The sequence below is a fragment of the Diceros bicornis genome, chromosome 15 (genome assembly GCF_020826845.1).
Source record: "Diceros bicornis minor isolate mBicDic1 chromosome 15, mDicBic1.mat.cur, whole genome shotgun sequence".
Lineage (NCBI taxonomy): Eukaryota > Metazoa > Chordata > Mammalia > Perissodactyla > Rhinocerotidae > Diceros > Diceros bicornis.
Window position 1 is genome coordinate 66,560,481 of NC_080754.1, and position 144,179 is coordinate 66,704,659.

The 144,179-nt window shown below is 41.5% G+C and overlaps 1 protein-coding gene and 1 long non-coding RNA gene across 6 annotated transcripts; one reads left to right on the forward strand and one right to left on the reverse strand.

The window, feature by feature from the left end:
• Positions 1 to 17,906: 17,906 nt before the first annotated feature.
• On the forward strand, positions 17,907 to 18,485 carry ARL14 (ADP ribosylation factor like GTPase 14). Its single transcript, XM_058555600.1, has one exon. It carries the CDS (start codon positions 17,907 to 17,909, stop codon positions 18,483 to 18,485), a length of 579 nt encoding a protein of 192 aa, XP_058411583.1.
• Positions 18,486 to 34,241: 15,756 nt separating this feature from the next.
• Positions 34,242 to 107,447, reverse strand: LOC131415041 (uncharacterized). Of its 5 annotated transcripts, none has more exons than XR_009222317.1 (7): positions 107,212 to 107,447; positions 87,193 to 87,277; positions 85,398 to 85,521; positions 84,596 to 84,690; positions 84,041 to 84,119; positions 41,469 to 44,512; positions 34,242 to 34,529 (listed from the first exon to the last, which is right to left on the reverse strand). It is a non-coding gene; the product is annotated as an uncharacterized LOC131415041 (long non-coding RNA). The 5 variants fall into 5 exon arrangements; XR_009222318.1 differs by lacking the exon at positions 34,242 to 34,529 and adding an exon at positions 35,438 to 39,119; XR_009222319.1 differs by lacking the exon at positions 34,242 to 34,529 and having other exon boundaries at positions 41,022 to 41,590; positions 107,212 to 107,445.
• Positions 107,448 to 144,179: the final 36,732 nt, after the last annotated feature.

The window sequence follows — 144,179 nt, forward strand, 5'->3', positions numbered from 1 at the left end:
ACTCTTGGATAACTGTCATATTTTTGGGCTCCCTGGATTTTATTTAAATTAATATTTAATGACATTTCTATACTACAAATTTACTTATTTGGTATTCTGGATCACAGCTGAAAGGATAAGTCCCTCTTCTTTCCTTAGTGAAAATTATGTCTGTTATTTTAGTAGGCTGTGTCAGATACTGGGTTATTATAAGCCTGTAATGATAGGACTCTGGAGACTACTTACATGTGGGTGGGAGGGATTATCATTAGTAAACATCTGGGGAAATGCAAGAAGCTACTAACCCAAGCTGGGGACAAGCTTGATCAGGTCATCACACTGGCTGATGTTGGCCAGCTAGCTCCTGCACATGGTCTGAGGAACAGAGGCACTGCTCCAGCCAGAAATGGGAACTCTGGTAGGTAGCTGAAACAGAGAAGGTATCAAGATTCTGTTCAGGGCCTTTTACGCCCAAACCCTAGGGAGCAGCACTCCATAGGAGGAGTATTTTGATGGAAGAGAAATATGTGGCTCAGCCTTTGTGCCCACTACCCTCCCATTACCTGGCATAGTGTTGGCATATAGCAATTAATAAATATTTGTCTAATTGAGGGAATAAAGATATTTTCTGATGAATGCCTTTGATTTCTGTCAACTCATGAAATTAAAAAAATAAAAATTTCCATACTGAATTCAAGAGAAAACCACATTCTATCTTTCTGTGAACTTTAGATCTTCGTTACTTCCTGGTATTTACGTTTCATACTGAGACTTCTGTAAATATTTTCATGCACACTTATGTGTATATTTTTGACTTGGAAGTATTCAGTAAAGGGCTGGTGGAGCAAGATGTCCCCACGTGTAGCTGGATAGAAAATTGATAGAGAATACAGAGTGGGCAAAAATAAGAAGCCCATACTCAACAACCGAGAAGTTTTCTATGGTTAAAAGGGGCTTTATCCTAAAAGTTAGATTCCAAGGCTTAGGGAATGCTAGTTTTGGAAAGAGTATGGCAAATGTGAGTCAGGGTACCTATTTTAGGAAGGGACTGGAATGCAAGAAACCTAGTTACCATACCTGAGTTTAACAGTTGGGACTGAGACTTACTAAAAACAGCAAAAAATAAAAAAATAAGTTAAATTAAATTAAAGAGGCAGTTGTCAGTTGTTAAAATTAGCATATCATGTTATGACTAGTTGGGATGACTCTGTGCTGGGTCTTAGAAAGGTTGATGGGAGCTGCTTAAGTACTTGATGTTTCAGATCCAGATTGAGAATACAATTAGCTTTTAAAAGAGGATCAAGTGGCCTCAGCTGTGGGGAGGAGGGATTACAGACTTGGGAACCATGTTGTGCCTGATACCAGCAATGAAAGAGGCAAATATGGTACTATCCCCTCCTATACTCATAACAGACTGTAAGAGTCAGGGTTCTTTAGAGAAAGAGAACAGATAAAGATACATAGAAAGAGATTTATTATGAGAGAATGACTCATGCAATTACGGAAGCTGAGAAGTCCCATGATCTGCTGCCTGCAATCTGGAGGCTGGTGGTGTAGTTCCAGTCCAAACTGAAGGGCCTGAGAACCAAGGGAGCCGATGGTGTAAGTCCCAGTCTGAGTCTGAAGGCCTGAGAACCAGGAGTACCCATGTCCGAGGGCGGGAGAAAATGGATGTTCCGGCTTAAGCAGAGAGCAAAATTCACCATTCCTCCACCTTTTTGTTCTGCCAGGCTCTTGATGGATTGTAGGATGTCCGCCTGCATTGGTGAAGACTATCTTCTTTACTCAGTTTACTGATCCAAATGCTAATCTCTTCCAGAAATACTCTTACAAACAAACCCAGAAGTAATGTTTTGCCACGTATCTGGGCATGCCTTAGCCAGGTCAAATTGGTACGAAAAATTAACCTTCACATAGACATTGGGAATGGCGCACAGTGCTCTTGCCCACAGAGCCAAAACACAACTTTATACTCCCTCTCAAAAAAGTCACTAACAATAAATCTCATTTGGCCAGCAAATATAAACCTATCTGCTATCCCTATGACCAATAATAAAATAATAACAGCTACCATTTACTGAATGTGTACCATGTGTCATGTACTAGGCTGTGTTGTAGCTGATTTATTCCTTATGATAACCCTGAGAGATAGATGATATTATTTCCCAATTCAAAGATGAAGAAATTAAGATAAGAGGTAACTTGCTCAGGTTCATTCAGGGAAAAAATGATACAGTTGTGATTGGAAGCCAGGTCTGTCTGATTTCAGAGTCTGTGCTTAATTAATTAAACCTGGAAAGTTTAATTTTTCAAGCTTGTATCAAGCTAAATTCTCTGATTTACTTCTAGAACACTGAATCTGTACCTTGAGATTCTTGATGTTGGAGTTAATTCTATGCACTTGAACAATTGTGTCCCCAGGATGCACTACTTGACGTTAAGACGGTGAGCAAAGGAGAACAGAAGTGCAAGGGCAGGGGGTTGGTGGCAAGATAAGTGGACTCTGAACTCACCTCCTCCCACAGACACGACAGATCTACAACTACTCTTGGAACAATTACCCCTGAGAGAGAACTGCAAACCGGATAAGAGGAACCCCTGCAAGAAGCCACAGTCCCGACTGAGGTGGAAGAGGCAGAAATTCCCTTCTGGAGAGAAAAAAAGCCACCTTCACAAGCCACAACACTTCATGGCTGCCCAGGAGCAACCAAAGGTATGCAGCCACCTGAGCAAGAAAGCATTGCTGCTACAAGCATTTTTTGGACCCAGCACAACTGAAATGAGTGTCATCATATCTGGCCTTGCTGGCTACTAATAACAACGGGAAATACCCCCAGAAAAGCTATTGGACATAAGGGGAAAAAAAACCCCCAGCTCTTAAAGGGCTCACACACAAATTCACCCATTTCAGAAAGCAACCTAAATTCACCAGAAAGAAAGGTGCACAGCCCTTTGGTGAAAAGAGACTCACCTGATAGGCTCTGGTTACATTTCAGTGAGAGGGGAGACCTCTCCAGGGGCTGAGACATTGGTGACAGCCATTGTTGTGATCTGGTGCAGGCCTGCTAACACAGATGCTGTCAGATGCCACTGGAGTCCTTCCCCTGGCCTCTCACCTCAGGGTCTGCCACACCCACTAGAGCACTGATGTAATCCAGCTCAGCCAGGGCAGGCTCCACCCAACAGCAGGCCCTTGGGCAACTTGTTGGCCCCAGTAGGCTGGGTGCCTGGATCCTCTGCAGCCAGGTGAGTGGGTCCACCTCTGTGGGGCAGGGTGTGCGTGAGGAGTGGGTGAAGTGTGTGGGGCATTGGTTGACTGTGTGGGGCCTCTGCCATGGGGCGACTGGGTCTGCTTCAGGGGGTCAGGGCACATGCACGGGGCAGGACTGTGTTGATGGTGTGTGTGGCCCTGTTGAAGGTGGGGCTTGTCAGCTGCAGAAGGCTTGTGCTTCTCAAACAGCCACATAAGGGATCAGCCCCACCTTCCAAAACCTGAAACAATTGGGTGGTCCCTTGTCCAGAGCCAGCCCCACCCAGCTGCAATCCTCAGAGAGCTGACAAGAGCCTTGTAGGATAGAGGCCAACAGCAATTGTAAGCCCCTGAGGCTAACAACCAGCCATGCTGGGGGCCTACTGACTTAACAGAAAAACTGCAACAGGAATGTGCTATTAGACCTTGCAACCAACTGTGCTGGGGCTCCCCACACCCGATAAAGAGACTGACGGCTCCATAGCAGCCACACACCGCTAAGCATTACAACCAGCCAGTGGGACAGCCCAGCCTCCCTGGGAACCTACAGCAAGAGCAACCCTGCTACAACAGAAGGACACACGTAGCCCATACAGGGGTCACTCCTGGAACACTTGGAACTGGTGATGAGTGGGAAGCACACTGCTGGGCTTCATAACACATCTCTTACATAAGGCCACCTCTCCAAGATCAGGAGACATAGCTGACCCACCTAATACATAAATACAAGCACAGATAAAGAGGCAAAATGAGGAGGCAAAGGAATACATTCCAAGTAAGCTAACAGGACAAAACTCCAGAAAAAGAATTAAATGAAACAGAAATGAGCAATCTACCTGACAAAGAGTTCAAACAAAGAGACATAAGGATGCTCACTGATCTTGGGAGAAGAATGGATGAACTCAGTGAGAATGTCAACAAAGAACTGAAAAATATAAAAAAGAACCAATCAGAAATGAAGAATACAGTACTGGAAATGAAAAATTCAATACAGGGACTCAAAAGCAGAGTAGAGGATACAGAAGAATGGATCAGTGAGCTGTATGAAAGACTAGAAGAAATCTCCCAAGCTGAACAGATAAAAGAAAACCAAATTAAAAAGAGTGAAGACAGTCTAAGGGACCTCTGGGACAACATCAAGTGCACTAACATCCATGTCATAGGTGTCCCAGAAGAAGAGAGAGACAAAGGGCCAAAGAATCTATTTGAAGAAATAATAGCTGAAAACCTTCCTAGCCTAAGGAAGGAAACAGACATCCAGGTACAGGAAGCACAGAGAGCACCAAACAAGATAAACCCAAAGAAGCGCACACCAAGACACATCGTAATTAAAATGTCCAGAATTAAAGATAAAGAGAGAATTCTAAAAGGTACAAGAGAAAGACAAGTTACATACAAGGGAAACTCCATAAGGCTATCAGCTGACTTCTCAGCAGAAACCTTACAGGCTAGAAGAGAGTGGCATGATATATTTAAAGTGCTAAAAGGAAATAAAACCTACAGCCAAGAATACTCTACCTGGCAAGGTTATCATTCAGAATGGAAGGAGAGATAAAGAGTTTCCCAGACAAGCAAAAATTAAATGAGTTTATCACCAAGAAACCAGTCCTACGAGAAATGCTAAAGGGACTTATTTAAGTGGGAAAGAGAAGACCACAAATAGGTAAAAACTATCTGTTTTCATGATAAGAGGGTAATGGATTCACATGCACAAAAAGAGAGGTTAGATGTGGTGTCAAAAACATAAAATGTGGAAGGACTGGAGTAAAAGAGTAGAGCTTTTATTTATTTATTTTTTTGTGAGGAAGATCAGCCCTGAGCCCACATCCATGCCAATCCTCCTCCTTTTGCTGAGGAAGACTGGCTCTGAGCTAACATCTATTGCCAATCCTCCTTCTTTTTTTTTTACCCCCCAAAGCCCCAGTAGATAGTGGTATGTCATAGTTGCACATCCTTCTAGTTGCTGTATGTGGGACACGGCCTCAGCATGGCAGGAGAAGCGGTGCATCGGTGCGCGTCCGGGATCCAAACCCGGGCCGCCAGTAGCAGAGCGCACGCACTTAACCGCTAAGCCACGGGGCCAGCCCCGAGGAGAGCTTTTAGAAAGAGGTCAAACTAAAGAAACCATTAACTTAATATAGATTGCTATATAAGTAGGTTATTATATATGAACCTCATGGTAATCACAAACCGGAAACCTAGAATACATACACAAAAACTAAGAGAAAGGAATCCAAACATAATACTAAAGAAAGCCATCAAACCACAAGGGAAGAGAGCAAGAGAAGAAAAGAACAAAGAAGAACTACTAAAACACCCAGAAGCAAAGTAATGAAATGGCAATAAGTACATACCTATCAATAGCTACTTGAAATGTCAATGGACTAAATACTCCAATCAAAAAGTGTGGGGTGGCTGATTGGATAAAGAAAACAAGACCCATATATATGCTGCATACAAGAGACACACTTCTGACCTAAAGACACTCACAAACTGAAAGTGAAGGAGTGGAAAAAGATACTCCATGCAAATGGCAACAAAAAGAAAGGGGGGTAGCAATACTCATATCACACAAAATAGACTTTAAAACAAAAACTGTAACAAGAGACAAAGAAGGGCACTACATAATGATCAAGGGAACAATCCAACAAGAGGATATAACACACATAAATATCTATGCACCCCACAGAGGAGCATTTAAATATATAAAGCAATTATTAACAGACATAAAAGGAGAAATAGTAACACAATAATAGTAGAGGACTTACACCAATGGATAGATCATCCAAACAGAAGATCAATAAGGAAACATTGTCCTTAAACAACACACTAGACCAGATGGACTAAGTTGATATATACAGAACATCCCATCCAAAAACCGAGGCATACACATTCTTTTCAAATGCACATGGAACATTCTCCAAGATTGGTCACATATCAGGCCACAAAACAAGTCTCAATAAATTTAAGAAGACTGAAATAACACCAAGCATCTTTTCTGACCACAATGGTATGAAACTAGAAATCAACTACAGGAAGAAAATCAGAAAAGACACAAATATGTGGAGATTAAATAAAATGCTACTGAACAACGATTGGGTCAATGAAGAAATCAAAGGAGAAATCAAAAAATATCTGGAGACAAATGAAAATGAAAATACAACATGCCAGAATTTATGAGGTAAAGCACAAGTGGTTCTAAGAGGGAAAGTTATAGCAATGCAGGCCTACCTCAACAAACAAGAAAAAAATCTGTATTAAACAATCTAACAGTGCACCTAAAGGAAATGGAAAAAGAAGAACAAAGTCCCAAATCAGTAGAAGGAGGAAAATAATAAAAATCAGAGCAGAAATAAATGAAATAGAGACTAAAAACAATAGAAAAAAATCAATGAAACCAAGAGCTGGTTCTTTGAAAAGACAAACAAAATTGACAAACTTGTAGCTAGACTTACCAAGAAAAAAAGAGAGAACACTCAAATAAATAAAATCAGAAATGAAAGAGAAGAAATTACAATGGACACCTCAGAAATACAAAAGATTATAAGAGAATACTACGAAAAGCTATACTCCAACAAATTGGATAATCTAGAAGAAATGGACAAATTCTTAGAATCATACAACCTTCCAAATCTGAATCAAGAAGAAATAGAGAATTTGAATAGACCAATGACCAGTAAGGAGATTGAAATAGTAATCAAAAACCTCCCAAAAAACGAAAGTCCAGGACCAGACGGCTTCCCTGGTGAATTCTACCAAACATTCAAAGAAGACTTAATACCTGTCCTCAAACTGTTCCAAAAACTTGAAGAGGAGGGGCAGCTTCCTAACTCATTCTACAAATCCGACATTACCCTGATACCAAAACCAGACAAGGACTGCACAAATAAAGAAAATTACGGGCCAATATCACAGATCCAAAAATCCTCAACAAAATACTAGCAAATTGAATACAACAATGCATTAAAAAGATCATACACCATGATCGAGTGAGATTTATTCCAGGGATGCAGGGATGGTTCAACATCCTCAAATCAATCAACATGATACACCACATTAACAAAAATGAAAAATAAAAATCACATTATCATCTCAATAGATGCAGAGAAAGCATTTGACAAGATACAGCCTCCATTTATGATAAAAACTGTGAGTAAAATGGGTATAGAAGGAAAGTACCTCAACATAATAAAGGTCGTATATGACAAACCCATAGCTAATATAATTCTCAATGGTGAAATACTGAAAGGTATCCCCCTAAGAACAGAAACCAGACAAGGGTGCCCACTTTCTCCACTCCTATTTAACATAGCATTGGAAGTCCTAGGCAGAGCAATCATGCAAGAAAAAGAAATAAAAGGGATCCAAATTGGAAAGGAAGAAGTGAAACTATCACTATTTGCAGATGACATGATTTTATATATAGAAAACCCTAAGGAATCCACCAAAAAACTTTTAGAAATAACAAATGAATACTGTAAAGTTGCAGGGTAAAAAATCAACATACAAAAATCAGTTGTGTTTGGGCTGGCCCCATGCCTTAGTGGTTAAGTGCGCACGCTCTGCTGCTGGCGGCCCCGGTTTGGATCCCGGGCGCGCACCGACGCACCGCTTCTCCAGCCATGCTGAGGCTGCGTCCCACATACAGCAACTAGAAGGATGTGCAACTATGTGCAACTAGAAGGATGCAACAACTATCTACTGGGGCTTTGGGGGAAAAATAAAATAAATAAATAAAATTGTAAAAAAAAAATCAGTTGCATTTCTCTACACTAACAACGAAGTGGCAGAAAGAGAAATTAAGAAGACAATCCCATTTACAATTGCAACAAAAAGAATAGAATACCTAGGAATAAACTTAACCAAAGAGGTGAAAGATCTGTACATGAAAGCTATAAAACATTGTTGAAAGAAATTGAAGAAGACACAAAGAAATGGAAAGATATTCTGTGCTCTTGGATTGGAAGAATTAACATAGTTAAAATGTCCATGCTTCCTAAAGCAATCTATAGATACAATGCCATCCCTATCAAAGTTCCAACAACACTTTTCACAGAAATAGCGCAAAGAATCCTAAAATTTATATGCAACAATAAAAGACCCTGAATATGCAAAGTAATCCTGAGAAAACAGAACAAAGCTTGAAGTATCACACTCTCTGATTTCAAAATATACTACAAAGCTATCATAACCAAAACAGCATGGTACTGGCACAAAAACAGACACACAGATCAATGGAGAATCGAGAGCCCGGAAATAAACCCACACGCCTATGGACAGCTAATTTTCTACAAGGGAGCTAAGAACATACAATGGAGAAAGGAAAGTCTCTTCAATAAATGGCCTTGGGAAAACTGGATAGCCACATGCAAAAGAATGAAAGTGGACCATTATCTTACACCATAGACAAAAATTAACTCAAAATGAATTGAAGACTTGAATGTAAGACCTGAAACTGTGAAACTTCTAGAAGAAAACATAGGCAATATGCTCTTTGACATGGGTCTTAGCAACATATTTTCAAGTACCATGTCTGACTGGGCAAGGGAAACAATAGGAAAAATAAACAAATGGGACTACTTCAAACTAAAAAGCTTCTGCACAGCAAAGGAAACCATCAACAAAACAAAAAGACAACCTAACAGTTGGGAGAAGATATTTGCAAACCATATATCTGATAAGAGGCTAATATCCAAAATATATAAAGAACTCATACATCTCAACAATAAAAAAAAAACCAATTAAAAAATATGCAAAAGATCTGAACAGAAAGGTCTCCAAAGAAGATATACAGATGGCCAACAGGAATGTGAAAAGATGTTCAACATCATTAACTATCAGGGAAATGCAAATCAAAACTACAGTGAGATATCACCTCACACCCATCAGAATGGCTAACAAGACAGGAAATAACAAGTGTTGGAGAGGATGTGGAGAGATGGGAACCCTCATACACTACTGGTGGGAGTGTGAACTAGTGCAACCACTATGGAAAACAGTATGGAGATTCTTCAAAAAATTAAGAATAGAACTACCATACAATCCAGCTATCCCACTGCTGGGTATTTATCCAAAGAACATGAAAACACAAATGTGTAAAGATACATGCACTCCTCTGTTCATTGCAGCGTTATTCACAATAGCCAAGACTTGGAAGCAACCTATGTGCCCCTGAAGGGACGAATGGATGAAGAAGATGTGGTATATATACACAATGGAATACTACTCGGCCATAAGAAATTATGAAATCCAGGCATTTGTGACAACATGGATAGACCTTGAGAGTATTATGCTAAGCGAAATAAGTCAGAGGGAGAAAGTCAAATACCGTGATCTCACTCATAAGTAGAAGATAAAAACAACAACAAACAATCACATAGAGACAGAGAGTGGATTGGTGGTTACCAGAGGGGAAGGGGGGAGGGAGGAGGGTGAAAGGGATAATTCGGCACACATGTGTAGTGATGGATTGTCATTAGTCTTTGGGTGGTGAGCACGATGTAATCTATACAGAAATAAAAATATGATGTGCACCTGTGATTTATATACTGTTATAAACCAATGTTACCACAATAAAAAAAAAAAAGTAAAAAAAAAAAAAAGAAGTGCAACAGCAAAGTCTGTGATGAAAGTAGTTTCTTCTCATCTGACCCTTGATTGGAATTCCTGGAAAACCAACCCTGAGATTCTGCAGCAGTGGGACATGGCCTGGGGAACCCCAAGGGCTGCTCTATCTCTTGGTGGCCTTACTTATTACATCACTTGTCACTTTAAGTGTGATAACATTTCCTCTTCTCTCTTACCTTACCGTTCCTTTTCTCTCTGCTTACTCAAAATTTCTCTTTGGAATTTCTCATCAAAAACCATCATTGGGCCCAGCCTGGTGGTGCAGTGGTTAAGTGCACACTCCGCTTGTCGGCGGCCTGGGGTTCGCAGATTCGGATCCTGGACATGCACCGATGCACCACTTGTCAAGCCATGCTGTGGCAGCATCCCATATAAAGTAGAGGAAGATGGGCACGGATATTAGCCCAGGGCCAGTCTTCCTCAGCAAAAAGAGGAGGATTGGCATCGGATGTTAGCTCAGGGCTGATCTTCCTCACAGAAAAAAAAAACCAAAACTCTCATCTGGGTATTTTAGCACCTGGATAATTATTTACACATTTATTTAACTTGGTCATATAGTTTCTCATATCCTTTATGAGAACTGAATCATATGAAGTAATTTCTTTTTGTGATCATCACTTTTACTTTCATGCTTATCATAGGAAACAATTATTTTTTAAAACAATAAGAAATAAGAGTAAGAGAATAATAAAGTTTGTTGTTTATATGAGTTCCAGCTTTCACTCAAATATAATTATTTTATTTACATACTTCTAACATATTTAATTAAAAATGTCAGAAGATGAGATTTTCCATTATGACCATATTAAGGACCATTTTATTTCAAAATGGAACTTTGAAACTCAGATGGATCTCACTTACATCTTGATGCCCTTTAGCCATGTTACAAATTTGGGCAGGATTTTTTTTTACTTATTTTCAAGTTAACTGGTGCAAACAGCCAGGAGACTGTTGACACTATTTCTCTCCACAACCTTGTGGTCTGGAGTTGGGGGCAGGGACAACAGGGACCAGTGGGAAGGGGACTTGATTGCCCTCAGGAAAGGGTCTGCTGCTGACTCAGGTTATATGAAATCATAACATAAAACAAAAGCAAAACAAAACTGTGAAGTGAGAAACTTGTTTACCTAGGCTGTAACATATAACAACAGTCAGTACTTTTAAAAATGATAGTAATTGTTCCTGGCTGCTATTCCAGCCTTTTACTGACCTCACCTAACCAGGCAGAAAAGAAGAAAGGGGAAAGAGAGAAATTGAAAGGGGAAAGGAAACAAGAGAGAAGCCAGCAGCTAGAAGGCAGGTATGAGGGTGAAAGGAGAGAAATGAGATGACCTTAACCCTCACCCCCTCCCACTGCTGCTCATTCTCCTCGGAGGCAGCATGAAGTCAGAACAACGGTATCAAGTAGATGTTATTATATCCCATCATGTCCTCTTAGAACTTCCATGTCTTAGTTTATGCTCTAGACAGACTAGAAAGGTGAACGGCAGCGAGTGACAGCGGACATATCTGAGAAGTAGCTATGCGGATCTGGCGCTCTAATCATTCATCCTGAAACTAACTTGAGCTTCCTCTCATGAAGCCAGGCAAGTCTCACGTGGCCTATGTTAGGGCGACCATATAGCCTAGTTTTTCCAGGACAGTGCGGTTTACACTTGTGTTCTGACACAGTCATTATTAGCACCCCTTCCATTTTCAGAACTGTCCAAGTGTGGACGATAAATGATGTGAGCCCTCCTCGCGTGAGCCCTGCCTGCTCGACAGTGACCCGCAGCCTCTCCTCCTCTCACTCCGCTGCCGTCACACATCTCACCTCCAGAGTTACGAACTGCTTCCAGTTCCCTGGACACAACTTGCTATTTCACCCTTCTTTTTGATGAATTCTGTGCTTCTTTAAGGTCCTCTTACCTTATTTATAGCAATATTCATGCCATGTTGGTGTCTGTCTCCTTCGTTAGACTATTAGTTCCTTGAAAATGGAGACTGCTTTCATTACATCTGTATTACCAGTGTCTTGCGTTATATCCAGACGCATTACATGCTAAATACAATTTTGATGAATGAATGAATAAAGCATGTCAAAATTATATGTGTATGTAAACAAAGACAGGAATAAAATAGATGAAAGTGAAATTCATAATCACATTAGATTTTTAAATGTTTCAGATGATTTAATAGTTTAAAAACATTGCTTTTTATAATAAAATATTTATTTTTTTAAAATAGCAAGGTTGTGTATAGAGTATTTTTAAAAGATTTAAAAAAATTGTTCATGGGCCGGCCCAGTGGTGTAGTGGTTAATTTTGGCATGCTCTGCTTTAGTGGCCTGGGTTCATGGGTTTGGATCCTGGGCATGGACCTTTACTGCTCATCAAACCATGCTGTGGCGGCGACCCACACACAAATAGGGGAATATTGGCACAGATTTTAGCTCAGGGCCAATCTTCCTCAAGCAAAAAGAGGAAGATTGGCAAGGGATGTTAGCTCACGGCTAATCTTCCTCAGCAAAAAAAAAAAAAAAAAGAAAGAAAAGAAAAGAAAAAAGTTCAACCCATAGTTACTTCTGAAAGGGTGAACTTGCAGTTGTTCTGCACACAGTGGACAGACAGTGCTTGACATTGGGTGTGTCCCCAATAAATACTGAATGAACAATCACAGATTTATCCTGAATTAGAAGAGAAAGAAGCAGCTATGAAGAATGGAGAACTATGCAAACCTACAGTTGCGATCACTATTTCCCTGAAGTGAAAGGGGAACCAGCTCGGTGGACGGTGGTCAGTGCCCAGCTCTTTGTGGCCCCCTTGCTGCTGGCGGGGCAGACACTCAGGATGCTGAGAACCGCACATGTAGCTGGGGCCAAGGTGTCTGTGACATTTGTCCTTACGTAAGTCCTGTCTTCACTGAGGCAAAAAGGAGTGCTGACCCCTCCCAAATACCAGACACAGCCCTCAGACGGTCCTGCTGGGGTCGTGTTGTTTCCTTGTTCCTTTTAATCTTATTTTGGAGAGGGGGATAAAAATGTTGGGGTGCTAAGGAAGGGGGTTAGCATTTATCTGCCAGGAGAATGCTCTGATGGTGATCATCCAATCCTTCCTTGTCTGGAAAGGTAAGAATCATAGGTATTTTTAAATGTTAGCTAATATACAAAACTTGTGAGAGGAGAGAAAGAAAATTGTCATCAGTCATGTGCCAGGTTCTGTGATATGTGTTTTCACATTCATTATATGTAATATAATAAATTATCACAACATCCCTGTTTTTATCACCATTCAACACTTAGTAAGTGCCAGAGGCTAGATCTGAAGTCAGACGCCCTGGTCTACCCACGTGAGAGGACAGCTCTCTGCCTTTGGAGATGGGGATGAAAGTGGTGGTCCTGGCCTGGAGGAAGGGCACTTGGAGAAGCTCATGGGTTGGAATATATCATTCTTCACAGCATCAAAGAATCTCAATTAGGATAACGAGTGCCTATTGACATGACATGTTCGGGAACGGAGTATATTTCTGACAACTGACTGTAAAAACATTTGAGGTCTGCAAATTTTACTTGCAACAAAATTGGAAAATTAAAAATTAAGCCTGGCCTCAGTGGTGGTTATATGGATGTTTTCAATTTGTGATAACTCATTGAGCTGTACATTTATGATTTTTGCATTATCTATATTATGTTATATTTCAATTTTCAAGTTTATTTTTTTTTAAAAAGACCAATAAAAAAGTTATTCTAGGAAAAATAGGGGATGTTCCAAGTCTGCACAACCACATCCTGATTCCTTCTTCTTTATCTGTGAACAATAAAGTTAATGATATAAGTTGCCACTTTCTCCCAAGAGATAAGTCAGTACATGGTTGATTTTCTAATTTAGGGCTCCCCCCGTCATGGTAAGAAATTAAAGAAAATGTTTCTTTCATTCCTGTATTTTTAACTTCCTGTGAGACCACAGAGCCTGCCAGTAACTCTCTCACAATCCTACCTTTATTTGCATAATCTCATAATCATTTACAGAAAACAAATACCTTGCCTTCCCTCAGATTTGGCTGGGACGAATGAATCCATAAATGTTGTGAGGCAGTAGGAAAGGGTGTTGAAACATTTAAAGACTTTTTCATGAAAATTAACATTGAGAAAGAAGTTATTTTACTCCCTTTCACAGAAGAGAGAGTCATATTTTGATTTGTATATAATATTCATCCAGAATTTAACCCCTCATTTGGTTGACGATCCTGAACACAAATGGGAAGCAGAGTGAAGGCGTGTGTGTATGATTATCCTCATTATAGGCAAACCACATGCAAGTGTTACACCAGTGCTGACAGTGGATCTTAATAAAGAGTATATCTTCAAATTTAATATGGAATAAGTGTTCAGTTTTTTCTTTTTAAATGTAATTTACTGAAAGTATGGAGGTGGGGAGAGCTCAAGCGGAGGGCAGTCAGAGTCCTATAAATTCAGCTTTGCAAGTGCAGTTTCACATATGTAAGCTGAACCATTTCTCTGCTACTGCAGACTACAGCCTAACTCAATTAGCTTATTTCAATGATAATCTTTGTTTCCGCGTTATTTTGAAAAATTTCAAACCTATAGGAGAGTTAAAAAAAAATAGTACATTGAAAACCCAATACCCCTCAACTAAATCCATTAATTGTTGACTTTTGCCGTATTTCTGCTGTCTCTGTCTGTCTCTATGTATATGTGTGTGTGTCTGCTGAACCAACTGAAATTCACTTGCTGATATCACCCTTATGTACTTTAGCATGTATCTCTTTAGAACAAGGACATCCTCCTACATAACCACAGTACCATCACCATACTCGAGACATTTTACATTGATAAATAACACTATCTAATATACAGTTCATAATCAAATGTCTCTAATTATCATAAAAACTTCTGTAATCAATTTTTTTGGACAAAGGATCCAATCAAAGATCACACAATGCATTGAGGAGCCATGTATCTTTTAATTTAGAACATTCTTCCCCCTGCTCCTTGTTTTTTCTTCTGTCTTTCATGACATGGACGTATTTTGAAGAGGCCAGGTCTGTTGTCTTGCAGTATGTCCTACGATCTAGATTTGTCTGATGGTTTTCTTATGATAGTTAAATATGTTTATAGAATTAAAAAACTACATGTGCATATATTGTGCATTCCTGTTGTTTTTCCATGTACCTCCTATGTTTTCCCATTTCTGAGACTTTGTTCACATAGGCCATCTCTTTAATAAGTGCCCTTTCCCCACTGCATCTCTACAAGGCCCTGTTCAGTATTTAACCTTCTCTAGATGATTTCCCTGACGCCCTCCATCCTAAAATAATCTTTGAATATCCAGAATAGCTTATAGCATTTACAATTTTTTTTACTGTGTATTATTATTTGCTCACATAACTTTTTTTTTTTAAAGATTTATTTATTTATTTTCCCCCCAAAGCCCCAGTAGATAGTTGCATGTCATAGTTGCACATCCTTCTAGTTGCTGTATGTGGGACGCGGCCTCAGCATGGCTGGAGAAGCGGTGCGTCGGTGCACACCCGGGATCCGAACCCGGGCCGCCAACATCAGAGAGCATGCACTTAACCGCTAAGCCATGGGGCCGGCCCTCACATAACTTTTTTTTTTTTTTTTTTTTTTGTGAGGAACGTCAGCCCTGAGCTAACATCCATGCTAATCCTCCTCTTTTTGCTGAGGAAGACTGGCTCTGAGCTGACATCTATTGCCAATCCTCCTCCTTTTTTTCCCCAAAGCCCCAGTAGATAGTTGCATGTCATAGCTGCACGTCCATCTAGTTGCTGTATGTGGGACGCCGCCTCAGCATGGCCGGAGAAGTGGTGCAACCGTGCGCGCCCGGATCCGAACCCGGGCCACCAGTAGTGGAGTGCGCGCACTTAACCGCTAAGCCACAGGGCCGGCCCGCTCACATAACTTTTACAATGAAAACCACCCAAGGGTTGGTCTAATTTATCTTTGTGACCTCCCTGGAATCTAGCACATGAGGGTTCACACAGTAGGCCATCAATATATATATCTGTTGAATAAATGGATGAATAAATGAATGAAAATATTATCTCTGGTTTCTGAGATGGTTAAGAATTTAACGTTTTTTTAAAAGGCTTACATAATTTCTTCATAAGAGTACTTTCTGTACCCAGAACAGTCTACTTAATGTTTTAAAAAAATAAAATCTTAACTGTAATAAAAATATAACATGTATCTTGGTATAACGCCTTGGTATAACCCTTTTAAAAATCAACTTGCTTAGCACTGAGGGAAGCCTTTCAATCTTGAGAGTTCATTCTTTAGCTTTGGAAAATAGTCTTATACTGTTTCTTGGATAATTTCCTCTTTTGCATGTTTTTCCCTTCTCCCTGGAATAAAGTCCTGTTAAGTTAGATGTTGAAACTTCCAGATTGATCCTCTCCATCTCTTATCTTTTCTTTCATATTTTCTATCTTCTACTTTCTGAAAAATTTCCTCCCAACCTATTATTGATCTTTTTTAATTTTGGAAGTCATGTTTTTAATTTTCAAGAGTTCTTTTTTTGTTTTTTTTGAGTGGCCTTTTTAATAGCATCCATTTCTTATTTTATGGATGCAATATCTTTTCAAGTCTGTATGGAAATATTAATTAGGACTTACTTAAAATTTTCTTCTGCTCTCTGCATTACCTCTGTTTGAGATTTCTTAAAGTCATCTTATTTGTTTCTTGGTCTTTCTCTCACTCATATTAAAGGCATGTTATGTATGAAGTGTAGAAGCCCCTGTTCACTGAAAAACTGACTGGAACTCTGTACATGAGCAAGGTTTGCCACCTGCCAGGTTGGCTATAGGTTAATTCACTGTTGAGTTAGGCATTATGATGTGGAAACTCCCAACTATCAAAACGTGGAGGTCTTTTTCTGACATCATTCAATTTCTTTGGAAAAGAACCCTTCAGTTTTTTTGCCTGGGGAGTAACATCTTCTTGCTGAGTGGTCACCCAGCAGAGGTGTGTATGTGTGTATGTGTTTTCTGTTCCTTATTCAGACTTTTACTTAATCCCATCTGGTTTTAGTCCCTCATTTCACCCCTTTCCTCAATATCCTGTGCATCAGCACTCCAAGCCTCAGCTTTATCCTGCTGCATCAGTTACCATTCATCTTCTATCTATATTCCATCTTCCAGGATGTTGCTGAAATCTCTCACCCTCTGATGGACTCTACTGCTCTTCTTGTTATGAGTTTATATGTTCTTTTTATTACTTCACCATCATTTTGGTGGAGCCTTGAGAAAGAGGAGATAAATACATGGAAATATTTTACAAAATATTGATTCAAAAAAAATCAATTTCCCAACTTTAATCAGACTGTCTGCTTAATTTTAAAAGTGTTTGTGTTACAAACTTCCCCCTCTGTAAATCTGGTCTTGTGAATAGTGTAAATTTTCTGCCTAGAAGGTTAAAGAAGATAATTCTCTATGTGATTATGGGAGTAAGGTTCAGACAACCTTGGGTGGTTTAAAGTTTCCTACTGCATAATCTTAGAGCAGCATGAGATAAACTCTCTCTTCATGACTTCAGAAGTCTGGTTACTTATTTACAACTGGGATAAGATAAATGGTCAAACAACTAGAGAAGTTCTACAAACCACTTGTAAAGTTAAGTTTTTATTCTACTACCAAACTATGCTCCTGTGCATGTCTGAGCCTTGTATTACCTCCGAATTTCCAACATCTGGAATGTTTCCAACATCTTGTTCTCTAACAAGCTGCAGCATCCCCTAGGCAGTCCCCTCCCAAGTCTATTCACCCACCAAGAATTTTCCCTTCGACCTACTGTGGCACTGGCTGCTTTACTCACACCACAGATTTCTCAGGATTGGCTAGGACTGCAAATAAAACACTGCCCATAATGAAGTCAATCAGTTACAACACAAATGCATGCCAGCTCCTATTCCTAACATATAACGCGAAGCCTCTGCTCTCCTCTTTCCTCCTCACGTTTCATACAATCTTCAGAGAAGAAACATCGTATCTGGCCAAAAGAAAAGGTCTTTAAAGGAAAAAAGAAAACCCTAAAATGGGTCTTTTGAGTTCTAAAAACCCCAAAGCCAAGCAAGCCCAAATTCTTCTTCTGGGACTTGACTCTGCTGGGAAGTCTACTCTTCTTTATAAATTGAAGCTGGCGAAGGATATTGTGACCACCCCAACAATAGGTTTCAACGTGGAAATGATCGAGTTGGAAAAGAGTCTTTCATTCACGGTCTGGGATGTTGGAGGACAGGAAAAAATGAGACCCATGTGGGGCTATTACTGTGAGAACACCGATGGGCTGGTGTATGTTGTGGATAGTACAGACAAACAGCGACTGGAAGACTCAAGGAGAGAGTTTGAGCATATTTTGAAGAATGAACACATTAAAAATGTGCCTGTTGTCCTATTAGCCAACAAACAAGATGTGCCCGGAGCTCTGACTGCTGAGGACATCACCAGGACGTTCAACGTGCAGAGGCTCTGCAGCGACCGGAACTGGTACGTGCAGCCCTGCTGTGCCGTCACCGGGGCCGGGCTGACAGAGGCATTCGGAAAACTGACCACGTTTGTGAAAAGCCGCATGAAGTCGAGAGGAGACACTTCAGCATTCTTCAAGCAGAACTGAGGTCCAAGCAGTGAAAGAGACACTGATGAAGTTGAAAGGGTAATTTCTTTCTTGCCAAGTGAGAAAGGCAAGTTGCTGAGTTGGCAAGCTTTTTCTGAGATGTTATTTCACCTAAATTCAGTTAAACAACTAAGAATAATATCTAGAAAATATTATTTTTGGCCAGGCACTTTAGCAAACTACGTGGTAATGATAAGTGAGAATGAAAATTTACAATTTTGTGTATGTTGGATGATTCAGAATAATCATATTTGTGACCAAGTAAATTATTGCTTTATTATTTTTATATTTTTATATGACTGTTAGAACAAAGTTTAAGTAAACTGCCTGCTAACAGAATCAGAATTCTTTCAGATTGTTTCCAGCTGTTACAGGTATTATATTTCCACCATGCTCCCATGTAATAGCTGGGTGGTGTATAAAAGGAACTTTAAATTATGGAAAGGAAAAAGTTTGATGTTAACATTTTGTAAATCCCTATCCCTAAATAAAGTTTTTCTTTTGGATTCATGCTAGCTTTTTGAAATCTATTGCTGGGAACTTCCTACAATGAGTTAAACAATGAACTCCAGGCTGTGAACTGCCCAGCAATTGTGTTCTCCCATAGGGAGCAGAAGTTTGTATCTTAAAGCTCTGAGGATCAGGGTAGCACCTTGGAATTTAGAGCAAGGCTGGGCTAATCGCTCAGCTCAAGGCTGCAGCCCCAAGATCGGCTTCAGCAGAATTCAGTCTAACAGTCATTACTTGGGAATCATGTACAGCGCACTGTACTGATCAAACAGGAACCAGAGCCAGACTTTGCTCTCAGAGACTTTGCAGTTCACAGGGGAAACAACATAAAGCTAGCAGCTAGAATAGGGCAATAAGGGCTATGTGCTGTAACAGAGGGAGAGACCTCTTCTGACCTGGGGAAACAGGAAGTGCTTCCTGCAGAAGGTGGTATCTAAGAGAGTCCCAACTCCCAGGGACACCATGAAGGTGCAGGTTAGTCACTGGAAGTTCCCATTACCAGGAGACTCTCCAGAGATGTTGTAGGGGAGGACAGGAGAGAGAAGGAACTAGAGATTGAACTAGAATTCCCCTGAGAGGCTCAGAACTCCCAGGCAGGCCCTGGTACTAACAGATGACACTCTTTCCTCCGACCCCACCTCCAACAAGGCTCATTTGGACTAGAAGCAGGCCTCAAGCCCCCACAGCAGCCCCTGGGACTCCAAATCTTAAGGTCACAGAGGAAAATAAAGGTACAGCAAACCCAGGGTGCCAGCCCCTGGACTCCTTTCCTGGTTTTCTCCTCTCATCTTAGCCATGATTTGTTCAGCAAAGATCTGAGTAGCTACTCCTGTGTTACATGGTAGGGATTCAAATAATAAAGTAGATATACACATAATAATAGTTACCATTGGTTGAATACTTGTGTGTGCCAGGCATTGTGCTAAACACTTTCATACATCTTCTCATGTAATGGTCACAACTGCCCTAAGAGAAACAGGCATTATTATCTCAGTTTTACAGATGAGAGTACTGGGACTAATCAAGGTTAAACAATAATAACAACCACAAAAAAATACTTGGTATTTTCACCGAGGAGTGGTAGAGCCAAGATTCAAACTCAGGTGTGTCTGACTTCAAGGGCTATGCTGTTAATTGCCGTGATGTTGTTTTATAGATAAGGTATGGTCTCTGTCTTTAATGAGCTTACAACACACAATTAAGAATAAATCCAGGCTAAATTAAATATAGAATAGGTAAAGGAATCCTGAGAAAAAAGAACAAAGCAGGAGGTATCACACTCCCTGATTTTAAAATATACTACAAAGCTAAAGTAACCAAAACAGCATGGTACTGGCACAAAAACAGACACACAGATCAATGGAATAGAATCGAGAGTCCAGAAATAAAACCACACATCTATGGACAGCTAATCTTTGACAAAGGAGCCAAGAACATACAATGGAGAAAGGAAAGTCTCTTCAACAAATGGTGTTGGGAAAACTGGACAGCCACATGCAAAAAAATGAAAGTAGACCCTTACCTTACACCATACACAAAAATTAACTCCAAATGGATTAAAGACTTGAATGTAAGACCTGAAACTATGAAACTTCTAGAAGAAAACATAGGCAGTACGCTCTTCGACATCAGTCTTAGCAACATATTTTCAAGCACCATGTCTGACCGGACAAGAGACACAATAGAAAAAATAAACAAATGGGACTACATCAAACTAAAAAGCTTCTGCACAGCAAAGGAAACCATCAACAAAACAAAAAGGCAACCTAACAATTGGGAGAAGATATTTGCAAACCATACATCTGATAAGGGGTTAATCTCCAAAATAGATAAAGAACTCATGCATCTCAACAACAAAAAAACTAACAACTCAATTAAAAAACGGGCAAAAGACCTGAACAGACATTTCTCCAAAGAAGATATACAGATGGCCAACAGACACACGAAAAGATGTTCAACATCATTAACTATCAGGGAAATGCAAATCAAAACTACAATGAGATATCACCTCACGCCCGTCAGAATGGCTATAATTAACAAGACAGGAAACAACATGTGTTAGAGAGGATGTGGAGAGAAGGGAACTCTCATACACTGCTGGTGGGAGTGCAAACTGGTGCAGCCACTATGGAAAACAGTATGGAGATTCATCAAAAAATCAAGGATAGAACTACCATATGATCCAGCTATTCTACTGCTGGGTATTTATCCAAAGAACTTGAAAACACCAATGTGTAAAGATACATGCACCCCTGTGTTCATTGCAGCGTTATTCACAATAGCCAAGACTTGGAAGCAACCTAAGTGCCCATCAAGGGACGAATGGATAAAGAAGATGTGGTATATATACACAATGGAACACTACTCAGCCATAAGAAACGATGAAATCTAGCCATTTGTGACAACATAGATGGACATTGAGGGTATTATGCAAAGTGAAATAAGTCAGAGGGAGAAGGTCAAATACCGTATGATTTCCTTCATTAAGTAGTAGATAATAACAACAATAAACAAACACATAGAGACAGAGATTGGATTGGTGGTTACCAGAGGGGAAGCGGGGAGGGAGGAGGGCGAAAGAGATAATTCGGCACATGTGTGTGGTGATGGGTTGTAATTAGTATTTGGGTGGTGAACATGAAACTTCTGTTTCTATGCAGAAATAGAAGTATAATGATGTACACCTGAAATTTATACAATGTTATGAACCAATGTTACTGCAATAAACAAAAAATTAAAAAAAAAAAAGAATAAATCCAGGCTAAATTAAATATAGAACTATGATATCATCCAGCAATCCCACTTCTGGGTATATATCCAAAGGAAATGAAATCACTATCTCAAAGAGATATCTGTACCCCCATGTTCATTGCAGCATTATTCACAACAGCCAAGACATGGAAACAACCTGTGTCCATCGACGAATGAACAGATAAAGAAAATGTGGTGCATATATATATACACACAATGGAAAATTATTCAGCCACAAAAAAGATGGAAATCCTGCCATTTGTGACAACATGGATGTACCTGGAGGACATTATGCTAAGTGAAATAAGTCAGACAGAGAAAGACAAATATTGTATGATCTCACTTATATGTAGAATCTAAAAAAGCCAAACTCATAGAAATAGAGTAGATTGGTAGTTGCTAGGGGCTGGGGGGTGGGGGAAATGGGGAAAGGTTGCTCAAAGGGTACAGACTTTCAATTATAAGATGAATAAGTTTTGAGGATCTAACGTACAGCATGGTGACCATAGTTAATAATACTGTATTGTATACTTGCAATTTGCTTAGAGAGTAGATCTTAAGCATTTCCACACACACACAAAAAGTAACTGTGTGAGGTGATGGAGGATGTGTTAATTAATTCAATTGTGGGAATCCTTTCACAATGTATATCAAATCACGTTGTAAACTTTAATATATTATTATATATGTAATACATAATATATTACAATTTTATTTGTCAATTATACTTCAATAAAGCTGTGGGAAAAAAGAGAATAAATCCAGGCCAACATATATTACTTTTATAATAAGAAGGTTCTTTGAAAAGACAAGCCAGGCAGAATAAATTAAGTGCAATAACAAAGATATAAGAAACATGTTGAAAGACTATGGCAAAAAGAGTTTCTGATTTTAGGAAGATCTCAGGGGAGTGCCAATGTTAAATGCTAAGAAGGAGAGTTTTCCCTAAGTTTCACAAAATGATTAAAACCTCAAAGACGCATCTTAAAAAAATGCATTGTCCCTTACCATTTTCCGTATGAATTTGAATCTTCCTAATAATCTTAAAATTAGGAGTCACTAACTTATGTCTATAGAAAATGTCTGAATAGAAAATGCTTCCTGTTGTTCCTGAGTATTTTGGTAGTCTGAATTAAGTGAAGCCTTTTGTGGCCCAGTCTTAGCATAATATAAAATTCAGAGAAAATGGTCCCTAAAAGCATTGAAAGTAATTAAAATCTTCACTTCAGAAAACTCTGGGTGTGTGTGGTGGGCAAATACATTCTTAATGTAGAGCAAAACTTACAAAGTAGCTTTTTCCTATCTGTCATTTCAACACCTCTCCCCCATACAGCAGCTATTGCTCAAAATCTCTACTAATATTCTCCCAGAAACTTGGACACTCACATGCTTTTTCCCCTTTCTTCCCAGGGATCCGATCTCTTTTATTCCATCAGTCACTTGCTTTCTTTTCAATGTAAATTTTGCCAATCTTTCCTTTCTTTGGCAATTCCCCCCTGCTCTCCCTAGCATGCTCTTCTACACCCTCCAACACACACACACACACCACACACTCACACACACCACACACTCACACACACCTGTATACTCTTCACTCTAATCTACTGATAAAGCCCAAAATAGAGGCAGGAGGAGAAAAATTAGGTGGACAATAGCAAAATATTCCCTAGCAGGTGAGAGGAAAGAAGCTGTGAATATTTATGCCTTGATTATTTTTTGTCATACATTTTATTCTCTGTTATCTATATGTAACAAGACAAAACTTTATTTTTCATTGTTATTCCTTTTATTTTATTTATTTATTTTTTATTGTGGTAACAAGACAAAACTTTTAATTTATCAAAATAGCATACTGCCATGGATCTGTAGCAACACAAAGCAGAACACTTCTGAAATGTTCCTTGGTTAAAGATTTAAAGAGTCTGAAAGGTAAATATCAGTTAAAAATTTCTATCTGATTTTCTAAGTATTCCCAGATGAAAAAATCCCTACAGGGCACTAGAATAAAGAACAGCAAGTAAATAAAGCAGTGGCAGTGACTGATATATGTTAAAATTAATTTGTCAGTTTAAAAAGCTGAACATCACTGTGTCCTGATGATGAACAAATTGGGTTCTGCCAAACCGAGGAAGACCAGGAATTTCAGATGAAGAGTCCTGAAGTTCTTGTCCCTTGTAGGTGTCACAGAGAATATCCACAGAGGCTGCAGTGTGTTGAGTATGTGGAGGCACAGCCAAGAACTGCATCCGTCGGTCTTCTGCAGACCCTGGGTTGGCCTGCTCTTGTTTGCACGTGCTCTCTCTCCAGAGAGAGAGAAACAGAGACTGAAAAGCAGAAAGAAGACAGAGAGACTTCTCTTTTGGCAGGGCTAACAGCATTTCAACATAATTTGGGATATAGTGTCCACCAAATTTTTAGCATAGTGTTGACTATTAGCAGATTAAATTACTTCAAGCACAAGAAAGCACATTTTACTTTGAAAGTACCATACAAATATCAAAGTTGGTTATTAGATGACAACCATATGAGTAGTATTTTTACAAACATAAGCTCATTTTGTTCTCACAAAATCTTATGGGGAGACATAATAAATATGATCAACACTATTTTAAAGATATGAGGAATTAAGAAGTTACTGAACCTAGTCCTCTGGTTCTAGAGGGAACAAATTAATTTTAACATATATCAGTTTTTTAATCTTGACTTCCAAGATTTAAAAAACCATGTAATTGTTATATACAATGAAGTTAACAATAATGTGGTACATACAGATTTCACCATTAAATTTCTTTGTTTCTACAAACCAAATGGGACTATGTGTCAGTGTTTCTTGGGCTGAAAACCTGGGAGCCATATTCCTTTTTCCTTTATATCCCACCTCTATCAGCAAATCCTGTCAGCTCTCCCCTCAAAATATGTCTCCCTTCTGGCCACTTCTCTATCCCGTTCTCTACTACCAGGCCACATTAATTCTTCACGGGACGGCTGCATTCTCCACAGAGAATTCTGTTAGGAGAGGTCTTCTAAAAACGAAGATCAGATACATCACTGCCCTGCCTTAACACTCTCTGTTTGCTTCTCACCCGACCTGCTGCCCGCCTTCTCTTTTCCCACCTCTCTCCCCTGCCAGCCACACTTGTTTTAACATCCCTCTATCACTCCTAATTCATTATAGCCTCAGGGTCCTTAAACTTGCTGTTTCCCCAGTTTAGAATACACATTCCTCAGGTCTTCAAATGGTTCAAGCTTCACATCCTTCAGGTCTCCAACCAAATACACAGAGGCATTTCCTGAATCCTTATCTACACGAACCTCCTTATCCCTGTCATTACCTACCATTTACCCTGCCTTATTATTCTTCACAGCATTTGTCATGGCCTCAAATTTACTCATTTACTTGCTTATGGTTTCTTCCCTCCTTAGAAGGTAAGCTCCTTGGGAGCAGGGACTTTGTCTTGTTCACTGTTTTATCCTAGAATAGTGCTTAGGACATAAAAGGTATTTGTACAAGAGATATTTGTAGCATGAATGGATGGACAGTCTGAACCTTAAAGAGAGGTCTTGTTAGGACCCCAGGCTGCCTCTCCGGATAGAAGATGGATCCAAAAATGGAGAGTCAAAAGAATGGCAGATTTGGGGGCCGGCCCGGTGGTGCAAGCGGTTAAGTGTATGTGCTCTGCTGCGGCAGCCCGGGGTTCACCAGTTGGGATCCCGAGCACGCACCGACGCACCGCTTGGCAAGCCATGCTGTGGCAGCGTCCCATATAAAGTAGAGGAAGATTGGCACGGATGTTAGCCCAGGGCCAGTCTTCCTCAGCAAAAAAAGAGGAGGATTGGCAGATGTTAGTGCAGGGCTGATCTTCCTCACAAAAAGAGAAAAAAAAGAACGGCAGATTTGGAGCTAGGACAGCATCTTCTTAACCTCAGCATCCGTGGGCAAGACCCTCCCTCAGACTGGACTGAAATGAAGTAGGCTTTGGAGCCAGGACTGGGTGGGAATTCTGCTTTCTCACTTGGTTTGGCTTTTAGGCAGGTTACTTCACCTCTCTGAGTTTCAATTTTCTCAACCAAAACAGTAACTTGAACAAGAAATAAACTTTTATTGTGTGTTGAGCCATGGACATTTGGAGCTTGTTATAGCCACCGCTGTTAAATTACTCTCATAAACTAAGATCATGTTCCGTGCTCCTCCCATTGTCCTGAAACCCTCCTTTTCCGTCTTCCTTTCCTCACAAATCCCTCCTGCCTGTCTCCCTACCAATTATAGGACCCTCATTTTACCCAAAAACAGGAAGGGAAAAGGGAATTTAATTTTTTCTCAACTATTTATTTTGAAAATTTTCAAACCTTCAGAAAACTTGAAAGAAGAGTAAAGTTAACACAGTTTTCACTTAAATTCACCAATTATAACAATTTTGCCATATTTGGGCTCTTTCTCTCTTGATCTCTCTCCACACACTCTTCCCTCCACAAACAATTGCAATCATCCTGACACTTCACACCTAAATACTTTATCATCTATCTCCTTAGAATGGACATTCTCTTACATAATAACCATAGTACGATTATTAAACATAAAATTTTAAGCATTAGTTAAATATCACCTCATAGTCCATAATCAAATTCCCCCCCCAAATAGAATTTATTTATAGACTTTTTTTGATTCAAGATTTATTGCATTTGTTTATGTCACTTTTTAGAGTATTTTCCCTGCCTTTTGCTGGTTTTTCACAACCTAGAAATTTTTGAAAAGTCCAGGCCAGATAATGTAAAGAAAGACGCACAGTTTGGATTTGTCTGATGATTTCTTCATGATTAAATTGAGGTTAAACATTTTTGGCAAGAATATTCCACAGGTGATGTTGTCATTCCCACTGCATCCCTTAGGAGCCACATAGTGTCAGTTCGTTCCATTATTGATGATGCTAAATTTCATCACTTCCTTTATGATAGTGTCCACTAGATTTCCCTATGGTAAACATACAACTTTCCCCTCTGTTCTTAATAAGTAATTTGATATGATAAATATGATATTTTGAGACCATGTGAATATCTTTTTTCCTCCAAAGCCTTTCTCTTATTGCTTTTATCATCCATTGATGATTCTTTCCTGAATCAGTCATTACACTGGGAACTATGAAGTGGTGATTTTCTAAATCTGTCTTTCCTTGTACATTTATTAGCTGGCATTCTTCTATAAAAAAGAGCTTTCTCTTTTATCTCCCTTCTCCATAATCAGTCAAGTAATCTCTCTCTCTCACTATAGACTCATAGATACTTTTTATTTTTTATTATTTTTTTTGTGTGTGAGGAAGATCAGCCCTGAGCTAATATCCATGCCAATCCTCCTCTTTTTGCTGAGGAAGACTAGCCCTAAGCTAACGTCCGTGCTGATCTTCCTCCACTTTATGTGGGACATCACCACAGCATGGCCTGACAAGCAGTGCGTCAGTGAGTGCCTGGGATCCGGACCTGGGCTACCAGCAGTGGAGCGTGAGCACTTAACCGCTAGACCAGCCCCTAGATACTTTTTAAATACAAAGTTTTATAATCTAGTGCTACTCAAACTGAGATCCACAGATCAGCATCAGCATCACCTGCAAGCTGCTTAGAACTGTAAATTCTCAAACCCCACCCCAGACCTATTAACCAGAATATCCGGGGGGTGGAGGAAGTTCCTGGAATTTGTGTTGTTACTGACACTGTTGTTATCCATTTCTGTCATTATTCTTTTTGATGCTCAAACTGTCCAAAATCTGCCCAGGAGAAGCCCCTTCCAGCCAGCTACTGTGTTCTGCTGATATGTCCCTATTTGTCTTTGAGTACTTCCTTGTTTGAGAGGATGCTGAGTCACCTTGTACTTGCCCTACTGCACTGCCTCAGACCTGGAATTAACCATTTCTCCAAGGAGCCCTGGTTCTTTTCACTGGGGAATGGTATTTAGAAACCAAATAATGACACTAGCTGTGCTCATTGTTACTGAGGTGTCATATTTTAAATAATACTGATGCCTCCAAGTTGAATCCATACCATAGGATTTTCCATATCTTCCTCATTCTTATGAGTCTCCCTCTTCTTTTACAAAGAGCTCTGGCTCTAAAAGCATCAATATATTTACTCATTTGCCCTATGCTACACCACAACAAAATATTTTCAGAATCACTATACCAATACCACCGTCTCTAATAAACCTACTCAGGAAAGTACAAGATTTCTTTTTAGTTTTTTCTGTCATTATTCAGAGTGCTGTGTTCAAAAGTTACTTGAATTGATTTTGTATGTGGTTATGTTATAAATATGATGTTGATTTTAGGTTGATTTTTGCTATTTGTACTCAATTTTAAGTTTTGACTCTCTTTTTGAGTTAATATTAATTTTAATTTTTGAATTTGTAGAATATTAACATGCCTCAAAAGTGAAAACTATATAAAAAGGTATATTCAGAGAAGTCTGGCTCACATCATAGCCATTCCTACCTATCACCAACCTGTAAACATTTTTGTTAGTTTCTTATTTATCCTTCTTTTGTTTTCTCATTGCAAAAATGAGCAAATACATATAATTATATTCTTATTTCCCCCTCTTTCTTACACAAAAGGCTACATTTTATATACACAGAAGAAATAACGTTAAAATAAAGATTTGCTACCAACTCATTACTATCTTAAAGAAGAAAAAAGCCTCCTTAGTACAAGAAACTGATTCTCATTCATCCCTCCTCAAACCACACATTCATCTCTCCTCAAATCACACATAAGGGGGCATTAGATTTCTAAATCAGGTTGGATTTTCTTTCATTTTAAAGCAGTTTTGCACTAGAGTTCCATGTACCTACTGTGGTTGCCTGTGACTGGGGAACATGAGACTGCGGTGACTAGATGACCACCCTCTGGGTGCCATGGGATAACCTCCCTTATCTACAGAGTCACCTTTCTGCTCGAATGCAAAAGATACATTTTACATTTATTCTAAAATTTAATCTTGCATAAAAATACACTGACCCTAATTTGTAAAAATAAAACCCACATATATATAACTTCACATAGAAAATATAAAACACACCAAAATGGGTGGTTACATTATAGATGGCTAGAATTCCTTATAGTTCTCAGTATTTTCCAAATTTTGTATAATGAGCATGTGTTACTTTTATATTTAGGGGAAAAAACATTATTTCCAAAAGAGCTGTTTAATCTTCATAGCCTATATAAAACATGAGTGGACACTGCATGGTCCTAGAACTGTCATTTCAAATACGTTGATCTAAAGTAATAAGGAATTCTTTTAAAGACCAGAAATATTGCAATGTACAGACACATGGGGGCACTGTAACCAAGTTTTTATAATTTAAGAAAAAAAACCCAGAAACCAAAAAAGCGAACATGTACTGAGCGCTCACTCGAGGGCAGGTTCTATTCTGAGCATTTATATGTATTATCTCATTTAATTCTCACATTAACTCTATGGAGTAGCACCATTATTATCCTCAGTCCCAGAGAAGAGATCTGAGACTCAAAACCACACAGCCACCTACAACTGTGAGAAGCATTTACTGTGATCTTTTGTGTGTAATAAAAGCTCCTACTCTTTTTTGATAATTTGCTTTTTTCATCTATCATCATATCCATATATTATGTATCATTACTATATTACTATATATCTTAGAGAACCATCATTTTTGAGTTTTACAACATTTTTAATGAAGTATATACTCCATTATTCAACCATTTCTCTATTATTGGCTTTTTAGGTTGCAGCCAAATTTTCATGTAAATAATTCAGCAACAAACATCTTCATGCATGTATTTCCCCTTCCCCATATTTATTCCTTCATTCAGCAAATATTGACTGAATATCTAATAGGTACCAGGCACTGTATTAGGTATACCAGGTTTAGGATTGTTTTCTCTAGGATAGTATTTCAAGGTTGAAAAGTCAGAACATGTTTCATGCCTCAATACATATTGTCAAATTGCTTTCTAAAAGGTCAGTATCAGGTTATTCTAAATGAATTATTTAAAAAGAAAGAAAAAAAGAGGTGTAAAAACTTTTAGTCATTAGATGACTGATGACTACAGCATTATGTGTTGAAGACATCAAAATAAGTAGATAAATTTGTGGATTTCAAATCACTTATGACAGGAAAAAATTAATGCCAAGATTTATAGTAGTTTTTGCCTAACTATGACTCAAAATCCAGACCCAGTAAAAGAAAATATTGATAAATTCGTGACTACATAAAAATGAAAGAAATTGCGGCAAACATCATAAATAAAGTCAAAAGTCAAATATCAAACTGGGAGTTAATATTTGCATTATATATCATAGACAAAGGTCTTTTGTTCCTAAGATGAAAGAACACTAAAAAATCAAGAAAAAAAGAACCAAAACCCTATAGATAAAAGTACAAAAGACATACACACAGTTAACAATAAACGATATTCAAATGACCTTGAACAAATGAAAGAATCTTCAGCTTCACTATTAGAGAGATGGAAACTAACACTACATCTAGATACCACTGCTCACCTATCATGTTTGCAAAAATGTATGTTTGACAACATATTCTGTAATTCTGTTGGTGAGGTTGTGGGAAAACAGATAATCTCATCCAGTGCAGGTGGAAATACAAAATGGTATGACCTCTGTGAAGAATTTGGCAATATCTAACAAAGCTACATTTGCATTTACCTTTTAATCTAGCAATCTCACTAGTAGGAATTTTCCCTGAAGATACACAACCACAGATCTGAAACAACATATGTGCAAGGTTATTCATTGTGGCATTATTTGTAACAGCCAAATATTGGAAATAACCAAAATGTTCTTCCATTGGAGACTGTTTTTTTCAAAAAAAGGTATATTCCCAGAGTGAAATACTATTCAGTCAAACAAAGGAATGAAAAAACGGACGTGCCAAAGGGAAATTAAAGGGTCAAGAGGCAATGACATCCCTGTAGCAATGAGTACACCTAAAGCCTACCCTAGATCTTGGTTTCTAAATATTATACCTCACTGAAAGGAACCAGAGCTCCTTGGAGAAGTGGCAGTTCAGATCTGGGGCAGGTAAAATACAAGGTGAGCCTGAAATATCTTGTGCCAGGGAACAAGAAAGAGCTCAAAGGCTGATGGAAAACAGGTCAAAATGTTACAGGAGCAGCTTAAAGGGACTCCCACTGGCCAAATCTGAGACAATTTGAGCATCAAAAAAGAATATAGTTGGTAATGGATTATAACACATTGAATACATAAAAACAAAAAACTTTAAGTCCATAGTGATATTCATTAAAAATATAAGAAAAGGAAAAGGAACAAAAAGGTGTTGGGTGGGGGAAACGAAAGCTCTTATACAGATAAACGTCGAGGGCATGCTAGAATGGGAAAGTCACTATTTTGCAACTGCAAAATAATAACTAACTTTGGGTAAAACACTTTATTTGTATGATAAAATCACAAAATGATTTCCTGAAATATCTTCTGGCTCTATCTGTGATCTAAGATTAGTAGACTTTGAAATGGAAAGCCTTGATCATATAAAGGAAAACCTATGGGATCCTTACTTTAGTATGTTTTTCTCTTTCTCCGCAAAGCTGAAAAGTAACCATTTGCAAGTCCAATATGAGCAGATCCCCAGGTTCCTGACCTGGAATTCTTTTCATCTTTTGTCATGTGGCTACAAGGTATACTGGAACTACCTACTATCAGAGGATTCATCATCAACAAAATTGAAAGACAAATTTGTCAAATTGTGAGTTTGATATATATTTGCAAATGTATTTGATATACACATTTGCAATACATATTAGATGAAAGTCTAATGTCCCTAATATAAATAATATATTGTTTATATATAGTTATTTATGTATTGTTAAAGCTGTGGAGAAAAAGATTCTGTTTAGCCTTTTGAGCCAGATAAAGTGTCCCATCTCCAGTCTAGAGCAGGGATTTTCTGAGGAAAGTAAAGCTTCACAATGTCTCCTTGATCTCTCTCTAAGAGATCAGGCTGAAGGGTAGAAGTCCATGATAATGTTGCTCCAATTCAGGGTAGGGTCTCCATAGGTCACACACCCTTTCATCCTGCTGTGTCTGCTCAGACCCAGTGCACACCTGTTGATCTGGTGTAAATGTTAATAGTACTCCCTTTCACTCTTGAAAGTTTGGACCATATTTGGTTACCCTACTTCTAGGAGACCCCTGATGCTTTTTAGGGAAGACTTCATTTGGCTGATGTTGAAGGTAAATGTCAAGCTAGAAAGAGAAGCAAGGAAAGACTCCAGAAATGTGGTAGGCAGGATAATGGTCCCCCAAAGATGTGTTTGTTCTAATCCCTGGAACTGTTGAATGGGAAAAGGAAAACGTGGTTAAATTAAGTATGTTGAGATGAGGAAATTATCCTGGATTACCCGGGAAAACCTAATCTAATTACATGGATTCTGACAATTGGAGGAAATTTCCCAGCTGAGTTCATAGTTAGAAGAAGATGTGGCTAGGGAAGAATGCTCAAAGATGCAATATTGCTGGCTTTGAAGATGGAGTAAGGGGACCACAAGGCAAGGAATGTGGGCAGCCTCTAGTGGCTGGAAAAAGCAAGGAAACAGATTCTCCCCTATGAGCCTCCAGAAAGGAACACACCCCTGCCAACACCTACAGAACTGTAAGACAATAAATTTGTGTTGTGTTAAGCCATCATGTGGTAATTTGTTACAGCAGCAATAAGAAACTAATACATGGAATTGACAGCATTTCTAGTGAGGCTTGAAGGGTCCAATGAGCCATCCATTCATTTAACAAATATTTAAGTCTTCATATATGCCTGACCCAAAGCGAATAAGATGGATTTATCAAGGAGTTTACAGCTCTAGAGGAAGACAATCACTGAAATATGTAATTAGGTTTGTTATGAGTGTTCTAAAAGGGTTAGTAGGGGTGGCATGAGGTATTTAACAAGCACAGGGGAGTAAACCAGGATATGCAAACATGGGCGGAGGGCATCCCAGGTTGAAGGTATGGCATGGGCGAAGGTTCAGGCAGGGGTTTGAAAGCATATGGATTAAGGCAGTAAATAGCCAGTAGCACAGTTTGGCTGGACCATAAAATGGGTGGGAGAGGGGAAGAGAAGTGCAATCTGGAGCCAAGTGGTAAAAGGTCTAGATGCCAGGCTAAGAGTTGGACTTTATCCTTCAAGCAATGGGAAGATATTGAAAGTTGTGAAGCAGGGAAGGGTACATGATCAGATCTGTATTTTAGAGAGATACCTCTGGTATAAACTCCACTAGGACAAGAGACCAAATTTGGTTTTGCTGACTACTATAGGCATTTGTATCAATTAGAAGAGGCTAGGTTATGCTGTAGTGACCAATAATCCCGAAAGTTTCAGGGCCTTAAAACAACAGTTTATCCCTTTCCCAAGCTGCATATTCATCATGGGCCACCATGGGGGCTCTGCCCATCTTAACCACTCAGAGATGCAGGCTGGAGAAGCTGCCACCGTTTCAAATGTTGTCTGTTGCTGGGCAAGAGAGAAGGAAAAGAGCTCTGGAGCGCCTCAAAGTGGCAATTAGATGCTGTGTCTGAAAGTAGCAGGGGTCACATGCACTCACACCTCACTGATCAGGGCCAGGAAGCATAACCCCACTATATGCTGAGAAGGGATAAAATCGGCAATGTTTGGTGATGATTAATTTTTATTAATGATTAGTATTTATTAATTGAACAAATGAATCAATTCGAGGGAGTAAGAGGTCGTTTAACTAAGTCTTATCTGGTGGAAACGGAGAACAGGGAAGGAACAGGATATGGGGATCAGCGACTCATCAGACGTGCGGGGCATGAAAGAGTGGCTTGACTACTAGATTTTCAGTCTGGATGAGTGCAGGAAGGATGACGCAATAAAAAAGGAGACGAGAATGCGTACACGTGGATCTGTAGCTACGTGTGATCGATGGAGTGCAGCGGAGACCCACCTTCTGCTGGTAGGAACCGCAACCTCGGCTTCAGGCCTCTTGCTCAGTAGCCTCTGCTTCTTCGTCTGGAGGCCCTGGAGCCCCAGCTAGAAATCAGCATCGGTCCCTGCTCTGGGCGGATGGCAAACCCGCCACAGGTAATGAGCATGTAAGGCGCTTTGCATGCATCACCTCAACACGCTTGCTGAGTAAGAACAGGATCATGTTCCTTCTGCAGTGAAGAGAATTATTACACTGCCTAGAAGCCAGCTCTGCTGCGTAATCTTGCGCAAGTCACTTCACCCCTCCGAGCCTCGGCCCTTCAGCTTTAACAGGCGACTACCACCCGCACCGGGCGCCCTGAGGCCGTGGGGCGGGGGCGGCCCCGAGACGCGGAGGGAGACCGCAGCAAGCCGCCGGCCGCCGCCGCGGCGCCACTCCGCTGGCGCGCGCCACGCCGGGGAAGGGCTGCCCCGCCCGCGCCGGCGCCCGGCGCCCCGCCTCCGGCCTCCGCCGCGCTGTCGCCGCCGCGCGGGAGTTCTCGCCGCCCACCGCGGGCTGGCGGGTATGAGAGCGCCGGGGCTTGCGTGGAGGCAGTGTGACATCAGCTTGTCACCGATGGCTTTGGCCTCCTTAAAGGGACGTGTCTGGATGGAGGGGCACCTGATCTGACAGTCGCCCTGCGGCTGCATGCGGTAGGGATTGGGTAGTTCCCCGGAGCTGCGTAGGTGCTGCCTCTCTGCAGGGAAAAGCGTGATGTCTCATCCCAGCTTCTTCAAAGAGTTGTGGACACAGGTCGCCTCTACTCCTTTCCCACTCACTCTTCACTTCATTCCATCTGCTAAGGATTATTTTTAAAAGGTAAAATCACACAAATATATTTGAATGCAAATATACAAACATAAAATGAAAACGTGTGAGTTTAACTCCTGGAACCTGTAAGACCGTTACAAAGACTCTTTGGTTATGTAAGAACCACTTAAATAGTCTGTACAGTATTCTGAAATGAATTTACACCTCTCCTTCCCCTACTTCCCCTGCATCCAATGGATCAGCAAGTTCTTTTGACTCAGAAACTTCTAAGTTGGAGTCATCTCTCCATTTTCACAAACATCATCTTAGTCTGATCCACAGATGATTTTTGTTTGTTTGTTTGGTTTTAGTCGAATTGGCCTCACTCCCCCAAATCCATTTGCTGTAGGCTTTCAAAGTGATCCTTTAAAAAAAAAAAAAAAGAAAAAACAATCACAAAAAATATAATCTAGATTATGTTGCTCCCCATTTTAAAATCTACCAATGGCTTCTTTGCTTGGAGATTTAAATCCACAATCCTATTGATGCAAAATAACCAATAACCATTCTATATATAAGAGAAACAAGGTGAGTTTAGTTGAGCCAGAGTGAGGATTATAATCCAGGAAGGCCTTAGAAAGCATTCGGAGAAGCAGGGTTTACAGTACAGTCTTATATCTTTTTAGAACAAAGAGCATACCCAAGATACATTTTTATCAAAATTTCAAAGAGGTATTCAATTGCAAATTAGCAGGTCAACGTGACCATGATGTCAGGAAAGGGACTAATCTGGGCATTACCAATAGGGCATTACCAACAGGGCATAGGAGAGGAAGAGAGACTATCTTATCTTATTTTAAGAGAGTGTATTCTTTAATGGTTAAGCAGATGTACAATGTATGTTTGATAGGTCATAAGTCAGGCTTTTTAGTTCAAGCTGAATCAGTTGTGAACCCATATACTTAAATGTGTGAAAATTTCTTGTCATTTTTCCCTTTTGATCAATAATCTTTCAATAGAAAGCACTTCTGATCAAAATATTGTCCCTCAGTGCCAGGGTGGTTGCTGCCTGCCCTGGGTCCATCATGTCCCTCGGTGCTAGGCTTTTATTTCATCAACTTGCCCAGTTATCCACATTGGGAGGAAATAGATATAGTGGACAAACATAGAGGTATATATTAACAGGTGAAGTGTTTCACAGGTTATGTAATTTGTCAATTATTTTTAGATTATTGCATAAACATTGCACAGATGCTATTACGTGACTTCCTATAGTTACATTGTTTATAACAATTCTAGAACAAGTAATCCAATACTTGATTAGCTTAAAAATGAATTCTTAGGCATAGCCTTAATAAGAAAAGGAGATTCATCCAGGCTTGTAAGATGGTCGACCATCTCACATCGCTGAGCAATCGTTACTGTAGCTAGCATGACAATCTTACAACACTGAATAAAGAAAACAGTAATTAGTTTGAATATTACGACTAATACAAGAATTCCAAGGAGTAATAGAAATAGGAATTGCAATTGGGTTGCAAATGGTAGCCAATACCAGAAGGGAGCCAACTAAACAAATCAAGATCAGGTATAGGATCACTTAAGGCATTCAGAGATGATGCATTGGAAGACTCACACATGTCTTGAATAACATGATGTATAAAAACACATCATTCAGTTTGAATGATATATATGTACCACCTTGGGATGCTATAAGAATATCTAAGGCCATTCTATTCTGAAGGACAGCCTTCCCCATTAAAGGCATTTTTAGTATTTAAAAAGGCTATTCCTGTTTGACAATTGTTAAGGGCTTCTGTATGGGATATGACATTCTCTAGCCCCAAAGAAGGAACCAATATACCTAGCTGCTTGGTGGTCATACCAGTGGAACACTGAATGAGCCTATCTGGCCTTAAAGAGAGATTGGCAACACATGTTAGCTCAGTGAATCCTTCCCTGCCTCCAAGGGAAGCTCAGGGTGCAGTGTTTTAGCCATCCAGGCAGTAGCCAAGGCCAAAGATTTGTTCCACATAACCATTGAGTTCCATTAGGAGCCACCTGAAAAATGCCTGGCCTTCGAGACCAGTCTGTTCCAAATCAATCACTTTCCTTAAGTATGATAGTATTCTGAAAACCTTAAATGGAACAACTATAAAATAGGTATGTAGTTTAAGCATAACAAAGGTTTAAATGAGGAAATTTAAGGTTGGGAATACAGGCCTGGTCCAGAGTCTCAGGACAGCTGTCTACAACAGATGCTTTCTTCCTCTCATCCTGGTTTGGAGATATTTGCATTGGTCAGTTGAAGTGAGGCATCACAAATAGGAACTGAAACTCACTTAGGTGGAAAAGCCTCTTTTTAAAATGAGAAATGTGAATTCATGAGTCTCTGCCTTTTGATTCTGCAGTGCATGAACTGGTTAAAAGTACCTGGTATGGTCTTCCCAACAGGGCCACAAAGAGTCTTTTATTTGATGCCTCTTCTGATACACAAATTCTCCAGCTCCATGATCCTTAAGGTCTGGGAGCTCTCTGTGAAAAGAATAAGCTACCAACCTGTCATCATTTTTTCTTTTTTGGTGGAAAAGAAAGGGCAGTTTATTACAGCTTGCTAGCCAGGGGGAAGATGGCCGACTAGTGTCTCAAAGAACCATCTTACAGGACAAAGACTACAGGCTAATTATATAGAGGGCTGGTATCCGAGTGGGGAGGCATCTGGTTTCAGGGTGGGGGCATCCATCTAGTCTTAGTTCCTGGCAGTCTTTTGTTTTACTTGATATGCATCAGAGACTGGAGCAATGCCCTCTACCCTGATCTTTCAGTTGTCATTGATGATGGCTATCGGCACAGACTCTCTGCCCAGGGGTCATCACATTCCTAAGGAACTCAAGAGAACAAAATTATCAACTTATAGCAGCTGAGAGGGGCCAAAAAATCCACAGAGCATGTCTGGGCTAGTTAATCAAAGGTCATTCAAAGTAACAATGGGGTTTCCTTTCTATAATATGGCTTCCCTTATGTCAACCTTGTGTTGAGCCAGTATCAATTCCCCCCTTTTACTCTTTAATCGCTCAATCTGGAGGGATTTCCTGTTGTTCCATCTTGTTGAACCAGTCTCTTAGTAAGATGGTGATGCAGGTGGGCTCCCAAAGTTGGGCCTATATTGTGGAAGCAAGTAACCAGGTAATGAGACAAAAAAAAAACAAAGTTAATGGTAGGAGAAAATTATAAACCAGTTTCTGAGTCTGAGGGTTAGCCAATCAAAAAAATTTCTAGATGTCAGAGTCAAAGCATCTTTTGCAGTTTTAAATGTTTCTGATGATGTCATCAAGTATTCAGGTACTTTTCTGAGTGGCTTACACAGCAACAGACATGAATCTCTCTTAAGTTTATATCAAGTCCACCAGCTTCAGTTTGAAAGGCTTCAAGAAAAAGGGCGGGTTCAGTTCTCAGTGATTCCAAATGAGAATGATGGAAAAAATTGAAAACATTAGTTTGTAGATTTGTAGTCATATATGTCAGGAGACTAGAAGAATTCAGGATCCAGTCCAGTTAACAGATATAAAACAAAAACCTCAAAGACAATTAACAGCAACATCCACAAATGTGTATTATAGTTTCTATTGAAACGTAGTTTTCCTCTCTAAAATCACCCTAATTTTTATCAAAGGTAGCCAAATTAAGACTAACTGGTTTGCACAATACGTCTAGTTTCAATAAAACTTGACTCAATTACTTACATAAGTGCAGCAAGAATAGCAACTGATCACATAGGCTCTTTTAAGTCTGCTTTGCTGGAACTCTTTATAAGGAATCTCAGATTGAACTTTAAAGGCCTCTCGAGACCAGGAAAGCCAAACCAAGTATTTTGTCATCAGACTTCACCTGCAATACCTACAGATTTGTGTGAATTCCTCTCTTTTTGAGGTTCCCCGAAATTTCGAGGTTCTTTGCACGTGCCAGATAAGTGATATTCCTTACTTATCCAGTAAGTGCTGCTTGGAACGCTGAACATAAGGTACCAGGCTGATATTTCCACATGGCTTTGTTCCACAAAGTCCAATCTTTGTCTCTCAAAAGCTGCCTTGTCATATCTGTGTCTGTATTTTTTTTTTCAAATTTAACATTCCAGTCAAAGCTTTGGTAATATAACCAATGTTTCCAATTATGTCCTGTTAAGAGGAGAACAGATTCTTATTGAACTTATGCAAATAGCTATATTGCCATGAAAATAACAATACTCACTCACCAAGAGTTTCCAAATTCAGGAGGGATCAGGTAGGGAGAAAAAGATAAATGTTTCAATTCTGCTTACAAAGGTATAATTTATCAAGTTGCCATAAATCATAGCTAGCTCAGGAGAAAATAGAAAAAGTTTTCCTTAAATCTGAAAAAGCAACATGTTAAAAAATCAGCAATATTTCAAACAAAAGTCATAAAAATTATAATCATTCTCATTAGTTCATTCAGTCCAGTGTAATCAATTCTTGACCTTGGTCTTGTCGGCAGTTTCACAAAGTCATCAGTTTTTCAGTTAGAATTCTGTCATTTCTTACCCAGTTCAGTTTTATGATCTGAAAGTTTATCAGAAGCCTGTATTCTAGAGTAAGCACCAGAGTCCTTTCCATGAACTTCTCTGAGGATGAAACATATTTTTCAAAAGCATCAGAGCAAAGAAATATCTGTCTGTAAACAACAAGACCCCAAAATGGCAATTGACAAAGAAATTTGGTTAATTTTGTGACATACAATGCTTTAAAATAATAAACAGAACCAGACTGATAACCAGGACAGATCATAATTTCAGTAATGTTATACAATTTCAAAACATCTATATCAATAACGTTCACCCACACACTATCATAGGTCCCCATGAAACAACACTTAGCTATCCATTCAATTAAAGTGGCAACTGAAACAGTCAAGGGCAAACAGAGAGTTAAAACAGTCAAAAAAAATCTTAATAGAGAGACCTCAGTTTTTTGAACATAGGAAATTATTTTAACATAGTTTTTCTGTCTTTTGGGTAGACTTACTCAAAGGTAAAGAAAAGCCTTTTATAATCTCTTTATCAAGTTCAAGAAAATTACCCTTTTAAGACAAAGAAAACAAAATTTTAATTTTGCACCAGCTTACTTTTGACATTAAAACTCATTTACTTAATTGGATTTACTTTAATCCCAGGCAAGTTGACCATGCATAAAACTCTTTTTCCAGAATTCCTCATCCACAAACCTTTTATAACTTTCTTTTTACATTCAGAATTTATCCTATGTCTTTATTTCCCTCTCTAGTACTTTAGGACAAATTTATCTTTCTTAACCAACCAAACAAAATATTTCCATTCCTTGTACCTTCTTTACTGAAAATACACATCTTGCTTTCCTTATATACAGACCTGTTTTTCTTATTAATTATTAGTAACTTTAATCACATATATTAATTAGAATTTTTAACCCTTATAGACTTTGACTTCTAAGTAAAAACTAAGCAGTTATAAACGTTCTTGTACATTAGCATTCTGTGGCTTGACGAATTTATAAACACTTTTCATAATTTCTGGAGACATGTTACTTTATAGTACAATCTTTTAATAAAACACAAGACGTGTTTACTAATAGACCCAAAACACCTTTTAGTTTTTCTTTAATAAGCCAAAAGTAAACTTAGATATGTTTAGCAATAATGTTTCAGTATTTTACCTTATTTGAAAATGAACCAGATGCTCAACGAACTTTTATCATTAACTTAATTTAGCAAAACTCTAAAGTTTTAAGTTACTGAAAGGAATTTGGAAGCTTTTTTTTTCAAAGATACAAACCATAAAACACAATTATTGTACCAAAAAACTCTTACTTATTTTCATCTATCTAAATCATTTGTTTCCAACAATTGTCAATCAAACCAATTGATTGGTTAAGTCAACAAACTTAAACCAGCTTTCATTTACCAAAGATTAATTTATATCATGTTAACTTGAAAGACATTTGGGTTAATTTCTATTACATTTAGAATTTATGTAAGTGCTTACTTTAAGACAATTAGACAGAGCTCTTAATTTTGACCATACCATCTGGAAGTAAAATATTACACACATATAACATAGAGACACACACATAAACAACAGACAGGTGCAACAAAGATTTTATAGCCTCTGTTTTAAAAATTTTAGCAGTTTGCATCTGCAAAAGCTTCTTTTCCCATTTTTTTTTTCTTTCTCTCAGTCTTAGGCCCCTTTTATTAAGCACTTGTATGAGTCTCTGGAGTTCAGAGAGAAGGCTGGCCATTCGGGAACTGGTCGGGCTTTTAGAAGCTCGATTTCCCACTTTTCTTTTGGTTTTGTTTTGCTATAAAGTCTGAACAACATCTAAGGACAGTGTAGTGTGTCAGAAGTGTGCTGTTACTCCCTAAAGAAAGGTTGTAAACACTCTCTTATGTGCCTCAGTTTTTCCCACTGGCCGTCTAAGACCACCATGGGGGCTCAGAACGCGTGGGTGACCAAACCTATATGCACTTTCCTGGACAAGATTTTAATTAACATGAATGATAGTGGACTTTCCTATGGGACCGCTGCACGTCTCGAGGCTCGACCTCAAACACTCCCAGTAGGTTCTCAGTCACCTGAGAATGCCTTTTGGCCAAGGGGAGCTGGTGTCCTTTCTCTTCAGAGCTGAACAAGTTCAGACTCTCATTTCTCTATCAAGCAGTTTGTTCAGACTTTATAAACACAATTCTTTCCAATTTAAAGCCAAATTAAAAAGGTCAGCCTGCCCTGTTCACTCCAAAATTTCCCCCTAGGCTCCCCTGGCCTAGGAAATTCCCCCTAGGTTTCTCTTTCCTAGGAATTCCCTCCCCCCAGGTTCCTCTGACCTAGGGTATATACGGGTACCCCCTTAAAATACCTAGTCTTAAGGTCTGAAACAGCTCAAATAAACTCTGCACCATTGACTTAAAATAAGGAGGTCCAAGTTTCAGGGCAACTCACCAGGGTCACCTGAAGAATGCAGTGATCTGGCGGGGGGTGGGGGGGAGATCAATGGGACTGAATGCCAGTTCAGTGTAGATTCCAGGTGGTCTCCAGTGGGTTTCTCTGAAATCCTGCAATGACTACACCAAATGTTGATGCAAAATAACTAATAACCATTCTATAGATAAGAGAAATAAGGTGAGTTTACTTGAGCCAGAGTGAGGATTATAACCCAGAGAGGCCTCAGAAGGCATTCCAGAGAAGCATGGTTTTCAATTCATTCATATCTTTTTAGAACAAAGAACATACCCAGGATACATTTTTATCAAAATTTCAAAGAGGTATTCAATTGCAAATTAGCAGGTCAATGTGATGTGATGTCAGCAAAGGGACTGATTTGGGCATTACCAACAGGGCATTCCAATAGGACGTAGGAGGGGAAGGATGCATTCTTATCTTAAGAGAGTGTATTCTTTACTTTAGTGGTTAAGCAGATGTACAATGTATGTTTGATAGGGCATAAGTCGGGCTTTTTAGCTCAAGCCAAATCAGTTTGGAACTGGAATAGTTACCCCATATACCTCAATATGTGAAAATCTCTTGTCACTCCTTATGCTTTCTTCATCACTACATGATCTACTGGTGCCTCTTCAGCTACCTCATCTACAACTTGCTGTCTCCCTGCTGTGCTTCAGGGCCCGCTGCTTGGAATGCTCTTTCTCCTGAATTTTGCATTGTCAACCTTTTTTGCATCTTTTTATTTTTATTTTTTGTGTGTGTGAGGAAGATCAGCCCTGAGCTAACATCTGTGCTAATCCTCCTCTTTTTGCTGAGGAAGACCGGCCCTGAGCTGACATCTATTGCCAATCCTCCTCCTTTTTTTTTTTCCCCAAAGCCCCAGTAGATAGCTGCATGTCATAGTTGCACATCCTTCTAGTTGCTGTATGTGGGACGCGGCCTCAGCATGGCCGGAGAAGCGGTGCGTCGGTGTGCGCCCGGGATCCGGACCCAGGCTGCCAGTAGCGGAGCGCACGCACTTAACTGCTAAGCCACGGGGCCAGCCCCCTTTTTTCATCTTAAATCTCAGCTTGAATATTGCCTACTCAGAGAGGCCTTCCCAGACCCTCCATTCTAAAGTCGCTACTCAATCATCCTATTTAAAATTTTAAATCTTCATAGAGCCATCATCACTTTGATACATTACTTATTTGTTTATTGTCCATCTCTCCACCCCAAGTAAAATGAAACGATTTAAATTTAGTGAAAAAAGCTCTGATCTATACTATTGACTACTATATTCTCCGCTAGTAAAACACTTAATGAATTCAGCATGTTATTCATCCCCTAGTTGGGACTTTATCATTTAAGTAGTTCATTGTCATAACAGAAGTTTAATTATTTAGAATGAGTGTTTCAAGAGATGTGTTTACAAAATAAATCTGGTTGTTTTGTGTGAAAAATACTTTAAAGAAAAATGGTGTAAAAAAATTTTCCGTGCATGATTTTCAAAGGCTATTAGCAAAGATTTTCTTTTCAAGAAGGATAGCAGTCTGTTTTTTTTTTTTTAATTGCCTAGATCGAGTGTAATCTAGAAAAAGAACTTTGGTTTGATAATCTAATCTAAGATCCTTGGAATAAAACTTTAAAAAACTCACTTATTTAGCAGACATTTTTTTTGCACATGTCTTTGGGCAGCCTCTATGTTGAGTGCTGGAGGATTCCAAATAAAACCTGGTGGAGGTGACATTTGAGTTTGGTCTTTCAATAAACTTGTACACTGTAAAAGAAGAAAGATCTCAAATAAACAACCTAACTTACAACACACAGCACTAGAAAAAGAAAAAACGAAACCCAAAGTTAGCAGAAGGATGGAAGTCACAAAGACCAGAGCAGAAAAAAATGAAATAGAGAATAGAGAGACAATATGAAAGATCAATAAAACTGAGTTGATTTTTTGAAAAAATAAAATTGACAAATGCTTAGACAGAATATCTAAGAAAAAAAGAGAGAAGGCTCAAAGTCAGTCAGAAATGAAAGAGTAGGCATTACAACTGATGCTTCAGAAATAAAGAGATTATAAGAGACTATTCTGAACTCTTGTACTCTAACAAATTGGATAATCTAAGACAAAAATGGGTAAATTCCTACAACCTATCAAGACTAAATCATGAAGAAATAGAAAACTTGAACAGACTAATAACAAATAAGGAGATTGAATCAGTAATCAAAAATCTCCCCAAAAGAAGGAGAGTAAAGTGAGTGCCTGACTTCATCACAGACCCAGAGCAAGCCTGCCCCAGCACCAGGCTGACTCCTGTGGACCTAGGTGGCTCCTTGTATCCTCTTGCAAGCCCAGACTCACCATGGAGCATGCCAGCTATAGTGGCCCAAAGCACCATCCTTGGCACCAGGCTCCCAGCAGTCTCCTGGGAACCCAGACCCCCATCTCAGCCTGGTGCCTGCCATCTTCAGCAGCCCATGGTGGCTCCTCTGACCCCAAGTCGTGTCCTCGTTGGCTCTGGTGAATCCAGACCCTGGCTCACCCTAGTGCCTGTCTACTCCAGTGGCCCCAGGCAGCACCCAAAGCCACAGGGAGCTTCCATGGCAGAGCTCCCAGTGGGTTTCCACAAACCCAGGACCCCAGGACCCCAGCTTACCTAAGCACTTACCAGCTCCAGCAACCCTCAGCAGATTTCATGGCACCAGGCTTCCCGTGGGCTACTGAGAACTCAAGCCCATGTTTTGCCACAGCACCTGCTATGTTTCATCCAGCAGCCCCAGGCAGCTCCCATGGCACCAGGCACCAGCAGGGTCCCATGAATCCAGGCTTCCATCTTGACCCAGCACCTGCTGGCTCCTGCAGCCCAAGGCAGCTTCTGTGGTTCCAGGCTCCCAGCAGACTCCCAGGAACCCAGACTTCTGGCCTACCCTGGCACAAGCTGTCTCTTTTGGCACCAGGCTCTTGGCAGTCTCCTGTGAACCAATGCTCCCAACTCACTTCAGCACCAGCAAACTCCCATAGCACTGGGTGATTCCTGTGGCTCCAGGCTCTTAATCAGCACCTGCAAACACAGGCTTCAGTGGAGGTACTCCTGAACTCAGGGTCCCAGCTGTGCCCAGGACTAGACAGAATACCTTGGACCCAAGCTTTCCACTCACTGGAGCACCAGGCTGCCCAAAGGCTCCAGCAGCAAGCTTGACCCTGGACACCACCAGATGGCCATACAGAATCCCTGGATGGGCTGACTGTGAAGGGTTTTGTCTGCCACAACCAATCTGTAAAGACTGGAATAGGTGCTTACTTCCTCAAATTTACAGATGCCAATGGAAGGCCACAAGGATCACGAATAATCAAAGACACATGACACCACCAAAGGAAAATTATAAAACTCCAATGTCTGACCAAGAAACGGGGATATAGGAACCATCTGATGAGGACTTCATAATAATCCTCTTAAAGAAATTCAGTAAACTACAAGGAAACACAGATAGATTACTAAATGAAATTAGGAAAACACTGCATGAACAAATGAGAAGTTCAACATAGAAATAGAAATCATTAAGGAAAAACAAACAGCAATTCTAGAGTTGAAGAACACAATCACTGAAGAATTCAATAGAGAGTTTCAAAATCAGATTTGATGAAGTAGAAGAAATAATTAGTGAAGTAGAAGACATGTCATGTGAAATCATCCAGTCAAAAGAGCAAAAAGAAAAAAAGAATGAATAGGCGTGAAGAAAGCCAATATGAATTATGGGATAGCATGAAAAGAAATAGATATGCATTATTGGAGTGCTAGAAGGAGAAGAGAGAGAGAAAGGGAAAGAAAGTTTATTTTAAAAAAATATTGGCTGACAACTTCCCAAATCTGGGGAGACATTTAGACATCCAAGTTCATGAAGCTAATATGTCACCCCAACATTTCAAACTAAAATGATCTTCTTCAAGACACATTATAATAAGACTATCTAAACTCAAAAAAGAGACCATACAACATGATCAAGTTCAACATATGCAAATCAATAAATGTGATACACCACATTAATAGAATGAAAGATAAAAATCATAAAATTATCTCAATAGAGATGCAAAAAAAGCATTTGACAAAATTCAACACCCCTTCATGATAAAAACTCTCAATAAATTGATTATAAAAGTAACATAACATAATAAAATGTTTACATGACAAATGCACAGCTAACATCATATCGAATGGTGAAAGATTGAAAACTTTCTTGCAAAGATCAAGAACAAGACAAGGGTGCCCACTCACAACACTACTCTTCGACACAGTAAAGGAAGTCTTAATCAGAGAAATTCGGCAAGAATAAGAAATAAAATGCATCCAAACTGGAAATGAAGAAATAAAATTGTCTCTGTTTGCAGATGATATGATCTTATATAGAGAAAACCCTAAAGACTTCCCCCCCAAAACTGTTAGATCTAATAAACAAATTCAGTAAAATTGTAGGATACAAAACAAACATACAGAAATCAGTTGCATTTCTGTACACTAACAATGAACTATCTGAAAAAGATACAAAGAAAACAATCCTATTTACAATAGCATCAAAAACAATAAAATACTTATGAATAAATTTAACCAAGAAGGGGAAAGATCTGTACACTGAAAACTATAAGACATTGATGAAAGAAATTGAAGAAGACACAAAGAAATGGAAAGCTATCCCATGTTCATGAAGCAGAAGAATTAATATTGTTAAAATGTCCATGCTACCCAATGCCATCCCAAGATTCAGTGCAATTCCTATTAAAATTCCCATGGCATTTTTCACAGAAATAGGACAAACAATCCTAATATTCATATGGATCCATGAAAGACACCAAATAACCAAAACAAACCTGAGAAAGAAAAACAAAGCTGGAGGCATCACAATTCCTGATTTCAAACTTTATTACAAAGATATAGTAGTAAAAATAGTATTGTACAGGCATAAAAATAGACAACACATAGACCAATAGAACAGAATGAAGATCGCAGAAATAAAATCACACGTATACATTTAGCTAATATTTGACAAGTAAACTAAGAAGACTCAATGGGAAAAGGATAGTTTCTGCAATTAGTGTTGGGAAAACTGGATAACTACATGCTGAAAAATGAAATTGGACCCCTATTTTATACTACCATAAAAATTATCTCAAACTGAATTAAAGACTTCACGTCCCAGAAATATATAGCCCTCACTACAGGTATTGATTGTTACATTTTTGTTTATATGATACAGATACTGTTTCATTTAATTAATTTATTAAAGATAATTTCATAGTCTTAAAACATACAAAAATATACAGTTAAAAAGCACACTATACTTGTGTGTGTTTCTCTGATTTTTTTCTAGCTTATTAAGTTTTAGAGATATTTTTCAGGTAGTTAAATACACATTTGTCTTTCATTTTTAATTTCCACATAATAATCCATATAAGAAATGACTGTAATTTATTCAAGTGTTCTCAGCTGATGGGTACATAGGATGTTTCCTCTACTGTTGCTAATAAAAACCATTTAATAATATTTAAATATTTATTTGTTGATATGTACTATTTTTTGCCATTAGAATTACCTAAGTATGTAATAAAATCAGTGTTACTAACAAAGTAATTTTTACATTTGATATGTACAGGGGGATTGCTGTGCAAATTGTGTTTTACAACTTTACTTTCAAACCAATATTGTATGAAAGTGCCTGCGATCCTGCAACCTTGTAAGTGCTTCTAGCCCTCAGTGCCCAGCCAGCAGCCTCAGTAGGAGTGAGGATGAAGGTGACGACACTGAGAGAAAAGTTAGACTTGTCTCTTCCTTGAAAGTTTTCTGGCCTCTAATTGCTTGTCTTCCACTGATTAGGACTTTGCCCTTGAACAATAGTAACCCAGGTGTGCTTCAGTGTGTGAATGATGGTACCTCTTTATCAGGGATACCACTCAGCAATAAAAAAGGAAGTAATTATTGATACATTGAACAACATAAAGTAATCTCAAGAGTTACGCTGAGTGAATAGTTAATACCAAAATGTTACATGCAGTACAATTCTATTTATATGACATTCTTAAAATGCAAAATTATAGAAATAGAAAACATATAACAAGTTAGTGGTCATCAGGAGTTATGGTGGGAGTGGAACCTGGAGGGAAGTGCTAGTGGCTATAGAAGGACGATATGAGGATGCTTGTGATGATGGAAATGTCGTGCATCTTCATTCTGTCAAGGTCAATATCATGGTTGTTTGTTGTACCATGGTTTTGCGCTGGGGGAAACTGGTAAAGTGCACATGGGCTCTCTTTGTATTATTTCATACAACAGCATGTGAATCTGCAATTATTTCAGCATAAAAAATTTTAACTGTTAAAATATATGATTATATGTGAGTATTATCTATTTAAACATTAGCAAATATATCTAGTAAGACATAAAAATGGTAAGATATCAAGACAATGTGAGATCATGCCAGGAATGAAAGGCTGAGTTAATATTTTAAAAATAGAAGTAATTTGCCATATTACTTTTATGAAGGAAAACCAAACAGTATGAGTCTCTCAATAGATGCAGAAAAAGAATAAGGAAAAAATCAACATCTAATAATCTTATAATAAGTACACTGAGAACAGAAGAGAATGTCTCTATTGTGGTAAAGGGCATCTACAAGGGAAAGGGAGAGGAGGCAGCCAGTCAGAGGCGCTGCTGGAGTGCTAGGTTGGCTGCGGGGCCAGACTTGTTCTGAGATTAGACACGGCCAGTCAGAATCCTCCCTGGCACTTGGGGGCGGGAGGAAGATGGATCTCCTGGGACCCCTGTGCCTTGGTTGAGGGAGTAAGGGAAGTGGCTGCACGTGGGAGGTCCCCAGCTTCCCCGCTCTCCTCGGTACCAGGACGTTCCCTGAATCAAGAGCGCTGTTGCCTCCCCCTGGTGGTGCCCGCCACTTGGGATCCTGCCCCCAGGGTGCCTGTGTGGATCCTGTCACTTGGACGATGCAATTCCCCGCTTCAGTTGAGTTACAGTTTCCGAGATATGTATTGGCAGCGGCACTTTTCTATTTCTTTATACTCTCTGCTGACTTTTTTGTTCGATCTTTTGTGTTTGCTTATTGATTTGAAGAATTTTTTAGATATTCTATAAATTAACCCCTTATTGGTTCGAATCTATTGTAGATATTTCCTCCTATTTTAACCCTTGTATTTTAATTTTATTTTTTATTTTTAGGTTGTTGACATATATTAATAAATTAATTTTATATATCAAGCTTGTATCCAGCAACCTTACTAAGATTCACTTTTAGTTGTAATAACTGGTAGATTTTGGTGAATTTCCCATTCACGCAATAGTGCCATCCATGTATACTGGCAGTTTTATTTCTTCCTTGTTGATCCTTATGCCTTATATTTTTTTCAATTGTGTTAATGCCCTGACTCCCCTTCCAGTGCCATGTTAAACAGAATTAGTGATAGCAGGCTTCTGTGTCTGGTTTTCATCCCAGGGGAAAAAACTTTCAATAATTCTGTATTAAGTATGATGTTTGCTATATTTCATTTTAAACAAACGTAATCATATTAAAGAAGTTGCCTACTTTTATGATTTTGCTAAGAGTTTTTTCTACATGAATAGATATTGAATTTTATTAAATTATTTTTTACCTTAATTCTAGATGATCATATGATTTTCTCTTTTATTTTTCTGCTAATGGGTGATTTACGTGATTTACTTTAGAGTGCTAAATCAGCCTTGTATTTTTTAGCATATCCCACCTAGTACTGATGTGTTATGTTTTCACGTATAGCTGAGTTCATATGATATTTTACTTAGCATATGTATATCTGTGTTTATGAAAGAGATGGTCTATAACTTTATTTTCTTCTAATGATCTGGTCAAATTGTGCCATCAACTTTATCCTGGCCTCATAAATTGAAAATATTTCCTCTTTTCCTCCTTTTTGGGAGAGTTTGGGAAATTTAGGTGATTTTTCTTTTCCTCCTTATGTTTGGAACCTTTCAGTAGTCTGGATCATGAATTTTCCTTGGCAAGGTTTTTGTTGCTGTTGATGATTTGTTGTTTGATTTGATTTTTTAATAATTGATCCACTTTAATAGATATAGAATTTTTCCTATTTTATGTTCATGTGTGTGTGTGTCAGTTTTGATAAGTTGTTTTTAAAAATGTAGTCCATTTTGATCTGTGCTGTAAAATTTTTATCCTAAGTATTTCATAAAATTCGCTTAGTATGTTGTTAATGTCTGTGGGTCCTGTAGAGGACGCCCATGTTTTGATTCCTGATATTGGCAATTTGATTTTTTCTCTTTTTCTTTTCTTTTTTATATCTGTTTTGCTAGGGGTTTATTAATTTTATTAATATCAACAAAACACAACTTTTAGCCTTGTTGATTTGCTTCTGTTGTATTTTTTCTTTGTCATTGATTTCTGCTCTTATATTTACTATTCCTTTACTTTTATATTCTTCTAGTTTGATAGTTGTTTTTTAATTCTTGGGAAGGAAGCTGAGATTAATGATATCAGTCTTTCTTCTATTCTAATTTACTCATTGAAAGCTATAAATTTCCCTCTAAGCACTGATTTAGCTGGCATCCCATGTCTACACAATTGTGTTTCCAAACCCTGTGCCTGCAGGCCAAGTCTGCCTCCAGTGCCTCCATCACATGTGCCTGCAACCCATATTGGTCTCCAGTGTCACCGCCTTGTATCACAACAGTCCATGTATCCCCCTGTGTATTTCCATCCCTTGTGTCTATGGCTCATGTGTGTTGTCAAGTTTTTCTAATCTCTCTGCCTATAGTCCTTGCCAGCTCTCAAAAGTCTCCATTCAGTGTGCCTGCATCTTACGCCAGCCCATTTGAGTCTCCATCCCCTGTACCTACAACCTATGTCAGGTAACTTTTTTCACCATCTCCTGTGCCCATGGCCTATTCCAGGTCCTGTGTATCTCCTGTCAGGAGCTCAGCTGAGCGAGGAGTGAGAGAGCTGAGCTGCCAGGCATAGCCGATTAAAGAAACAAGTCAAAAATGAAAGCCTTTAATCAAGTACTGCAATGCTATAGGCAAGAAGCTAAACCAGAAAAAGTGCAAAGTCTCCCCTGTTCCATTTATGCCTATAGAGTGGTGCACAGTTGAGGGCGAGGAGAATCAACGCAGACATGGGGGTTGTCTAAGTGTCAAGAAAGCCCCTTAACAAAGACTTTGGCAGTTTTATGGACTCTTGTGACTCAGGAAACCCAAAAGTCAATAGCTGAGGAAGACTGACATAAAGCTCCAAGTAGGTGGGCAGATGGCAGGTCATTACATATAGCATCAGCTGCCACAGACCCTCTAAAACCCAGCATGTGTAGAAGTGACAGAGGTGACCAGTGGGGCAGAGGGTTCTCCCACAAAAGGAGGTAAATCCCAGGGTAAATGGAGATTTGGATCTGAGGGGAACTAGGGGATAACACAGACTCAGACAGTGGGTTTGAACATGAAAATTTGTTTCCATAACTCAGTTGTCCTTTCCCATTCAAGGCTGGCCTGGGTTGCGAACTCCTTGCCAGCGAACTTGGCTCATTCAGAGACCCTGAAGAGCAACCTCACTTCCTATTTAGGGTCATGTCCAGCCTGGTGTTTGTCCAGTTCTTGAAATCTGTTTAATTACTCTCATGTTTAGACCTTCTAATCATTCCTCCTATTGTTTCTCTCCCACGAGGACTGTGGTCAGAATCATATTATCTTAAATATCCTGGAACATAATGGGTCATGTGTCTATTTCCCTCCTCAAAATCCATAGCAAACTCCCATAATCTGTCTTTATATTCACCTTTGAAAGCTGTCTGTGATTTCTGCTGACTCACTGACCACCATCCTCATCCACCCACATGTGAAGTGCAAGGACTGTGGGGCATTTGGGCACACAGCAAGAAGCATGATGTGCGCCATGAATTGCTGGGATGAGCTATAGTGCCCCAGTCCCTGGAATCAAATAAGGAGAAGGAGAACCTGGAAATAAGGAAACCCCAATGTCCAGGCCCCTTTAACAAGACCAAAAGAAAGAGGGAACAAAGACAAAGGTGAGTAGCATGGAAGAGTGTAACCAACCCATGAACACTGAAATCTAATGGGAGAGTGTGTCTAATGGGAGAGTATGCACAGCCATCTCCAGGCAAGGACAGAGAATGTGGAGAGAAATAGACAAGAGTTCTATGTCCTCCAGGGCCAACACTCAGGAGCTCATTCTGCTCCCAAAGAATCACTAAGGGGGAGGGTCCAGGGCACATCTTAGATCTTTGCATATGGCAGGCAGAAAAGCAAATGAGTCTAAATGAAAGTACCTAATGGAAACCCTGCTGGGCTGCCTGGAGTTGAGGGAAGGATCTGAGATGGGATCTAAGACAAGGCAGTCCTGCCAAAGTTCACAGGGTATCAATATACCCTCGCTCAAAAACACTGCATTGGACTGGACCCCAGAAAATTTTATCCCAGTGAGGAAATTAGAGCATGTCCACTTAACAAGGTTTGTTCTGCAGGAACAAACAAGCAGTGGAGGAAGGCTCTACTCCAGAAAATTTCCAGGAGATCCCAAGGGAGGCAGTAGCAAAACTGGAAGGAACTGACAGAATATTGCAACTATCTGAGAGTGAGTCTCCCCTGATTCCCTGCTCTATATCTCTTCTGGGAACTCTGATATGCTTCACTCTCATGATCCTTCTTTTTTTTTTTTTGTGAGGAAGATCAGCCCTGAGCTAACATCCATGCTAATCCTCCTCTTTTTGCTGAGGAAGACCGGCTCTGAGCTAACATCTATTGCCAATCCTCCTCCTTTTTTTCTTTCCTCAAAGCCCCAGTAGATAGTTGTATGTCATAGTTGCACATCTTCTAGTTGCTGTATGTGGGACGCGGCCTCAGCATGGCCGGAGAAGTGATGCATCGGTGCACGCCCGGGATCCGAACCTGGGCCGCCAGTAGCGGAGCGCGTGCACTTAACTGCTAAGCCATGGGGCTGGCCCTCCCATGCTCCTTCTGTGTGAAGACTTTTTTAAAAGTCCACTCTAGCCAATGGGATTCCACTTTATTTGTGTAATTTTCAGAATCCATTTTTTTGTTTCTTACAACTACTTGCACATCTTCCAGTAACATGCTGGTAGGGCATGTGGAAGTGATTTTAGTAGACCAAGAGGCAGAAATCTATATGCAAGAACATGCATCTTTTAAATTGTGATTAGTACTGTCAAATCACTCATTAAAACTCATTTGCCAGCAAAGTCCCTTAAATTCAGCAGTAGTTATGTTTACTCTGTAGAAAAATGTATGAAAGAGCTTGTTTCCACTTAATTAACAAGAGCAAATATTAAGAAACTTTATATTTTCCACTCTGATGTAAAAAAATGCATGAAGTTGATATTGTAATTTATTTCCCCCTGATCACTAGTGAGGTTGAGTACCTCATGATATTTAAAATGATTGTTTATATTTCTTTTACTGATATATTAAATTTTAGATGTTCCATGACTTTTTATTGATTGATTTTCATTTTCCACTTGAGAGCAAGAGAATCCTAATATATATTAAATGTGTGATATCCTCTCCCACATCATGCAGCAGCAGGCAGAGTTTGTTCACACAACCAAGAAGGAATCTGTCCTACACCTTGTTCTCACATGCCAGGCACTTGTAAAGAAACCTGACAAGAGATCCATCTACTCATCAAAAGACTCAGCCCCTTCCATATCTCTCAGTAAAGCACTCACAGTCCTAATGTGGGAGCTGTCTGGAATTTCCAACCTCTCCCAAGTACAATAGGGCCTGGATCTCACATGGCCAGAAAGACACGTGTCTAGGGGCCAAGGATTGACCTCCTGTCTCCATAAAACAGACCTCACCTGAATACCATCCAGGCCTGCACCATGGCCCATCCTCCACCATCCAGCCATGTTCAAAGTCAGCCCCTCAGAATGGTCTTCACAAGATGGGACAACGGATGGTGGAGCTCCAGGCTCAGAAAACATGATGGGGAATATTCTCTTGTGTTGTACATTTTGATTACTAAACATCATTATAGGGGCCAGCCCCGTGGCATAGCAGTTAAGTGCGCGCGCTCCACTGCTGGCGGCCCAGGTTCGGATCCTGGGCGCTCACTGACGCACCACTTGTCAGGCCATGCTGTGGCAGCATCCCACATAAAGTGGAAGAAGATGGGCACGGATGTTAGCCCAGGTCAATCTTCCTCAGCAGACAGAGGAGGATTGGCATGGATGTTAGCTCAGGGCTGATCTTCCTCACAAAAAACAAAAAAAATCATTGTAAAGTTCTATTGTAAAAATTTCTTCCAATGTTAATAAAAGCCTCCAAAATATAACATATTAAAAAGGTATTGTGATGTCTAAATATTGCCAATCCATTTTTAACTTATTTTTATTAATACAAGTTTATTTACTTAAGAGTAAAGCTGAGCTCAGTAGGACCTAGGGATTATTAGAAATAACAGCCTCAGGGCCGGCTCCATGGCTTAATGGTTAAGTGCTCACGTTCCACTGCTGGCAGCCCGGGTTTGGATCCCGGGCGTGCACCGACGCACCACTTCTCCGGCCATGCTGAGGCCACGTCCCACATGCAGCAACTAGAAGGATGTGCAGCTATGACATACAACTATCTACTGGGGCTTTGGGGAAAAAAAAATAAATAAATAAAATTATAAAAAAAAAAAAGAAATAACAGACACACAGGCACAACCCAGCCTGACTACATTAGCATATGCATGTTAACAATGACTCCAAGTGATTTGTATATGTAGTGAAATTTGATCAGTACTACCTAGACACTGCTTCTCAGTTTGCCTCATATTGGATTCACCTGGGAAAATTTTTAAATACTGATGCCTGGGTCCTCCCCCGCTACACAAATTCACTGTGTTGTAAAGAAGCTGCAGTGTGGACCACTCACAAAGTCCACTACAACCTCTGAAATAACCCAGCTTCCGTGTGTCCTGGCCAGAGGCTGTTCTTTTTTTGCTCCTAGAACTTTTCCTCGTGGCTTAAATTGTGTCTCCTTACTCACTGATTCTGACAAAAAAGGTAGCCTGGATCTTCACTCCTGGCAAACCAAATGGGTCTATACAAGCAAGGAATTTTATCCCTTCTGGAATTCTCTGGGGATCACAGGCATCAAAGAAAATAAGGGTCTAACATAGATGGCAACCTGAGATTTTAATTATTTGAGTGGGGCTAATCTTCTATGATCTGCAAATACTGGGGTCAAGAGGTCAGGAGGCATAAAGTTTTTATTAAAATAGCATTGATGATAGGCCCAACTCATAACAATTGACATAATTTCTGGGGTGATGGTATTTCTTAAAATTACCCAGGTCAGGGGGATGGCCCAGTGGTGTAGTGGTTAGGTTTGGCATGCTCCACTTCGGCAGCCCAGATTTGTGGGTCCAGATTCCAGGTGCAGACCTACACCACTCATCAAGTCATGCTGTGATGGTGACCCACAAGCAAAATAGAGGAGGATGAGCACAGACGTTAGCTCAGGGCCACTCTTCCTAAAGCAAAAAGAGGAGGATTGGCAACAGGTGTTAACTCAGGGCCAATCTTCCTCACCAAAAATAAATAAATAAATAAATAAATAAATAAAAATTACCCAGATCATCCCAATGGGAAACCAGGGTTGAGAACCACTTAGTTAAATACAGCTTCTCAAAAATAATGTGCATACAAATCACTTGGAGGTCCAGGTCCCAAATCTACTGAATTATGATTCTGCAAGTTTGGGATGGACCCATGAATTTGCATTTTAACAATGTCCCTGGTGATGCTGATGCTGATCCATCCAGATCCTAGTTTCAGTAGGATTAACCTGGGAAAATCCAGCACAGCACACCCTAGCCCCTTACACCTAGTCATTATATATGCATACAAATACTGTTGATTCCTAGTGGAGATCATCTATTACCTCCAAAAGATCACATTGTTTGATGTCCCTTATTAAAATGAGAGAAGAATAGGAATGAAGTAATGTCTATGCAATGCAAAATTTGGAGGAATAAAATCAGGCATTCATTCATTACAGTAAATTTTATTGATAAACTTATTGGAAAGCAGTCATCACATGACCCGCTGCCCCTCCTCGGACTTGCCCAATCACAGCCTTGGGCCTGGAACACCTCCTTACCAAGAGATCAAAGCCCTCACTACCTGTGCCCCACTTAGTCTTCTCTAGGAATATTCTTCCCTGTTTCAGACTCAAGCTGTGTCCCTTTGTTTTGCTTAAGCATGTGCATCATATGGCATCTGGCTATACTATAATCTGTCCCCTACTATAATCTGTCCCCTGCAGGGAGGTGACAGGGTCCTTCTGTGACATAATAGCAGTATGTATAGGTCAATTGCCCTGAGTTGGTTGCCCAGAGGGATTTTCTGGCCATGTACTGATGTACTGAGTACTGATACTTACTATCGAAGCTGATCTTGCTCTGTCTCTTTTCTATGTGAGCAAAGTGTTGCTCCATCCAGTGCTTGACTATGTTGTGTTTTCTTTTTTTTTTTTAAAGATTTTTATTTATTTATTTTTCCCCCAACGCCCCAGTAGATAGTTGTCTGTCATAGCTGCACATCCTTCTAGTTGCTGTATGTGGGACGCGGCCTCAGCGTGGCCGGAGAAGCGGCACGTCGGTGCGATCCCGGGATCCGAACCCGGGCTGCCAGCAGCGGAGCGCGCACACTTAACCACTAAGCCACGGGGCCGGCCCTTCTTTTTTTTTTTAATAATTTTTATTTATTTATTTTCCCCCCCAAAGCCCTAGTAGATAGTTGTATGTCATAGCTGCACATCCTTCTAGTTGCTGTATGTGGGACGCGGCCTCAGCATGGCCAGAGAAGCGGTGCGTCGGTGCGCACCCGGGATCCGAACCGGGGCCGCCAGCAGCGGAGCGCGCGCACTTAACCGCTAAGCCATGGGGCCGGCCCTATGTTGTGTTTTCTTTGGTGACTCTGATACCAACATTCAGTGGGCGGAAGTGTTCGGACCTGTATTCCAGGCGATTGGCATAGTGATGATCTTTGCTATCCTCCATGCTGTTGGAGTCCTCCCCTGGCATTGGTAACTGGTGTACCGTGTTTCTGCTCAACACAAGTACTATATGCTCACAGGACTGTTAGGGTTCAGTATGTGAAAGTCACTGTTTGGGAAACTTCAATACATTATGTGAGTTAATCTTCACATGCACTAGGAGTTTGTAGTATACATCTTATGCAACAAAGAAAGAGGTAGAAATGGGGGAGGGAGAAACTAGGAAACACAAGAGGACAGTGCAGAGTTGGTGAAAGAATGGATTTGTACTACAAATTCTGCTTTCAAGAGAGCTGTCCTCTGAGCCCATGCCACTGGTCAAGTGGTCCAGATACTGCAGATACTGATCCAGGAGGGACAGAGCTGTGCAAACAACCTCTGTGTGCATGTGCAGGTTTTGCGTTGTAAACTCTAGGTGCATAGGGCCTGTTGGTAGCTAGTCCCATGGGTGGAGTCTGGTTCTCAAGGGCGTTGAGATCATTCAGTGGCCTATAAGCATGAGTGATGTAAGAGGGAATCACTGAGCTTCAGCAGGTCAGCTGAAGAGAAGACTTGGGCATCAGGGCTTGTTCCTCCCCATCCCAAGCCACCCATAGTCCTCAGTCCCCACCTTGACTATAGCAGACATTGAGACAACAAGACATCAAAACAGTATGAGAAGCTGTGACCTTACACGTATTTGAGTGAGCAAAACATTCCATCCACAAGAGAACTGACTTCAACATCCCACTAGGTGTCTGTAAAACTGAATAAAATCTTTGGAATACTGACAGTCTGAAGACAACTCCAAAGCCATCTGCTTCCCTTCCTTCAACTCCCAGAATTGTTCTTCCTCCATGAATATTGGAAGGAAATAATATCAGACTGAATAGGAATGTGTACTATTTTAGGAAGGAGTTAACTTCAAAAATTGACTATGAACTTCCCTCTGGAGTATCTGAACATTCTGTTCCCTTCTTAGAGGACCCTGTATAGAGATATGGTGCTGGAGATCCACAGCAACCTGGTGTCTGCGGGTGATTCTGCATTGCACTGTGCCTGAGGTTCTGTCTGTGGAGATGATTTGAAGCCCACTATAGTGGAGAGCTCTAGGGTCTTTGAAGTGCGTATCTGAGCCTAGATGTGAGAGTCATCAGCCAATGGATTTTGATCACAAACTCGTCATGTTTGTGTTCTTCATTTTGCACTTTCTACTTCTGGATTGTTGTACTTTCTTCACCTCCAACATGGCGTTCTGAGAATATTAATATATGCATCCATACATTACCATATTTTCATCAGGAAAAAAATGAGACAAATGTTGGTACATGGGCATCCTGATGATCTCAGCAGAATCTCAGAAAGACAAAAGTCTGACAAATGTTCCAAACAGTGGGAGTCACCATATTCACTAACTTTGCACCTTCCATCTCCTCAAGTGGTCATGTGTCCATGCAGGGGAATTGGAATCTCCAAGTTCAAGCCCCTTTATTCCATCACCCTTAAACCAAACACATGAACTGCTTCATTCCATAAGGTTTCTGTAGTTTGACTTATAATTCAGATCTCAGCAAATATCTGCTTTTAAGCTGGAGTCTCCCTTAGATGACAAGGTCATTTGGTGGTCATGTGCACTAGGTCCAGGGAGACCCTGAAAAGGGAGGGCCAGTTATTCCCAGTGAATGATGTGGACATATGCTCCTTTACACACACTGTATTCTATTTTCGAAGGGACACTTCTTCCTCAGGCCATCTGGGTGAACTTCATCAACTGTATGCCTACAACCACTGTGCTTACATGGGGCTATGGTTTCTACTGAGAAGGGGATTAGTTATTTAGGGAAGTATTTTTTCTTTTTTTTTTAGTTTTCTTTTTTTCTTTTTCTTTTTTTTCTGAGGAAGATTGGCCTTGGGCTAACATCCGTGCCCATCTTCCTCTACTTTATATGGGACGCTGCCACAGCATGCCTTGACAAGCAGTGTGTTGGTGCGCGCCTAGGATCTGAACCCGCGAACCCTGGGCCACCGAAGCAGAGCACGAGCACTTTACCGTGGCGCCACCGGGCCAGCCCCGGGAAATATTTTCCTAAGGTATGACTGGAACACGTATTTTTTTGGTAATAATAATAATGAAAACGTGAAGAAATTGTGCCTCAATGCACTGTCACTTCATTTCACTCCTCAACATTCCTCAGATTGAATTGCTAGCCAAGGTAACAGAGAATCAGGGACAGACCTTGGTTTACCCAGATACCCATCTTGAGAGCTCAGCTTCTTAAAGTGAGATAGGGAGCTTCCAAACAATATGCATCCCATGTGGACCCAAGAGGAATCACTTCAGTTGATTTGGAAACTCCCAAGCATACACTATATGTAAACTTTAACACAGCAGATTTGATGGAGAAAGTCAGTTGGAGGCTGGATGGTATACACAAAAAGAGATATATCTCTTGTATATCTCCCATGTAAACAGAAAGGAAGCTGAAGAGAAACTAAATGGGGGATTCAGATATCTAGATTCCTTCACCCCAAAGGTGTGCAGTCCTGGCTCCTTAACGTTTGTCCACTTCCCAGTAGGTCTAAGAGGAGTAAGCTGAGATCAAGGGAAGTGAACTCAGTCATCAAGGCCTGGAGGAGCTGTGGGCAAGGCTGTCTCCTCCACTCCATATTGATAAAAGATAAACTGAGGCACATTAAAATTTTGAAGAATTTATTTGAACCTGAAATTTATACAATGTTATAAACCAATGTTACTGCAATAAACAAACAAACAAAAAAGAATTTGTTTGAGCAAACATCAATTGGAATCAGGCAGCGTCAAACCAAAGTGGTTAGGAGCACTCAACTGACAGGAGCTAGGGACAAGGTTTTTATAGAGAAGAAGAGGAAGGTGGGGAGAGTGCACCCACTTTCCTCTCCTCAGGTCCACGACCTCCCAGAACCCTGGGTGGATGCCACCATCATGGCAGTTTATCCCGCAGTCACCAAAATCACCAGGTGTGGGCCCAATGTGGCTGTGAGAGGTGGGCACACCAGTTACCTCTGTGACTGTGGTCTCAAAAGTGAACCTTGGTGTTTGTGTAATGGGTCATATGGGGGTGGTGGGGCAGTATGAAATGTAGTGAGCTAGGGGTGATGAAGATCCTTGAGTCTCGATCTAAGTGACAATCGTGGCAACCGTCAATCTATTGACCCTGAGACTGGTCCCTCCACTAGACACGGGTAGAGGAAGCCCTTTGGCTGAAGCCACACTGCAGGGGGTGCTGCCTCTCTCAGTTCCTTCCTGGAATCTGTTGGAGGCACCTCTCTCCCTGGCATCCCTCCAACCGCCACCCCTAAGATCTTCATCCTCTCTCTCGGTACCTGGGAATGGCTCATCAGAGCTTGGATGTAGACCCTGTTACCTCCTCGGTCGAGCACACCAGTAGCCCTGTGGCATCCTCCACATAAAGGTGTGATGACACTTCTGAGAAAACTTTCAGGACTAAGGGCTTTTTCCTCCATAGTTGTCCCCCTGACAGAATCATGGCCCACATGGCAGGGACAGCCAGACCCCTTTGGACAATGCAGGCAAGCCATATGTTTCTCCTCTCCCTCTGCCCTGCATCTGTGCACTCAGGGAGAGGACCAGGGGAGGGCCTTTCTCAGCGTTACTCTTGGAATTCTCCCAAGATGTGTGCCCTAGGCAGCAGGGAAGCATGGCTTTCCTGACCCCAGAGAAGAGGGTAGGACTTGCTGAAGGATGAGCCTGCCTGGGGGTGTTCCCCTTTCCTTAGGTAGCCTGCCTGGTGTGGCCACACTCCTTTGGCAAGTCTTTCTTGGCCTTCTAACTTGACAAAGTCTTTCCTCTTATGGAGTTGAAAGGTCCCAATGGTGATGAGAGGCCATGTTTTTTTGAGGAGGAAATGAGGCCTGGGAGAAACCAGCTGGCATAGGGGTAGCCTTGATCTACCCCCAGTCCAGTGTTGGCATCAGGGTCAGACCACAACTTCCAAAGGACAGAAGCAGCGACCTGAGCAGGAGGGTTGAAGAGGAGGTGAGACACAGCTGAAGGAAATGTGAACCAGTGCAATACAACATGTGCATCCTCAAGTACGAGGAGAGAACCATGGATAATGGTGAGGGGCAAACCCCAGCATAGAGAGCAGAAAGGTTAAGTGTGCATTTGGGATCCAGCAGGAAAAGGTGGAGAGAGTGACTGAGTGTTTCTGAGGCAGTATTTGGAGATTTCAAGACTGACAGGGACCACAAGTGGGGCTTTTGACCACAAGAAGAATCCCCAGGAAGGTCACAATCAAGAATATCCTATCCAAGACCCCAAGAGGAAATGTGCTGAGCACCATGCCAGGGTTTGAGAAGCTAGCAGAACAGGGTGAAGAGAAAGAAAAAGCAGAAAGAGAAAGAGAAAGAAAGCACATTCCAAGGAGCATCCCTGGCCCTGAAGACCCAACATCATCACTCACACTGCCTAGGGACCTAATTCCCAGTCAAAAGAGTGGAAGCCAGAAGATGAATTGCTGGAAGGCCAGAACAGACAGCTAAACTTCAAGTGGACCAGTGATAAATTTGCCATCCAGTTTGCAGTTGAGTAGATCCTGTTGTCCCAAAGTGACATTCCTCTTCTTGATCACGGCACCACAACGATGTCAGATTTTAGCATTGAGGGAAGGGGGCTGGGGGCCATGAGAGTCATGAGCATCTTTGTGGACCTCATTTGGCTCCTTTCATCCAAGTCTCAAATGAGCTCCTGATAAGTTCCTTTGGTGTTCTTTTGTATTTGGAAAGGTGTCTCTCAAGATGGAGAGGAACTTCTTCCAACTGGTGGTCCAAAGCCATGGCAAGGTCAAGCACACCTTCAGAACACCCAGGAGAGACAATATGGAGGGGAAAAAAGGCACCCAGCTGAACACAGCCACACAGACACAATGTCACGGGGAGGAAAGGGGACTTCAGGGAGGTCCAAGCTAAGTGGGCAAGCCCAAACCCTCCAACATCCCCTCTGGAGATTGAATCGCCCCTGGAGTGATGAGGTGGGGGCTCAAGGCCCCCCCTGAAGTCACTGAGTCTGTCTTTCTGTTGTGCCTGTGATCAGAGGAGGGTTACCCTTGGATGGGTTTAAACCCCCTCTGGGGTTGCTGACTCTGTTGTTTGTTTTTGTCAATGATGCTGGATAGTAGTCTTGTTTTTCCACAGTCCAGCTTTTCAGGACTCCTAGGTCTCATTTTTTCCCCCTTGCCTTCTTTATTGGTGGTCCCTGGTGAAACCCAGTGTCCACCAGTTTTATTTTCTCTTTAAGGACTTAGTTCAGCCTGAGCCAAATGGGGCCTGAGGAAACATGGCCTGAGCCTAGTTTCAGTGAATTAGGGTGCTAAACGTTCTCTGGGCAAAACTTTGTGGCATCTGCATCACCACAAACTATTACAAGTTTGCTCCTGGGAGGTTGGAAACAGACCATAAGAAAAGACCCTAAAATATGGGGGAGCAAGCTTCATCCCAGAGGAGAGCCCATTGGGCTGCATCCTCCAGATTTGGAAGGCCTTTGGGTATTCCCCATTGACCTGAGAGCTGAGTTTTATGTAACACAGCCTGGCTACAATATTCACTGGAAGATGGGGAAGAATGGCCAGAAAATGGGACCCTAAATGTTAACACCATACTACAATTATATTTTGCAAAAGAACCAAGAAATGGGAAGAAATCCCTTATGTCCAGCGCTTCATGACACTATGTCTAAATGAAGGATTAAAGATCGAATCTAAGACTTCAAAAATACTTCCCATATTACAAGATCTTTCCGATGAGAACCTGTTCCTCCAAATCAGGATACATGGGACTAAGGAAAGCCCACCTCAGAGTCCACCTCGCTCACATACTCCAGCTTTGGCCCCACCGTTAGACCAGCTGGTGAGCCCTGACAGACCTCCACTTATTCCCCTACCTCATCCCCACTTAAGCCAGAGGCCATAACAGGGCCAAACCCTTTACTCTCCTTCCTGAGCAATCCTTCTACAGGGAATTGGACTCTAACAACCAAAGACCCTTCACTCTCCTCTTCCAGATAGTACAACTGGATTAGGAACCAGTTACAAACCTGGGATATGTCCCCTAAAACAGGTGCCTGACAGTGAGGGGAGACTTATTAATGTGCCCATCCCCTTTTCCACCTCTGATTTGTATAATTGGAAGGCACACACTAAAGGATTGAGAGCTGACCCAAGGAATTCATAAACCTGCCACTCATAACCCAACCTGGGCAGATATTCAAAGCCTGTTAACTACAATCTTCACGGCTGAGGAAAAGTCATCTGTTCTGTTAAAAGTTAGAGGACAAGCAGATAATAAATATGACCCAGGATCAGTCATTCACAGGCCCAGTGAGCAGGCTGTGCCAGGGACGGACCCCGGGTGGAATCCCAATGACCCTGATGATCAAGAAAGCCTGAAGATAAGAAGATGAAAAGGCAAGCCACCCTGTCAGCTGTGGCCCTCCAGTCTACTTAAGGTAACCCAAGGAAGAGAAGGAAGATGCCATGGTGAGTGACTCCAGCCCCCACCAAGGGACCAGAAAGCCACCAACAAAGTTAGGGGCTAATCAGTGTGTACTGCAATCAGGAAGGGTGTTAGCAGCAGGACTGTCAGAACCATCCCCAGAGAGGGAAGAGATGGAACAGGACCCAGCCATAGCACCTTCTGTTGACTACAGATGAGACGTGACAGAGCTATGGGGCTCCCCAGTTGGCTCTAGGAGCCCTGGGTGAATTTTAACATGTTCTTCTAGGAGAAGAACATGTCAAATTCTTGCTCCATACTGGAGCCAGATTCTTCATGTTGAACACTCAAAAGGGAAACCTTTCTAAAGGAAGTGTGACACAAAAGGAGTATCAGGAAAAGGAGAGAGCAAAAGGCTTCTGGAGCCCTTGACCTGTGAAATAGGATCAAAAATGCTGAAGCATTCTTTTCTTTATTGTCAGGGTGGAGAAAATCCCATTTCTTCCCTTCTTGTGTTCTTGTGGCTGGACTAACAGTAAAATTGACACAAGACCAGGTTAATAGGAGAAAAATCCAGTTAATACATACATTTTGGATGGGGCTGACCCGGTGGTGTAGCGATTAAGTGCGCCTGCTCTGCTTCAGCGGCCTGGGATTCGCAGGTTCAGTCCCCAGGCGTGCCCCAATGCACTGCTCATCAAGCCATACTGTGGCAGCGTCCCATATAAAGTAGAGGAAGATGGGCATGGATGTTAGCCCAGAGCCAATCTTCCTCAGCAAAAAGAGGAGGATTGGCATCAGATGTTAGCTCAGGGCTAATCTTCCTCACACACACACACACAAAATACCTACATATTGGAGACCATATAGAAATCATGTTTAGAGAGTGAACAAAACAGGCAGTATACATATCTTTTACACAAAGAAATATAAATTTGTGAAAAATTGACAGGACAAAGAAACTTAAGTTTGGGATATGTAATTAGTGAGGAATTTAAGCAGACTTTAGGCTTGAGGTAGTGAATTAGCAAAGTTTGTTTATGCAGGTGTCAGGGAAGAGGGAGAATTCCCTTCCACCATTTCCCTTGAAGATCTTATGGCTGGCCAAATAATTAAAAGACAGGTTAGCAGGAGAAAATAATACCAAGTTTAATAACATGTATACATGGGACAAACCAGGGAAACTGAGTTTCTCAACAAAATGGCAGAGATTCTCATCTTAAATACTATCTTTAGCTAAAGACAAAGGAGCATGTTGGGGGGGGGGTCTGGGATTTCAGAGGGGAAGAAGACAATTTACATGGAGAGGGAAATGTAAATGTTTGTCAGACAATTCTTTGCAGGGCCATCTATAGAGAATGTGGCCGGAGAGACAGGAATCACAGTAATCAAGAGTACGTAGATTTAAGTCCTCTCCTTCCGTACTGATAAGAGTTTTCACAGATAAGGCCACCCCCCCTTCCCAATACAGAAAGGGAGATACATTTACAAATGTAAATATTTGGTAAACAGAACTTTGAAAAGAATGGGCTTAGCGAGGACCCTGCCAGTCTGTCTATACCCAGAATTAAATTCCTTTAGGCGATTAGTGGGGGAGGTCAAATGTCCATCAGAGAAAATAATCAAGGTAAAGAGACATATTTCAGGGCGGTCAATTTTTGATCTCCTACACAGGCTTCTCAGCCCTGAATCCCCTAGCTCTAGTGATAAGGATGCAGGGAGAGTACCTTTCACAGGGAGATTTATTTCCTGCTTTCAGGAGAACAGAGACAGGAGGGTCAGAATGCCCCTTTTGCTTCTCAAGTAACTTTAGTTCTAAATAATTAATATACTATTGTGGGATATTTTGGAGTAGCCTGCCCTGGGCCCCAACTGTATGTACCAGAATGCCCTGTTACATTTCTAGGGAGGGACATACAAAGTTAGGAGACTTAATAAGCTGGGAACAAGATAAAATAGAGATCCAAGTCCCCAAAAGTCAGGGAGTTGAGCTTTTGGCCCTACTATAAGATATACCAGCACCTGAGAAGGAAGAGATTCCCCTAAATGTGTTAAGCTGATTTAACTCAGAAGTATTGGCACGAGGAGAGGTGAGATGAGCAGCAACTTCCATGCCAGTGAAGGTAGAATTGAAGCAGATAGATCACTGGCTCCAGGTGAAACAATACCCCTTGAAGCCATAAGCCATAAGAGGAATATTTCCTGTAATGGATAGGCTTTTAGAACAGGGATCTATCAGGCCATGACGCTTCCCATGGAACACTCTCATTTTACCCATTAAAAGCCTAGGAACACGGGAATATAGATTTGTTCAAGACCTTAGGGCTGTCAATGCCATACAGTACTGGATTTATAATAAGAAATATCTTCATTTAATTTCCAGCACAGAGCTCCTAAAACCCTTGTAATTTCTGATAAAAGAGCCATACGGACATCTTTTGTTATGATTACTTTAGTCCTGAAATAACTCCAAAGCAATAAAGGTGAAGTGTCTTTTGTTATTCATAACAAGCCCCTTTCAACCACACCTGAATTTACGTTAATAAGATGACTCTTGGAAAGCCCCTAAGGGTGGAGGCTGGTTGCCAGGGAAACCAATTGTGTGATTTAAGGGTTGGAACTTTCAGCCTCATGCCCCTCCCCACACCTCCAAGGTGGGGAGAGGGGCTGAAGATTGAGCTCAATGGCCAATAGCCAATGATCGGATCAACTATACCTATGTAATGAAGTCTCCATTAAAACCCAAAAGGATGGGGTTCAGAGAGCTTCAGGTCGGTGTACATGTGGAGATTTGGGAGGAATGGCATGCCCAGACAGGGTCTGGTCTCCATGACCCTTCCCCATATATCTTGCTCTATGCATCGTTTCCATCTGGCTGTTAAGTAAAATGTTTTCTTGAGTTCTGTGAGCTACTCTATCAAATTAATCAAACCCAAGGAGGGAGTTGTGGGAACTTCTAGTCTGCAGCTGGTTGGTCAGAAGCACAGGTGACAACCTAGACTTGCAACTGGCATCCAAAATGGGAGGTGAAGGGTAATCCTGTGGGACTGAATCCTTAACCTGTGGGATCTAATTCTATCTCTAGGTATGATACTGGCTCAATACAAGGTCTACATATGGCAAGGCATATTGTAGAAAAGAAACCATATTGTAACTTAGAATGACCTCTGACTAACTTTGGATTTTATGGCCCCTCCCAGCTGCTATAAGTTGATAACTTTGTTCTTTCAAGTTCCTTAGGAATGTGTTGACCACCAGGCAGCGAGTCTATGCCGATAGCCATCATCAATGACAACTGAAAGATCAAGGGATAGGGCGTTGCTCCAGTCTCTGATGCATATCAAGTAAAACAAAAGACTGCCAGGAACTAAAACCAGGTGGATGCCCCCATCCTGAGACCAGATGCCTCCACCCAGTAATCAGATGGATGACCCCCCACCCTGGGACCAGATGCCTCCACTCAGTAATCAGATGGATGCCCCAACCCTGGGACCAGATGCCTCCCCCACTCGGAGACCAGCCTTCTATATAACTGGCCTGTAGTCTTTGCTCTGTAAAATGGTTTCTTTGGACATTAGTTGGCCATCTTCCCTCTTGCTGGCAAGCTGTAATAAAAAGTCCTTTCTTTCCCACCACCTTGCCTCTTGACTATTGGCATGTCTTGCAGTGAGCAGAAGATACCCTTGGTTGGTAACAGGTAGAGGGTGTCAGAATTGAGTTAAATATGTTAAACTTATTAGCCAGTAAGTGACATAAAGTGCCTAAAGGGAAGGCACAAATATCTAAAGAGACTGTAAAGTATTTGGGGTTCATAATTTCAAGGGAACGATGCAGCCTTCCCCAAGAAAGGAAAATGATATGTCAACTTGCTTCACCAAAAACTTGTAGGCAGCTATGAGGATTCTTTGGGGTGGCTGGCTTTTGCTTCATTTGGATCCCTAACTTTGGATTAATTGCTAAGCCTCTCTATGATAAACTACAGGGGCCAGAAATGGACCTCTTTGAATGGGATAAGCTATGTGACCAAGCTTTCAATAAGCTTAAAAACTTGCTAATGGAAGCACCTGCACTGGCCTTACCAGACCTGAGCAAACATCTGACCTGTATGTTCATGAAAGACAGGGAATAGCTATAGGAGTGCTAACCCAATTGTTGAGACCCCTAAAAAAAGTGGTAGCCTATTTCTCAAGGCAGCTAGACACCATGATGAAAGGATGGCCCCCAAGATCAAGAGCTGTAGCTGCCACCTGCCTCTTAATCAAGAAAGCAGAAAAACTGACTATGCAATGGTATGGACCCCTCATCAAGTCTCTAGCCTACTAGAGACTAAAAGACTTCTATGGCTATCTCAGAATAGAATACTACAATATCAAGCTATGCTGCTAGATTCTCCTCAGATTTCTTTAAAACTCTGTCATACATTAAACCCAGCTACCCTGCTCCCCGATTCCAATGGGCCTATTATCCATGCCTGCCCAGAAATGATTGATCAGGTTTACCCTAGCCACAGAGATCTCCAGAGCAAACTATTGCCTAATGCAGGTGGAGTATGGTTTGTAGAACAATACACACAGACTCTAAATATACTTTCTCTGTAATTCACTCATGGAGCTGTGGGAGATCAAGATTTGGCCACCCTGAAATCTATCTCTTTACCTTGGTTGTTTTCTCTAGGGACATTTGACCTCCCCCACTAACTGCCTAAAGAATTTGACATGGTGGCTCCTTCCTGGAACAGATCTATCATGATGGCTGTAAAGATAACGTAGGGTAAATGTTACAATAGGAAAGGCACCAACAAGCCCCTCTTATCAGAAGTTCTGTCTCTCTGGCCACATTCTCTGGATGACCCTGCGAAGAGTTGCCAGACAATCATTTACATTTATAAGGGAAATCTCCATTTGTAAAGGTATCTCCCTCTCTGTTTGGAGAAGAGAGGGGGATGAGCTCATTTCTAGTGACTTATCAATGTGGAAGGTGAGGCCTTGAGCTACATAATAAACCTTACTCTTGTTTACTGTGCTTTAGTGGTAATCTCCTGTAACTGACTCCCCCCACCCCCAAAATCCTCCTTTGTCATTGGCTGAAAATGATATTTAAGACGAGAATTTCTGCTATTGTGTTGAGAAACGCAGTGTCCCTGCTTTCTCCCATGTATACATGTTATTAAACTTGGTATTATTTTCTCCTGCTAACCTGTCTTGTTGATTATTTGGCCAGCCAGAAGAACCTTAAGGGAAAGGGCAGAGGGAGATTCTCCCTCTTCCCCCGACAGAGCCATTTGAAAAGAAAGAGGACTTCTTAACAGCAGCAGTAAAGAAATTAAACATGGGCCAAAGATCCTTCAACTGCTAAAAGCCTACAGGGCCCCAAGGAAGTAGCTGTGGTCCATTGTAAAGGCCATTAAAGGGGGGAATCAGAGGCCATAAAAAGAAATAACTTGGCAGATGCAGCTGCAAAAAGGTCCGCTATTCAGGAGAGCTTCTTCAATTACCATTAATTCCCACTCTAATCTTCTATGAATTTATACCAGTGTATTCCCCTTGTGAAGTAAGGGAAGCCACCACACAGGGTTACCAGTGGTCCCCAGTAGTCAAGGGCTGGATGATAAACCAATGAGGGAAGATTTGGGTCCCCAAACAAACAGCTTGGGGGCTCCTTAAGAGTCCTCATGATTCTACCCATTATGGAAAAGAGACCTTATGCCTATGTCTGGTGAAAGTCATAAGCACCCCAGGCATAAAAGAACTTATCGAAAAAAATAACAGGACAATACATTTATTGCCAGAAGAATAATGTGCAAACCAGACCTCCTGTACCTCCCCTGGCCAAAGCAACTCAAATTTAGGGAAATTTACTGGAGGAAGACCGGCAAGTTAATTTTACTGTTATGCTCACAGCGCCCAGAGGGTACAAATACCTCTCAGTGTTTGTGGATACATTTGCTGGATGGATTAAAGTCTTTCCTTGTAAGTCAGAAAGGGCAAAAGAAGTAATAAAAGTGTTGTTAAAAGAAGTAATTCCCGATTTTGGGTTGCCTAGATCAATTCAGAGTGACAATGGGCCAGCTTTTATATCAAAAATAACATCAGAAGTAGCCAGAGTTTAAAAAATTAAATGGAGGCTACATGCCGCATGGAGACCAAAATCGTCTGGAGAAACTGAGTGGGCCAATCAAACTTTAAAGAAAATCTTAACTAAATTGTGCCAAGAGATGCAGGAAAATTGGCTAAAATGACTGGCAATAGCCCTTACTTGGATAAGAGCAGCTCCAAAACGCAAACTGATGCTTAGCACCTTTGAAATGACCTATGGGAGGCCGTTCCCTAAAGACTCAGATTCACTCACAAACCCAGACCCAGAGGTTTCCATGGCAATCAAACACATAATCGATCTGAAGTAGGTGGTAGATGCATTCAATAAATATGGAAACTTCTGTTTTCCCTTGCTTACAGAGGTCAAACTACATCCATATGAACCTGGAGATTGGGTCTATCTTAAAACTTGGAAAAGCAGTTCATCCCAGGATCAGCTAAATCCTATTTGGGTGGAGCCTTGCTTGGTGTTACTAACCACTCACTCTTCCCTAAGTTAGAAGGAGTCACCCCTTGGATCCACCACACTTGGGTGAAAAAGGCACCCACATCTGAACATCAAGAGAGATTGTCACAGATAATTGATGAATCCAAGTTTTCCTGCAAACCACTCTCTGATTTGAAACTCCTGTTTTGGTGACACTATAAAGATAAGTAAATCCCAATGACCTGTCAACTTTTGAATGACTGGCTATCCACCCCAGGCTCTGCACTGGATCCTAACCAACCCCCTACCATTTAGGCATGGTATGCTTACAAGGAGGTTGCATTTTCCTAGGCCGTAAGACTAGGTCCATCAGAGAAGGATGGGAAACCCAGTATCTAGACTATAAAAGAGCCGGTGGAATCTGGTGGAGGGGCATGTATGCCCAGATCCTAAACATATACTAAATGCATTGAGGCTATAAAATTACAGATGGTTGTTATGAACAACTTGGGGCTATGCCTGTGGTAACCCACAAACCTATCTTAAATTGGCTGGGAAAAATTCTGCTCCTCTACCGTGTGACAATACCCATATACAGCAGGAAACAGTCATAGAAGATGGACCTTTGACCTGTGCCCCTCAAGAACGAGGAGCAGGATAAAACTAGAGGATGGATTTTGTCACCGAGTAATTGCCCCAAGGAACTCAAGGGTGTGTTTGGAAGCATTTAACTGTTTCCCTAATTTTTTTTTTTTTTGTTACGTTAAGAAGATGCAATCACCAATCACACTGAACCAGACCAAGCCTCACCACAAGAGCTACAACTATAACCTTTGCCTTATTTTTAATGCTAAGATCTCTCCAGGAGGAGCTTAGGCCTTCTTACCATAACCTGCAGTGTATGTGGAAGCACGTTTTCCAACTGAGCCTGCACAAGCCAATACCCACCTCTCCATTTTGAATATTCATTCCTCATCCAAAATAAAAGGTTCTTGCTTCCCTTTGTTCGGGGTGTGCCATAACTTTGGAAACGATTCCTTATGGTCTCCTATTTGCTGCAAATATACCTTACTTTGTGTGACAACTACTTCTGGTGGAGGTCTGATTTAACTCGCCAGGAGGCAAACTCACTTTGGTTTCGGTAACAATAAGGCCATAAGCTCAACTCCCTGACTTTTGAGGACTGGGATCTCTATTTTTTCTTGTTCCCAGCTTATTGAGGCCCTTAGCTTAGATAGCATGTCCCTCCCTAGAAGGGGAACAGGGCACTCTGGTATATATAGAAAAGAATGCTTCAGCATTTTTTATCCTATTTCACAGGTCAAGGGCTCCAGAAGCCTTTTGGTCTCTCCTTTTCCTGATACTCCTTTGTGTCACACTTCCTTTAGAAAGGTTTCCCTTTTTGTTTGTTCAACACGGAGAACCTGGCTCCAGTATGGACGTGTTCTCCTCCTACTGCCAAATTCACCCAGGGCTCCTAGAGCCAACTGGGGAGCGCCACAGCTCTGTCACATCTCATCTGTAGTCAACAGAAGGTGCTATGGCTTGGTCCTGTTCCATCTCTTCCCTCTCTGGGGACGGTTCTGACAGTCCTGCTGCTAATGCCCTTCCTGTTTGCAGTACACACTGATTAGCCCCTAACTTTGTTGGTGGCTTTCTGGTCCCTTGGTGGGGGCTGGAGTCACTCACCATGGCATCTTCCTTCTCTTCCTTGGGTTACCTTAAGTAGACTGGAGGGCCACAGCTGACAGAGTGGCTTGCCTTTTCATCTTCTTATCTTCAGGCTTTCTTGATCATCAGGGTCATTGGGATTCCACCCGGGGTCCGTCCCTGGCACAGCCTGTTCACTGGGCCTGTGAATGACTGATCCTGGGTCATATTTATCATCTGCTTGTTCTCTAACTTTTAACAGAACAGATGACTTTTCCTCAGCCATGAAGAGTGTAGTTAACAGGCTTTGAATATCTGCCCAGGTTGGGTTATGAGTGGCAGGTTTATGAATTCCTCTGGGTCAGCTCTCAATCCTTTAGTGCGTGCCTTCCAATTATACAAATCAGAGGTGGAAAAGGGGATGGGCACATTAATAAGTCTCCCCTCACTGTCAGGCACCTGTTTTAGGGGACATATCCCAGGTTTGTAACTGGTTCCTAATCCAGTTGTACTATCTGGAAGAGGAGAGTGAAGGGTCTTTGGTTGTTAGAGTCCAATTCCCTGTAGAAGGATTGCTCAGGAAGGAGAGTAAAGGGTTTGGCCCTGTTATGGCCTCTGGTTTAAGTGGGGATGAGGTAGAGGAATAAGTGGAGGTCTGTCAGGGCTCACCAGCTGGTCTAACGGTGGGGCCAAAGCTGGAGTATGTGAGCGAGGTGGACTCTGAGGTGCGTTTTCCTTAGTCCCATGTATCCTGATTTGGAGGAGCAGGTTCTCATCGGAAAGATCTTGTAATATGGGAAGTATTTTTGAAGTCTTAGATTCGATCTTTAATCCTTCATTTAGACATAGTGTCATGAAGCGCTGGACATAAGGGATTTCTTCCCATTTATTAGTTCTTTCGCAAAATAGATCTAATTGTAGTATGGTGTTAACATTTAGGGTCCCATTTTCTGGCCATTCTTCCCCATCTTCCAGTGAATATTGTGACCAGGCTGTGTTACATAAAAAGATCATCTGCTCTCGGGTCAATGGGGAATACCCAAAGGCCTTCCAAATCTGGAGGATGCAGCTCAACGGGCTCTCCTCTGGGACAGAACTTGCTCCCCCATAGTCTAGGATCTTTTCTTATGATCTGTTTCCAACCTTCCAGGAGCAACTTGTAATGGTTAACGGTGACACAGATGCCACAAGGTTTTGCCCAGTGGATGTTTAGCACCCTTATATGCTGAAACTAGGCTCAGGCTGAGTAAGTAAATCCTTAAAGGGAAAATAAAACTGGTGGACGCTGGGTTTCACCCAGGGGCCCCTGATAGGGAGGGCAAGAAAAATAAAAAAGGAGACCTAGGAGTCCAGAAAAGCCAGACTGTGGAAAAACAAGATTAATATTCTTCATCAAAAGCAAACAAATCAAAAAACAGTCCCAGCAACTCCAGAGGGCATTTAACCCCATCTAAGGGGACCCCTTCTCCAATCACATGCACAAGACAAAGACAGATGCAGTGACTTAAGGGGGGGCCTCGAACCCCCACCTCATCACTCCAGTGGAGACTCAATGTCTAGAGGGGACTCAAACCCTGTTAATGACTAATCAACAGGGATTGCTCCCATTCACCAGAACCGAGCATTGGTTCTTCTGGAATGGGTGAGTCATGCAATCCTTGAGGAGACTCAATTTCCAGGGGGAACTAGAACCCCATTAATGACTAGTCAATAGGGACTGCTCTCCTTTACCAGAACCAATCATCAGTCCTTCCGGAGTGGCTAGGTTGTGCAATCTTTCTAACCAGAGGAGACTCTCACTCCCCTGAGCCAGGCTACCTCCGGATGCAGACTCAAACCTCAGAGCCAGGCTCAAGCAGGCAAACTTTGCGAGACAACTTAACAAAATAACTCTTATAGCTGTGCCATGCGGTTGGCGTCACTCACCTCCATTGAGAGATCCTCTGAGCAAAGCGCTCAGTGCAGCCGCTGTGTCTCAGGATGGGGCAGCAACATCAAGCCGGTGGCACAAGCACCACAAAGGGGTGAGCCTCACTTTGGGTACCAAATTTTTTACCAAAATCAAAGTGGGATAGCCTCCTGGTGAGTTAAATCAGACCCCCCTCCAGAAGTAGTTGTCACACAAATTAAGGTATACTTGCAGCAAATAGGAAACCATCAGGAATCATTTCCAAAGTCATGGCTCTCCCTGAACAAAGGGAAGCAGGGACGTTTTATTTTCAATGGGGAAGGAATATTCAAAAGGGAGAGGTGGATATTCGCTTGTGCAGGCTCAATTGGAAAACATGCTTCCACATACACTGCAGGTTATGGTAATAAGGCCTAAGCTCCTCCTGGAGAGATCTTAGCATTAAAAATAAGGCAAAGGTTATAGTTGTAGCTCTTGTGGTGAGGCTTGGTCTGGTCCAGTGTGATTGGTGATTGCATCTCCTTAACGTAACAAAAGGAAAACAATTTGGAAAACCGGTTAAATTCTTCTGAACACACCCTTCAGCTCCTCGGGGCAATTAGTTGGTGACATGCTCACTAGGATGGAGCTGTTTGAGTGCCCACCAGAAAATGTGCTAAGTGCACACCATGCACTGTGCTGCATGCTCACCAGTCACATTTCTTAGGTGTTCACCAGGCACTCTTCTGAGTATTCACCATGCAGGCACCATGCGGAGTGCTAATACAGGCTAGCACTTCACCGAGTGCTTACCAGGGATTGTGTTGAGTGATTATCACTCAGGCACTGTTCTGAGTCCTCCCCCAGAACTCTGCTATCACCAGACAATGTGCTGAGTGCTAAAAAGGCAGGCACTGTGCTGAGTGCTTAACAGGCAGGTAGTGTACTGAATGTTCATCAGGCACTATGCTCAGTGACAACCAGGCAGGTACTGTGCAGAGTGCTCCCCAGGCACTATGCAAAGTGCTCACCAGGCAGACACTGTGCTGAGGGCTCACCTGGGAGGCACTGTGCTGAGTCCTCACCAGGTAGGATCTCTACAGATTTCTCACCACCACTGTGCTGAGTGCTCCAGGAAGGCACTGTTCTGAGTGCATGTGAAGCAGTGTGCTGAGTGCTTACCACGCAGGCACTGTGCTGAGTGCTCAGCAGGCACGCGGCTGTGTGTTCACAAAGCACTGTGCAGAGTGCTCTCAAGGCAGGTACTCTGTTGAGTGTTTACCAGGTATTGTGCTGAGGGCTCACCTGTTATTGTGCCGAATGGTCACTAGGCACTGTTCTGAGTGCTCACAATGCAGGCACTGTGCTGAGTGCTCACCAGGCACAGTGCTGAGTACTCACCTGACAGGCACTGTGCTTAGCCTCACCAGGTAGTAACTGTGCTAAGTGCTCACCAAAACTGAGCTGAGTGTTCACAAGGCAATGTACAAAATGCTCACCATGCAGGCACTGTGCTGAGTGCTCATGCAGTACTGTGCTGAGTGCTCAGTAGGCACTCATTGTGCTCAGTGCCTATGAGGCAGGCACAGTGCTGAGTGCTCCCCAGGTAGGCACCTTAGTGAGTGGTCATCAGGCTCTGTGCTGAGTGCTCACTAGACAGGCAATGTGCTGGGTGATCACCAGGGACTGTGTTGTGCTCACAAGGCAGGCACACTGCTGAATGCTCATGAGGCAGACACAGTGCTGAGTGCTCAACAGGCATGGTCCTGAGTGATCATCTGGCTGCAGTGTGCTGAGTGTTCACTGGCCTGGCACTGCACTGATTGCTCACCAGCTAGGCATTGTGCTAAGTGCTCACCACGCAGCCACAGTGCTTAGTGCTCACCTGGTAGGCACTTTGCTGAATGTTCAAAAGACACTGTGCTAAGTGCTCACCAGGCAGGCACTGTGCTGAGCTCATGAGGCAGGCACTGTGCTGAGTGCCCAACAGGCCCTTTGCTGAGTGCTCACCATTCAGTAACTGTGCTGAATGCTCATGAGGTACTGTGCTGAGTGCTCAAAAGGCAGGCACTGTTCTGAGTGCTCACCAGGCTGACACTGCACTGAATGCTCACCAAGCAGGCACTGTGCTGAGATCTTACCTGGTACTGAGCTGAGTCCTCCCAATCCAGGCATTGTGCTGAGTGCTCACATGCAGGCACTGCATTGAGTACTCACCAGACAATCTGCTGAGTGTTCACCAGGAGGGAATTGTGCTGAGTGCTCACCAGGCACTGTGCTGAGTGCTCACCAGGCATTGTGCCTAGTGCTCACCAGGCAGGCATTTTTCAGAGTGCTCACCAAGATGAAACTGTGTGAAGTGCTCCCCAGGCACTGTGCTGAGTGCTCCCCAGGCATTGTGGAGAGTCCTCAAATGGCAGGCACAGTGCTGAGAGATCATCTGGGAGGCACTCTGCAGTCTTCACTTGACACTGTGCTGAGTGCTCACCAGCAAGATAGTGTGCTGAGTGCTCAACAGGCATTGTGGAGAGCCATCAAATGGTAGCACTGTGCTGAGTGCTCACCAGTGAGGCACTCTGCAGACTCCTCACCTGACACTGTGCTGAGTGCTCACCAGGAAGGCATTGTGCAGAGTGCTCACCAGACAGGCATTGTGCTGAGTGATCACCCAGCAGCCTGTGCGCTGATTGCTCACTGGGCCAGCACTGCACCATGCTGATTGCACACTAGGTACTGTGCTGAGTCCTCACCTGGCAGCCACTGTGCTGAGTCCTCACCAGGTATTTACTGTGTTGAGTGCTTACCAGTCTCTGTGCTGAGTACTCACCACGCAGGCAATGTCCTGAGGCGTCACGAGGTACTGTGTTGAGTGCTAACTGGACAAGCATTGTGCTGAGTGTTCACAGGCATGCACTGTGCTGAACGTTCACCAGGCACTGTGCTGAGTGCTCACCAGGCAGACACTGTGCTGTTTGCTCACAAGGAAGGAACTGTGCTGAGTGCTCACAAGGAAATGTGCTGAGTGCACACTAGGCACTGTGCTAAGTGCTCACCATTCACTGTGCTGAGGTCTTGCCATGCTGGTACTGTGCTCAGTGCCCCCAAGACACTCTCCTGAGTGCTCAACAGTCAGGTACAGTGCTGAGTTCTCCCCAGACACTGTGCTGAGTGCTCCCATGGAAGGCATTTTGCTTAGTGCTTACACATAGGCACCGTGCTGAGTACTCACCAGGCAATGTGATGAGTGCTCACCAATCAGGCACTTTCCTGAGTGCTCACTTGGCAGGCACTATGCTGAATGTTCATCATGCAGGCACTGCACTGATTGCTCACCATGCAGCCACTGTGCTGAGTGCTCACCAGGCAGGCTTTGTGCTGGGTCCTCTGCAAGTAGGAACTATACTGTGTGCTCACCAGCACTAGACTGAGTACTCACCAGGCCCTGTGCTAAGAGCTCACCATGCAGACACTGTGCTGAGTGCTCACCAAGTAATGTGCTGAGCACTCACATGCAGGCAATGTGCTGAATCCTCACCAGCTAGGAACTGTGCTGAGTACTCACCAGCACTGTTCCTTGTGCTCACCAGGCTCTGTGATGAGTACTCACTATGCTGATTTTAGAAGCCGCCCTATAGAGAGGCCGATATAGGAAAGACCCAAGGGAGTGCCCAGTCAACAGACAGAAGGAACTCGGCTCTCAATCTGAATTGAACCCTGATGATAGTCACGTGAGTGAGCTTGGGAGCAAATCCTCCACAGCAGAGCCTCAGCTGAGGCACAGTTCCAACTGCATAGAGACCTTGAGGCAGGGACCCCCAGCTAAGCTGTGCCAAGATTCCTGGTGAGAGAAAGTGTGAGCTATTACATAGTCATGGCTTATAAGGGCTACGTTTTGGTGTAATGTTGTCAGAGAGAAACAGATAGCTAGCACAGCCTACCAGGCCCCAGGCCCTGGCCCTACCTTCCACCCCAGTGCCTGTTCTCTCCTTCCAGGCTCCCTCCAGCCACACTGGCCACCTTTCTAACCTCCTCTGGCCAAACTCACTTCTGCCTGTGATTCTCTGCACCAGTGGTGCTATCTTCCTGACTCACTGCTCCCAGACTTGTGCAGGGCTGGCTCCCTTTTGTCATTCTGGTCCCAGCAAATGTCACCCGTGAGGCCTTTCAGACACTCCTACCCAGTGACCCCCCACGCCTCCCTCATCACACGCTGCTTTATTATTGGGTTAGTACTTACTGTTTTCTTTCATATGTCTTGCTTCTGCGCTTTTGTCCTTCTATCCTCTAGATTGAAAGCTCCTGGAAGACAGAGACCACTTGGCCATTTTCAGAACTGAACGTGGACCCTCCAAGGCACCTGGCACGGGGTGAGTTCTCAGGGCATTGTTGCTGAATAAATAAAGGGGAAGATCTTGGAGCTCTTCTTCCTGCCTCTGACCAGCTCACTCTGTAGAGATAATCACTAACAATAGGACGTGCATACTGTTTCTGAGGCAGGAACATGGCCAGGATGCCCTCTGCATGACTGTTTCTGCTCCAGTTGCTCCAGCAAAGCTCAGTGGGCACCACTGACACAGGAGGCCGCCTGCCCCTGAGTGGCCAGCACTCACACTGCAGCCCCAGGTGGGAATCTTTACTTAGGCATCCTCAAGGAAGAGGTTCTCTGGAATCCCATGGGTAAAGGAGCAAGACCTGTAGGCTTTTAGAGCTGTGGAAGAAACCTCAGAAGATGCTCTTGCTCCCCACTTTGCCTCTCCCCTCTTGGGTGTCTAGCTTGTTCACAAGACATCCTCACCTCAGCCAGCACAATGATTCCCTCCACTTCAAATGAAGACCTCAAGGATCCAAATATGAGTGGTCTTGCTCATGGACCTCAGACTCTTGGTCCCTGGCTCTGGCACGTTCTGCCCTACACCAAGTCTTCATTCCCCAAGCTCCTCTCAGCCCTGAACGACCTTCAGGGAGTGGAAAGCATTTACCCATGCCCTCGGAGCACAGTGGGTCACTGGTAGAGAACCAAGGTCTAAAGACTTTCTAAGCATGCAGAACCCTTGGGGTCAACCACTGCAAGCACCCAATTTGTAGAGAAGGAAACTGAGACCTTCTCTCCGAGGTCCCTGTCTGTACTGGGGGATGGGGTGTGCTCAACCCCATTCCAGGAGCCCAGAGCAGTGGATTGCAGGACACTAGGCCCTGCCCTCTGGGGAAGACTACTATGGAGATGGCCCCTGACCAGGCAGGACTGTAGGAAATTTGAGGATTTCCCTCATGCTGTGGACCTCTGGACATGTTGCCAGGAAAATGGATGCCCCTATGGCATTGCAGAGCTGTCTCCAACCCCTTTCTTCTCTTTCCCATGTCACTTACAGGGTGTCTGCTCTTCTTAACCACCCTCCCATGGTCCTCAACTGTGAAGTCTGCTTCTGTTTGTGCAGGCGTGTGTGCTTGTGGGGATGCGGGGAGAAAAATGGCCCAAACTGGGAGGGGCTGGGCAGGGTTCACCAGGATCTTAGGGGCTCTCATTTCCAAAGTAAACATGACTGGAGGGGCTGTGCCCTGGCCTAGGAATACAGTGTCCTCACTTTTCTTCTCAACTCTGCCCACATACTGTGCCCCAGGCCAGCCCCCACCTCTTTCTGGGCCTCAGTTTCCCAATCATACAAAGAGGGATTGAATGTAGAACTTCATGAGTCCATGCACAGCAAGACATGTTGTCAGGCTTCATCAACACTGGATGGGGTGTCGGAGTGGGCAGGCTTTAGAGGGCACAGGTGCACAGGCCTCCTAACATGGGCAGATGCTGGTGGACATGCAGCAGGAGCATCCAGGTCTGCTTCAAGGGCCCAGTGCTCACAAGAGGCGCCAGGATCACGAGTGCACCTGAGACCTGGCTTGCTGCTGGTATGTGCACTGCACTAGCTGTTCTGCTCATGGGGTGAGTTCTCCATGATTCCCAAATGCAGCCTCTGAACACCCCACATCTTCTGGATCCCCGTGGGCACCTCCAATGGAGTCAGTTGGGTCTTCGGGGTGCTGGACCCGGTGGTCCTGCAGAGCCTGGAGAAGAGGGAATCGCTTTTCTACTTTCCCTTCAGCTTTGTCACATTTGGAATTTGACAATTTTGTCATAGTATGACTGAGCCTGAGCATATTTTCATTTGTTTACGACTATTTATATATCTTTCTCTGTGAACTGCGGGTTCATGTCTTTTGCCAATTTTTCTACTGAGGGTGTGTTTTTTTCTTATCAATTTCTAGGAACTTTTGGAGATATCACATCACATCTTTTGTGATGTGAATTACAAATATTTCTTCCCAGTTTATCATTTCTTCCTTTTTATTATGATGTTTTGGTTTGGTTCAGTTTGTGTTTTGATGTTTTTGTTTTTTTTTGCTATGTGTTGTTAAGATGTCACTTCTGCCCTATTTGATCTCCAGATTCATACAATCACAATAAAGAATCTCAGCAGATATCTTGTGGACACTGACTATCCACTTAAAAAATTTCCATAGAAATCCAAGTGGCCACGTATAGTCAAGACAATCTTGAAGAAGAGACTTGGAGGGCTTCCACTACCAGATATGAAGCCTTAATATAAAGCTCCAGTCGTCAGGGCAGTGTGCTGTCCAAGTGCAAGGACAGCCGTGAGGAGATGTAGAAAGACTAGAGAGTCCACCTGAGACCCACACATGTGGACATTTGTATGCGACAGAAGAGGCAGGCTGAGCACAGGGGAGAAGAGTGTCTCCTCAGTAAATGGCCCAGGGGCACTGCTTATCCATATGGGAAGGAAATTCATCTTGACTCCCACCTCACACCACAAACAAAAGTCAATTCCAGGTGAATTTTACATCCAAATGTGGACATTTAAAACAATGACATCTGTAGTAGATAACACAGGAGAATATTTTCATGACTTTCAGGCAGGCAAAGATTTCTTAGATAGGTCACAGGGTACACTAAACATAAAGACAAAAATTGATAAATTGGACCTTATCACAATTAAGAACTTCTCTTCATCAAAAGACACCTTCAAGAGAGTAAGAAGGGAAGAACAGAATGGGAATAAACACTTGCTATATTTTTCTGGGAAAAAGCCTCCTGTAGGATATGTAACTAACTCCCATAAATTATTAAGAAAAAAGACAATCTACCAGGAAAACTGGGCAAAAGATTTGACTAGGCATTTCACAAAAAAGATAACCAAATGGCCAACAAGTATTTGAAAAGGTACACAACATTGTTACTCGTCAGGAAAATGCAAATGAAAACCACGATGTGATACCAATGCACAATGACTAAAATAACCACTGACAATATGAAGTGTTGGTGAGGATGAGAGTAACTGGGCTTTTGTACACTGCTGTGGGTATCAACTGTTACAACCACTTTTAAAAACTCTCTGTTTAGGATCGCCTAAAGATGGACTTACACATACTCTAGGCCCCCAAAATTTTCCTCTTAGGTAAATACCCAATAGAAATGCCTACATATGATCACCATTGCAAAAGAGTGGTCAGAGCAGCATTATTTGGTTATTCTCTAAGCTTGCAACAACCCAAATGTGCATCAATAATAGAAAGGATAAATAAAATAGGCTACACTTTTTATAATGGTATACTATACAGAAATGAAAATGTACTATAGCCACATTCATAAATATGTTTGAAATTCACAAACATAATGAAACAAGCCTAACATAAAACTGTACATTCTGTATAATTACATTTAAATAAAGTTCACAAACAAGGAAAACTAATAAAGAAGTGAGAATATTTCTTACTCATGGGGAAGAGAGGGCAGTGACTCGGGATGGGTACGATGAGGGAGCTCCTGGAGAGCTAGTAATGTTCTATTTCTTGTAGGTACTGGTTACCTGGTGAGTCCCCTTCAGATATTCATTAAGCTATACATTTATGATTTGCATAATTTTATGTATGCTACGGTTTCACACACATATCCAATCAGTTGGATCCAGAACTTTTTTTTTTCCTGACTAGTCTCATGGCCAGATAGCATAGTGTTTGCTTCAAGGCTCTGGAATTACATGGTCTAGATTCATATACTGATCTCAGCACTTCCTATGTCAGAGATCTTGGCCAAGTTACTAACTCTCTGAGCTCATATCTTCCTCTGTAATATGGGCTAACTATGGTACCTCTCTCATAGTTATTGATTATTAATATTAATAATCCTCTTCAATAAATATTAGCTCTTGGGGTGGTCCTTGTTGCTTTCTCTACAGGCCATGGAGAAGATGGATGATGGCCTGTGGAAGAGGAAGGGGAATGATTAGGTTTGAGTCAAGAGACATTTGGAAGGTAAAGAGTAAGGGGAAAGATATGATTTTGAGGTGAAGGAAAAAGAGACCAAAGTCTTGGCTTCACCCCTTCCACTTCCTGTCTCTGGCCTCCTGCCCATCTCTAAACACAGAAGGTGGACTAACCAGGTGATCTCTAGCTGGTTAGTCTTTCAGCTATAACATCATAGAGTCAGTAGGGCAATGCAAATGTCACCTAGAAGCCAAACACAAATGTCCACGTTGGATCCAAACTCACACACAAAAGCCCTGAAGTCATCTTCTCCTTCTTGATTCCTGGTGATTTTCTGGTTTTTTTTGCATTCCTCTTCATACCCATTCAAAGATTTCATGAAGAAGAAGTTTCTGCTGATAGTGGAGCTGCAGACATTGAGTTCTTTCAGTATGATCACTGGGGACTCCATCACTTCTTTTGTCAGGAGGATGTGAAAACAATCTTATCTGAAAGGTAGATAGGTGAGACCACTGTCTAAGGGGGGGCTTGGCTGAGTGTGGGAGACCCCAGCCAAGAGTCACACCCTGATCCCACTGACAGGGGCTGGAACCTGACATTTGGCTCTACCCAGAGCTGCAGAGAGGGTTTCCTTTTACAATAACAGTCCTAGGTTGGTTTTACAACTTTTCTGATCATACAAAGAACACATACTTTTTGTAGAACATTTGGAGAACACACACGAGAGAGGTTTCTGCTTGTTGTGATATGAGTTTCCATTTCCTGTCCACTGTCACAATCCTGTCCTTGATCTTTACCTACATTATCCCATCAAACCCCCCAACGCCCCAAGGCCCAGACATTTCCCTCTTTCCGGGTAAGGAGACCAAGGTCAGAGGGTGACTCATTTGCCTCAAGTTATACTTCTGAATCAAAGTACTGCAATCAATTGGCAGTGCAGTTCCATTTCTGTGGATGGTCCTTACAGAATCAGTTGTACAAAGGCACAAAGACACTAGGAAGTTCACAGAGAACAATTTTTCATATTGAGATATTAAAACCAATCTTAAAAAGCCAATCAAGTGGAAGATGGTTAAATCATTATGAAGGATCCATATGAATGAATTCTAAATGGCCATTTAAAAATGGAAATATATCTGCAGTTATAGAACAATTTGCATAGTATTTTTCAACCTTTATGTAAAAAGCACTATATATGTGCATATATCCATATACAGTCATGTGCCACATAATAAGGTTTTGGTCAATGACAGACCACATACGCCACGATGGTCCCACAGGGGTAGCACCACACAGCCTAGGTGTGTAGTAGGCAATACCACCTAGGCTTGTGTAAGTACACTCTATGATGTTCACAGAATGACAAAATCCCCTAATGATGCATTTCTCAGAAAGGATCCCTGTGGTAAAGTGATGCATAAATATATAAATGTATATGTCCATAAGAAGAAAGAGTTGGGCAGGAATAGGGGAAAATTTCTACATGTTTGTATTGGGTGACTTTATTTTCTTTAACAGAGAGCATGCATGCTTAAATTTTTAAAAGGTGGGGGCGGACCCATGCTCTTGACCTTTGAACTACAAGGCCTTGAAGCCCCCTCCATAAGCTTTTCAGATCAGACTCTTCCCTGGGAGCTTCTGAGTTCGCTGAGAGCAGAGCAGCAAAGGACCACACCATTCTCCAAAGTTAGAGCAAGAGTTTCATCTTGAGCTTCCTGGGCACACCTCTGGGCTCCTAAGCAGGCTGACTCTGACCTTAAATATGGATTCCAGGCCATCCCCTTCTGTCTTTTGGGATCTGGTCTGCCTACCAGGCTTTCTCGTTCTGGATAAAATCTTTGGTCTTTTCCAGGTGAAACTTTAGTGTCTCCTCATGGCTTTGCTGCCTCAGTTGGTCCAACAGCTTATTGAGGTGGGCCTCCTGGACCCATGTGATTTCACACATGTTAAGTCACTGTGAATCTGTGAGTGAAAGCATCTCACACTCATTCTATTCAATGAGTTCCTCCCCAGTGTGAGATTTCTGCTGACAGAAGGAGATAAGAGGCATTTAAAGGACTGCCCACAAACATTCATTCATTCTTTTCTCTACATATGAATTCTAGGCTAATTGGTCAGTCATAGTTCCTCCTTAAAAACCTTCCCCACGTAAGTTACATACACGTGGTGTGTTACTCTCTTGCATGCACAGAGATTTCTTCCTTGTAACATCTCAAATGCACAGTTGATTTATTTTGTAACTCCAACATGTTTCAAAGACAAGGTATACAAACCATGTTTATGTAACTGTCCTTTTTTCTTTTTTAAACTTTTTTTTTTTTATAATTTTATTTATTTATTTTTTCCCCCAAAGTCCCAGTAGATAGTTGTATGTCATAGCTGCACATCCTTCCAGTCGCTGTACGTGGGGCGTGGACTCAGCATGGCCGTAGAAGCTGCGCGTCGGTGCACGCCTGGGATCCAAACCCGAGCCACCAGCAGCGGAGCGCACGCACTTAACCGCTAAGGTACGGGGCCGGCCCTGTAATTGTCCTTTTATAAGAACTCAGGTTATAGTTATGAGCTCAGGTTAATATCTTGCCTAAATTCAAACTATACAAAACTTTCTGCTGGGACAGCCCTTACTCCCAACTCTAATTATAGTCATGTTATTGTGCTGTACTAATAACCATCCCATTCCCAGGTCTCTAATGTAGGGGACCAGAGTTCAACCCAAGAAACTTAACTGTTGCCGTGCAGTCAGATGGGTCCTTCTTGCAGATATCTGGTATAGGTATTATTTCTTGGTTTTAAAGGTCACTTCTCCTGCCGAAAGTAAATTAAAAATTAAATTTCTAGAGAGGCATTAGGGAACCAAAATGTAGAGCATGCAAGGCAAATATTGACCCTTACACAGGGAAAGAATGTGAAATGGAGGAATGCACCAGTGAGTAGAAACATGTTTTAGGACACTGTCAATTACAAAATGTTTTCAAGATTGAAGAGAAAATTAAGGTGGGATTTTGGTAAGGTTATGAGAGAAGAAATCATCAAAGGGAAGGGACGATGGCAAAGTTCACAACATGAAACTTCCACTCCAAAGAGGACATAAACTCTAAATAAACAGAAATTGATAAATGCTAGAAATAATGACACCATTGAGAATTTTTTCCCCACTGGCTTCTCATACTTTTCTGAAAAGATGATCGACTTAAGGAAATCTGCAGTTGGCATTACCAAGGGTCCTGTTCCCTCACTGAAAAGATTTCTCCTCATATTGCACACGCATGCCTGGAGCATACCCAGCCTCAGGCCTTGGAAGAATCCTCTTTCTTCCCTCCACAACTCCTCTCTGTGCTCCAATGGGAAATCACATCTGATTTGCAGAGCTGCCACCCTGTTCACAGGAAAAAGGTACATGAATTTTGAACTCTGTTTTAAGAACCATACATTTTGTTCAAGTCCAGGACAGGATATCAATGAACAACAGAGTGAGCATTGAAGAAAACCTTGTAGGTCCTTGAGCAGAGCAGGAAGAACACCCTGACACCAAGCCCAACGCACTGAGGAAATCTTGTTGTGGATGTGCATGAGCAAGCTCACAGACAGAGTAAAGATTCTCAGTGTTTTCAACAATGGAGGAATGAAATGTTTCTAGTTAATATTTCTTCATATAAAATTTTATTTTCAAATATAATCCAATAAATAGAAGCTCCAGCAGAATAATCTAAGTTTACGTTGCCTGCTATTTTTTCTACTCTGGTCTCAAACTCTGGGCTTAGTGCTTAGAACAGAATAATTACTTAGGAAATGTTTAATCTCATTGCATTAATTTAATCTCATGGATAAAAAAAATATCCATTGAGTTTTCAGCATTGTTCTGGGTGCTGGCGATAGAACAGCAACAAAGACATGAAACTGTGGCCAGGAAGACTATATTCTAGTGGAGGGACAAAGTACATGTCAGTAAATCAATAAAGAGACAGATTACCTTCACCTAGTTGTAAGTGCTATGAAAGAATACGAATGAGGCTGGGAGGGGAGAGGCATATGTGGACACTGTTCTGGATGCTTGTTGAATAAATAAATCAGTGTTAGACTCACCCAGAGATGAGATGACTGATGTTCTCTGGCATCACCTCTCTGTACTGCTTCCTCTGGGATGTGTCCACAAGGCCTACTCTTCCTGGGGGAAGTCCACAACCGCACCCTTGGAGGTCACTGATTCCTAAAACATTATGGACATTCTAGTTCAGGCAGGGACATCTCTACCAAGGTCCAGGGAGGAGAGTTGACATGATAGTGCTGGGGAAAGGGGGTTATAGGTGTAGAAAGCTCAAATCCTGTTTGGGGTTCCAGCCAAATGCTTCCCTGTGCTGATCTGGCATGTGTTGTTCATGCATAAATACACTGAAATATACAGTACATACACAGCCTTAATACACATTAACTTCACTATAAAATAACATCACATGACGTGCAATGTGAAATAAACTGGACGTTTCCCAAAAATGTGGTAAATCTCACTTCCAGACTGGTATATATAATATAGTATATTATTATTAGTTTTGAACTTAAGAATGCATAACTAGACTCTCCTTCTTACCAATTTCAAGTCACAGATTCATCACAAAGCAAGCAATACCATTGCCCATGACATATAACTGTGATCATGTGTAGACATTTCCCCTATATGAACCTCACATTTCTCCTTTGTGAAATGGTTTAACAACCTTTTACATATGTTGACAGATCCAATGAGCTAATTTGCAAAGAACTTCCTTTATATCAAACACTCAACACCCATAAGCAATAAGCATGTTATTATTTAAAGGTGGAGAATGATGAAGCAATGCAGACCATTCTGCAGAACTGAACAGACTTAGAAAACATTGATCGGCAGGTGCAGCCTCTCTCCTTATCTCTGCACATTTCCTGTGTTCACTACGAGGTAAAAGACAGATGGTCCAGAAACACAACACAAGGGCCCCTGATAATTCTATACAGAAGGACAGCCCTAACCTGACCCATCTCACAGTGAAGTTTCCATTGTAAATTTTCTGTGGGACCTCCAGAGATCAGTTATCATTGTCTGTCTTGTAGTTTAATCCCATCAATCTGCTAACATGTAACAGAAGCCTCTCAAATGTATATGGTCACGCTACTACCCCCAAAATGGCCACAGAATCTGAAGTTTTATTCTGTCTACTATACTCCTTCACCTCAACACACCGCAAAAATTAAGAAAATACTCTCCACACGTTGTGTTCAGTTTTCAAATTTGATCAGAAGTTAATTACAAAGAGACAAACTGGGTTTTGGGAAGCAGGGTAAGGAGAATTTTAGTTATCCTTTTTTTAAGTTATAAAAATGTTCAAGTATTTTAAATAAAACTTTAATAAATTTAAAATTGGTGGAAATGAACCCTCATTACTCTCTCTGGTCCAATCCTCTCTTTAACCCACCACCTCAATGCTGCACAGCCTCCACCCCAACACCTGTAACACTGGATTGATTGAACTCACTTGATGAAATATCTCCCGCCTACTGGATTATAACCTTTACTTATGCCTAAAGCCACTGTAGCCACTACATGGATAATGAGTGAGTTACTTCTCCACCAAGGCTATGGGTGAATCTGAAATAACAACAACAACAAGCACTCACATCTCTTCTCTGCAAGGATATCCTTAATGGAAAATTGATTAAGTCAGTGTCAATGTAGGAAGGAGATTATTTATCAGTCCTTGACCTGCCATAAGCCTTCCAGAATCCTAGTGAAACATAACACACCAATATTTCCTGGGTGCACTTAGAAGATCCAGGCCAACAGGAGAAACCTACCCATCTGCTGATAACAGAAGTGTCAGTTCAGGAGTAAGTGCCAGTTTCTACTCACCTGTGGTTGCATTCTCAAGAGCTCAGCTGCCCCTTCTTCCTTAGTATTCTCACCAAAGGACAATCTGATAACTAAGCAGACAAAGCTGAGGAAAGAAAAAAAAGCCACGAGACTCCAGTCTTTTCCGCCACTTGTACATACACTGGTCATGAAATCCTAAACCTTCACATGGCAGGGAATCCCCGGGCTCAAACCACACTTGCATGAAGAATGATCTAAGACAGACAGGTGAAGCAGTCTCTTTTCCTAGGGTCTCTTTTCCTTGCGCTACTGTTGGTCATAAGGAAGATACTAACATTCTCATTTTACAGATAATAAATTGAAAGTCAGAGAGTTTTATGCTTTCATTAGGCCTGGCAGAGGTATTATTTAATTCCTTCCCTGATGTCAAATCCTAGAAGAACCTGACTAATGTTACATGGAGATTCTTGTATTCACAGCCAAGGGCACCATTATAGGATTTCTGATGTCATATTTCTTGGTTAGGTGCATTAGCATTTCTTCGTCAATACCTACACTAGCCCCTAGTGGCCCACACACTCCCTCTGTACTCCGTCCCCACCCTCTGCATACACTTGCCCTTAATCATCATGGCTCCTCCACATGGGGATTCAGGCAATATCAGTGGAACCCTGGCTCTATCCTCCACATCCTTGGATATCTGACCAGGCTACTTTGGAGACTGTTGAATGGTAGCGTGCAATGATTCAAAGATTCATCTCTTGCTGGAGGGTTCAATGACTGTCATCATGTAAATATAGCACTAAAATTCCATGGCACAGGACAGAAGCCATAGTACATACACGATAATGTTACTCTTGTGTCCCATGTTCCCCACAGGGCAGGAAGGCTCATAAGTCATAGAGCGAAGGAATTTAGTTGAGCATTTCAGATACTGTAGTGAAATGGCAGCTGGAGCTCTGCCCTAGTACTTGTCATCAACAGGAGCATCTCTTCATGTCATAATTGACGTCTATGGAGGCATCCTCCAACTGTCAAGTATTACCCAAACACTGTTAATAAGTGTATGGCAGGGACAAATTACGACAACATGTCATGAACGACGTTAGGATCACAACTCTTTGAGCTTGAGGTCTGGAGTAGAGAAAATATTATCTGATAAATAAATTGAAACTCAGCAACTGCAATGACATAGATTTGCTTCTTTAGTCCCCATAATAACACTACTGATTATGAGTTAGTTACCTATTTACACATGACATCAACTGGCTCAAAAAGCTTCATAAGACAAAATCACATGGCTACAAAATGTGAGAGCTGAAATTTTAGCTCTGCCTGTCTCTGAATCTCAAATAATTAAATGTGCTCATCCTGAGGAGTTTTACCTAGACACTGCCCAAGTTTTATCTGGATTATGTCACCTCTCAGGTCAATGACCAGAGACCTCTTCCTCTTCTCATAACCCTTCTCCTTTCAGCCTGTTCACAAAGTTACCATGCCCAGGTCCTCTCACTGTGGGAACCTCCAGTACAGTGACCACCTTCCCCAACATCAGCCCTCACTTTCCCTCAGTTTCAACATATTTGTATCCAAACAAACAGATCTCATGCCACCTGACTTTTCACCACATCTTCTGATTGAGACCCCAATCCCAGGTGACTCCAGAATCTCCCTTTCCCATAGCTGCATCTGTCACAGCACACGATTTAGGATACTGACCTGGTCTAATTGGAGTGTCCTAAATCTCCCAATGCCTTTTTGTAAATATCTCCTATCCTACTATATCTTGATAATTCAATCGTTCTTCCATGATTCATAAATGTTCAGGCCTCACCCATACCTTAAGTCTCACAAATTCTCACCTTTCCCTTCAGTTTCCACAAAGGGGATCATCTCCCACTACAACAGATGAATCACATCATCTGAAGATACATTTCAGTTCTCTGAAATCTCATGAAATCCACATATATTCTTGAATACCTACCCATTGGTGACCCCTCATCTGTTAAAATTGAAAGTTCATCTCTATCCCTGGCCAACCTGATGTGAACATAGTTTTCATTTCTCTGAGATAAATGCCCAGGAGTTGATATTGCTGGGTTGTATGGTAGTTACAAGTTTAGTTTTAAAAGACCCTGCCAAACTGTCTTCCAGAGTGGCTGTACCATTTTACATTCCCACCAGCAATGTACAGGAGATCCAGGTCCTCCACATCCTCACCACCATTTGCTATTATCACTCTTCTCTTACCTCAGCTATCCTGATAGGTGTGTAGTGATATCTCATGTGATTTTCATTTACATTTCCTGAATGACTAATGACGTTGAACATCTTTTCACCTGCTTATCTGCCACCTGTATCTCCACTTTGGTGAAATGTCTCTTGATAGCTTTTGTCCAGTTCCTAGTTGAATTATTTATTCTTACCGCTGAGTTTTAATAGTTCTTCATATATTCCATTACCAGTCTTTTCTCAATATGTGATTTGCAAATACTTCTGCCAGTCTGCAGCTAGTCTTTTCATCCTTCTAACAGGTTCTTTGGCAGAGAAAAACTTTTTAATTTTGATGAAGTTCAATTTTTCAATTTTACTATTATAGATGATGTTTGGTGTCAAATCCAAGAACTCTTTGCCCAGCTCTTGCCATAAAATGCAAACATTTCTCCTCTTTTCTCCTTAGTTTTATAGTTTTCCAATTTAGATGTGTATTTGTGATCCATTCTGAGTTAATTTTTTTAATAAGGTGTGAGATTTAGATTGAGGTTCATTTTTTACTTCTGGATGTTTGATTGCTCCAGCACCATTTGTTGGAAAGCCTATACTTCCTCCATTGAATTGCCTTTGCAATTCTCAAAATCATTTGAGAAACAAATTTCTCAAAAATCATTTGGGCACATTTCTGTGGTTCTCTATACTATTTTCTACACTGGGTTCCCTATACTGTTCCACTGATCTTTGTGTCTATCCTTCCAACAATACCACATAGTCTTGATTACTGTGGCTATAAAATAAGTTTTGAAATTGAGCAGACTGATTCTTCTCACTTTATTCTTCCTTTTCGACATTGTTATAGCTATTCTAGTTCCTTTGTTTTCTTACTTATTTTAGAATCACCTTATGTACATATCTACAAAAAGTTTTGCTATGATTTTAATTTTTTTTTTTTAAATTTTTTTTTTATTGATGTTTTAATGGTTTCTAACATTGTGAAATTTTGGGTTGTACATTTTTGTTTGTCCATCACCCCATATATGACTCCCTTCACCCCTTGTGCCCACCCCCCACCCCCACTTCCCGGGTAACCACAGTCCAGTTTTCTCTGTCCATGTGTTGGTTTATATTCCACATATGAGTGAGATCATACAGTGTTTGTCTTTCTCTTTCTGGCTTATTTCACTTAACATAATACGCTCCAGGCCCATCCATGTTGTTGCAAATGGGACGATTTTGTCTTTTTTTATGGCTGAGTAGTATTCCATTGTATATATATACCACATTTTCTTAATCCAATCGTCAGTCGAGGGACACTTAGGTTGCTTCCACTTCTTGGCTATGGTGAATAATGCTGCAATGAACATAGGGGTGCATAAGCCTCTTTGGATTGTTGATTTCAGGTGCGTTGGATAGATTCCCAGTAGTGGGATGGCTGGATCATAGGGCATCTCTATTTTTAATTCTTTGAGGAATCTCCATACCGTTTTCCATAGAGGCTGCACCAATTTGCATTCCCACCAGCTGTGTATGAGGGTTCCTGTTTCTCCACATCCTCTCCAACATTTGTTGTTTTTTGTCTTGGTGATTATAGCCATTCTAACGGGCGTGAGGTGGTATCTTAGTGTTGTTTTGATTTGCATTTCCCTGATGATTAGTGATGTTGAGCCTCTTTTCATGTGCCTATTGGCCATCTGTATATCTTCCTTGGAGAAGTGTCTGTTCATTTCCTCTGCCCATTTTTTGATCGGGTTGTTTGTTTTTTTGTTGTTCAATTGTGTGAGTTCTTTATATATTATGGAGATCAACCCCTTGTCAGATGTATGTTTTGCAAATATTCTCTCCCAGCTGGTTGGTTGGTTGTTCATCTTGATTCTGGTTTCATTTGTCTTATAAAAGCTCTTTAGTCTGATAAAGTCCCACTTGTTTATTTTTTCTTTAGTTTCCCTAGTCTGGGTAGGCATGTCATCCGAAAAGATTCCTTTAAAACCAATGTCAAATAGTGTGTTGCCTATATTTTCTTCTATGAGTTTTATAGTTTCAGGTCTCACCTTCAGGTCTTTGATCCATTTTGAGTTAATTTTTGTGAATGGCGATAGCACATGGTCCACTTTCATTCTTTTGCATGTGGCTGTCCAGTTTTCCCAACACCATTTATTGAAGAGACTTTCCTTTCTCCATTGCATGTTCTTAGCACCTTTGTCGAAAATTAGCTGTCCGTATATGTGTGGTTTTATTTCTGGGCTTTCAATTCTGTTCCATTGATCTGTGTGTCTGTTTTTGTACCAGTACCATGCTGTTTTGATTACTATTGCTTTGTAGTATGTTTTGAAGTCAGGAATTGTGATGCCTCCTGCTTTGTTCTTTTTCTTTAGGATTTCTTTAGCTATTCGGGGTCTTTTGTTGCCCCATATAAATTTTAGTATTCTTTTTTCTATTTCTGTGAAGAATGTCATTGGGATTCTGATTGGGATTGCATTGAATCTGTAGATTGCTTTAGGTAATATAGACATTTTAACTATGTTTATTCTTCCAATCCACGTGCATGGGATATCTTTCCATTTCTTTATGTCATCGTGGATTTCCCTCAATAATGTCTTGTAGTTCTCATTGTATAGGTCCTTCACCTCCTTGGTAAGATTTATTCCTAGGTATTTTATTCTTTTTGATGCAATTGTAAATGGTATTATCTTTTTGAGCTCTCTTTCTGTTAGTTCATTATTAGCATATAGAAATGCAACTGATTTTTGTAGATTGATTTTGTACCCTGCAACTTTGCTGTAGTTGTTGATTGTTTCTAACAGTTTTCCAACAGATTCTTTAGGGTTTTCTATATATACACTCATGTCATCTGCAAATAGTGAGAGTTTCACTTCTTCGTTACCTATTTGGATTCCTTTTATTCCTTTTTCTTGCCTAATTGCTCTGGCCAAAACCTCCAGTACTATGGTGAACAGGAGTGGTGAGAGTGGGCAGCCCTGCCTCGTTCCTGTTCTCAGAGGAATGGCTTTCAGTCTTTCCCCATTGAGTATGATGTTAGCTGTGGGTTTGTCATATATGGCCTTTATTATGTTGAGGTACTTTCCTTCTATTCCCATTTTATTGAGAGTTTTTATCATAAATGGATGTTGTATCTTGTCAAATGCCTTCTCTGCATCTATTGAGATGATCATGTGGTTTTTATTCTTTGTTTTGTTGATGTGATGTATCACGTTGATTGATTTGCGGATGTTGAACCATCCCTGCGTCTCTGGTATAAATCCCACTTGATCATGGTGTATGATCTTTTTAATATATTGTTGTATTCGGTTTGCCAATATTTTGTTGAGGATTTTTGCATCTATGTTCATCAGCGATATTGGCCTGTAATTTTCTTTCTTTGTATTGTCTTTGTCTGGTTTTGGTATCAGGGTGATGTTGGCCTCATAGAATGATTCAGGAAGTGTTCCATCTTCCTCTATTTTTTGGAATAGTTTGAGGAGGATGGGTATTACATCTTCTTTGAATGTTTGGTAAAATTCACTGGAGAAGCCATCTGGTTCTGGACTTTTATTTTTTGGGAGGTTTTTGATTACTATTTCAATCTCTTTACTTGTTATTGGTCTATTCAGATTCTCCATTTCTTCTTGGTTCAATTTTGGGAGGTTGTATAAGTCTAAGAATTTATCCATTTCTTCTAGATTGTCCAATTTGTTGGCATATAATTTCTCATAGTATTCTCTTATAATCCTCTGTATTTCCATGGTATCCGTTGTAATTTCTCCTCTTTCATTTCTAATTTTATTTACTTGAGCCTTTTCTCTTTTTTTCTTAGTTAGCCTGGCTAAGGGTTTGTCTATTTTGTTTATTTTCTCGAAGAACCAACTCTTTGTTTCATTAATCCTTTCTACTGTTTTTTTGGTCTCAATATCATTTATTTCTGCTCTGATTTTTATTATTTCTCTCCTTCTGCTGGCTTTGGGCTTTGTTTGTTCTTCTTTTTCTAGTTCTGTTAGGTGTAATTTAAGGTTGCCTATTAGGGCTTTTTCTTGTTTGTTAAGGTGGGCTTGTATCGCTATGAGTTTCCCTCTCAGGACCGCTTTTGCTGCATCCCATATGGTTTGATATGGCATGTTATCATTTTCGTTTGTTTCCAGATAGTTTTTGATTTCTCCTTTAATTTCATCAATGATCCATTGGTTGTTCAGTAGCATGTTGTTTAATCTCCACATTTTTGTCACATTCCCAGTTTTTTTTTCCTGGTTCATTTCCAGTTTCATAGCCTTATGGTCTGAAAAGATGCTTGTTATGATTTCAATCTTCTTAAATTTATTGAGGCTTGCTTTGTTTCCCAACATATGGTCTATCCTAGAGAATGTTCCATGCGCGCTTGAGAAGAATGTGTAGTCAGCTGTTTTTGGGTGGAGTGCTCTGTATATGTCTACTAGGTCCATCTCGTCCAGTTTTTCATTTAAGTCTAATATTTCTTTATTAACTTTTTGTCTGGATGATCTATCCATTGCTGTAAGTGGGGTGTTAAGATCCCCTACTATTATTGTGTTGTTGATTTCTCCTTTTAGGTTTGTTAATAGTTGTTTTATGTACATTGGTGCTCCTGTGTTGGGTGCATATATATTTATAAGTGATATGTCTTCTTGATAGAGTGTCCCTTTTATCATTATATATTTCCCTTCTTTGTCTTTCTTAACCTGTTTTATCTTGAAGTCTACTTTGTCTGATATGAGTATGGCAACACCTGCTTTCTTTTGTTTGCCATTAGCTTGGAGTATTGTCTTCCATCCTTTCACTCTGAGCCTGTGCTTGTCTTTAGTGCTAAGATGTGTTTCCTGAAGGCAGCATATTGTTGGGTCTTGCTTTTTAATCCATCCTGCCACTCTGTATCTTTTGATTGGAGAGTTCAATCCATTTACATTTAGGGTAATTATTGAAATATGAGGGTTGAATGTTGCTGTTTTGTCACTTATTTTCTGGTTCTTTTGCATTTCCTTTGTTTCTTGTCCCATTTGTTTTGGACTGCCAATTCAGTTTGGTTGTTCTGTCTTATGATTCTTCTAGTTTTCTCTTTGTTTATCATATGTGGTTTTAATTTGATTATTTGTTTAGTGGTTACCTTGAGGTTTGGGCAAAAAATCTGTATGAGATAGTCCATTATCTGATAGCCTCCTATTTCCTTATACTAAGTCAATTCAGTCACTTTCCTCTTCCCCTTCTAAGTTGCTCTTGTTATACATTATTCTATCTTGTGTTGTGGCTGTGTGTTTACAGTGATGAGGTTAAATTTATTTTTGGTGAATTTCTTCCTTTGATCTTTGAGTTTAGTATTTAAGTGGTTGCTAACCTATTCTGGTAAAGATCTACTATTTCTCTGATTTTGTCTACCTACTTTTCTCCTTACTCCAAGCTTTGTGTTCCCTTTCTCTTCTTGTTTTCAGGCCTGAGGGCCTTCTTGAGTATTTCTTGTAGTGGGGGTCTCATGGCCATGAACTCCCTTAGCTTTTGTTTATCTGGGAGAGTTACTATTTCTCCATCATATTTGAAGGATATTTTTGCTGGATAGAGTATTCTTGGCTGAAAGTTTTTGTCTTTTAGTATTTTGAATATATCATTCCAGTCTCTTCTAGCCTGAAAAGTTTCTGTTGAGAAATCCGCTGAGAGCCTGATGGGAGTTCCTTTGTACGTTATTTTTTGTTTTTGTCTAGCTGCCCTTAATATTGTTTCTTTGTCGTTGACCCTGGCTAGCCTTACCACTAGGTGTCGTGGTGAAGGCCTTTGTCTGTTAATATATATAGGCGTCCTGTTGGCTTCGCTTACTGGTATTTCCTGCTCCTTCCCCAGATTTGGGAAATTTTCAGCTATTATTTCCTTGAATAGGCTCTCTGTTCCTCTTTCCCTCTCCTCTCCCTCAGGAATACCTATAATTCTTATGTTACATTTTCTAATAGAGTTCGATATTTCTCGGAGTCTTTCTTCATTTCTTTTTAGTCTTAGTTCTCTCTCTTCTTCCATCTGGAGTATATCTGTATTCCTATCCTCTAAAGTACTAATTCTTTCCTCCATATTGTCAGCTCTGTTCTTTAAAGATTCCAGATTCTCCTTTATCTCCTCCATTGTGTTCTTCATCTCCATCAGCACTGATAGGTTTTTCTTTATGATTTCAATCTCTTTTGTGAAGAAACTCCTAATCTCATTTAATTGTTTGTCTGTGTTGTCTCGTATTTCGTTGAGTGTTTTTATGATAGCTATTTTGAAATCTCTGTCATTTAGTTTATGGATTTCTGTGTCTTCGGGGTTGATTTCTGGGTGCTTGTCATTTTGTTTCTGGTCTGGTGATTTCATATATTTTTGCATTGTGGTTCCTGTGTTGGTTTTGATTTTCCTCATCCTGGAAGTCTCTGGTTGCAATTTCCACCTGCCGCCACTGTCTGGTGGTAAAGGGCTGTGTAGTCTAAGCCCCCTGCGCTCTGCCCCAGTTTTTCTGCTGCGATCCGCAGTTTTGTTTTGTTTTGTTTTGTTTTTTTTCCCCACTGCAATCCACGGGTCCAGTCCAGTTTGATCAGGTCTGCCTCGGATCGCTAGATCTGGTCGAGCTGCAGACTCCGGGTTGCGGGGAGGGGGGAGCGCTCTCTTTTGCCCTCTGGGTCCCTGACGTGGGAGGCTTCTCATTTGCCCCTCTTTATCCGCTCTCTGGGGTGCTCAGATGTTGATGGTAGCCCTGTGGCTCCTCTGAGCCCTCTGTGCGGGAGTTTCCCACTGGCTGAGAGAGCCCGAAGATCTACCGTTTCCCGCCGAGGGCCGCCCCTCCCCCCTCTCTGGGAGCCGCGCGGACCGGATCGCTGATCTGATGGGGAGGGAGCGGAGTTCTCCTTACCTCTCCCCACTTCCTCTGGGGGCCCAGCACGTTCCGCTCTCAGATGTGCGGCAGTGTGGATCCCTCTGCTCTAGCTTTTCACTGTCTAGGATTCCGTTGTTGGTCTGTGGCTGTTGCTTTTATTGTATCTTGTGGGGGAAGAATTCACGGGAAAGCTCACTCCGCCATGATGCTGACGTCACTTGCTATGATTTTAATAGAAATTACATTAAACCTGCATAACAATTTGGGGAGAATTTACATCATTACTACGTTTGATTTTCCAACACACGACCATGGTATGTCTCTCCACTTATTTAGCTATACTTTCATCAGGATTTTGTAGTTTTCAGCATAAAAGTCCTATAAATGTCTCATTAGATTTATACCTATGTGTTTGTTATTTTTCAGAGATTGTATTGTATTTTTAAGACTGGCATCTACATGTTCATTGATAGTTTAAAAAAATAAAACTGATTTTTGTTTATCTTATATTGCACAACCTTACTGAACTCACTTATTAATTCTAGAAGTCTGTGTGTTTTTTGTTTTTTGTAGATTTCTTGGGATTTTCTACATAGATAATCATATTATTTGCAGTTAAGGACAATTTTATTCCATCCTTTCTGATTTGTAAGCATTCTCTAGTCTTAGTGCACACACAGCCTAGGACTTCCAGCACCATGTGGAAGAAGAACAGCCATCCTTGTCCTGCTCCTGATCTGAAGAAAAATCATTCAGTCTTTCATTATGAAGTATAACGTCAGCCGTAGGTTATGTAGATGCTCTTTATCAAGTTGAGTAAATTCTCCTCTATTCCTAATTTTCTGAGAGTTTTTGATCAGATGCTGGATTTTGTCACATGCTTCATGACACTGAGTGATATGATCACTTGGATTTTTCTTCTTTATCCTCTTCATATAGTGTATCACACTAATTGATTTTCAAATATTGAACCGGGCTTGCATCCCTGGAAGAAACTTTAGTTGTTTGTGATACACAATTCTTTGTATATATTGCTGAATTCTGTTTGCTAATATTTGGATAAGGATTTTTGCATCTATATTCATGAAAGTTGTTGGTTTAATGACTTTTTCTGGCTTTAATATCAGGTTAAAACTAACTTTATAAAATGAACTGGGAAGTATTCTCTCCCCTTCTATCTTCTGGAAAATAAAATAAACGAAATAAAAAACTCAATGGATGGCTCCATAGTGGACAGGACGGGTCAGAGGAAAGAATCAGTAGAATGGAAGACAGAATCATCAAAATTACACACTCTGAACAACAGAGAGAGAATAAACATAAAAATAAACAGAAGCTTAGAAGTCTGTGGTAGTATGACAAAAGAGCTAACAATCGTGTCATGAGAGTTCCAGACAAAGAGGAGAATAAGAGCTGAGCTGAAAAAGTACTTGAAGGAAAAAAAGGCTAAAAATTTCTGTGCTGTTTGTCTGCAGTAGAACAGTTATTGTCTAAAAGTTTTGTCTTGCTAGGCTCTCTATTTCCTGATCTTTTCACTAGAGAGAGCAGGCTTCTGCTGCATTTCTTTTTTCTCTGCCATTGGTATTTATGGGAGGCCAGCTTCTCAGGTTCAAGTCTGTGATATAAGTCAAAAAGAACACTCAAGGACTTCATTACCATGTCATTCCTTGTGTCCCAAAGTCCCTAGCGGATCTGTCCTCTTCTTGCCATCTTCCAGAGGCTATGTTTATTTTATACATAATGTCCAGGGTCTTTCATTGTACTTAGTGGGAAGAATAGGGAAAATTATATCAACTCCATCTTCCCAGAAGCAGAAGTTAATCTAAATTTTTAGAAAGATCATTCTCACTACTGTGGGAATAATCACCTGTAATTAGGCAAATGTTGAAGCAAGGAGACCTGTTAAAAGGGTAATGAAATGATCCAGGGGAAAGATAATGGTAGCTTGGGGCCAGGGTGATAGCAGTGGAGCTGGTAAGAAGTTGTTAGATCCTGAGTATATATTGTGAAGAAAGTGCAGAGTGCATTTCTGAGTATATTACACACAGGATACGAGAGAAAGAAAGGAGTCACAGATGATTACCAGGGTTTTAGCCTGACAAGTAGAAGAATGGAGTTGCCATCAACTAAATTAGAGAAAGCTGAGGAAGGAGCTGGTTATGGTAAAAGAATGATAATAGAGTTGACTTTCAAGTGTGAAGTAAGAGGTGCCCATCACACAGCCACATGGCAGCGTTAGGTAGGCAGATGAACATAAGCCTGGAGTTTAGGGGCTGGGGTTCAGGCTACAAAGATATATTTAAGGTTCTTCAGGACATAGGTGGTATTTAAAGCCATGAAACCACGTGAGATCACTGAGGGATGAGGCAGAAAGAGAAGAGTACCAAGGATGTAACCCTGGGCTCTCCAACAAGGATTGGGATATGGGAAGGAGCCAGCAGAGATCTTGAAATGATGCAACAGAAAGCTAGGAGAAAAGCTAGGATAGAGGTGTGTCCTATAAATCAAGTAAAGAAAGTGTCCTAAGGAGGAGAAAGCAATGACCTAGATTCAGATGCAGCTGATAGGTCAAGTAATATGAAGACTGAGACTAAATCAGTGGATTTAGCAAAGTCGAAAAGGCCTTTGGTGACTGTGACAAAGCTGTTGCTGTGGAGTAATAGGGGAAATTCAGATGTAGTGAGTTCAACAAAAGATACAAAGGAATTAGAGACAATAAATGTAGACCTAAGACTTAGATGATTCACTAACTTCACCTATAACTGAGGATAATGACGCCTTTTCTTCCTTACATTAATCTTTACTGAAGATCTACTTTGGGTTAGACACAGCAAAATAAGGAAATATAAGGGGAATAGGACTTGTAGAGAAAGACATAAAGGTAGTAAGTAGACTGAATTTTAAGAGGACATCATAGACAAATATATTAAATACCACAATGGAATGGCAAATTCTCCACTGGATAGGAAATCAGGACAGAATTCTCCAAGGAGGTGACACTATGTCTTGAAAAGCACTATCATGAGAATCTATGAAGCTCTTCACGTGAAAGCTGTTTAAAAATAAGGTCCTGTAGACCTTGCATAATTAGGAGGATATTAAATTTTAACGAAACTTAGGCAGTTCTGATGGCATCACTGGCAGGGAAAGATCTCAGCTTAACTCTTAAGAGAGATGGAGAATTACTCAGTTCAGTTAACAAGGTCCTTTAAGGCAAAAGAATATGAGTGGGCAGTGCTATAGTTTAATTCTCCATCACTAATATTTATAAAATGTCTTAGAGGAGGTTAAATGCATGTCATGCTATGGAATAAAAACACAGAAAAGTCATTCCCCAACAAAGAAAATAAACAGAAAACACCAATGCATATCCCTCCCACTCTTCACCATAGCAGCTTGTTGGCTTAAACATTCTGAGTATTGCAAACCATCATCCTAACATTACAAGCAAAGACCAAATGACATACTTTAAAAAAAAGGCAATGAAATAAGCCAGTCACAAAAGGACAGATCATGGTTGATTCCACTTGCATGAAGTACCTAGAGTAGTCAAATTCATACAGACAGAAAGCAGAGTGGTGGTTTCTGGGGGTAGGGGATGAGAGGAGAGTGTAGAATTATTGTTTAATGGGTACAAAGTTTCAGTTCTGCAAGATGAAAAGAGTTCTAGAGATGGATGGTGGTGACGGTTGTACAACAATGTAAATGTACTTAATATCACTGACCTGTACACTTAAAAATAGGATCATAAATTTTACATCATGCATATTTCACCACAATTTTTAAAAAATAAGAAATGAAACAAAAAACAGAGAGAGGAGACTTTTGCCTCAGCTCATTATGAAGTAACCAGAGTATGACATCCTCTTGCTGTGAACCAGAAAACTCGGGAAAAAAATGTACATGAAACTGATTTCAGACACTGGACAACAGGCTGCATAAGACTGTGATAAGGATAAGCCCTATTATTTGCCCTTTCTTAATGAAACCCCTTTCCAGACTGCATGGCAAGGAGGGGGAACCCAATCAGAACAGCATGGCATACTGAGTAGGTAAAATATATCAGAGCTCAGGGAGGCTAAGGCAGCTGGAGATTGTGGAGAGGAGATATGTAGAAGGCTCTGAAGAGAAGAGAGCTATATAAAAAGAGCTCCAAAAATCTGCGTGGGGGTCCCTTTCATCTGTTGACAAATTCTAAGCAACACATGCAACTCAATGAGGCGAGGCAAAAACTGACCAAGGGGTCAACTGACAAGTTGAACAATATCCATTGCTAAATGTCTCCCAACCCTTTGGATTGGGAGACATTTAGAGTTTTGACCAGTTAGAGCAGAGTCCCAGTTGAACCACCAAGGCAATAAATAAAGACAGCATAAGAGTGGCACCTCAATAGTGGGGCTAAATAAGCCCTAGAGTAAAAGATACTCTGCATCTAACCTAAAAAGCTTAAAATAAAACCTTGAAAAATACCAAGCTGATCTTCCTGAAAGAACAAAGTCCAACACTCTTTAAAGAAAAAATACAAAACCCAGACATTAACTATCATAGTAACAATGTCTACCATCCAATTAAAAGTTACTGGACCTACAAAGAAGAAAGAAAATAAGACCAAAAACAAGGGAAAAACGTAGTCAATAGGAAAAGATCCTGAAAGGCAGATACCATGAACTGTCCAAATAAGGATTTTAAGACAACTGTTATAAATATCTACAAGTATTTAAAAGACAACATGAATATAGTAGGAGGTAAACAAAAGGTATAAAAAAGAACCAGATGGAACTTCTAGAGGTGATGTAAATATATATACATTGGAAATGAAAAATTCAATAAATGAGACCAACAGAGGATTAGATGTGCAGAAGCAAAGGAAGTGGACAGCACAAAAACAGAAATACCTAAATTCAAGTACAGAGAGATAAAAGACTGGGAAACAAGGCTTAGTGACCTGATACCAGGTGAGTAATCACCAAAACAATAACAAAACAATAACCTCTCCTACTAAAGTAGATAGGGACCATCCAGTGATGTCGCCAGTGATGGAGATAAAATGGAGTGGTAAAAAACACAGAACTAATAAAAAAGAGAGAGGAACAAAGAATAGAACAATAAAAAAACCAGTAGTGAGACAGTAGATGTAAACCCAAGTGTATTAATAATTATAATAAATGGAAATGGTCAAAACATTCCAATTAAAAAGCAAAGACAGGGTAAAAGCATAACCTAACAACATGCTGTCTACAATAAAACCTACTTTAAATATAAAGACAAAAAAAGGTTAAAAAAAAAAGAATGGAAAAAGATAAACCATGCAAACACTAACCAGAGATAAAGACATTTGATAATGATAAAAATGTCAATCTATTAAAAAGACATACCAATCCTACATGTGTGTGCACAAAATAACTGACAGAATTAAAAGCAGAAATAAGACAACACTGCTTTCTCTGAACTAGATAAATCATGTAGACAGGAAATCAGTAAGAGAAAAGAAGAAGACCTGAATAATACCATCAATCAATTTGTCCTAACTGAAACTTTTAGAACACTCTAGCCAATAACTGAAGAATACAAACTAATTTCAAGTAAACATGGAAAAGTTTAAAATCATACAAAATATTGTCTGACTACAAAAAATTAAATTAGAAATCAGCAACAGAGAGGTATCTATAAAAACCCTAAATATTTGTAAATAAAACACCATATTTTTAAGAGACTCATGAGGCAAAGAAGACATCAGAAAGAATTTTAGAAACTATTTTAAACTGACTGAAAATGAACATGCAAGAGAGCAAAATACGTGGGATGGTCATAAATTTCAAGGGGCAATGGGAAATAATACAGTCAATCTGGCAAATCATTTGGTAGTTTCTAGTTAAATTTGCAACCACCACATGACCCAGAAGTTGTACTCTTGGGCATTTGTCCCAGAGAATAAAATTGTATGCTCACAGAAAACCCTGTACATGAATGTTAATAGCAGCTTTGCTCTTATTAGCAATACTGGAAGCCATCCAAATGCCCTTCAATAAGTGAGTGTTTGAACAAACTCTGGTACATCCATACAAGGGAATACTACTCAGCAATACAAAGGAATGGACTATTGGCGCAGGCAGCAACCTAGACGTACCTCAAGAACATCACGTTTAGGGGAAAAAAGCTAATCCCCAAAGGCTGCATACTATATGATTCCACTTATACAGTGTTCCCCAAATGACAAACCTAGTGAGATGGACAGCAGATTAGTAGTTTTCAAGGGTTAGGGACGGGGTGGGATGGAGAACAGGTGTGAATACAAAGAGGCAGCACAAGCAGTTCTTTTGTGCTGATGAAACAATTTTGTATCTTGACTGTTCTGGAGGTGGTTACACAAATCTATACCTGGAACAAAACTGCACAGAACTGTACACACACACCCACACACACACACACACACACACAGAAATATGCAGGTTAAAAATATGATGAAAGCTGAAGAATGCCTGTGTTCTAGTTAACAGTATATCAATGTCAATATATAATGTCAATTCCCTGAATTTGGTATTGTACTACAGTTATCTAAGATGCTGCACTGGGGGAAAGTGGCTGAAGAGCACTCAAGATTTTTTATGTTATTTTTGCAACTTCCTGTGAGTCTACAATTATTTCAAAATAAAAAGTTTAAAAAATACGTGGTACACCTAAAGCAGTGCTTAGAGGGAAATTTGTAGGTCTAAATGCTAATATCAGAAGAGAAAAAAGTCCAAAATCAATTACCTTAGCTTCTACCTTAAGAAATTAGAAAAAAAACAGCAGAGTATATCCCAAGTAAGTAGAAGGAAGAAAATAATGAAGTTAAAAATAAAAATCAATAAAAGGAAAAACAGAAAAAAGAATAGAGAAAATCAATGAAAGCAAAATCTATATATTTGAAAAAGTCAATAAAAGTCGATAAAACACTAGCTAGACTGATCAAGAAAAAAGAGACAAGGTACAAATCTCATTAGTGAAAGGAGAGACATCATTATAGATCTTACAATAATGAAAAGGATGATGATGCAATATAAAGAGAAACTATATCCCTAAACTTGATAACTTAGAAAAAAATCAATACTTTGCAAAACACAAATTACTAAAATTGACTCAGGACACAAAAATATGAAAAGTTTTAGAAAACTAAATTCTTAAATCTTCCCACAAAGAAAACTTGAGGCCTGGATGAAATCTATCCAAAATTTAAGGAAAAAAAAGAATACAATCTGACAAAAACTCTTTCAGAAAATGGAGGAGGAAATAGGGCCCAATACATTTATTCCATCACAAAACCAATCAAAGGCACTACAAAAAAAGACAACTACTGAACAATTTCCCTTGTGATCACAGATGTAAAACTCCTTTAAAAAGTAACAGCAAATAAAACTCAGGAAGATAGATAGATAGATAGATAGATAGATGAAAAAGATAATCCATTTAGGACCAAGTGGGGTTCAACCTAGGAATGCAAGTTTGGTTTAACATTCAAAATTCAATAAATGCACTTCAATATATTAACAGAACAAAGGAAAAATAACCTATGATTATCTCAGCAAATGCAGAAAATCATTTGACAAAATTCAACACACATTCATGATAAATTTAAAATTTAGAAAACAAGAAGGGCCAGCCCAGTGGCGTAGTGGTTAAGTTTGTGTGCTCTGCTTCGGCAGCCTGGAATTTAAGGGTTTGGATCCTGGTCATGGACCTACACACTGCTCATCAATCCATGCTGTGGCGGTGTCCCATATACAAAGTAGAGGAAGATTGGCACAGATGTTCACTCAGGGACAATCTTCCTCAAGCAAAAAGAGGAAGATTGGTAACAGATGTCAGCTTAAGGCCAATCTTCCTCAAAAAAAAAAAAAATTTAGAAAACAAGAAAAAGAAGGAAATTTCCTCAAGCTGATAAAGGGATCTATGAAAAATGTACAGTTAACACTATAAGTAATGATGAATGACTGAACTCTTTTCCCCTACAATAAAGAACAGGGCAAGAAGATCCACTCTCACCACTTCTATTCAATATTACACTGGAGGTCCTAGACAATAAGGTGGGAAAAACAAATGAAAGGCATACGTGTTGGAAAGGAGTAAGTAAAACCATCTTTATTTGCAGATGACAAAATCACGGGGAAAAAGGTTATTAAAACTACTAAGTGACTTTAGGGGGCTGGCTGGGTGGCGTAGCTGTTAAGTGCGTGAGCTCCACTTTGGCGGCCCAGGGTTTGCAGGTTTGGACCCCGGGCGTGCACTGACACACCGTTTGTCAAGCCATGCTGCTGTGGCAGCATCCCATATAAAGTAGAGGAAGATGGGCATGGATGTTAGCCCAAACCAATTTTCCTCAGCAAAAAGAGGCGGCTTGGCATCGGATGTTAGCTCAGGGCTGGTCTTCCTCACAAAAAAAAAAAAAAAAGTTAAAAAAATAAACTACTAAGTGACTTTAGCTAAGTTGAACATGTAAGTTCAGTATGCAAAAAAACCCTCTATTTCTATGTACTAGCTAAAAATTAGAAATGAAAATCTTTAAAAACTATCATTTATAATAGCATCCAAAAACATGAAACATTTGAGGAGATAAATTTAATAAAATATGTGTAAGATATGTGATTCCACTTCAAGAAGCTAAAAAAAAAAGACCAAAGTAAACCCAAAAGAAGTAGAAGGAAAGAAAGAAGGAGCAGAAATCAACAAAATTTAAAAGAGACATGGAGAAAAATAATCAAGCTAAAGGTGGGTTCCTTGAAAAGATCAACAAAATGCACAAATTATAAACTCATATCTAGAATGATCAAGATAAAATAAATAATGAGGGTATAAATCATCGATATTAAGAATGAAAGAGGAATTATCTCTACAGGTCCTACAGACAATGAAAGGATACTAAGAGAATATCCTAAACAACTTTAGCCAACAAATTCAACAACTTAGTGGAATTGGTAAAATTCCTTTAAAGACAACTCCCAAAGCTCATTCAAGAAGAAACAGTTAACCTATATAGGCTCATATCTATTACATTAGTTGAATTCCTAGTTAAAATCTGTAAGCTCAGAGGGCTACACTGGTAAGTTCTACCAAACATTTCAGAAAGGAATAATACTGATTCTACAAAATGAGGTCTCATTTTAGGAGACCATTTTAAGTTTTTGATACCAAAACCAGATGAAAACATTATAAGAAAACAAACCTAAAGACCATACCCCTCATGTAACTAGACACTAAAATCTTTAAAATATGCTCAAATAAAATCTAAAAATTTTTTATTTATTAAAAAATTTTTTTTATTGATGTCATAACAGTTTATAACACTGTGAGATTCCAGTTGTACATTATTATTTGTCAGTCACCATATAAATGTGCCCCTCATCCCTTTAGAAATATTTTAAAAGAATAAACATCACAACCAAAGAGGTTTATCAAAAGAATGCAAGGTTGGTTTAACATTCAAGATTGTTCATTAACAGAATACAAGAGAAAAACCAGATGATCATCTCCATAGAAGCAGAAAAACGTTTGACAGTATTTAGCACCCACTGCTGATAAAAATACTCAGCAAACTAGGGAGAAGAATTTTCTCAACCTGATAAAGGACACCTACCAGAAATCCTATAGCTAACTTTATACTTCAAGATTAAATATTGAACACTTTCCTCCTAAGACCAGCAACAAGGCAAGGATGTCCACTCTCACCATTGCTATTGAACACTGTGCTGATACTCACAACATGGATGAATCTCAAAATTATTCCGCTGAGTGAAAGAAACCAGAGAGAAAAAGGGCACACAGGGCATGACTACACTAATACAAAATGCAACTACTCTAAAATGAGAAAAAGTATGTCTGTGTTTTCCTGGAACCCAGAGGCAGAGCAAGGAACGGACTGCAAAGGGACACAAGGAATTTTTTGGGGGGTGATGGAAATGCTCTGTGTTATGGCTGTACACAACTGTCAAACTCATCAAACTGTATATCTTAAATGGAAGAAATTTATTTTATGTAAATCATTCTTCAATAAGTTTGATAAGAAAAAATGATCAATACGTTTAAAAACAGAAAGAGAGAAATTAATGGATGAAAACGAAGAAATTCAACAGTCTTGGAGTCTGTAGAAAAGTAATCAAATAGACATTCCATCACTGAAAAATATAATATCTGCAATTAAGAAGTTATTGGGGGCCAGCCCCAGTGGTCTAGTGGTTAAGTTCTGTGTGCTCCACTTCAGCAGCCTGGGTTCGATTCCTGGGCGCAGACCCACACCACTGTCTGTCAGTGGCCATGCTGTGGCAGCTCACAAAAAGAAAAAAAGAGGAAGCTTGGCAACAGATGTTACCTCAGAGCAAACATTCCTCAGGAAAAAAAAAAGTTACTGGATGCTTTAAAAGTAAAGCAGCCAGAAGTGATGAAATAATTAGAAAAACTCAGGGCCAATAAAAAATATCTAAACTTTCAGATATTTGGATCTGAAACTGAAGTTCAGAGAGAAGAAAATATAAAAAAAGAATGAAAACAAAGTACAGAGCAAAAGAAAGATGTGGGACAAGGTCAACAAGTTCCACATCTGTGTAACCAGAAAGACAGGAAAAAGGAGGCAATAGCAGCCTTTGAATGAATAACGACTGAGAATTTCCCAAACCTGATGAAAGACTCAATGCACCATTCAAAAAGTTCTGTGAGCCCCCAGTAGGACAGATAAAAAACACATGCACGTGCACAGGTACCGAGACAGAACATCCTAAAATCGGGCAAAGAAAAAAGCACATCACTTTTATAGGAACAAGAAAAAACCAAAAGGCTGCCAACGATTTTTCGACCCGGGTCCCTGCCCTGACCCCGGCACCACCCCGATCCCAGGCCTGGCCCCCATCTCAACTCCACCCCTGACTCCCGATCCCAGGCTCCGCCCGGGAACCCGGCTCGACCCTGACCCCTGACCCCAGACCCGGTCCCTGACCCCCGCCCCTCTCCAGCCCCGCCCCCCTCCAGCCCCGCCCCCAACCACTCACCTGTCCCGCGGCAGAGAGCGTTTCCTCGGCGGGCCGGCGGGAGGCCGGAGCGGGGCTCAGGGGGTAGAGACGGGGCAATGGGGTGGGCAGAGGCAGAGTCCGAGGCCATCGAGGTAGCAGCGGAGCCTGAAGAGACCTAGTCCGAGAGGACTAAGGAGACTGAAACTGAGGCACTGAAGCGACTGAAGCAGTGGTAGCGGCACCTCGCCATCAGACCAAGACGTCCCCTGCGGCGCCACCCCGCCGCCTCTGCGCCGCTGACCAGTCCCGAGGCGCACAGCGCTGCTGGCCCCGCCCCCCGCGCAATCGGAAAGAAACCAATGAGCGTCAAGGGGGCGGGAACGGGGGAGGTGCCAAAGGGGATCGGGGGCGGGACTGACAATTGGGGCGGGGAGGAGGCTGGGTCTTCAGCGGGTTGGTCACTGGCCCTCAGATGGGCCATGGGGGGTTAGGGGGGTGTGTGTGTGTGGGGGGGGGGGGGGTCCGCTGGTCGTAGGCGGGGCCAGTGCAGGGCCGGAGCCCAAGGCGTGGCGGGGCCATAAATGGAACGGAGTGGGGCTAGGGCGGGGGTTCACTGGAGGGGGCGTGGCCTGGTGTGGGACGGCTCTGGCGGAGGCGGTGGGGCCACGAATGGGGGCGGAGACGGACCCTTGCACGTGGCGGGGGGCCTGGGCGTGGCTGGGCAGGCCCCGGGGAGGAGGCGGGCCACAGGTGGGGCAGGGGCGGGTGTCTGGCCGAGGCGTGGCCTGAGCGGCCCCACCCTTTTCCTCTCCTCGTGGACCGGGTCCTGCAGTGGTCGATAAAGCGGGCAGTCCTCCCGGATTTCGGGGCCTGGTCCCGAGACCCCGCCCTGCCCAGCTCCTCCCCACCTTCCCCAACCCGGCCCCGTCGTCCTCCCGCCTGCCGAGCAGCTCCCGCCCCTCCCCCGGCTGGGCTCCGACGTCCCCCTACAGCGAACCCGGCCCTCTACTTGTCCTGGCCCCTTGGCAGGTGTCCCCTTTTTTCTCCGCACCGCGGAATCCGTGTGTTGGGAGGTCCATGCCCCTCTGCCCGCCCTGGCCAACCCAGGGAACGGTGGGCTTGTGTATCCGCCTTCCCAGGTGCCTGTTCGAAACAACTGTCCGCAGTGGCTTATTCTTCCTCCTCTGTGTCCCTGAGTGACTGTTTTTGAGAAGAATAGGCTCTGATTAACAAATCAATCTTCTGTGATTACATATAAATATAAAATCATTTACTCTTTACAGAAAACATTTTACCTATGAGGAAACTTAGGCACAAAGATGTGGATTAAGCTTGCCAACATAGTAAACGGCAAACCCAGAGTTGCAGGAGGCGTTCTGTCTCCACGTCTCCTGCTCTAAGCTCCTACGCTGTATGGCCAGAGTTCTAGACTGGTCCTTCATGCCCTGCCATTGTATACATTGCCCCTCCTGGGGCCACAATATTTTTGAGCTAGTATATAGGATTCTCAGAATCTTACTGCATTTGATCATTCTTTAATTTTTAAAAGCATGCTTTTTCAATTTACAAGACACGGTACAAACACGTTGAGGGAGTCTTTGTCCATACCTAAACTTGACCACTGTTTCTTTGGTGTACTTAATCTAGTCTATACACACTTCTGTCATGGAAGCAGGCACAGGGTTTGGAAATACACGAGTGTAGACATGGGATGCCAGCTAAATCAGTGCTTAGAGGTGAATTTATAGCCTTCAATGAGTAAATTAGAATAGAAGAAAGACTGATATCATTAATCTCAGCTTCCTTCCCAAGAACCAAAAAACAGCTATCAAACTGGAAGAATATGAGATTAAGGCAACAGTAAAATTAAGAGCAGAAATCAATGGCATAGAAAAATACAATAGAAGCAAATCAACAATGCTAAAAGTTGTTTTGTTGATGTTAATAAAATCAATAAACCTCTAGCAAAACAGATGGAAAAAAAAGAAAAGAAACTAAATTACCAATATCAGGAATCAAAACATGGGCATCCTCTACAAGACCCACAGACATTAACAACATACTAAGCAGATTTTATGAAATATTTATTATAAAAATTTCACAACAGAGATCAAAATGGACCACATTCAAAAAAACAACTTATCGAAACTGACATACACAGGAAAAAACATAAAATGGGAAAACTTCTCCATTGAATAAAGTGGATTATTTAAAACTCAAATCAATAACCAATCAACAACAACAAAAACTTTGCCAAGGAAAACTCCTGACCCAGACTACTGAAAGATTCCAAACATAAGGAAGGAAAAAAAATCACCTAGATTTTCCAAACTCTCCCAAAGAGGAGGAAAAGGGGAAATACTTTTCAGTTTATTTTATGAGGCCAGCATAAAATTGATACCACAATTTGACCAGGTCATTAGGGGAAAATAAAATTATAGGTCATCTCTTTCATAAACACAGATATAAATATTCTAAGCAAAATATTATTCTATGAATTCAGCATGTGTGAAAATAGAATACATCACTACTAAGTGGGATATACTAAAAAATGACAAGGGTGGTTTAGCATTCAAAATTAAATCACAGAGACCATCCCATTAGCAGAAAAGTAAAAGAGAAAATTGTATCATCATCTAGAATCAATGTAAAACATAATTTAATAAAATTCAATATTGATTCATTAAAAAAACTCTTAAAATGGTAAAAGTAGGCAATTTCATTTGATTGATTGTTTAAAATGAACCTATAGCAAACATCATACTTAATACAGAATTATTGAAAGCTTTTTCCCCTGGGATGAAAACCAGAGAAAGATGCCTGCTATCACTAACTTGTTCAACATGCCACTGGAAGGGGAATCAGAGCATTAACACAGTAAAATAAAATAAAAGGCATAAGGATCAACAAGCAAGAAATCAAACTGCCAGTAGACGTGGACGGTACCGTTGCATGAACGGGAAATTCACCATCATCTACCAATTACTACAATGAAAAAGTGAATCTTAGAAAGGATGCTGGATATAAACTTGATATTGAGAATTAACTTATTAATATATATCAATAAGTTAAAAATAGATAATAAAATACAAGGGCCAGAATAGGAGGAAATATTTACAATAGAAAGGAACCAATAAAGTATTATTTTATAGAACATCTTAAAAAAAAAAAAATCTTCAGGCCGGCCCCGTGGCTTAGCGGTTAAGTGCAAGCGCTCCGCTGCTGGCGGCCCGGGTTCGGATCCCCGGCGCGCACCGAGGAACCGCTTCTCTGGCCATGCTGAGGCCGCGTCCCACATAGAGCAACTAGAAGGATGTGCAGGTATGACATACAACTATCTACTGGGGCTTTGGGGGAAAAATTAATTAACTAATTAATTAATTTAAAAAAATAAATAAAAAATTAAAAAAAAATCTTCACATCATTAAGAAAACACAAAAGACACAACAGAAAAGTGAGCAGAGAGTGAGTATAAACAAATAGAAGGGGCCACTGCCTGTCCATATTTAGGAAATATTTAGGAAACTGTATTAGGAAAGTGTTTAGGAAGCTGTAACTCAATGGAAGCAGGGAATTGCACTGTCCAGGTGACAGGATCCATGCGGGGATGCTGATTCCATCAAGTCAGCAAGGAGTAACAACCCTTCTAGTCTTATTGGTAAGACATTGTGTGTCAGAAGGTAGGAAATAAGCCCAGCTCTGGAGCTGGAAGATTGCTGATTCTTCTTGGCCTTGAAGAATATTTGCACCTTGTTAGCCCACTGGAATGGGGGCTCCAGCTGGCAGGACAGGCTGTATCTACAGGACAGAGTGGAGCTGTGAGCCACCAGGAGCCACACCTCAGTTGTCCATCCTAGAGCCTGCCGGCAGCTGGAGTCGCAGTGACTCAGGGGTCACCATGCAAGAAGGTCTGTAGCTGACCAGGGAACCACAGCCATGGGCTCTGGAGCTGGCCATTAGAAAGAGTCTGCCATGCCCACACCCAATTCCTGCCCTGCCTCACCTCTCATCCTCCCTTAGGGGCTCCATGGCCTGGAACCAGGCCCCAAATTGCTCCTTGGCTTGATGTTGTATTGATTTGCAGCCTCCTGGAGCAGCGGGGTGTCTTCAATTACCTTGAATTGTGGGAAAAGAGGAAGGACAGGATGCAGACAGGGCTTGGGTAGGGGACCCTGCAAGGGCTTTGTAGGGGGTGGGGAGAGGGTTAAGGAGCTGGTCCGTGGTGTTTGCTCACGTAGGAACCCTCCTTCCCTCCAATTCCATCCAGGACTTGCCTGTTCTCACACTTGGGTTGAAATAGCTTCTTCTCCAGGAAGGTGTCCTTGATGCTAGTGCCTTCCCCCACCTACCAATGTGATGGGATCCCCAGCTCTGTGTATCCAATTTTCCCAATCAAATGTAAGACCCAAGGGATGGGGTCACAGAGGGTCTTGCCCAGGGAAGTCTCTGATTTACACTCCCACCTTCCCCACAGTTAGGTCACAGCTGCTTACTCCACCCCACTTCTGGAAGTTGACCACATCGTTCTAGAAGACAGACAGCCAAAGTCCATCAGAAACAGCCCCTTTAGCCCACAACTAACCTGCATTCCCCTGCTTCTCATGTTGCACTACCACCAGGAGACAGGCACTTCCATAAACAGGACTTGGACCTGGGCCAGGCTCTGGGATCCAGAGCAGGGAGGGCAGGGGAGCTGAGGCCAGAGACCTTGTAGCTCAACCATCTCTGATGACAGTCGGGGAGACTGAGACTCACCTGAAAAGTTGTCCCCATGTCTTCTTCAGATGGTGAATTGAGGGGCTCTGCAGAGACTACTGTGTGAGGAGAAATTCCTGAGGACTCTGCATTCTTGGGGAATGGAAGGGAATGAGCTGTGAGGGGGAGCTGGAGCCCTGCTTCCTCCAGCTTCTGTCCCCTCCTGGGCTTCTCCTGTCCTGGATGAGACAAGTGCTTGGGAAACCCAGGGAGGGCACGCCAGGGACCTGATGAATAACACTCCCAGGCAAGAGGATTTTAGTTCAACCCAAGGAAGGAGCCCAGGAAGGAAGTGAGCTTGCCACCACTGGGACTGGGAGTCAAGGTCAGAGTGGCCCTGGCAGGAGGGCCCTAGGGACTGTGCAGGGTCTCAGACTACAGACTTCAATGCTGAGAGCTGAGAAAGGAGAAGAGGCAGTCCCACAAATACAGAGAGGGACTCCCTGGGCCTCCTATGATTCACTTTGGCCACATGGATCCAGAGCTCTACCACCCAGGCCCTGTCCTGGGCCATTGTGCTCGGGTCCCCGAGACAGGTGGTGATGATGCAGTTGCCCCATTGTTGAAGTGTGTGATGGTGGCATGGATGGTGAGCACCAGGTACTCATTTTCCCTGACATCCCACCGGAAGCAGATGATGTGCAGGCAGAGGCAGGGCATCACAGCCTTGAACAGCTCCTGGGAGGTTAGCAAGTGTCACCTAGACCTGCTGCACCCCAGCTCAGAGTCCACAGTCCCCCACAGTCCCAAGCAGGGTCAGTAATCAGAACTAGAGCTCAGGAAGCTGAGGATGTGGCCTGAGGCTTGTGGATGTCCCTGGGTTTTGTGTATGTCCACTGAGGGTGCCCATCATAGGATGACCCAGGACACAATACTGTGTGGAAGGGAAGAGGCATTTACTCCCAGCCCAGTCTCACTTCCTTCAAGCACCAGAACCCAGTTTTCACCTGCCCAACTCAAGGGGCATCTTCTCCTCATTCTGAACTCTCCTTGGGTCTGACTCCCCTTTCAGATGCGTGATCCCCTGAGGCAGCAACAACCACTGGCTCAGTTTGTTTGTTTCCCAGGTAGTCAAGTACACATCAGGTGCCTAATAAGTGCTGAGGCTGTTGAGGCCTTCTGGGCAAATGGGTGAGCCACCCAAGGACCTGGCAGCACTTCAGTGAACTCCCCTCCCCTGCCAAAGGGCCAGACTCTGCCCAACTTCCTCTCTGTCCTACCTCATTCATCTGCACAGCCACTCTGTGCAGCAGGTGCTCTCAGTGTCCATCTCTACTGTCCGTGTGGGGACAGTAAAGGATTGGGGGTTAAGAAAGTTGCCCAGGTCAAAGGCCTGGTAAGTAGAGGAGCTGAGACTTGGACTCAGATCATCGAATTCCAGATCAGGGAATGGCAGGTCTGGGGCAGCTAATGGCACAGGGAGGGCCGGGCCCACTTGTCCTGAGAGCCCCACTGCTCAACATGTCCATCAGCGTCAACTGTTCTATCACCAGCTTGGGAGGGAACTCCGAGAGATTAGGCTTCTCCTTCCTCAGCAGGTTCTTGGTGAGCAAGGCCCAGAGACAGGCAAGATCTGGGGCTGGATCCTGCTCTATTGGTATTTCTTCAGCTGGAGGTGGAATTCACATTAGAGTCCGTGGTCCATCTGGCTCCATCTCAGGAGCTGGCACTGGGGCTGAAGTTGAGGTTGGCACTTGGTCCAGCCCTGAAGGGGCTGATGGAGGTGACTTTAGCTCCAACTCTAGTACAAGTGGTGGACCTACAGCTGGAGCTGGCCCTAGCTCAGGAGCTGGCCCTTGCTCTAGCCCAGGAGTTGGTGGGATCTCTGGAGCCAGTCCTGGAGCAGGATAAAGAGAAGTTTTACCTACATACCTGACTTTGTTTGTGCCTTTCTGAAGACAGAAAAGACTCCACTGCCTTGAAGGGAACTCCAGCCCACGAACCCAGCACATATAGTCTTCCCAGACTGCAGTCCCCTCACCTTCCGGTGCTGCCTCAATGGGCTCTAGATGCTCCAGCTGGACCCAGAGATGTTGGCATGGCCCTCCAGGTCTGAGCCAGGCAAATTGACATGTACATAGGTCAGATTCAGCATGAAATAGAGAAATTACAGTGGCTCCCAGAAATCCTGCACATGCTCCAGCCAGGTTCCCACCATAAAAGAGATGGCACTGGGGGGAAGCAGTTGGGTTACAGAGTCAGAAGCTTGGCCTTTCCTTCTACACTGCCCTCCCAAGGCACCCTTGTTTGAGTTGGGCCCCTATGCCTGCCCCTTCTCCTCCAGGGAAAAGCCCCTTCCCAGCCCCAAACCCTCTGTGACTGTCCTGGCAGTGGCAGGCCTGCTCACCTAGCAAATTGAACAGAGAATCTGTGTGAGTCTCTTCTTCTCACCGACACTCTTCCCATGAAGGGCCTGGACACAGCCCAATCCAGCCCTCCACGTACCTGAGCAATGGACTGAGGGCTGAGGCAGATTTGTGAGCAGTTTGCTCACACACTTCCTGTTATGGGGTTGGTGGTGGTGGTCAGAAGGGGTGGATATGGAAAAGGGGATATAGCTCAAGATGGGACTGTGGTAGGGATGGGTCTCCAGGGGACAACTCATCCCAGCCTCCCCTCTGGTTCCTAGGGGTCCTGGAACCACATCCACAGATCTCTTTGACTCCTGTCCTCCTGGAGTGGAAGCCATCAGTCCTCAGCCCTCTCATTGGAATCAAAAGGTGAGTTAGATGCATCGTTCTGCCACCCCATCTGCAACCCCTCTACTCCCGCCCCTATCCCGTTCTGTAGAGACAGGAGGCCTTACTTCTGGACCCAAACACTACTTTTTTTTTTTTTGAGAAAGATTTGCCCTGAACTAACATCTGTTGCAAACCTTACTCTTTTTTTTTTTGGCTTGAGAGAGATCAGCCCTAAGCTACCATCTGGGCCAGTCTTCCTCTACTTTACATGTGGGTCACCACCACAGCATAGCTGACAAATAGTGTAGGTCTGCACCCAGGATCTGAACCTGTGAACCCAGGCTGCTGAATCAGAGTGCGCTGAACTTAACAACTAGGCCATAGGGCCGGCCCCTACATTCACTTTTTTAAGTGGTCCTGTGGCCCATCAGCCTAGTCAGAATATTGGAAGATGCTTCCAAACGTTAAAGATGCTACAAGGGCATCCCATGGAACGTACGAGGGACAGGACATGTTATGATGTCAAGTGTGAATGTCTGACTCTCAGACTAGAATTGAGATGCAGGGATTGTGTCTATTTCATTCACTGTGTTATGCTATGTGTCTCCAAAAGTCTTGCATGGAGTAGGTGCTTAATATACACGGTTGAATGAATGAACTCCAACCAGAACCATCCCAGATACCTGAGTGGGCCTGGGACCTCTCTGCTGCCCTGGAGATCCCTAATTGGCTACACCAAGGACAAGGACCAGGACCAGCTGGATGGAATCTCAAACTCCTTGACAGGCGGCTTTCTACATGCTTTTCAAACTCAGGGAGGCCACGTCCCAGTGATGGGTGAGGCTGACTACTTTTCACGGGGGAGAGAGAAATAATCACCATGGACAACCACAGCATGTACCACAGCCCTTTCTGCAGAGCCAGGCATGGGGTAAGCACCTGCTTTGGCTGATCCCATTAGTCCCTATAAAAACACTAAGTTGATCCTCTCCCACCCCACTTTTCAGAGGAGCAAAATAAGTCTCAGAGAGATACAGTGACATTCCCAAGACACACAGCTGGCTGTGGGCTGAATCACCACTGTGCTGAGGAGGGGACAGGCACTCACCCGGTAAACATCTGGTCCAGGACCTGGTGGGATGTGCTGAAGGCTGAGTAGTTGAACATGAAGGTGGTGACATTGGAGATGTTTCTACCTGGAAAGGCTGGTAGCAGGGACTCTGTCAGCTTCTCTATCATGTCTGCCTGGAGGGCTTGCATCCTGCAGACCTCACTTAAATTCACAGTTGACTCATCTTCACACTGGGCAATATAAGGAGGGACATAGAGTCAGAAACATCACTGTGAACCACCAGAAGGATGGAGGTCTGCAGCTCACCCAGGAACTTCAGCCCCTGAGGGCTGTGTGCAAGAAGAGGACAGGAGTTCACATTGAACAAGGTTCTAGAGAGGAAGTCAAGATGGCGGCGTAGGCAGACTCTAAACTCACCTCCTCCCACAGACACAGCCAATTTACAACTACTCATGGAAAAATTACCCCTGAGACAGAACTGAAAACTGGTACGAGGAACTCCTGCAACAACGGACAATCCTAACTGAGGTAGAAGAGGCAGAAACTCCCTTCTGGAGAGGAAAAACGCCGCCTTCACAAGCCGCCAGCTTCACGGCCGCTGGGAGCAGATCACAGGTACGCAGCCTCCCTGGAGGCGCAGGGCCCTGAGCCGGGGAGCGCCCCCGCTGTGGGCATTTTGTGGACCCAGCACAATCGAGACGAGTGGCATAATATCTGACTTTGCCTGCTACTAAACCATTGGGGAGTACCCCCAGAAAAGCTGGTTCACAAAGAAATTGAAACCGGCACTTAAAGGGCCCACGTGCAAACTCACCTGTTTCAGAAAGCAACCTAAAATCACCAGAAAGGTGCAGAGTGCTTTGGTGAAAAGAGACTCACCTAATAGGCCCTGTGTGCATCTCGGTGAGAGGTGAGACCTCTCCAGGGACTGGGACATTGGCGGCGGCCATTGTTGTGGCCTGGTGTGAGCATGCTGACACAGACGCCATTGGAGTTCTCCCTGAGCCCTGCTAGCCCAGGTCTGCCCCACCTGCTACAGCACCGATTTAATCCAGCTCAGCCAGGGCAGGCAGCCCACCCTGGAGACTGACCCCACCCAACAACAAGCCCTCAGGCAACTTGTGGGCCTGCATAGATTGGTGACTGGATTCTCTGCAGCCTGGAAACTGAGCTGACTTCTGTGGGGCAGGGCGTGCACAAGGAGCGGGTGGAGAGTGTGGGGCAGTGGTGGAGTGTGTGGGGCTCCCACTGTGGAGAAACTGGGTCCACTTTGGGTGGTCGGGGCGCGAACATGGGGCAGGACTGTGTTGACTGTGTGTGTGGACCTGTGGGCGGCAGGGCTTGACAGCTGCAGAAGACTTGTGCTTCTCAAAGACCCACATAGGGGATTTGCCCCACCTTCCAAAGCCTGAAACAATTGGATGCTCCCGTGCCTGAGGCTAGCCCCCCAGCTGCAGTCCTCAGAGAGCTGACAAGAGACCTAAAGGCTGGAGGCTTATAGCAATTGTAAGCCCCTGAGCGTAACAACCTGCCACGCTGGGGGCCCACTCACTTAAAAGAAATACTGCAACACAAATGTGGTATTGGAACTTGCAGCCAACTGTGCTGGGGCTCCCCACACCTGATAAAGAGACTGAAGGGCTCACAACAACTACAAGCAGCTGAGCATTACAACATCTGTCCAGGAGCATAACTCGGCCTCCCTGGGTGCCTACAAGGAGAGCAAACAGGCCACAACAGAAGGACACACGTAGCCCACATAGGGGTCACCCCTGGAACATTGAGAACTAAGGGAAGCACACTGCAGGCCTCCTAAGCCATAATTTACATAAGGTCACCTATCCAAGAGCAGGAGACGTAGCTGACCTACCTAATACGTAGACACAAGCACAGGGAAAGAGGCAAAATGAGGAGGCAAAGGAATATATTCCAAGTAAGGGAACAGGACAAAACCCCAGAAAAGGAACTAAGTGAAACAGAAATGAGCAACCTATCTGACAGAGAGTTCAAACAAAGAGTGTTAAGGATGCTCACTGATATGGGGAGAAGAATAGATAAACTCAATGAGAATGTCAACAAAGAAATGGAAGATATAAAAAAGAACCAATCAGAAATGAAGAATACAATACTGGAAATGAAAAATTCACTAGAGGGACTCAAAAGCAGAGCAGAGAAGACAGAAGAACGGATCTGTGAACTGGACGAAAGACTAGAATAAATTACCCAAGCTGAATAGGTAAAAGAGAAAAGAATTAAAAAGAGTGAGGACAGTCTAAGGGACCTCTGGGACAACATCAAGTGCACTAACATCCGTGTTATAGGTGAAGAGCGAGACAAAGGGGCAGAGAATCTATTTCAAGACATAATAGATGAAAACTTCCCTAACCTAAGGAAGGAAACAGACATCCAGGTACAGGAAGCACAGAGAGCCCTAAACAAGATAAACCCAAAGAGGCCCACACCAAGACACATCATAATCAAAATGTCCAGAATTAAAGATAAAGAGAGAATCCTAAAAGCCGCAAGAGAAAGTCAAGTTACATACAAAGGAAACCCCATAAGGCTATCAGCAGACTTCTCAGCAGAAACCTTACAGGCTAGAAGAGAGTGGCATGATATATTTAAAGTGCTAAATGGAAAAAACTTACAGCCAAGAATACTCTACCCAGCAAAGTGATCATTCAAAATGGAAGGAGAGATCAAAAATTTCCCAGAGAAGCAAAAATTAAAAGAGTTTGTCACCAAGAAACCAGTGCTACAAGAAATGTTGAAGGGACTGATTTAAGGGGAGAAGAGAAGACCACAAATAGGAAAAATTATCTATTTCCATAATAAGAGGGTAATGGATACAAATGCACAAAAAAGAGCTTAGATATGATATCAAAAACATAAAAGGAGGGAGGAAGGGAGTTAAAGAGTAGAGCTTTCAGACATAGGTCAAACTAAAGAGACCATCAATTCTGTATAGAAGAAGAAAGGAATAGAGAAGGACTACTAAAACACTGAGAAAAAAAAAGTTGAAAAATGGCAGTAAGTACATACTTATCAATAGCTACTTTAAATGTCAATGGACTAAACACTCCAATTAAAAGGCATAGGGTGGCTGATTGGATAAAAAAATAAGACCTATATATGCTGCATACAAGAGACACACTTCAGACCTAAAGACACTCACACACTGAAAGTGAAGGGATGCAAAAAGATACTCCATGCAAATGGCAATGAAAAGAAAGCTGGGGTAGCAGTACTCATATCAGACAAAATAGACTTTAAAACAAAAACGGTAAAAAGAGACAAAGAAGGGCATTACATAATGATCAAGGGAACAATCCAACAAGAGGAAATAACACTTGTAAATATCTACGCACCCAATGTAGGTGCACCTAAATATATAAAGCAATTATTAACAGACATAAAAACAGAAATAGACAGTAACACAATAATAGTAGGGGACTTGGACACTCCACTTACACCAACGGATAGATCATCCAAACAGAAGACCAATAAGGAAACATTGACCTTAAATGATACACTAGAACGGATGGACCTAGTAGATATATACAGAGCATTCCATCCAAAAACCGAAGAATACACATTCTTTTCAAATGCACATGGATCATTCTCCAGGATTGATCACATATTAGGCTACAAAACAAGTCTCCATAAATTTAAGAAGATTGAAATAATACCAAACATCTTTTCTGACCACAACGGTATGAAACTAGAAATCAACTATAGGAAGAAAATCAGAAAAGAAACAAATACATGGAGATTAAACAAAATGCTACTGAACAACAACTGGGTCAACGAAGAAATCAAAGAAGAAATCAAAAAATACCTGGAGACAAATGAAAATGAAAATACAACATGCCAGAATTAATGGGATACAGCAAAAGCGGTTCTAAGAGGGAAGTTTATAGCAATACAGGCCTATTTCAACAAACAAGAAAAATCTCAAATAAACAATCTAACAATGCACCTAAAGGAAGTGGAAAAAGAAGAACAAACCAAGCCCAAAATCAGTAGAAGAAGGGAAATAATGAAACTCAGAGCAGAAATAAATGAAATAGAGACCAAAAAAAAAAAAAAAAAGAAAAAATTAATAAAACCAAGAGCTGGTTCTTTGAAAAGATAAACCAAATTGACAAACCTTTAGCTAGACTCACGAAGAAAAAAAGAGAGAAGGCACAAATAAGTAAAATCAGAAATGAAAGAGGAGAGGTTACAACAGACACCTCAGAAATACAAAAGACTATAAGAGAATACTATGAAAAGCTATATGCCAACCAATTCGACAATCTGGAAGAAATGGATAAATTCTTAGAATCATACAACCTTCCAAAACTGGATCAAGAAGAAGTAGAGAATTTGAATAGACCAATCACCAGTAAGGAGATCGAAACAGTAATCAAAAACCTCCCCAAAAATAAAAGTCCAGGACCCGACGGCTTCCCTGGTGAATTCTACCAAACATTCAAAGAAAACTTAATACCTATCCTTCTCAAACTCTTCCAAAAAATTGAGGAGGGGGGGAAGCTCCCTAACTCATTCTACAAAGCTGACATTACCCTGATACCAAAACCAGAGAAGGACAACACAAAAAAAGAAAACTACAGGCCAATATCACTGATGAACATCGATGCAAAAATCCTCAACAAAATACTAGCAAATCCCATACAACAATACGTTAAAAAGATTATACACCATGATCAAGTGGGATTTATTCCAGGTATGCAGGGATGGTTTAACATTCGCAAATCAATCAACGTGATACACCACATTAATAAAATGAAGAATAAAAATCACATGATCATCTCAATAGATGCAGAGAAAGCATTTGACAAGATACAGCATCCATTTATGATAAAAACTCTGAATAAAATGGGTATAGAAGGAAAGTACCTCAACATAATAAAGACCATATATGAGAAACCCATAGCTAATATCATCCTCAATGGTGAAAAACTGAAAGCTATCCCTCTAAGAACAGGAACCAGACAAGGATGCCCACTCTCACCACTCCTATTTAACATAGTACTGGAAGTCCTAGCCAGAGCAATCAGGCAAGAGAAAGAAATAAAAGGGATCCAAATTGGAAAGGAAGAAGTGAAACTGTCACTATTTGCAGATGACATGATTTTATATATAGAAAACCCTAAAGAATCCACCAGAAAACTTTTAGAAGTAATAAACGAATATGGTAAAGTTGCAGGATACAAAATCAACATACAAAAATCAGTTGCATTTCTATACACTAACAACGAAGTAGCAGAAAGAGAAATTAAGAATACCATCCCATTTACAATTGCAACAAAAAGAATAAAATACCTAGGAATAAACTTAACCAAAGAGGTGAAAGAGCTGTACATGGAAAACTATAAAACATTTCTGAAAGAAATTGAAGAAGACACAAAGAAATCAGTGCTCTTGGATTTGAAGAATTAGCATAGTTAAGATGTCCATACTTCCTAAAGCCATCTATAGATTCAATGCAATCGCTATCAAAGTTCCAACAACATTTTTCACAGAAATAGAACAAAGAATCCTAAAATTTATTTGGAACAACAAAAGACCCCGAATAAGTAAAGGAATCCTGAGAAAAAAGAACAAAGCTGGAGGTATGACACTCCCTGATTTCAAAATATACTACAAAGCTATAGTAACCAAAACAGCATGGTACTGGCACAAAAACAGACACACAGATCAATGGAACAGAATTGAAAGTCCAGAAATAAACCCACACATCTATGGACAGCTAATCTTTGACAAAGGAGCCAAGAACATATAATGGAGAAAAGAAACTCTCTTCAACAAATGGTGTTGGGAAAACTGGATAGCCACATGCAAAAAAATGAAAGTAGAACCTTACCTTCCACCATACACAAAAATTAACTCCAAATGGATTAAAGACTTGAATGTAAGACCTGAAACTATGAAACTTCTAGAAGATAACATAGGCAGTAAGCTCTTCGACATCGGACTTAGCAACATATTTTCAAGCACCATGTCTGACCGGACAAGAGACACAATAGAAAAAATAAACAAATGGGACTACATCAAACTAAAAATCTTCTGCACAGCAAAGGAAACCATCAACAAAATGAAAAGACACCCTAAAAGTTGGGAGAAGATATTTGCAAGCCATACATCTGAGAAGGGCTTAATCTCCAAAATATACAAAGAACTGATGCATCTCAACAACAAAAAAACTAACAACCCAATTAACAAATGGGCAAAAGACATGAACAGACATTTCTCCAAAGAAGGTATACAGATGGCCAACAGGCACATGAAAAGATGTTCAAAATCATTAACTATCAGGGAAATGCAAATCAAAACTACAATGAGATATCACCTCACACCCGTCAGAATGGCTATAATTAACAAGACAGGAAACAACATGCGTTGGAGAGGATGTGGAGAGAAGGGAACTCTCATACACTGCTGGTGGCAGTGCAAACTGGTGCAGCCACTATGGAAAACAATATGGAGATTCATCAAAAAACCAAGGATAGAACTACCATATGATCCAGCTATTCCACTGCTGGGGGTATTTATCCAAAGAACTTGAAAACACCAATTTGTAAAGGTACATGCACCCCTGTGTTCATTGCAGTGTTATTCACAATAGCCAAGACTTGGAAGCAACCTAAGTGCCCATCAAGGGATGAATGGATAAAGAAGATGTGGTATATATACACAATAGAATAGTACTCAGCCATAAGAAATGATGAAATCCAGCCATTTGTGACAACATGGATGGACATTGAGGGTGTTATGCAAAGTGAAATAAGTCAGAGGGAGAAGGTCAAATACCGTATGATTTCCTTCATTTAGTAGATAATAACAACAACAATAAACAAACACATAGAGACAGAGATTGGATTGGTGGTTACCAGAGGGGAAGGGGGGAGGGAGGAGGGCGAAAGGGATAATTCGGCACATGTGTGTGGTGATGGGTTGTAATTAGTATTTGGGTGGTGAACATGATGTAATCTATGCAGAAATAGAAGTATAATGATGTACACCTGAAATTTATACAATGTTATAAACCAATGTTACTGCAATAAACAAAAAATTAAAAAAGAAAAATCTTTGGGCCCAGGAATAAATTCAGCATAAAATAAATACAAATAAATATTTTTTAAAAATGTGAAAAAGTTTTATCCTAAGAAAATTAAAAATTTAGCAAGTACATCACTTATCACTTTATTTCTAAAAAGTGTTTTTAACCTAATAGTAAGCCAGAACAAATTGTTACAATTAAAATGACTCAAGTGTTAATTTTCTTCATTGCAAATTTTCTGACAGAAGTATATGATGCCATCATGTATGACATCTTTTATGAAAAAATGGTCATTTTTTGTAGTATTTGAGAATATTATGAATTTTCCCAGTGGCTTCTGACAGTACTCTGATATGCAAAGTTATCTTTTCAACTTATATGTCTTTACCAAATTAACAAACTGTCAGGTGCTAATTAATCAACTACTTTTCATATGATTCATGTTCTCCACCATCAACTTCCTTAACCATCAGGAAATTCTACAACTTCTGCAAGATTAACAATTTTACTTTGCACTGTACTTATCTCATGTGGTTTGAAACATCCAAAAACCATTAATAAACTGACCCTGCCCAAACTAAAGCATGGTGAATTATAAAAGATGGTCTCTGTTAAGTGGGAAGGGATTTCAGGTTGAACTTAATTTTATAAGTGGTCAATTTATGACAGTGTATTGTTCTGTTATGTATTTCACTTCTTTTTTTAAAAAAAGTGATAGTTGAGGGCACTCAGATAATAAAAAGTTGAGAAAATAAGGAACTGATATACTCTGTAAGCTTCAAATGTTTTCAAGCATAAGACACATTAAGAACTAAAACTAAGAAATGGCAGAGGAAATAGAGATAAGAGGATGAAATTGCAAAACTGAACCTATAATAATATCTCAATGGCTAGCGTTGTGGTGCCAAGAAGCTGGTGAAGTCAAAGAATTCATAAAGATGATAATAAACAGATTGCAAAGAAAAAGACTGGAATTTTTATAGAGAGAATTTTTACAGTGATATGACAAATAGAGAACAAGGAAGAGAAGTTGGAGTGAGAGACTATCTACTTCTTAAATTATTTCCACTGTAGAGAACAAAAAACCAATTTGCTGAAATCTTTATTCCCCTCTATGACTCTATATTTACCTGCAAAATCTCAGCCCTAAACCTCCTTTTCCATACTTGGGGAACAGAGAAATTAAGCTCATCTGAAACCTCAACTGCCCAGCCTGTGAAATAAGGCCAGCCATCCATTCTCACAGAGGAGCCAACTGGAGGTAGGATTTTTGGTTCTGAATTCAGCTAAACATCTTCAAAGAATTGTATCTGGCCTTCCTTATCCAGGGCTATCAGTGAAGGGCTGGCTGGCTTACAGAGAAGACCAATTCACAGTCAGATGAGACATTTTCTGTTGAGCTCTCTAGAGAAGGCTGTGGGGCTTGTCAGTAAGAGTTGTTTTCTATATGGGTTATTATTTTATTTTATTCGGAGATTTATAAAGAAATTTACATGGTAAGTATTACTTATTATCAAGAAAAAAGGTTGTCTATTCTCTGGTCATTTAAGCAAAATCCTCCTCTCAGGGCACACCCATGGACAAAGCCCAGATTTAATCTCCAAGCATCTCCCAGGCACTCTGTGGTCCGTGGGAAGCCCTCAAGTTGGCAGCCTGTTCCCTTGTGTCCTGTGCTGGTACTTAATCTTCCATCTCTTCAGGGTACAACTAGACAGAAGCCTGTCAGATCCTCAAGGGACTTGACATTGGAGAAATGTACTTTTCATTATCTTTAGACTTCTATGCTTTTCAAAAAGACTCTCAGCATTTCCAGTAATTGTGCAGCAGTTTACCCAACACTAAGGTTCTCACTATTAAAAATTAAAATAAATAAATTTTGAAAAGGAAAAGAGTGATCTTTGCAATTTTGTACAGTATCTATGTAATGGGTGCATCCTTATAAATGGAGGAAAGATAACAAATTTAACTATTTTGGTTAGTTAACACAGTAAGTAATATACTTTATATATTACCAATTTTGAGATTATTTGTATTTAAAAATACTGCTTCAAACCCCTAAATCATTGTAAGTGGTAGAGTCTGCCATCTGCCTTGGCTGAACAATTATATACAACAAGTCAGCCAAAATTCCTCCATTCCTGTATAATCTTATATGTGGGTGGTAACGGTTGATTCTTATAGATTGTTTGAACACGTGCATATCACAAAATACAAGTGGCCATTAAAAATTAAGATGTTCACCAAATACAAGATTATCTGATTCCGAGAAAAAGAAAACGTTAATGTAACATTAAGGCTAAAACTGTCAAAAAGGAAGCCAAGATACACTCAAGTAAAGCTTTTGCTGAAAAGTTAATTGGCTCCTTTTTGAAACTTTGTCATGTTTATTATGTAAGCAAGATACTGCTTATTGGTAAGTTAACATTGTGATCATTTATTTTGTAAATGTTAATATGAGATATGTAAGTCATTTTCTACTATATTCAGATTTTCAAGTTCTGCTAAATCTAAGGCCACATTACTGGCAAGTGGGATACCTCTAGACATCTGAAAAATATGAGTCCTACACAGAAGCTTATAAATTTTCTATTCATCTGGTTCTAAATTCTAAAACATTCTAAGGTTTTGGAACAAACCAATAGCATTCCGAATTTACAGTAAGGCTGCATGTGCCATACATGATCTTATAGGAAGAGAAATCCAGATTTTAAATAGAGGAGCCTGTGCACAAAAATAAAGTACATATTCAAGTCTGAAAGGGGATTTCAAGAAAGAAGGGATTCTCAGAACATGTGGTAACTGGTAAATAACTTACCAAGGGCTCTCTAAAGGAGAACATATTGTGGACAAAAGAGCTTCACAGGCAGAGAGCTAAAATGGCATCTCTGGAATCCTTACAATGAAACAGACGGTGAACTACTTTTTCCTAAAATTTAAAATGCATCTTATCCTCCAAACAAATACCACCTCCCTGCCTTGCAGCTTACCTGAGCATGGTGACGTGTTTGAATCATTTTCTAATTCATTGGCTCTTAAACTTGATGGGCACAGAAGCACCTGGAGGCCTTGTTGAAACCCAGATTGCCAGGCCCCACCCCGGAGTTTCCAGTTCTGCAGGTGTGCAGCAGCACCTGAGAATTTGCATTTCTACCGGGTTCCCAGGTGATGCTGATGCTGCTGGTCCAGGGACCCCACTTTGAGAACCAAGGCTAATTTATACCCTATATATATAATTACAAAACCCATTATTTTGTCCTTTGGCTGCTACTTTTCCTTTATCACATCAGCACCTTAGCTCCGAATTTCCTCACATAGCAATGGGAATACATGGAGAGTTTCACAACTGGTCCTCCTTTTGGGATCAGTTCTCCCTCTTCCTCTCAAAACTATATTCTCTTGCCAGGTAATTGTTCCTTAAACATCAGTTCATCACAGATATTCCTTGCTCAAAAACTCATGGCTAGGGGCCAGCCCTGTGGTGTAGTGGTTAAGTGCTCGTGCTCTGCTTCTGGCGGCCCAGGTTCAGATCCCGGGCGCGCACCAATGCACTGCTTGTCAGGCCATGCTGTGGCAGCGTCCCATGTGAAATGGAGGAAGCTAGGCACAGATGTTAACCCAGGGCCAGTCTTCCTCAGCAGAAAGAGGAGGATTGACATAGATGTTAGCTCAGGGCTGATCTTCCTCACCAAAAAAAAAAAAAAAAAATTCATGGCTCTTATGCTGAGCACAAGACATTTTAAATTCTCTACTTGGCTCATAAGGTCTTTAATAGCCTTACTTTAATAGTAAAATGTGGACACCCTGTTCCCTACCCTACCTACTATAAAGGAGTATGTGAGGATTACATAAGATACAGTCAGTTCTCATTATGCACAGTGTGACATTCTATAAATTCACTGTGAACACTGACCAATGTTCGCTGGTCACTGATCAGATTCATTGATCAGTGAATATGACCCACTGCTCCTACCAGAAATGCAGGGTTAGGTTCCTGCAAGCCTTAGTCACATTTTCTTCAACTGATCAATACATAACCTTGTTTTCTGTGTTTCTCTTTAAAGTCACCTTATTTAATATATATTGCTGATATGTTAACATTGAACTCATACCAACAGCACTGTAACCCGTGTCTGAAAGCAGCTTGTGTAACACACATACTTTCTCTGTAAAGGCACATCACAGCCTCTTGCCCTGAGGAACACCAGGCAGCATTACAGCACTACACATGGGGGACATATTAAACAGCAAAGTCACCAACACAAGGCACAAAAAGATAAGAAATGGGGCACTAAATGGACTGCAAGAAGGACACTTGTTTACAGTATGGGCTGAAACAAGAGCGCAGAGTGTCACCTTGTTCCCCTCAGCTGGGAACGTGCACATCGAGTGAATCAAATTTTTCACCACTGTGTGCCTATCTGCAAATGGACATGAAAGCCCTGAGAGTGTTGATTTGGGGGCTGCCAGTACATTTTTAGCTGATGGGCAAGTGCGCAAACACGGAATCCACAAATCATGAGGATCATTTATATTATGAAAGCATCTTTTTAAAACCAGAGTATTGCTCAGATATAAGAGCAATAATGATAACATAACAGCTAACATTTAAGTGCCTACTATGTGCCAGCAGCTCTTCTAAGCACTTTACATTAGTTAATGCATTTCAATCTCACTAAAACCCTATGAGACAGGAGTTATCAGTAGCCCTATTTTACACATGAGGAAACTAAGGGTCAGAGAGTAAATAATTTGCACAGGTTCCCCAGTTAAAAGTGGAATAACTGGGATTGGTGCCCAGACAAACTGGTCCAAAGCCCACAGCCTCAACCACTATGGTAGGAATGTGAGCGAATTTCCTACCACTCCCCGAAAAGCCCCTCTACTCCAGCCAGTGTGGTCTCCCACATACTTAATCACTCATAAAACATTTTCTGAGTGCCCCAAAAGTGTCAAGTACAGTGTTTAGATACTGGAGGGACAAATAGAATGTCGACACAAATAATCCATAACCAACCTATAAATCAAAATTGGGGTGAGTTTATTATGAGCCAAACTTTGGGGACCATATAGCCTGGGAGAGTGCTTTCAGGAAGAAATGGAACACTCCAAAGAAGTGGGGTATACAGAGTGATTATATACCATCAAAGACCATGTGTCACATGTGATTGCAACGTCCCTTTTACAATAGCCGTGACATTGACCTGTCAGCACATCGATTGATGGACACAGTGGGTATCAGGTCTGCTGTCTCCATGGGCGTGGCTGTTGTCTCGAGTTGGGTGGTCACAGGATGGGCGCAGCAATCAAATCCTAGCCTAGGGAGAAATACTTACCCTTAAGGAAATGCCAATGTGGGGGAAGTTGCATTTACATCTTAAGGGCATTGTTCTTGTCTCTGGGACTTGTTAATTGCTTAAAGTGGATATACAATGGATGAACAGAGGCTAGAGGCCCCTTTTGGAAAAAAACAAAACAAGGTCAGGCCCAATTAATTTTACACCAAACGGCTTCCTCATGTGCTCCAATATATCCTATTGCTTGCCATTTATTTATCATTTTCCCCCTTTTGATGTATAATCTTTCGATAGAAAGCATTGATGATCGAAGTATTGTCCCTCAGAGCCAGGGTGGTTGCTGCCTGCCCTGAGTCTATCATGTCCCTCGGTGCCAGGGTTTTATCTTATCTATTTGCCCAGTTGTTCATGTTGGGTGGAATTAGTTGGATATTGTGGACAAGCAAAGAGGTATATATATGTAAACAGAGGAAGCATTTCATGGGTTTTGGATTAATTTTAGGTTGCTGCACAAACATTGTATATGCGCTTTTAAAAAAAAATATATATATAGCCCCTTATGTTACATTGTGCACAATTATAAAGCAAGTACGGTAACAATGATAGTAATTAAATATTTTTTTAAAAGATTAGTTTAAAATGAGTTTTTAGGCACTGTCCTTATCAGAAAAGGATATTTGTCCAGGATTATAAGATTGATCGGCCATCTCAAGTCGCCGAGCCACCATTACTCTAGTTTGCATGCCAGTCTTACAACACTGAGTAAAGAAAACAACAATCAGTTTGAATATTATGATTAGTACAAGAATTCCAAGAAGTAATAGAAATAGGAATTGCAATCCAGATCGAAAAAGGGAACCAATACCAGAAGGGAGCCAACCAAACAAATCAAGGCTGGGTGTAGGATCGCTTAAGACATTCACCTGTTTTTTCACGTGCTTTAGTAGAGATGACACATTGGAAGACTCGTCAGGTATAAACACACAGCATTCAGTTTGAATGATCGCACGTGCACCACCTTGGTTTGCTGTAAGAATATCTAAGGCCATTCTATTTTGAAGGACAGCTTTTCTCATTAAAGACATTTCAGTATTTAAGAAAGCTATTCTTGCCTGACTATCATTAAGGGCTTGTTGAGTAAATTTTGTCAGAGCTTCTATATGTGATATGACATCTTCCAGCCCCAAGGAAGGAGCAAATATAGCTTCTAGGTGGTCATACCAGTGGAACACTGAATGAGCCCATCTGGCCTTAAGGAGAAGCAGATTGGCCACAGATGTTAGCTCTGGTCGAATCTTTCCCTGTATCCAAGAGAAGCCAAGAGTGCAGCGCCCTAGCCATCCTGGTGGCAACCAAGGCCAGAGGTTTGTTCCACATAACCATTGAGTTCCATTAAGAGACATCCAATAGTCGCCTGGTCTTCGAGACCAGTCTGCACCAAACCAATCACTTTTTTTTTACATATAATAGTATTCTGACATGACTCGGGGGGCATCCAGCCCATCTTTTGAGTGTAGTTTGGTAGATTTTGTTTGGATGATTTCTCTGTTCCCAACATAAAGGTGCTGGTATGTTTAAAGATCCATGGCTAGGAGTAAGCCAAACATATCCATCCCAAATTTGTGTGAAACCTTCCATAGTTTTTACTGTAATGTCTGGTTTCTTTTGTTTATCTGCAATTTGTTGGGATAATTGGATGGTTTGAGTAATAGAAAAAGAATAACCGTGTCCTGTATTATTAATAGTATGGGCTATTGACAATGTTTCAGGATCATAATTAGTAATATCAGACGAACTGTGAACATTAGAACTAGATCTTTCTATCAAAATAAATTGCTTTAGAGCTTTCCAATTTGTGCCTCGAAAGGGAAAGACCCACCACGGCAAGCCAGAGGTGTTAGAAAGTGGAAGTTGGCCACATAGCCAACAATTGGACTGATTTTTGTGTGTAGCAAAGGAATGTGCCCACTACAGAAAAACATTGCCATCAGAGGTCCATTCAGATGTAGATTGGAAAAACAAACATAGCATTAGGGAAACCTTAAATGGCACTTTTTTTTTTGTAATCAACAAAAGGTTTTGTAATTAGGTTCTAATCTATCTTATAAAGTTGAAGGGTAAAGCATTGGTGTAGGAAAAAGGTAAGGCAGTCTATAAATTGATTATTTTAGCAATTACCTAAAGCTTAAACACTACAAGGGTTTAAATGAGGAGATATAAGGTTAGGAATACAGGCCTGGTCCAGAGTCTTGGGACAGCCATCTACAACAGATGTCGTCTTTTTCTCAGCCTGCTTTGGAGATATTCATCTTGGTCAGTCGAAGCTGGGTGTCAGAGACTGGAGTTAAAGTCCATTCAGGTGGAGAAGCCTTTTTTAAATAAGAAATGTGAATCCATGAGTCTATGCCTTTTAATTTTGCAGCACGCGGATTGGTTAAAAGCGCCTGATATGGTCCTTTCCAATGGGGCTGCAAAGAGTCCTTTATCAGGTGTCTTTTCCAATAAACAAAATCTCCAGGTTGTAATCCATGATCCTTAAGGTCTTCATCTCCCGGGAGCTTACTGTGAAAAGAATTAGCTACCAGTTTCTCATTTCTTTTGAGACCCTCAATGAGACCTTGACAATAATGTAAAATATCTCCTTTAAGTAAAGTTGGTTCATACATTTCTTCATCTAGTTGCATAGGTCGTCCAGTTATTATTTCAAAAGGAGACAGTCGATGTTTACTAAAGGATGTAGATCTAAGACTGAGGAGCACTAACAGAAGAGCTTTAGGCCATGAGAGATTAAATGCTTCTGAAAGCTTTGCCAATTGAATTTTGATTGTGCTATTAGTTTTTTCCACCAATCCTGAGGATTGGGGATGGTAAGCGCAGTGGAAATGCTGCATTATTGGCCAAATATTACAAATAGATTTAATTATTTGTCGGGTGAAATGAGTTCCCCTGTCACTATGTAACTCGGTAGGAATTCCTCAAGCAGGAATTATTCTCTCTAATAGTAATTTACCTACTGTTAGAGCCGTTGCTCTTCTGCAAGGAAGGGCCTCAACCCAATGTGAGAATATACAGATCATTACCAAGATGTATTTATATCCTTGAGATGGTGGCATTTGGACAAAGTCCAATTGCTGTACCTCAAAGGGTCCCTTAGGAAGGGGAAAGTGGCCTTGTGACCCATGAAGTGGTTTCCCTGGATTATACTTTGGGCATATAACACAAGGAGTATAAGTTTTATGGGCCACAGTGGGAGAAAGTTTCCAAAAGTATTGTTTTCCCCATAAAATCATCTTTTCAGGTGCCCAGTGGGTTAGTTGGTGTATATGTTGGAGCAGGGGCAATTGTGCTTCAACAGGTACCATGAGTTTCCTATTGGGCCCAAACCACATCTGTGAGGGGGTGTCAAAAATTCCCCCTTTTGACTGCCATATCTGTTTTTCTTCTTCCGTGGCCACTTCTTGGGCCTGTAGAAGGAAGTCTTTTACTGGGTTAGCAGAGTTACTAGGAAGCAGCAGGCATTCTCGAGGCTGGGTAGGGCAAGCCTTCAAGGCTGCTTGTTTAGCAGCTGCATCAGCAAGCCGGTTTCCTTTAGCTTTCCAAGTATCAGATTTGGAATGCCCTAGTATTTTAATAATCGCTAGTTGTCTCGGCAGCTATATAGCATGTAATAATTCTGCAACCTGTTTCCCCTTCTTTATAGGCTGATCTGAAGAGGTTAAAAACCCTCGTTGTTTCCACTGCATTCCAAAGTCTTGTGCTCCTCCGAAAGCATAACGGCTGTCAGTGTCGATATTTGCTACCTGGTCTCTGGCCAATTGACAAGCTCGAGTTAAAGCAATTAACTCGGCTTGCTGTGCTGACTTTATCTCTGGTAAATAAGAACTCTTGATTACGTCTACTGAGGAAGTTACTGCATATCCAGCCCAATAACATCCTTGTTCATCCTTTGAGTAAGATCCATCTGTAAACCAAATTAGATCAGCATTATCAATGGGAGTTTCTTGCAAATCGTTCCTAGGAGTAAGTAGGTAATTAGTTAATAAATGTAGTCGTGGGCATCTTCTTCTTGTGATGCTGGAAGTAAAGTTGCAGGGTTAAGATGATTACACCGGGCTAAGGTAATATTAGGAGCAGAGAGCAACAGAACTTCATAGGAGGCTAGTCAGCTGACAGTAATGCTGAGTGTGATGAGATTTTAGGAGAGATTAGACTGAGTGAGGAACATAGATAGTCAAAGGAGACCCCATCACTATTTCTTCAGTGGTCTTGCATAAGAGCGCTGCTGCTGAAATGGCTCTCATATAAGGTGGAAGCCCTTTTGCCACTGAGTCTAACTGCTGACTATAATACCCTATAGGTCGATGTCGACCTCCGTGTTTTTGAGTTAAGATACCTAAAACATTTCCTTTATCTTCATGTACGAAGAGGAAAAATGGCAAGCTGTAATTAGGATGTCCTAAGGCTGGTTCTTGGGCCAAAACAGACTTAAAGGTAGTTATTGCCTTCTCTCCTTCTGGTGTCCATTCAATTACATCAGGCTGGTCGACCTTAGTAATGTATATAAGGGCTGGGCAATAAGTGAAAAGTTAGGTACCCAGTTCCTGCAATATCCAGTTAGTCCTAGGAATCTTCTTAACTGTTTCTTTTTCTTAGGGAGAGAAAAAGCCAGGATTCCTTTAATCCTTTCAAAATCAATCAACAGTCCATCCTTAGATATCAAGTGTCCTAGATATTTTACAACAGGCAGGCAAAAATGTAATTTGTCTTTGGACACTTTATGCCCCTTAGATGCTCACTGTTGCAACAGATAAATTGTGTCCTTCTCAGAATCCAACTTAGTGTTTGAACACAAGAGAAATCATCCACATATTGAATTAAAAAGGAGTCATTAGGGAATTCTATATTCACTAAATCAGCCTGGCGTATCCGGGAAAAATAAGTGGGCGTCTAAGTATAGCCCTGTGGCATAACTGTCCAGGTATCCTGACGATCTTCCCACGTGAACACAAAAAGATATTGACTATTATTTTCTACGGGAATGCTGAAGAAGGCACTGCATAAATCAGTGACTGAGAAATAGCGGCTGTTATTTGGAATGGCTGAGAGCAAAGTGTGTGGGTTAGGAACCACAGGATGTCGGGGAATCACGATGTTATTTATAGCTCTCGGATGTTGAACAAATCTCCAGCCTTTCCCATTTGGCTTTTTACAGGCAAGATAGGTGTATTACAGGGACTAGTACAAGGAATTATAAGTCTCTTTTCAAGAAATCCTGAATGATAGGGCTTATCCCATTTAATGCCTCTGGTCTAAGTGGATATTGCCGAATATTAGATAGAGGCTTAGAGTTGTGAATAGTCACCTTAATAAGAGTGGCTGATTTAATTTTCCCAATATCTGAAGAGGATGATGACCATAATTCTCTAGGCACTTGTAGTAACAGGTCATCAATTTTCTCTTTTATTTGAGTCATTGATTTCACAATCATCAACCTTTCAGCAATTACAGTCTGGTCAGCATCCCGATTTTCTGAATCTAGAAGCATTTCGCCCTTTCGTGAAAAGGCAATATGGACTTTGTATGGTTCTAGAAGATCTCCTCCAATCAAATGAACTGGAGCACATTTAACCAGGAGAAACACAGTTTTTCCTGTGATGGTTCTTAATTGAAAAATTATTGGTTCTGATTTAAAAACCTACACTGGAAAATTCGAAACCTCTACCATTTCAACTGCCCATTTACTCCGAGGGAGAGGGCAATGAATAAGGGTAGGGTTGAGGACAGATAAGGTAGCCCCGGTATCTACAAGGACCTTTAAAGTTTCTCCTCCATTAGTTATCTCAATTTCCCCTAAGGCATTTGTGAGGAGAAGGGGAAATGCCCTCTCGTAATCCTTGGAGCAGCCCTATTCCTGTTTATTGTTGTCACCCCCTAAATCCCATTTGAGTTTATAGCAGTCTTGTTTGAAACGACCAGGCTTTTTGCAGTAGTAATAGACACGGTGATTTCGTTTCTGGTTAGATTTTAAAAGGATGGCGTTTGTCGGGCCACGAAGCTGTTGTAGCTGTATACTCATAACCTTAGTGGCCTTTTTTTCTGGAGGGTTTTAGATAGTTTATCTGTAATAATGACAAGAGCACTAGTGTGCATTAAAGTCCAATCCAGTTCATGTCTCTTTAATTTTGCTAATTCCTCATCTAATCCTTCCAAGGAAATTGAATTGAAAATTGAATCATTTTAATGATCCTCAAAACATTCGGGAGCCGCCCCAGAGTGCTGTTTGAAGGCTCTCTCAAGCCTTTCGAAATAATCAAAGATAGAGTCCTCGGGTCTGTGCTTACATTGATGGACTTTAGCCCAATCTATCCTCCTGGGAAAAACTACTGGAATGGCTTTGTGTAAGTTTCGAGCAATATTCCTACACTCCTTAAGGTGGTGAGGCTCATGCTTATGGAAATCCTCCAGGGGGTCTCTCCAATCTGCCTCTTTTATCCATTCATTTGCTTTGTTCTCAGACACCAGCAAATGCACATGCTGATATAAATCTGAATATCCTGTGCATATGTTCTAACAATAAAATCAAATTCTTGAGCAAACCCTAAAGGATCTTGTAAAGGGTCTGGGAAGTCCTTTGTCAAATTCTTAAATTCACTTCTAGTCCAAGGAGTATACACAAGAGCAGGCTCATCTCACCCAGTAGCAGGTTTCTTCTTAAAGGCAGCCACTACAACTTTAGGACTTTTCAGTATCTGCTCCCTGAGAGTTACTCCTTCTTTTCTCTAGGGGTGGAGGAGGAGGGGAATGTGAAGGAGGAGGAGGAGGAGGTGAGGGAGGAGGAGGAGGTGAAGGAGGAGGATGAGGAGTTGAGGCAGGAGGAGGTGAAGGAGGAGGAGGAGGTGAAGGAGGAGGAGGAGGTGAGGGAGGAGGAGGAGAGGGAGGAGGAGGAGGAGAGGGAGGAGGAGGAGGAGGTGAAAGAGGAGGAGGAGGTGAATTAGGAGGAGTAGGTGAGGGAGGAGGAGGAGGAGAGGGAGGAGGAGGAGAGGGAGGAGGAGGTGAAGGAGGAGGTGAGGGAGGAGGAGGAGGTGAGGAGAGGAGGAGGAGGTGAGGGAGGAGGAGGTGAAGGAGGAGGAGGACAGAGAGGAGAAGGAGGTGAGGGAGGAGGAGGTGAAGGAGAAGGTGAGGGAGGAGGAGGAGGTGAGGGAGGAGGAGGTGAAGGAGGAGGACAGAGAGGAGGAGGAGGGGAGGGAGGAGGAGGAGGTGAGGGAGGAGGAGGAGGTGAGAGAGGAGGAGGAGGTGAGGGAGGAGGAGGTGAAGGAGAAGGTGAGGGAGGAGGAGGAGGTGAGGGAGGAGGAGGTGAGGAGGAGGACAGAGAGGAGGAGGAGGGGAGGGAGGAGGAGGAGGTGAGGGGAGGAGGAGGAGGTGAGGGAGGAGGAGGTGAAGGAGGAGGTGAGGGAAGAGGGAGGGTGAAGGAGGAGGTGAGGGAGGAGGAGGTGAGAGAGGAGAGGAGGTGAGGGAGGAGGAGGAGGTGAAGGAGGGGAGGAGGTGAATTAGGAGGAGTAGGAGAGGGAGGAGGAGGAGGTGAGGGAGGAGGAGGTGAGGGATGAGGAGGAGGTGAGAGAGATGGAGGAGGTGAAGGAGGAGGAGGAGGTGAGGGAGGAGGAGGAGGTGAAGGAGGAGGAGGAGGTGAGGGAGGAGGAGGTGAAGTGGATAGGTCAGGGTACGGAAGCTCAGAAAAGGAAAGGATACACGGTGCTGAGGGAGAGGGAGATGAGCTCTGAGGTGCTGAAAGCGGCAGTGGTGGAGGAGGTAGAGGAGGTGAGGGGGGTGGACAGCTTCTGACTTCTTATCTCTCTTTAATTCAGAAATAGTCTCAGTCAGTTTCGGTTAGTCTCCTGTAAAGAGGTCATTTTATCATTATTACACTTTTGAAGGCCTCTAAATGCCAATCGTAATAATCTTCCCCTTCTTTTGTTTTGGTTTTATCGCCGGCTTTTTCAACATGGGCGCGCAAATACAGTAGTTTTCAGAGGTCAAACGTTCACCATTTTGGCCATTTACGACCTAAGTCATCCTTAGTTAACCTTTCCCATTTAGTTAAATACTTGCAAGCATTGTTTCCGTCTGCATTATACGGGAAACCAGCGGGAGTCCCCGTCGGGGGTTGTCCATCTGGAAGCCGGCAGGCTTTTGAAGCACGGTTTCCCATTTTTAGTTCTGTTTGTTCGTTTGTTTTTTTCTAAAGTCCTGAACAACTTCTCGAACTGTGTGGTGGGTCACAAGTGTGCTGCTTTGAGTGTTATTCCCTAAAGGAATGTCGTAATCACTGTCTTATTTGTCTAGGTTTCTCCCGCTGGCAGTCTAGGACCACTGTGGCAGTTCGGAGCGCGGGTGACCAACCCTCATGTGCGCATCCCCAGACGAAGCTATAATTAATTAACGTGAATGATAATGGAATGCCTTATAGGACGGCTACACATCGTGAGGTTCACCTCTGACACGCCTACTGAGGTTTTTCAGTCACCTGTAAAACGCCTTTTCAGCCAGGAGGAGCCATGTCTCTTTTCTTCATAGCTGAACAAGATCAGACTCTCATTTCTCTATCAAGCAGTTTTGTAGAGACCTTATAAACATAGTTCTTTCCAATTTTAAAGCCAAATTAAACGGACAACCAACTCAGTTTACTCCAAGCTTTCCCTAAGTTCCCTTGGCCTAGGAAATTCCCCCTAGGTTTTTCTCCACCTAGGAAATGTATCGGTACCCTTCAAAGTCTCTAGTCTCAAGACCTTAAAACAGCTCAAATAAACTCTTGGACCATCAACTTAAAATAAAGAGGTCTGGGATTCAGGAGAACTCACCAGGGTCACCTGAAGAATGCAGTGATCCGGGTGGGGCTCAAAGTGCCCCTGTGGTACCAAGTGTCAGTTCAGTGTAGATTCCAGGTTGTCTCCAGTGGATTTGTCTGAAATCCTGCCACAACTACGCCAAGAAATGTCGATGCAAATAACCCATAACCAATCTATAAATCAAAAATGGGGTGAGTTTATCATGAGCCAACCTTTGAAGGCTGTATAGCCCAGGAGAGTCCGTTCATGAAGAAATGGAGCACTCTGAAGATGTCGGGTGTACACAGTGGTTATATACTATCAAAGAGCATGTATCACATGTGATTGCAGTGCCCCTTTTACAATAGCAGCGACATTGACCTGTCAGCACCTCGATTGATGGACACAGTGGGTATCAGGTCTGCTGTCTCCATGGGCATGGCTGTTGTCTTGAGTTGGGTGGTCACAAGATGAGCACAGCAATCAAATCCTAGCCTAGGGAGAAATGCTTATCCTTAAGGAAATGCCAATGTGGGGGAAGTTGCATTTACAACTTAAGGGCATTGTTCTTGTCTTTGGGACACGTTAATTGCTTAAAGTGGATGTACAATAGATGAACAGAGGCTACAGGCCCCTTTTGGACAAAAAAAAAAAAAAACTAGGTCAGGCCCAAATAGTTTTACACCAAATGGCTTCCGCATATGCTCCAATGTATCCTACTCCTTGTCATTTATTTATCAAGAAGAAGTATAATCTCAGCTTTAAGGAGCTCACTGTCTATGAGACATGAATAAAACAACAGTTATGTAAAAGTAGATAAGTACAGGGTCCCAACATGGGGACATCAAAAGGGGTCTCTAGATGGAGACCTCTCAGGAAAAGTGTCCAAGAGGGAGGAACATTTGACATGAGTTTAGATTAAGGAATAGGAATTAAGCTGATTAAACAAGGGGGTAGGAGTGCAGAAGAAACACATATAAAAAGACAGATATAAAGGATGCTAAAGCTTTCAGAATATGGGGGTAGTTTTAAGGCTGGAACAAAGCGAACATGTAGGAAACAGTGGGTGGTGGGGCTAAAGATGAGGACAGCAAGGGAAAGCCTGCGTGTCCAGCTCAGGAATCTGAATGATCTCTCAGATGCTCTGAGCAGTCATTGAAAGAGTATAAGCAGATGTCACATTTAAACAAATTTGTATTCTTGAAGGTAACTCTGCAGGCATTGTGGAGGAAAGATTAGAAGAAATTAAGACTGGAAGTAAAGGGACCTGTTGGGAGATTAGGCAGTGATCCAGATAAGATAGGCCTTGGCTCAGGTGGGGGGTCTGCAGGTGGAGGAGGCCAGGAGGTGGGAAGCAGTACTGGGCTCCTGGAGGAGGAAACTGAGCTGTCTCTCAGTCACAGGAAGACTGTGCTTGTCATGGCCTCCCCACCCCCATGCCCAAACGCCATGTTCCTTTCTACGTCTGTACCTTTCCCCTCTTCCCCCATCTGAAATCCTCACACTTTCTTCCCTCCACCTTCCCAAAAGTGGTCCCTTTGAGGACTTGTTGTAGTCCACCTCTCCTAAGAAGCTGTCCTTAATTACAATTTCTCGATAACATTCCCATTTTTTTTAGGTTCTCTAATACAACATACACTAAATACCTTGGCAGAATCAAGTTACATCTTGCAAACCATGTCATGGATGTGGAGGAGCTTGGAACATTATAATTCTTTGTATTTCCTTCAATACCTACCACAAATACCTTGCACATATAGGTTCTGCCTTTAGATTAGCTGCTTGAACCATTTGTCTTTCTCCACAGGTCAACAGTGTTGCCCAGAACAAATGAATTTTACACCTTCTCAAACTCAATAGAGCAAAGATGGAACTTCATTCCCCCTGCAAGCCTTACTGCCCTAGACAAAAGCAAAAACAACGTGTGACAACTAATTCTTTCTGCACATTCTCATCTCAAATTGCAACTGTTTTCCAGATGCTAACTGGTTTTCATTCTTAAAACTGACAGAAAATTTTCTCATTATTTCCTTTTCTTTCTTTTTTTGTGAGGAAGATCAGCCCGGAGCTAACTTCTGATGCCAACCTTCCTCTTTTTGCTGAGGAAGATTGGCCCTGGATTAACATCTGTGCCCATCTTCCTCTAATTTATATGGGATGTTACCACAGGATGGTTTGACAAACCGTGTGTCGGTGCACACCAGGATCCGAACCTGTGAACCGGGGCTGTCGCAGTGGAGCGTGGACACTTAACCGCTGTGCCACAGGGCTGACCCCTCTCTTTATTTCTAAAGCTGAAATGGCTCAATCGTTCTCTGGGTTAGTTGGAGTTTCCATAAAATGAAAATACACATTCTAGAAAAATCCTTAACTTTCCAGAATAATCCTTAATATATTATGGTAAACACCTTGGCAAAATGTCACTGATTTTCAATGTCAGTGCCTCCACAAGGGTATCCTTGCATTGTCTCCCCTCCCAACCACCTCTCACTTTGCCCCTCCCCAGGCTCATGGGCTCAAAGTGTTTACTGAGCACTAAGAATGATCAGAGTCTGAGGGAGACTTCAAGGATGACTAAGCCATGTTTTCTGACCCCAACCATCTCTCTCCATCTCTCCTTTAACCTCTATTTTTCTTATTCTGGTTTCTACTTTAGTTGTTTACTTGTCTTGTGAATTGTTGTTTTGTGGTTTATAATTACCACGTAAATTCATATTACTTTTTGCCTTAGAGTTTAGAAAGAACTTACATTAAACAAGGTTTTTTTCCCAGCCCTTTGATGTGTCTAATACCTTCCAATGCAATTCAAGTGGCTTCTTGTTTTTACGTCTCCATCATTATCCCTTCAGAATTATGTTCACCCCACACTTTTGATCTGACCAATGCTGCTTTACTCTTTAAACTTTTCTATGCTGAGACTCACGTGAAGAATCCCTCAAGCACCATCAGCTAGGCTACCCCACATTCCTCACATCTGTTTCCTTGATTTGTTCCTAAATAAATGTTTCTTTTTTTGTGTGTGAGGAAGACCAGCTCTGAGCTAACATCTATTGCCAATCCTCCTCCTTTTTTCCCCCCAAAGCCCCACTAGATAGTTGTATGTCATAGTTGCACATCCTTCTAGGTGCCGTATGTGGGATGCAGCCTCAGCATGGCCAGAGAAGCGGTACGTCAGTGCGCGCCTGAGATCCGAACTCAGGCTGCCAGTAGCGCAACGCACACACTTAACCGCTAAGCCGCAAGGAAGGCCCGAGATGTTTCTGAAACTAATAATAAATTGTACGAAGTGGTCATTGTATAAAAAGCACTATCACAGATACCTTCAAGAGAACAAATGGAAAAGAATATTCAAATGCTCAGATAGGTTTGCCATCAAATGAGGCATTGAGCGGACCAGGGCGCACTGATCAGAGCAGAATCCTAAGAGAAGAGTTTTAAGTCAATTTCAAATGAGGTTCAAACTGGAATGAGATAGTATTTTACCAGTTAGCTGAAATCATAAGCATTTTCCTCACCTTTGAGAGTTTATTTGCATATAAACTCTACATGTGGGGTAAGAGAGGGCTGATATTGTTTAATTTCTTTTTATTATTCAGCACTTTGTAATAGATGTGGCTATTCACAATTAATAAATACCATAATGTGGAGAGACCCAACTTTCAACTGCCTGACATTATCAATTCTTAGACAAAGCTAGAGTTTTAAAGATCAAATTTCATTCTAGTTACCTGTCAACTAGTCCATTTATATCAGAAAGATGCTGAGTTTTAGGAAAATACTTCAAAACACAAATTTTATATGTAATTTCAAAAGCAAAAAATTAGTCAAAAACTGGGTGGTAACCCGTTTTGCTACCATATATTAATCTGTAACATGGGAGCAAACATTTTTTGAGAATATAATTGATATTTGCCTGTTTGTATATTGTAGAATGTTAAAGGAGTTACAGTTTTAATAGTATTTCAAATACCAAAGAATAAAAAACAGAATTGTGTCAGTTTTATGAAATAGTTTTTTAGACATAGCAGATTTTCACAGCATATTACTTGAAAATAAAATAATCAGTTAGTGAGGTTTATGCAATGTGGTTTTATTTTAAACTTGCTCATTCCATGGGAGCATCAATAAAAGCCCTCCAGGGGTGGCTGACGCTCTTTCCCTCCACATGAGCACCAGCTGCATTTGCTTTAAGCATCAGACTCTCGGGCAACACCATAGGCCTCAACTCAGTTTAGTTGAGAAAAGTCGTTATGAGTCGTGTGTTTTTTTCTAGGGGTATGGAGCTCCCAGACTTATTAACTACAGGGAGAGAGTAAGAGTCAGAACACATTCATTAAACTCCAGTGTGCTCAGGTGAGAGGGTAAGTACCTGAACTCACATCTGAAGAACTTAGAGGATGCTGTCTGACTCTGCTTCGTGCCTCTGACTAAGCAGTCCTGGACATCCCCCTTATGGCCACGGAATAACACAGGCAGCCTTGATGGACCAGAAATCCTCCTATGTCCATCATTTGTACAGAGCAAACTGGCTTAAGACCTCTCGTTTCCTGCTGCAGTGGTAATTTACAGACATACAGAACTGCCATCTAGTGACTAAGAAGAAAACAGCAAGGTGCTTTACATGGAAAATGAAATGTAAGTTTTTTAACAGAGAACAGTGAAACACTAAAGTTGGTAAAGTTGACACAATGTGGCACAACAAAGTTATAATAAAACTGAAAAATGTGTAGGTTAAGTAATCAGTTGTTCTCTATGCCTCTAAAATATGACTTGACATTTGGCTCATAAATAGTATAATTTAAATATAATAGAATAACTTTGGAAATAAACTTCTCATCTCATCTCATCCAATGATGTTGGCAAGAGCTGGTATTAAATAGCCAGATGGTGAGTACCCATGTTGAAGCACCATTTTTATCACAGTGGAGAGAATAGGAGGCATAAAACCCAACAGACTGATGTTCAGATCTTCCCTCTTACCCTTGATCAATTTTGTAAACATGGTCTTTTTTATTTTTGTTTTTGTGAGGAAGATCAGCCTTGTGCTAACTTCTGCCAATCCTCATCTTTTTTTGCTGAGGAAGACCGACCCTGGGCTAACATCCGTGCCCATCTTCCTCCACTTTATACGGGACGCCACCACAGCATGTCTGGCCAAGCAGTGCATTGGCGCGCGCCCAGGATCAGAACCGGTGAACCCCAGGCTGGCGCAGCGGAGTGCGTGTGCTTAACCGCTTGCGCCACTGGGCAGGCCCCTAAACTTGGTTTCCTTTATCAGTTAATACGAATTATAACAGTTACTTTAAAGGATTACTGTAAGAATTGCATGAGGTAATACAGTAAAGGAACCGGTGTAGAGTGATAGTTAATTCTCCTGCCCTATGTCTCTTCTATGAAACATACACAAATCATCTAAGAAGAGAACTCGTCTATACAATAAACTTATGACAAAGAGTCAATGGCTCCAGAAGTAAGGGCCACGATTGTTGAGGGCTTAACTTCAACTGCTTCCAAATACTCTTAACTCTCAATTAATTTTATGTGCTTTCGGTCTTCCAGACACTTCACTGGCTACAAGGAAAGGAGAAGGTGTGAAATTTAAATTGATCTATTTCAACCTTGATTGGCCAAGCTGTAACATCAGGTGTTTTAAATCACCTAGTTCATCAGGTTTTCTGCTTATTACTATATATTTTACCATCGTTCATGGCCTGAGAAAAATAGAAAATCATTATAATTTTACACACATGAATATATATCTTAACTATTACAGCTGGAATCTTCATATATAGAGCAATGTTGTACACGTTTTGTCCTTGTTGATAGTACGGAATACTTTTGTCCAGGTTTTCTTTGGCATTATCATATTTAATGAAGAACTCAGTAATATACGCCCTGGAGATAAGGATTTAGAAAAATCTAACATACTATCCTAGTCATGCCTCAAAAAAAATGCTATAAAAATAATGAGAGGATATTTTGAAGGCACTATTTTTCTTAATTATTTCCAACTTTATGTCCCTTTAACTCTTTTTAATCATTCTGCATCTTATTCGCTATTGGCTAATCATCTCACAGTAATTAAATAACCCTCAGCTGGGTCCACCGTGCCTCTTCAAGTGCCCCGGCTGATGTCTGTCTCATCTCTGACAAAAAGAAGCTGGGAAAACCTGTTTTGTGGCACTATTCTTAAGGATATCTTTACTCTTACAATAACAGCTATATTTTTGAAAGGCACCAGTGGATTATAAAATCAAGTACTCCACCCATGTCGTATCCTCATTTTCCCTCCAGGGGAGCACAACTTTCATGTGTAATGCAGGGCTGCGGCTTTATTGTTTTTTCCTTTCAAGATATTACTTGTAAAACATGTCGACGTAAATAATCTATAATCAATCTATAAATCAAAATTGGGGTGAGTTTATTATGAGCCAACTTATGAGGACCATGGCCCAGGGTCTTCTTTCCCTAAAGAAGGAAGGGAACCAAAGCAGTGGAGTGTACAGAGCGGTTATATACCATCAAAGAGCATGTATCACATCAGATTGCAATGTCCCTTTCACAATAGCCACAAGATCGCCCTGCCAGATTGCCCTGCCGGAATAGCTATTGATGGACACAGTGGGGAGGGCTTGGCTGGTGTCAGGTCTGTTGTCTCCACCTGGGTGGTCACAGGATCAGTGCAGCAGTCAAATCCCAGCCTAGGGAGAAATGCTTATCCTTAAGGAAATGCCAAGGAGGGGGAAGATGCATCCTTATCTTAAGGGCATTTATTCTTCTCTTTGGGACATGGCAAAGCAGATACACAATGCAGGCGACAGGACCTTCTGGAAAAACAAACCCAGGCCAAATTAGTTTTACCCCAAATGGCTTCCTCATATGCTCCAATATATCCTACTGCTTGCCATTTATTTATCATTTTCTCCCTTTTGATCTATAATTTTCTGATAGAAAGCATTGATGATCAAAATATTGTCCCTCAGCCCCAGAGTGGTTGCTGCCTGCCCTGGGTCCCTCATGTCCCTCAGTGCCAGGCATTTATCTCATTTATTTGCCCAGTTGTCCACCTTGGGGGGAATTAATTGGATATAGTGGACAAGCAAAGAGGGATATATATATTAATAGAGGAAGCATTTCATGGGTTTTGGATTAATTTTAGGTTGTTGCACAAATATTGTATATGTGCTTTTTATGAATCCTTGTATTTACGCTATTCACAATTATAGAACAAGTACAGTAACAATGATAATAATTTAACATCTTTGAAAAGATTAGTGTAAAATGAGTTCTTAGGCATAGTCCCTATGAAAAAAGGCA

What these genes read in the sequence shown, in the direction of transcription:
- ARL14 (XM_058555600.1), top strand. Translation starts at nt 17,907, where the DNA reads ATGGGTCTTTTGAGTTCTAAAAACCCCAAAGCCAAGCAAGCCCAAATT.